At 32.7% G+C, this 144,179-nt stretch overlaps 1 protein-coding gene across 4 annotated transcripts; it reads right to left on the reverse strand.

The window, feature by feature from the left end:
• Window positions 1-21,010: 21,010 nt before the first annotated feature.
• LOC127700726 (fibrocystin-L-like) lies at window positions 21,011-92,317 on the reverse strand. Of its 4 annotated transcripts, XM_052204336.1 has the most exons (63): window positions 92,219-92,317; window positions 85,294-85,368; window positions 84,732-84,873; window positions 83,632-83,734; window positions 76,899-76,956; window positions 75,908-76,001; window positions 74,468-74,521; window positions 73,719-73,835; window positions 72,992-73,062; window positions 72,441-72,551; window positions 71,322-71,408; window positions 70,791-71,062; window positions 69,599-69,690; window positions 68,156-68,315; window positions 67,304-67,433; window positions 65,263-65,409; window positions 64,644-64,804; window positions 64,066-64,299; window positions 63,695-63,810; window positions 63,089-63,243; window positions 62,488-62,648; window positions 61,808-61,898; window positions 61,254-61,414; window positions 60,869-61,100; window positions 59,157-59,426; window positions 58,663-58,787; window positions 58,314-58,446; window positions 57,712-57,919; window positions 57,218-57,453; window positions 56,628-56,807; window positions 56,113-56,289; window positions 55,046-55,347; window positions 53,285-54,461; window positions 52,489-52,638; window positions 52,021-52,186; window positions 51,507-51,666; window positions 50,929-51,085; window positions 50,323-50,402; window positions 48,707-48,836; window positions 48,106-48,262; window positions 47,412-47,617; window positions 45,754-46,990; window positions 44,770-45,064; window positions 43,349-43,520; window positions 42,685-42,963; window positions 41,722-41,985; window positions 41,247-41,495; window positions 40,360-40,533; window positions 39,626-39,859; window positions 37,822-38,200; window positions 36,921-37,276; window positions 35,912-36,065; window positions 34,291-34,523; window positions 33,261-33,521; window positions 30,823-31,454; window positions 30,262-30,489; window positions 29,049-29,423; window positions 27,949-28,339; window positions 26,350-26,531; window positions 25,612-25,738; window positions 25,232-25,306; window positions 24,684-24,707; window positions 21,011-22,310 (listed from the first exon to the last, which is right to left on the reverse strand). In XM_052204336.1, the coding sequence occupies exons 1-63, from the start codon at window positions 92,289-92,291 to the stop codon at window positions 22,108-22,110; spliced, it is 13,635 nt and encodes a 4,544-aa protein (XP_052060296.1). In that variant the 5' UTR covers window positions 92,292-92,317; the 3' UTR covers window positions 21,011-22,107. The 4 variants fall into 4 exon arrangements, with proteins under 4 accessions (XP_052060296.1, XP_052060298.1, XP_052060297.1 ...); XM_052204338.1 differs by lacking the exon at window positions 25,232-25,306; XM_052204337.1 differs by lacking the exon at window positions 24,684-24,707.
• Window positions 92,318-144,179: the final 51,862 nt, after the last annotated feature.

Consider the following 144,179-nt stretch of genomic DNA (forward strand, 5'->3'; position numbering starts at 1 on the left):
TTCGCTACTCTGGGTTTTTGAATGTTTGTCAGATGTTCGGAATCCTCTGGTTTTATCCAGGTAGTGCCATTAAAAAAATTTGCCCATTAGCCCCTACTTTTCTTTCCATAATTTGATTACATATAGTTTAATATGTCATCTTGGAAAATCATATAAAATCCTTGTTATTTTTTCATCGTTTTTGAAAGAAAAAAGGTACCAATGTTAAATGTATGAAAAATCTAGAGAGAATCATTTCCCGCCAAATTTTCAATGGCTTATATCTCGAAAACAAGCATACGGACCCTTCATTTTTTTCTGCTTTTTTAGTTTCTTTATTTATATACTAATAATTTATAACAGTTTTTTAAAAAGCTTGTTATTTTGAAAAAGAGTAGCGAACATCCTTAAGAAGCAAATAAAGGTAACAAACAAAAATCGAGGAATTTATGAGATTTGAAAATCGGTAAACTAATGTTGCTTAAATTCAATAAGAAATATACACATTCCTATTTGAAACCGTGAAGTGTTTCTTTATACATCGTTGGTTATGGTTTATATATAAAATCAGACAACTGATTCATACTCATCTACATACATTATTCAATCTATGGGGCAATTTAACTTCAGGTTAAGGTTTCACAATCAAATTTGGGATTACCAAAGATTGCACTGAAATTCAATCTTAACGAACTTAAACAACAGAATACACGCAATTGTCCTCCTGGTACTGTGAGGTAAACGGATTTTTATCATTTTAATTTGTCAAATAGATGTAATCCCCGGTAGCAGAGTTGTGTATGCTACTGGTAAAGAGGGTTCGGTCTGTGTTTTCGCTCCAAAATCTTTGTTTAACCTGCGAACAATCTTCAAACACCAACACAAAATCTGGAGCAATAAATTTGATACCATATTAATGTTATTACTAACCATGTGCCTTAAGTCTAGAAATGAGGTGACGATTGCGCAAAGTAATGATTTTTCTTATATAATAAACGAATGAGATCGATCGACAGCTTCATAATTAAATAATCAAAGACAATACAGAGACATCGTGGTATCTCCACATGAAAATTAAAATCTAAACTTTGTCACTACATTGGTATTCTTAATATATTATATTTTATATAAAGGCATAAGGGACATGATGGTAAATTACGTTTAAAGGAAAAGTAAAATGAAATCCTGCGGCCTTAGTATCACAATAATCTGGTTAAAAAATCTGTTTTGGTATTTGATGGTCGTTACTGATTACTAAAACTTCATGGTTTGTACACTAGTCCTGAGACTACTGTGTTATAGTAGTATCAGACTAGCTCCTTTTAAATCAATCAATAACGTTCATGACGTCGTAACTTCCGTATTCCAAGATTAAAATCATTACACTGAGTGGTTCCCAACAGCCCAGTTTCTTCAGCTAACGAACCTTGCAATATCATGTACCATGAACCAAGGTCAGTCCAGTCGAATACATCGCATAAAAATATGTCTTTAAATCACGCAGTCCAACCAGAACAATGCTTTAAAAGTCGTAGTATTCAGTCGAATTGACTAATTCAAGACTTCAAACTTTTCGATGATATACCGGTATATCTGTGCACAATTCTCGGATGTGGTTCGAAGAATTACAAACAATAAATATAAATCAATTGTTTTAAAAACAATTGTTAAACGGTCTTTCCCCTCCGAAACATGATTAATTGGTTTTTGGTTGGTTGGTTGGTTGGTTGGTCGGTCGGTCGGTCGGTCGGTCGGTCGATTGATTGATTGATTGATTGATTGATTGATTGATTGATTGATTGATTGATTTCATGGCACTTTCTCTGTGCGACGCAGCTAACTTAAATAACGCCTATGTTCTGACCGAACGTGACTGCGTACTTAGACATCCCGCACAGCTAAACGGACGCCTGAGATGTCCTCATAAAAATTGATCCTAGCATCATTCGTTTATAAATTTTCTCTAGTTTCTATGTTACTTCGGACTTCCATTTTTCATCTATTTGTTGTGTATGCATTTTGATTGAATTTGTAGGAAAACGGAGTAAATTTTATCTTGGAAGTTTTATTTTCCTTATTTGGATATGCAATGTTTTATTCTAAATTTAGGTCCGCGCGCGAGATGATGTTGTGAGATCACGTGACCCCCGAATATATATGTCTGGAGTTAGAATATTAATTTCTTTTCATGGGAGACCGTTGAACAGAGCACATGTGTATTGATCAGAGAAACACGATAACTATTGTTTTTATTTTGTACAGGTCATTGATGTCGGATCACGCATACATATTACGTACACATGTTTACGGGAGCACAGATTTGTATTTTAATGCATGTTTAGAAATTTGATTGTACGATTTCAGTAATATTTACGAACTTAAAGGAGCGATTTCTACGACATTGATTTTAATTACGCAATCAAGCGGACCGCACGTGTCTCATCGATTAATTTCAGAAAATACATGAATTGGAGCAGATTTTTGCAGGGATGGATTTCTATTTCAGAAAGAAATTTGTACATAAGAAGGATAGGCATTTTACAGTATAATGTACGGCACTTAAAGCGATTTTCTTTTCATAGAAATGGGATAACTTAAAAAAAAATCAGTTGAAAAAAAAGGGGGGGGAGTGTAGTGGTAGACTGTGGTTGATAATTGAGATAAGAAACATTTACAACATGATAGCTGCAAAGTTTGAAGTTTTGATTTGTTGATTCGACCATAACAGGGACATTGACCCTGCAATAAAATGACGCGTACCATTTCGACAAAAATTTTCTAGTAAACACGTGCCGCGACAAACTTTTTGGTTAAATTGTTTTGTCGATATCTATAACTCTTTCTAGGAAGAAGCGATATGAACTTAATGTAAAAAATCACAACATGACCTTGACCTTTGACCTTGACCTAGTTTTCTATTCTTTAGGACCAAGGACCTCAAATCAACAGACTCTAGGTCTCTATCACTTATGGTTTACCAGTTACAAATGCATATCACTTATTTCAAATGCATTAGGGGAAATAACTCTCATATGGAGTGTTCGTATGGCTTCGGTCAAAATTGAACAAATCATGCAAAGGATATAACGAGCAATTTTATAAAATAAATTTGTCGCTTTCTTATACGGTTACGGAGGAGATGCAGTCACAAGGAAAACAGTGTTCGGGGAGATAACTCCTACAAAGAAAAGTATTCAGTTACGCAGGGTGAATTTCAAAGGCGCATAAACTGTTCGATATCATATACCAAACATCTAAGCGACATCTTGCGAAACAAAACTTATACGCAAGAAATAAAAGTGGCGGAAGAAGAAAAAAAAAATAATAATCAGAACAAAAACAATAGGTCTTTCCACAGAAAAGTGGAAAGACCTAATTATTTAGACAAATGAAGGTCAGTTTCCCAAAGATAAGCATCTTGAATTACTGTTTTTTAATATTGCTGACAAAAAAGGAAAATAACAAAAATAGCGAACTCCAAGGAAAATTCAAAACGGAAAGTCTCTTATCAATTGTCAAAATCAAAAGTTCAAACACACCAAACGAGTTCCATAATTCAACAACAATGTGTGAGCAAAACAAACAGACATAATAGGTAAAAATATCAAAAATTGGGGTTCAGTAGTCAACATTGTGTTATAATATTAATCACTATCAAATCAAACACAGAAAAACAAAATGGCATATATACACTCTATAGACAAATCATATAATCAAAAATAAAAGACAAGAATACATAAAAATGACCATGGTACAATAATACAATTGCGGGATGTATAATACCGAGCAACACCAAAAAAGATATAAGGAAAAATGGACTAAACAGTAAAGGTTAAAAATATACAAAGACAAAGAAAAAGAAAACTAAGGGTTAAACACAATGTTGACTGCTGTACCCCTATTTTTTGACATTTTTACCTATTATGCCTGTTTGTTTTGTTCACACATTGCTGTCAATATAATGGAATTTTATGCGACTGTCATATAAGTGAGAGGTTTAGCTAGCTATAAAACCAGGTTTACTCCACCATTTTCTACATAAGGAAATGTCTGTACCAAGTCAGGAATATGACAGTTGTTTTCAATCGTTTGATGTGTTCCAGCTTTTGATTTTGCCATTTGATAAGGAACTTTCCGTATTGAATTTACTTTGGAGTTCGGTATTTTTGTTATTTTACTTTTTACTATAACACGTAATTAAGATGATCAACGTCAGTACCTAGACTAGAATCTATACTTCAAGGCCATCATGTATTATTTGTGAAGTTGATCAGGAATATTTATCAAAAAGGTCTTATTAACTTCCGATGAACTTTTTAAGAAAAAGGACGTGACGTTCTTTGACATAACCCTGGTTCATCAACTCTCTGTTCAGACACTGGTGACGTTAAATAAATTCTGAGTAGCAGCTGCAAGCTCTTGAATACCGAATGAGTTGGAAAATGTATTTCCCATATGCAGGTGAAGTTGGTATATTGCTGCTAAGGTTGGGGAAATTTATAATTTCAAATTTAAAATCGTTTCGTTTATCATAGATTCTGGTACTGAGATGACCGCTTATGTCAAATTCGAGGTATAAGTCTAAAAATGATGCGGAGGAATCCGTGTCTACTGTTTCTTTAATTTCTAGTTCTGGAGAATATATTAATGGAACCCAATCAGAAAAGTTTGGATTGTTAATGGAAAGAACATCATGACTATATCTGAATGTGAAATCAAATGATCTGGCTTCTTTGATTTTCTTGTTTTTGACTCATATGAAATAGAAAAAGGTCAACAAGGGGAGGCGCACAGTTCGTTCCAATAGGAATACCGACAATTTATTGAAAAGTCTACTGCCAAATTCAACAAATATGTTGTCAATAAGAAACTCCAGCATAGTGATTACTTGTTCCTTAGTGTAGCATTTTTTACCTTTTGTTCACCATTAACAAAACATGCCGTATGGTATCCCAAAGCAATAAATGTATAGCGTATGCTACCATGTTTATATTGAACAGCATTGTGGATTATTTCTTTTAGACGATTTTTCAATTTGACATAGGGAATCGTGGTATACAGGGTTGAAAAATCAAAGATTCTGATAGAATTAATTTCAGAGAAACATCGAGATTTAAAATTATCCAGAGTTTTTGAGAATCCACATATGATTAATACCACCACGCGAGTAAACAGTTTCACAGTATTTTTGAAGACTTGCTTTCACTGCGGACAGAATGTTTGTCAATCTAATTGACCATTCCTTTGTAGAACATGCAGATGAGCCGGGAATGTACCGTTGTGTGTACGCAATTTTGAGGAGCTTTGGTATCCAATACAAACAAGGTAAGTCCTGATAGTTGCTGTTCAACGTAATGTTCATTGAAGCCATAAAGGACTAATGATTCGACAAAATCTCATCCTTATCAAATGATATGTTTTTGTATGTGGGATTACCTAATTAATCAGTTATTCCTAATTCTTTTAAAAGACACTCGTAGTAGTACGATTTACATACAATATAATATTATTTGAAGTTTTATCTGCAGGAACAACAACATATTTATCATGAAGAGATGATATAATTTTCTACTTCTTTGTCTCGGACTTTGGTCGATCATTCACACAGTTTTTTCAATTTTTTTATTCGACGTATTATCAGAGACCTAATTGCTTTCACCCATTCTGACAAATTGTCCAGTTCAACCTCTCGTTTAGCCCATGCTCTAGCGTAGTAATTATTTTGAAGTTATGGTTCCAATTGATATGTTGGGGTTCTTGGAACTTAGGACCATGAGATATCATCTTTCGGAGATGTTCGTGTTGATTTATGTTTAGATCCTCAGTAATAACATGACCAGAGGGGCTTTGAATATCAGGTGAGTGGGAACAGTCACACGTCAGGTTTTTTTTTTAGGTATTCTTCTAATATAAGGTCCTGCAATGCTTGCCTTTTTTTTAAATACTTTAGGTGCAATGGTTTTGGTGTAACTTTAGGATACAATAGGAACAGACTGATTTTGAAAATAAAGTGGAATTTTAGATGTTACCTCCTTGTGATGAAGAACGTTTCTGATGTTGATAGCATCAATTTCTTTATAAGAAAACTTAACTGGAAGGAATTTCCTATTTTCATCATATATTGGTTCCGATCTCACTAGTTTAAAAAGACGGAAAAGAGCTACATCACAAATTATACTGACCAGTCTGTATATTGAAGAAAATGTATTTATGCATCCCTTGTCAAGTGCATAATCTCTCATCTCAATCATCTCATTTAAGTTCAGAACTAGAAGTCCAAGTCACAATTACTACTATTGCCTTTATTGGGAAAGAAGTCGAAACCAATAAATGTTATTGATGTCTGTAATCACCGTTTCAACATAAAAAAAATCGAACTTCATGAGAGACAATAGTCATTACTACATTATGAATTTGATATGGTTTTGAACGATCAAATGATACTTTTCATTAATATATTTTCACTCTAGGACAAACCTGTTTTACAATTTCTTATTTTAAGTCATGAAAAATTTTACCTTGTGAAGAACCGTAATGATAAAAAAACAAATACACCGACGAGGATATCACAAAAATGATTTTTTTTATTATCGATAGCATATTTGTTTAGTTTTCATTGATATTATAAGACATTCTGTAATTCTAACGACCACTAATTGTGTATATTTACTGGTCGACTTGTATTTGTAGTTACATAAAACAGAATACATACAGAATATTCCCAAAGTAAAAAAGAAAAATGTTTGCAAAGTTCTGTAATTTCACTGTCAGATTGATTAATGAAGTCCTGTCACTCAATGACCCACATTTCAGTGAGTGTTTACATCTCGTATATCTCAGTGAACTTGAGATTAAGTATACCCCTGAAACAAGAAGGTCTTCTTAATATCATATTTATCTCGATATTGACACAGATTAAGGACTTCAAACAAGAATGTGAGACGAACGTGATATTTCAACTTTCCAATTGTGAACTTCCCGTTTCTCAGCAGTAACATACCCTTTGCATCATCGTATAATCGGTCTTCATTAATACCTTAGGCTTGGGCATGTTCACACAAAGGGTTTCAACAATAGGGGTGAGTTAATGCCACAAAAACTATTCTTGTCAACATTTTATTAGATTGAGGAAAACTTTCGAAATGCATTTGAACTTTCATTTTAAATTTCTATCTCATTTTCGATGGTTGACTTGATTTTTTTCTTTGTTTTGAATTTATTTTTTCGTTTTAGAGTCAAACATGTATATACTTAATTAACGTTTTCATTGGAAAAAATGAACGAAATGTACACACGTGGCTCTGCTAGTGACTTTGTTCAAATGTAGTTCAGAATTGAGATGAGATAAAGTTTGTTAGCGATATTATGAAAAAGGTTAATCCGAAATGTTTATCTCAGGGTAGCTGACCGTCTTTGTCTGAATAAATAATTTCATTATTCTTGCAGTCATACATAAGATTTGTACGCAGATATACCGGTTTATTTGACAGAAAGACTGATTGTAACACTAGCCAAACTTATTTGTTCCTATTCCAAAAAATTGTCACTGGATTGGTAGTCGTTTCATTTCCTTCACTTTTTAAAGGTATATCTCCGTCAATTGAGAATGCTTAAACATTTATCTCTGGACCTTACGCAATCAACAGCCCATCCATTAATCAACCATTTTCACGGTGTTCGGAAAGGCAAAATACCTTCACAATAAGTTTAAAAAACGTTTCCTACTTTAACCTCTTCTAAAATACATCTGGTATACATCTAACAAGGTTTTGCATCTATCCCTTCAAGAACTATCGCCGGGGTTGGTGACGGGGGGGGTCACATAAATTGCTCCCTGCTCTCTAAACCTTGATGAATGTATCACGGCAAAAACTCATTCACATGTTCATCTATCAATAAATCAAATCCTACCAAAAAATACGATCGATGAGTTCATTTTTCTGAAATTAAGAGACGTTTTGTCACAGAAAGCGCCTCTTTTTGATTGGCATACTAGTATTTAATTCATGAAAAGTACAGTTAAGTTTGACCTTTGACATGTTTCATCGCCCATTAATGTTACAAATCATATATAGCCGCACCTTACTCATTAACATATTTATTCCACTCAAAGTTACGCTTTTCGTGAATTAAATACGTTAATTCGTAAAAGGCGTGCTATATATTTAACATGTATTTTCGCTGTAAGCGTAGTATCCCATCATGTCCCTAATATAAAAAATTCAAAAATGAGAATAGCAATGTAGTGACAAAGTTTAGATTATAATTTTCATATTGAGATACGACGATGTCTCTGTATTGTCTTTGTTTATTTAATTATGAAGCTGTCAATCGATCTCATTTATTTGTTAGCAAAATCATTTCTTGGCGCAATTGTCACCTCATGTCTTTGATTAGGGCACATTGGTAATAATGACATTAATGGTATCAAATTTACTGCTCCAGATGTGCATTTCGACAATCAATGTCTCTTCAGTGAGTAAGTAATCATCAGTTTATTTTGTGTTGGTGCCTGAAGATTGAACATGCTTTTAACAAAAGACCTTGGAACAAAAACACAGATCGAACCCTCTCTTCCAGTAGTATATACGACTTTGCTACGGGGTAAAAATATATCATACGTCACTTTACAATACCAAAAGAGAAATAAAAAATCATCGTTCAAAAAAGACCAAAAGAGAAAATGGATGAACACTCAGACAAATAAACTCATCATGGATACCAGGATGAAAATAGTGTACACCAGACGCGCCTTTTGTCTACATAAGACTCATCAGTGACGCCATAATAAAAAAAGATAAAATGGCCGAATAAAAAAAAGTTATAAATCATTGAGGACCAATATTTCCGAAAGGTTTTTCCAAATACAGCCGTGGTAGTCAACAGTAGTTAACCATTGTTCAAATCTCATAAATCAATTAAGAATATACAACAAATCAAGATCACAAACATAAACTGAGGAAATTGAATAACCTAAAAAAAGGAGGAAGACCGGGAGCGTCGACAGGGTAAGCGCCTCCTGCTATGTGCACTTCATCGGCCATGCGAAAAAAAAGTATAACAAAAATACTGAACTCCAAGCCAATTTCAAAAAAGTCCATAAAAACTGACAAAATCAAACGCTATTTATCAACGGAACAAGTGAAAAACAACTGCCATATTCCGGACTTGGTACAGGCATGTAATCGTACAATCTTGCTTACACTTAAAAAGTCAATTTGTCCACACTAAGTCATAGAATACAATAGGTAAAAATACAGATCAGACGACTTTTCTGGTATCTAAGGATCTGAGACCCCTTAAGAAGTGTTCTTCATTGTTTATTTTGTCTTTTTATGATATCCATATTTTATCTTATTTGTCTTTTAAATAAAAATGACACTAAGCGAATTATGTGACTGCATAAATTGTGTGCGTCGTGATGTCAAGGATGTATAGATACGTTAATTCGCTAGGAGCTATGAGGATTGGGGAGTTATTTTAATACTGTTGCATGAATAAATGGACCTTGACTGCGTGTATTCTGGTGTTAGAGTTCATTTAGGTCGAATTTCAATACAATCTTTGGTAAACCCAGATTTCATTGTGAAACCTTTACCTGATTATTAAATAGCGTGGATCTCATACCGGTTAAATTGCCAAATAGATTGAACAATATATGAGCTGCGTCTGATAGAAATCGACGTTATGCAAATGAATATCAATAAATCTCTTAATCTATTTTGGGTTGAAAAAATGTCGACGGAAAGTCTGTAACAGTTTGAAAATTGAGTTTAAATTATCCTTGCTTACAATTACAAATTCAAACGAAGTTAGTACGATTACATATTTAGAATATACTGTTTCAATTTTTAATTGGTGACAAAAGATATCCTAAAAATGTGGTATAAATGTCATTTGGACTTCCAGACATTGCAGTGGTGGAGTTAGTAGACATATATAAATATACAGTGTCGTCGACTGAAAGTTGGAGGGTAGCCGAATTGCTGCCGCCTGCCCATCCATTAGTATGATGACCATACAGTGAGTCAATGTATTCATCTTTATGATAAAGGTCTATTAGTACCTCCGTGTTTTTATCAGATAGAGCATGGTAATGAAAAACGTATACGCCATGCATTTTAGCTGTAAATACTCCTGTTGCCATATTAAAAACGCCGTCCTGGTTTGTCCAAACTCTGTCAAATATCACGTTACGTGCCGTCAATCCAGTGTTATCCACATCTCGGGTTAATCCAACGGAGAAAGCCGGAACTTTTCTATTGTTCCCCACTATAATATTAAAACAAAACGGAATTTTAATTACATTTTCCAGATGAAAATATTGTTCTTCCAAAACACATTAAGACACTTAAATGTACATTTAAAAACTTTGAATGATTAAATTAAAAAAACATATATGTGGGAAATAAGATGGAAAGAGGAACAGCCGTACACTTCTGAAAGCAGTTCTTATATATCAATTATTTCCAGGAAATATATTTCTTTTGTGTCCAAGAATGTCAAAAATGGCGAAAAGCATAAATATTGTAGTGGAGGACATTGAACCAAAACTTGAAATTTATAATTCCGCAATTGCATATTTTCATGTTAAAATCGATGTATTAAATGTATTTTTGAGAAAACCTTTGTTATTTACCTGTTGCAGGTGTCCCATGCAGAGCATAAAGAAGAAAAACTAAAAAGGTTGCATACATTTGTTCATCCGATGCATCTCCAAATACAATTACTGTACTACTGGGTCTTCCACTCACTGAAACTATCTCCAGCGTGTAGTTCTAAAATTGCACTGTTACCATGATCTGCCCACGTACCAGGTGCCTCTCCAAAAGCAGAATTTATGTACCTGTAATTATGGTACAAGTCCAACCATATTGTCTGTCAAAATGTTATAAAATCGCCTTAAATTCCATGACATTAACATATTCATTTTACTTAAGCTACGGATTTTGTATCTGTTATATTGCTCTTAAATGTGCCTGTACTTGTGTTTGTTTGTGTTTTATCGTTTTTAATTATTATTATTTTTCAATTCCTTGTTTGTTTACTTGTTTAATATACGTTTGATTTGAAATGTCATTATTGTCTTTCAGTATAGAATAGAACATCAACTGATCTAAACAAAATCAAAAACGTTCACACGGTTGTATATTAGCAAACAGTGTCAATATTGGTCAAATAAATACTAGTACATACAACATATAAAAATCATTTCATTCCAAGATTTTCTCAAATAAGTTGGTATAACGAGAGTATTTTATTTTTAACATTACGAATTTATTCACTGTACTTATTCAAAACACTTAGGGTTTCCTACCCCAAGCAAAGATGGTCTAAACATGGAATGTTTGGCTTTCACTGCTTTTCCACTTCGTGTTTGATTTGGCTTTTCAACTGTTTTGATTCGAGCGCCATTAATAATTCTTATAAAGACACAACTCCCGTCTTGTATATAAAATTAAAAGACATATATTTTTATGATTTTTTACTGCAACAATTTACTGAGTCTACATCTTTACATTATTTTCCCGAAAGCGAACTCCGTAAACGACATGTTCTTTGTTCGATGTGACTCTGGACACATTGTAGCTTTATATATACACATCCACGTTTATTTTCTATTTAGAAATTGTTTTATCTATATATAACATCATACATATTTATTATAAGGTTAAATCCTAAATATCCTATTGCCTGTCGTTACTTTTATTTTGGCAGTGCACAAGTCATGTCTTCTTTGGCTGTCCGTGGCGTTTAAACACTAAATCCCTGCCTGGGATGTGTTTTAATTGATTTTAGTCTCTGATGCATGATTTTTTATTATTAATTGTTTTTGGCTTTTAACTAGCTTTCAGTAACTGCGAGTACTCTCATATCGTTCTTTCATGTTAATCTGACCTGTTGACACAATTTGTAATGCATTTCTGTTATTCAATGTTTACTTATTTTGTGTTATATCTCGTCTTACTATTTTTTGATATGTACCACCTTTGATAAGTATTTAGTATGACGATAAATTTTCACTTCTGTACTCGTACTATGAACTACAAATTTATTTTGTAAAAAATGTTTCTGTACTCCTAACAACAAAATTATTATATTTAAATTTACCTGTGTACGTTACTTTATTTAACACCATTTTGTCCTAGGTTAAAGTTGTCTTCTAGACTTTGATACATCTTTTTTATTTATATTGTGTCATAAATCAAACTTATTCGTTCAGTGTATATTTACTTTTTTTTGTGTATGTCTTTTTGATCGAGTTAAGCCATTTCAATTGGTATTTTATTGTATGTCTTTTTATGTTGTAATGTTACACCACTGTTTCATGTTAGGGTGAAGGTTGGCGCCTGTTAAAACGTTTAAACCCGCTGCATTTTAATGCACCTGTCCTAAGTCAGGAGCCTGTTGTTCAGTGGTTGTCGTTTGTTGGTGTGGTTCATAAGTGTTTCTCGTTTCTCGTTTTTTTTATAGATTAGACCGTTTGTTTTCCTGTTTGAATGGTTTTACACTAGTCATTTTGGGGTCCTTTATAGCTTGCTGTTCGGTGTGAGCCAAGGCTCCGTGTTGAAGGCCGTACTTTGACCTATAATTGTTTACTTTTTACACATTGTGACTTGAATGGATAGTTTTCTCATTGGCACTCATACCATATCTTCTTATTTATATTAGATGTTGAATTTTTAATCCTCAAACTGGAAATCATGTGTTCATTTATAAATTCAAAAGCGGATGCTTTAGTGAGTGTTTGATAAAATTGAGCGAGTATCAGACATTTTCAACAAGAGATGCCGAGTTTTTTTTCGGCAAACCAATATTTCATTTATGAGATAATGGTATACAATTTTATGTACACAATTTTTGAATCCTGCATTTTAGAGAACAATACAATATAATATTCGTATTTCCTATCATATAGATAACCAACCTCTCCAAGTTGCGCAAGCGCATAGTAATGAATCATATAAAGTCCTGGTACTGATACTGAAAACACGCCCGTATTTGCATCATAGCCATTTCAGACATTGGTAAATATTTTATCATAGATAACACGGTCACCGTTTAACGTCATATTCTGGGTTAAAGAAACGCAAAATGCAACTTTGTCTGAAGTAGCAACTGCAAAACAAGGAAATATATCTATAGAGATACATTCAATTTATTATATACTAAAACCAATCACTGACAGCTTTTGTATTAATATTTCTGTATCAATTGTTACTCAAAAGTAAAATCACAAAAATACTGAACTCCGAGGAAAATTCAAAAAGGAAAGTCCCCAATCAAATGGGAAAATCAAAAAAACAAACACATCAAACGAATGGATAAAAACTGTCATATTCCTGACTAGGTACAGGAATTTTCTCATGTAGAAAATGGTGGATTGAACCTGGTTTTATAGCTAGCTAAACCTCTCACTTGTATGACAGTCGCATCAAATTCCATTATATTGACAACGATGCGTGAACAAAACAAACAGACACAATAGGTAAAAATGTCAAAAATAGGGGTACAGCAGTCAACATTGTGTTATCATCTTAATCACTATAAAAACAAACAAATGTAACGAAGAAGCACAAAAAGGCATACATCAAATTTAACATCCTCATTTTGCTTATATTATACGATTTTATTTATCTATGTAAAATCCACCCATAAAGGATGGAAGGTTTTAAGTACTGGCGTAAAATCGCGCGTTTGAAATTCGCACAGGTAGACATAAAATAAATTTGTCGTTCAAAGTATGACGGGATACATAAAAACAGAAATGCACATTGCACACCTTGATATCTAACTACATACTGTTTGAAATGTGAAGATAACAAAATAATATGTTGACACACAGTATTCAATGATTTTCATCATTTCTGGTGAAGAGCAATACAAAAGCCCGTTAAACTCGTGGTAACAATAATAAGGCTACTGTAGTTTTTTGTAAATCGATTAAGAAGAGACAAGTCAAAACCTACAAACACTAAGGGAATCCGACCGATGAACTCCTAAAGGAGCGAAACCGGTAAATAAAGGCAATAGTAGTATACTGTTCAAAAGTCATAAATCCATTAAGAGAAAACAAATCCGGGTTACAAACTAAAACCGAGGGAAACACATCAACTATAAGAGGAAAACAACGGAACAAAAGAAACACTGAACTGCAACAAAAACAAACGCCAACATACCTAGAAACGGACTATTTGATAACAAATGGCATATTCCTGACTTGGTACAGGACATTTTAAGAAAAAAAAATGGTGGGTTGAACCTGGTTTTATGGCTAGCCAAACCTCCCGCGACGTATATGACAATGTTAAAAATACCGCTAAAATGACAACACTATACGTGACAGGAATTAATACAGTACAAACAAACGCAAGAACACTCAGCACAGAGGAATACATAAATAAATAATATAGTAGTACATTACAACGAAAAATAACAACGGACACCTTCCATGAATTTACGACAGCACAGGACACCACAACGAAGTATAAACTGCGTCACATTAATTTTGTGACGTCACAGGTAAATTTCTAAAAATGAAATAGATAAGTTTTATTCATAACGTTCACGTACAAGAATATTAAATTGGGATAGTGTTTGTAATGGTGTTACTTTATGTATTTTCTAACCATGACAAGAATATTAAAATGGAATTGTGTTTGTAATGGTGTTATTATTTGTATTTTCTAACCTATAAATCAAAACTGTGTATAAACAAAAAATCCTGTGCATATAGTTGTTTTAAACTTAAAATCATATAAATGAAATAGCTGATTTTTTTATCATATATATAGAAAATAAAAATAAATAACTTTAATATAATGCAAGATCATGTAAGACCTAACAGTAAACACATTTACAGAAAACAAACAACATAAAACAAAAACACTGAAGACGAACCACGACTAACTCGGCTATACTGACAAAATTTAATAAGACATATGTAAAATGTACCGAAAATACAGAATTCAAACCAAAAACGATCAGACATAACACAATATCTAACGATACTTACAAAAGAAACATCATAACTAAATACATGAATGTTGGATGTATAAATACCGAGACACGTCGTATAGCAATGTGAACTCACACTCGGCAAAACAGTCATATTCGGGAATAGGTCACGTTCGGTACTTAGCAGACCAGACGACGTAGATGGTAAACCACAATCTAAGACGTGGTAAAAATGTCGTTAGTTAGTTTAGACACAGACACATCGTATAGATCAACCAATTCGTGAGGGTGTCCATAAAATTTACGGAGTGTCATATTAATCTTTCCTCTTCCTAACTCTGTTGGAGCAGTTTCTGCGTAAGGAGCACACTCCTGTATATGAAGTCCGCATAGTGTGAACATGCACGAGCATAACGTATCAATTGAGGTATGTAAACACCATACTACGGAGCAGAGGGTATGTTACTGCTGAGAAATAGGAAGTTCGTTCATTCTGTTAATATAACTTTAAATGTACAGACTCACAAGGAGAACCAAATTACCGGGCAGCATCAAATACACCCCATGACACCAAACCAAATTGCTTTCTGTAAATAACGGTGGTTCACAAAGCAAACCTATTTTGAGTGGACACTAAATGTTCATAAGATATACCGATTTGTTCCCTTACCTGTTCCAAATAAAAATGATTTAAATATTACTTAGATGTCACAAAGACATAAGTTGGAAATTTTACTAAAAAGAGAAAGTGGGCTAGCGTTTAAAATACTTTTCTGGAAGACAAAACAAAATGCAAAGAGAACAAAATTGCATTTAAGCTAAAACTGTCAAGAAATAAATGCATTTTAATGGGTAAATGCTTGTCCGCCCTCTATTTTAACCCATGTACATGAGACCTTTTCTTTCCACAATATGATTTTTCATATAACTGCATTGTACGAGTGATACAGTTTAGTTTCTTAATCGAACTCCTATGGAAAATTGACTAGTGTCTATTTTACACCGGTGCAACGTTGAGTGAAGCGAGTGAAACAATCGATCACTTCACTGGCTACCTAAATTATACTAATGTCAATACACACATCTTATATTACTGCGTATGGAAGTTTAGTGGGACAATAAACTTCCATGCACTAGCAATAATGTATCAGCAATCAAAACAAGGCTTCGCTTAAGTTGTGAAACTATCTATTCAAGGTATGACATAATCTTAGTCAAAAGCTTTGTTAAAGTATGTATAGTCGAAGTGCTTTTCCTTCTGTCATAGTGCATAAACATTTAATTGATCCGTCCTTTACGCAAATATTCCTAATTTTAACTTTGTTTTACAAAAAATGACAAAAAGTAGATACACAAATCTTGTTCTAAAAAAGGACAAATCAGACTTTGTATCAAAACTAGACTGAAGAAATGCTACTTCAAAGTAAGCTTTTCAAACAGCGGTTCTTTATTTAAAGTTGAATGATAAGTTCGAATAATTTACGATCGGCATGAAGACTTGGTCGACCGTTACAGAATAAATCTATCAAAGATGACAACCGATATCTTTGTTGGTCATGAATGATCTTCAATTGATAACTTGATTTGTCCTTTTTTTTGTTAACAACTATTTAGATTCAAGCGTCATTGATGAGTCTGGTGTAGACAAAAAGCGTGTCTAATGTACAAAATTATAAGCCTGGTATCTTTGAAATGATTTTGTAGCCTCTCTCATCGCTAATGACATCATCGAATACAAGTTATAATCGGATTTTTGCATATTACGAGCTGTATTACAAGAGTCACCAGTGGTGCTAGTGGGACTGTTGACCTTTACGTAGCCATGAGCTTATCCCCGGTTTCAGGAGGGTTTTTGTCGCTTGGTGTTCAGTTTTCTCTGTGATATAATTTGTGCTCTTGTTTGTCTTTTTGTCTTTTCATTTTGGTGACGATTTTGTCTCATCTTCTATGACTCGTGCTTTCTTATTGTTTCTCTGTCTTTTCTTTTTATTCTTATCAAAAACTTAAATTATAAACACTTCTTTTATAAAATCATTTTTAAAGTAAATTTTTTACCTGTCGTTTCAGGAAACACAAGTTCGCCACTGAATGTTGTATAAATTTCATCATCAGCACCATAAATCCAGTTATCGTAGTTATCAACGACTTTTTGTAGTTCTAAGACAACTGTGTTGCCTGCATCCGACCAATCTTTCAAGGTATAAGCATATATTGATACGATATATTCTTTGTTTTTATAGAGGTCCAGCAATAGTTCCTCGTCATTCCTGATGAGGGCATGGAAATGGAAAGAATAAATACCCGGAATTTGTATTTGAAACTTTCCGTCACTTGTGAAATCGGCGTTGATATTTGTAATAATTTTGTCGAACGTTATGATTTCGCCTTTTGTCAAGTGTGCATGTGAAGCAAGACCTTTTGTGAATGCAACAGCATCATTAGCAGAATCAACTGTAAAAGAATCAACGGTATCAAAGTAAATGCTGGTATTTTTTTTCTATCAAGTGTTCTTTTATACTAATTCAACATTTTAAGATGGAATCTAATTTAGTTTCATTGTTTATAACAGAAAAGAAATACCAATTTTCTCAGTATTTATTTGGCATTGGGTCTTTTTGAAAACGCGCGTCTAAAATTTACACAAAATCATAATTTTACAGATTACTGTATACAAATAAAAGCTCAGGCATTGACTGGATAACGGTAAAACCAGTAATACTTTAAATCATTAAGAGCATCAAAGCCTTAAATGGTCTTAACGAAATATAAAACAAATCGTCTTCTTTGCACTTTGTGTGAAGAATTTGCAAGTTTAACTGTCAATGGTATACACAGTAAGTTTTGTTTTATTTTCTTGACAAAATGTCTCAGTATATTAAGAAAATCTAAGGACTATGATATCTTACCGACTGCAATACAAACAGCTATACAAATAACCAACAACATAATTTATTGGTTTTAACACAAATGCTTGTAAAATAAAGATTTCAATACCTCTAAAACAATAAGAAATATGACCTTATGTCTCTCTAAATATATAGTATCTTATCTGTGCTAATTTCCTTAAGGTCAAACTACAACCAGTACCAAGGCCCAAAAGATATAATAAGGATGTGAAACTAATCTGAAAGTTTTATAATGCCGTTCTGTATCAAAACACGTTTAAGCATATAATATACAAAGGCTAGACAAGGAAGAAGAATAGGCGGATTTATAAATAAACCAATAAGAGATGAAACGGATGCATATGTATTCGTCTAACTTAATAGTGTTACATAAAAAATTTAAATAACAAATATACTGAACTCCAAGGAAAATTCAAAACGAAATTTCCTTATCAAATGGCAAAATTAAAAGCTCAAACACATCAAACGAATGGAAAAGAGCAAATCCAACAATTTAACAAAAATATATTTTTTTTTATTTTTTAAAGTTTACTCACAGTCAGATATAACAAATCTTTAATTCTATATTCTGTATAGTTTGTTGATTTCCGGCAAGTCTGAATGAGTTTTCAGGTTTATAATAAAGGTATGTCCAATGAATAATGTTTATTTCAAAGTTTACAGTTTGATAAATCTAATAGTTATTAGTTCCAACCATAGTGTTTTCCATCAATTATAATTATTAAATCTAAGATGATATTTTTCAAAGTTAGTAAATATGCAAAGAATAATATATCTGTTGATGAATATTTATATATTCAATCCAAAAAAGTTATATGCATAGAATAATACACAAAACTGGAATGGGTTCTTTTTTCTCTGAGTCTCTACTGACCAATAAGAAAGTTTTGGAATTCTAATTTTCCAATATGCTGTAAATATCATTCTTCTAGAAGCTTCTGCAGCTTTTCGTTGTTCTATAAAAAATATTGTGTTAACAAGATTTGGTACAGTGTAACAATAAGAGACAATAGTCACATAGGCAAAATTGGTGGAGCGTGACCAATTAATTGTTAATCAATACGTTTTTGTTACAGAATAAATAAAATTATTCTTCTTTTAATCTGATGTCAATTTATTTCCTTTTTAGAATGCCAAAGATGACTGAAGGCAGTAACTTTACAAAAGGAGTATAGTATTCAAGGAAAAAGAAACCTTCTTCTGTTTGTAAATTATGAATGAGTTATATGTTGCCGTTTCATACTTCGCTTCTGATTCAAAACATGAACCATGTTCAGATGAAGATAAATGTTTTCTAGAATTTAACCGTAATGAGCACATTTCTTTGGTGTCCGTAGAACAAGAAGATAAACTGATGCTAGTTACACTTGCAGACTATACATATATATGTGAGAGTAAAAGATTTTATTTATACCTAAAACAATCTTACTTTAAAAAATGCCCACTTTTAGCTTATCATGCTTACATTAAGGTCTTATTGGCAGAAACTACAAAGCTCATGGAAATGTTATCTGTGATCCGCAAAGATTTAATTTTTTTTTTGTACCGATTTAAACAATAGCCATTAACGAAAGCCAAGTATACCAAGTAGGTGCCAACGTTTTGTTTAATTCTATTGGGAAGTTGCTGTCATATGGGGTTTGTCTCTTGGAATTTGTTCAACATTTTTGGAAACGTGGAAACCAATAAACGTTTCTGAACTCAGTTACCACCATTTGCACTTTCGATGTAGACGTACAAAAAATGAAACTTCATTACTACACATTATGCTATTTGCTATGATTTTAAACTGTTCAAATTATTCTTTTCATTAGAATATTTTCACTCTAAGACAACGTGTTTTACAAATTGTTTGTTCTAGGTCATGAAAAAATCTTCTTTGCGAAGACTCATATTAATTGTAACAACAAATGCACCGAAGATGATATCATAAAAATGAAGTACTTTTTTATTGACAACACATTTGTTCAGTTTTTATTGATATTTCAACATACAATCTGCATTAATTGTGCACACGTACTGGCTGTTTGCAAAGTTCTTTAATTTTACTTTCAGATTTATTGTCATTATAAAAAAAAATCCAAGTTCTTAATTTTCAAACTTGCATGTGATTTCAAAAGGTTTATATAGCTCATGCCAATGAGACGGCATTCTTGTCAAAATGTTAATCTCTGGCAACCATCCTAGTTTACTCTCTCAACCCAGTCAACACTGAATTATCATCAAAGTGCTACAAAATGACCATGTTCCCAAGTTCTCAAAAATACGGGGAAATTGCTCCAAAAGTCCATAATAGCAGGTGCACTATTCCTTCATATGTACGATCTATCTGTAAGTTTCAGGGATAATGGCAAGTTATAATATAGTTAATTCCAAACTAATACACATTAAAATTTAATCCCTATTCATATCTGGTCTACAAAGGCGGACTATACAGTTCGGGTTTTGTTTATTGTTGAAGGCCATACGGTAACCTTTAGTTGCATTTTGTAGACAGTTGTCTCATTGGCAATCATACCACTAGCTCCTTATAATTATACTGAACACAAAGAAGAAAACTGAGTTCTTTACTTGAACATTTTATCCTTTATACAAAGAATACTACCCAAGATTTTCAGATTGTCTTGTCTATTACCAGTTTCTGTTAGAACTTTGAATCATATCAATTTAACTAGAGGTACTGCAAGCAAAGTTCAAAAAAAGCCCACCACCCACCACAATTTGACTCTTGTAAAGTTCGTGAATTGCTAAGGAAAACCCAAAAAAATACTTAGGATCAAATAGGAGATGCACAATGGAATTATATGGTGAAGATTTTGAGAAAGTTTAATTAACTTCTGATTTGAGTTTAGGGAGTAGCTAATAATGTGTTCTGTAGTGTTTAAAATTGGTATCAATTTTATGCCAAGGAAACCCTCATAAATCATTCAGATGAAGTAATGAAATATGAGGTGCAAAACAACCTCATTGTAGTAAGAATCACAAAAGGATGGAAGGAGGAACAGACAGATGACAGGTGAACACACAGACAGATGAACCAAAAAACAGATGGATGACTTGATGGACCCCATTGTCACTATATATCACCCTCTAAAAAAACAGGGGTATAATATCACATTGGCTAGGACTGGTGTACAATTAGTTCCAATTGATACAAAAAATGAAAATTCAGCAAGATTTTTTTTATTCAAATTTCAGTAAAAATGTATAAAGATAACAGAAAAGTGCAAAATCACAATTTAAAATAAGACCATTGAATGGACCAATACCTCTATCATTACAATGCCCTATTCTGGTATAAATCTTCCTGGTCTATTATCACAGATCATCATATAAAGAACTTCTAACCTACAGTTTAACACCATTCCATTAAACAATTCATAAATTCAGCATTAGGAATGAAGAGCTAAATTCTATTTTATCTGTCTTATCATAGAAATGAAATAAAAAAATGTTCTGCTTTTAGAGATTTATGAACCTAATTTATTTCTTCTAAATCTAAGATGTAATGCATTAATATAAAGCAAATATTGTGAATCTTCACAAAAGGTGAACTGGCAAAGTGACCTTACAAATTCTGTCATCATGTGCCCCATAATTTAACAAAACAAAACAAATTTATAGGACTCTTATCAAGATACTTGTAAGATAACTAAGCATAAAAAAGATTTAATGGAATGGTATTGGTTTAAAAAACAACAATAATACAAATATTAGTCCTAATCAAAATATCTGCATTTTCATCTAACTATATTTATTATCTATCACAAAGGTTATTTCTTCATAAAAATTATTATTTATAAGACAACTGGGTCTAAATAATACTTAAGTAAAATACTTCAGAAGGACATTTACTTTGGATAATACTCATCTAACTGGAAAATATACAATCAGTATAATAAAATCTGCTTCAATCTCATGATTTGTAAAGTTTAGAGATTTATTCTATGTTCTTGGATTTCAAATTATGTGGAAAACATGTGATTCACTCATTAATTCTTTATATTATTTTTTTTTTCACAGAAGCAAACCATGTTTTCACTTTTTTATCAGAAATAAAGAAAACCTTTTTTTTTTTTATATATTTTTCATTCATAAATTTTCTTTCAAACTTATCTTTATTTTCAAAAATGAGTGCTATTTTGTTATTTACATTGATATATATGTAAATATATTATTAAACAACAAGAAAAACAATGATAAGAAACAAAAACAATAAAAAAATAAAAACTTCTTTGTCCGATTCTTTGTCTGAGTGATAGTTTTATGCATGTCCTGTAAAAGCATTCTTCTTCTTTTCATCAAAGACAGTTGTTTTGGTTGGATATTCATTAAATACAGTAGATTTAGGTGGTTGGAACTCTGGTGGTAGCCATGACTTCTCTCTTAGGCTGGTAAATGTGTTTTCACGCCACAAAATGTCTTCGGGGTTTCCACCTTGTCCGAGATATTTGGGATCCTTTAGTCCTATAAAAATTAATTGATAAAAGTTATAAAACTAAAAACATCCAAGTTTGCAAATCAAAAACTTAATTGATTAATTAAACAAAGCCTTAGCAAATACACTGATCAATGAAGTACTTTTGGAATAAGAGCATCTATTAATAATAATAAAAACACAATTAGGCCTCTAGAACAAGATATTGTTACCTTGCAATGAAATATTTTGATTTACACGCATTTGAAAAGACCGATTAGCAAAATAAAATTACCAAAATCAATACCATTAGTTGGGCAATAGCACTAAATATTTCTGTTAAAGTTTTGCTTAATAAATTCACATAAAAATCTTTTATTTACTCTGTCAAAATGTATTATAAATATTCAATTACGTGTGCAAAAACACAAAAAAAAAGCATGAATTTGTATTTTCATTTCCCATTTCACAGATAAAACAAACTTTGTAGGAAGGAAATGTATAAAAACTTTACTTTCTTTTAACTTTCCTATAGGTCTAGGTAAGTCAGCTTTCAACTTTGTTTTGGTTTAAAATATGTTAGTAAGTAAGCAGTGATCCAAGGTAAATAGTGAATAACCACCAATATATATTAATCACACAAGATGAACTGTGACCTTACTAATGATACAACTGCCTTAAGTATTTGGTTAACAGGAATTTGATGAGCAATGAATGTGAAGAAGCATCACACAGTATAGCATGCTCACATGAAACCTGAAACTAAATTCAGGATGCTCTGATAGATAGTTCCTGGGAAGAACGTGACAAAAACTTTATACAGGGTTAATAAACATATGAATTAGGTAAACAGGAAGTTGATGAGTGATGCATCTGAAAATGCATCATTCACATAAAACTTGATACCATTTTTCAGAAAGTTGAGGTTTGTAGTTTCTGATAAAAATATGATGGAAATTTAATGGGACAGATTGATGGACAAACAGACAGTGATAACACAGTAAACTTTCATAGTATAGGTATAATTGTTTTGGATTTTGATGTATTGGGGAACTTATCCATGATGTGGAGCATACCTGATGAGAATAGAAAGTTTAATTAAGATGGGATGCAGGATTCAAAATATAGTCTCTGGAAACAAAAATTGTTCCAATAAGTCTTTTATCAATAGAAGTTATTCATTATCCTAATTATTTGGTCAAATTGAAAAAAGTTGTTGTATTAACGCTGTTTCACTGATATCTTTTCTTACAAAAAACAGTCAAAATACTATGCACAGTTCTGACTTTCAAAGAAACAGGCCAAGTGATTACATATTGACATACATTTGTATTTGAAAGTGAATTAAATATCGAATTACAAATTTCTCATTTGGGATAGGGGAGTGCTCTGGTTCTCAGCTTAATACCTGACTAGTCTGTCAGAGCAAAACTTATAGGTTAATTTATAATAAAGAAGTTAATTTCAAGCAGCAACTCATTATCTTAAAACAGATTATTAGTCATGAGCAGTGAAAGCTTTTCAGTTCTTATTAGAGCCATATTTTCTAAAAGGTTAAAATTTTACTCAGTTGCAGATTAAATTATAAAATATATATAGTTCAGGTTACAATATCCATTTAATTCCCACTCTTGGGAAAGGTTTATTTAGCATATGTAGTAATATGTTTTCAGAAGAAATAAAAGATGTATTTTAAGAAGCTTCTTTGAAAGAGCACACATGTCTTTTAATCTCATGTTTTGTTATATCTTTATATATTTAAAATCTATTTTAATTCATTCAATTTGTGAAACACACAATTATTTCATCAAGTTAGCTCAATTGTAATAAAATCAAGTAAATTGACTTAAGTTTGTTATTCCGGAATCCATAAAAAAAAAATTTGTCTACACAAAATTCAATGTTCAAGGGAGATAACTACCATTGTAGGTTTTCTTATATTTCATATTAAAACCTTTTACTGTTTCAAGCATGCAAAAACTTTTGTTGTAAAATATTCTTTTTAATTGTTCTACAAAGGTTACATTTTGTGGAAGCTGAATATTTTTTTAATAATCTTTCTATGAAGTTTTTAAACAGTCCTCATTTCATTTTTTTGAAAATGTCCATCCAAATTTATAGCTTTTTTAAATGACTTATGAGCAAGAGTTTGTGCAACTTTTTATTGGATATCTCAATAGTTTTAAATAACTTACAAGATAAACATCTGATTTAAAGACAGTTAATACAAAAATATGGAGATGTGGTGTGATTGCCAATGAGAGAACACTCCACCAAAGACCAAATGACACAGATTTTATTTTGTATGGAATTCAGTGGATAAAGTCAGATCCTGTTTGATTAGAATAATATGAAATACATATCATTAATAAACATCACACCACAGGGATTGTTAATAAATAGGAATTCACAAAATAACAAACCTGATACAGCAAAAGACTGTCGTCCTACGAAAACGAATAATTTAATGACAAACGTTGTAATCAATCATGTATGGAAATCATACCATATGTTATTTACCTCTTATGTATCAGAGAATACATGTATCAAAAGAGTATATTTACTCACAAGTAAAAAAAACATATTTCTTATGGAAAAGATGGTAATACTCAAAACTAACCAGGACCAATTAAAAAATGAGAATTACTCGTAAACACAGTTCTCATAGCAACAAGGTGTATAGAATACTGTATGACCAAGAATACCACTAGATGATACACATGCTGCGATTGCACTTTTTTTATATGTAATGTAACGACCACATGCATATATACCTCATACACAATAAAAAACATAAACATCACATGTGCATACCATTGACCTGTGTTGTATGTGCATATCATTGACCTGTGTTGTACAATTATAAACAAAGCTAAAAACAAGAAGACAGACAATTAAATGTCATGTGACCCAAAGATCTGTGTTCTGAACCACCATGGTATATGAATGACCACAAAACAAGGCTTAATACCTCGACAATAGGGTTTAACATGGTATTGTCTCACGCCTCCTTTAGTAACATACTCTATGTTGGAGTTGTGGTGTTCTGTAATATAACACACAATGTCAAGGTCAGTGTGCTAACAGGTATTTATTGACTGATTGATTGTTACCTTCTTAACACCACATAAAAACATATGACTGTTTTTAAGAAAAGGAGTTAAAGTAATATTTTAAACAAATCAAGGAAAAAAAACCCAAAAATGTTCATGTCCGCTTTATTTCATATTCATTCTTATTATGTCAGGTGAATTTATATTTATTAATCCTTTTTGGGATATCAAATTTGAGGAAAATTTATGGAAAAGGGTAGAATCATTTTTTCGCTATTAATAATATTTTGAGACTTACTGTGTGTTTTGGTCTTTGGATAAACCACTACTCTCCAGTATATAAATCCTGCCAGCAGAGCCATAATAATAACAACACACACAACAATTCCTATAAGTAGTCCAAGTTTGGCATCATCATCGTCATCCTATAAAACAAAATATTACAAAATTTCTATCATTTTCTCATTTACTCCAAGCACAAAATACTGTCAATTTATGTTTGGTTTTAAAATCAAAATAAAATTTCAAGTCATTCGTGTCATACCAGTAACACTTAAAAAGCAAAACCTCATTTGGTGTATCTTGTTTTGAGAACTATTGTTTATGTACACATGAAACATATCTATCAATGTTGAACTGTGCACTGCTACTTTGAAAATCTATTAGTTAATTATGATAATAGATCTAGTATTACCTTATCAAATGCTAGCATACAGTTTACCATTTTGCCCTTCCATTGCCCAACCTTTTATATTTGGACTAAAAAAGCATAATGACCACTTAAATTCACAACAGAAACCAATTCTCTTGCAAGTGATAAATTCCAGTCTTATTATATCTAGAGCATCTAAAAAAATTTTCAGGTGTTGAAATTTAGTCACTCAAGTGAATCTCGGTTAATATAATCATAGTCACTCAGATAAAGCTGATTTAACCAGGTAATGTTGATAACAACATCAATGTTTGTTTAGTAGATCATGTTCATTATAATTGATTGGACCAGTTGCAAACAACTTCAGCTTCTACTGTTACTTACAGTTTCTCCACAGTTGACACCATAGTATTGTACATTATCTATGGTCAAGTATGTAGATAGGGTGAAAGTCTGACCATTGTATGTGAACGTATTTCCAGCAGAGATTGAAGTGCATGCATCATCAATAATAGACTGTACAGTTGTAGTATTACCAGTCACAGTAACAGTTATAACAACACTTCCTAAAAAACAAAGTGTTACATTTATATATCTCTGTGTTAACTTACATAAAAATTACATCATATCAATATGAAATAACAGTCACCTTAAATTACAAACTGTAATCGGGGGAAAAACATGCAGTGGTTATCATTATCTTACATAGAATTGTATAATATCAACCTGTACCTGGTAATTATAAACATTCACAATTAGTTGCATACTGTAAACATGGAAATTCCTGTGCAGGGATTTTTTCTCTTATTCCATGATCACATAAAATGCGCAAAAATATCCCATTGAGAAAAGGTTTGTAGAAAGTATCAATATTGATATGAAGTGCAAACTACCGTTGATGCGCAAACTTAAAAAACACCAGAACGAAAGATTTATGCATTGAAATCACGAAAATAACTATGAACTTTTACGGTATAGGTCATGTTGGAACCTCAAAAAAGTTTAGTTCATCCTTTTTTTTGTTCAGACTTATTTAAAGATAGGAAACTAAGTTTTGAGTAATTTTTAATCTACCATAGATAAGTTACAAAATTTGTTCACAAATTTTCAACTTAATATTTTATGAAAGGTAAATCTTTGGAGAGACAGGGATGTATCAATAAGACTACCTTGATTTTCTTTGCTTAATATAATAAAATCTAGAAAATTTGTGATTGTAACCTTAGTCTACATTAGCTCTTCAGGTGAGAATGACAGGTGAACCTATACAAGGTCAGTCACCTGCCTTATCTATTTCTTCTATAGTATTTGATATCTTTTTGACTTGACATACTCTGCATTCATTATCATTCCTTGGATACTTTTTTTTAGTAGATTTTGTGGGTGTAGGTTAACCAAGAATTTAAATGTTCATCAAAGCATGAATTTTATTTAGGCTTGTACGCACATTTTGGTTAAACCACCAAATCAAGCATCCACGAAAATAAATTTGTCCTTAATCAACGAAAATTAATACCATTGAAAAGCAAATGAATCCACAGTATTACTATATATATTTTTATTCAGGCTATTCCTGACAAAATTGTACAGTAGTAGGAATGAAAAATAAAATTTGATAAATAGAGGCTGTTCAAAATTGAATTCAAGATCAGCCGCAACATATATGTATCAAAAAGTTATAAAATGTGCCTTCTAACAGTTAAACCTGTACACAAAGATATTCAATGCAAGATAAATGTATGCTATTTTTATCAGATTTTCCTTATTCAGAGTTTAACCTTTCAAACATACTCTTGTTATATAATACTTGTTTAAATAAATAGATGGTCAGTATATTTTTGATTGACTTGTTAATTTGTTCAACTGACTTTTGTTATTACTATTAGCAGAATGAAATATTTCTAAAAGATTAACATAAAATCTGGTACCTCATTCTCAAATCAGCAGTCGACTCCACATCTTAGATTTAAATTGACTACTAACCTTCTGACAGAACCATATCTTTAGCCCTAATGTAGGAACTCTTTGATGTCAAGAATTCATTAACAACAGATGCTCCAAATGATTGCGTTCCGAATGTTGAAAAGTCCTGATTGACTTTCAGTTTCATTTCTTTAGTGGTATCCTCGACAACGTCATTATACTCTGATGGTATCACCTCTATAAACTCTTCTACTTCAAATGAATATCCTGGTGGTTTAGATTCTACCGTAAACTTAATGACGGCCATTCCAGGTTGATCAAATCGGAGGTCACTGAGTGATACTTGCCCAGTAGCAGCATCAAATGATCCAATGGTTGTTCCCGCCAGTGCACCTCCATAGCCAAAAGATGTTGGTGAAGACATTGAAGCTGTTACCTGCCACCGGTGACCCTAAAATACAAAGAGTTGTAGTTGTTTCTGTACTATTTCCAAGGGGATGGGGTGTATTAAAAGTTTTTTCAAAATTATGACAATACATTTATTTCATAGCAAAATCATAACCTATCGACATATTTCTCAGCTATGAAACACACAATCTGTGACTTCTTAATTAAAAGCAAATGGATTATCTAACTCAGTCGGTGAAGATAAAGATGTTTACCACAAAGAATAATTCATATTAATTAAACAAATAGAGCATCGGCACAGTATTTACAGAAATTATATCAGGAAATGAAAACTTATGAACCATGAATATATTCCCTTCTTGAAATTCTGCCCCATTCATATAGTTGACATAATAAAGGAGTGACCTAGCAACACATCTATGTATACCTCCTTATAAGTAAAGCAAACTTTTTTATAATTCATTTTCATGATTTTGTAACTTTTTGTTGTATATAAGGGAATATTTAAGTTTGACATATTCACAAAGTCTCTTATTTATTTGATTTTTATCTACTCCAAAATAAAGTAGTATAACTACACATCATTTATGAAAATTGGTTGGTTTACAGTATATATATTGACGATTCTTTAGTTAATACTTTAGTATAGAATGATTAAATAATTACCAATTAAAATCAAGGCCATTATATACAAGAAAAGAAAGTCCAAAAGAAGATGTAAGAACAACATGTAGAAGAAGAGAAATATTTACCTTCCAATCAATATCCGTTACAACAGTATTAGTTGTGCTATCTTTAATGTCCAGCGTAACAGTGGTAAGGTCATTAGCGAAGATATTCCCTGTCTTGAAAACTACTCCAGCTTTCAGTCCTCTCTGTGTTACAGTCAGTGGGGAAGATTCTACAGTGAATACAACATCGGTTGGATAAGAGAGAGTAAATTCCAAAATGTAGCCACTTCCTTCATGGGATAGCATCAAATCAGTGAAATTAGCCCAACCGCTCACGAAGGAAATATTGGTTGTTCCTGACAGTACTGCACTGGGATTGCTGCCACTTCCTGCTTTTAATGATACACTGACTTGCCATGGGGCTATTGAGGCTCCCAAAAGGGTAATCTGATCTCCCTGTAAACATAAATAATATGATTTGTTACAATAATGTACACCATTGAAGTAAATTGACCAAAGATTTCATTGACCAATTGGAAAATGTCCGTGAAGTATAAGAAAATAATTTAAGTACTGTAAAAAATGTTTGAATTATTGAAAGAATAGTCTATAGTATATATATTCCTGAATATGAAATACAAATTGATTAAGAGATTGACAGCTGGGTTCCTTTGATGCTATCTATTAAGCCAAGGTTTTATTTCTTTATGTTAATAGCATCTTAGTTTAAATTACCAAATATTATATTCATAATAAAATATTCTGGCAAAAACCATTTTCAATTCTCGATACAGTTTTTGGTATAAATTTTTTAAAAGTTACATTCAGAATTTTGAGTTACATCACACAAAGTTCTTGATTTATACATATAATGTATATACCATTAGTTATGTATTGACTTACAGCTGTGGAGTATGCAAGGCATTACAACAATAGTAAAATGTTGTGAGTGTGGGACCTGATCTGATGGTATATGGCCTTTATACTGTCAGTAAGTAGCGTAATATGGCCCCATAAAGTAATGGTGTTGACCATTTAATTTGCATTAAATGTTTATAAAGAATGAGGAAAAATATTCCCTCTATAGATGTTTAATTAATTCAATATAAGAAAAGGCAGTCCCTAACACACTTTTTACTATTTCCCATTATCAATAGTATTCATTTTTTACTACATTTTTTTTGTACTTTCTTTCTTATAAGTTTGAACATTGGAATGTGTCTATAATGGTGCCTTCTGCACAATTCCTAAACAAACTTTAACAGTATATCTATCACATCAAAATATGACTTACAATAACATCCAGCATATGAAGTTTAGGTTGTACACTGAATGGATTTCCTTCTGATGCCGGTTGGGCATGCTCCTTCATATGTAAAGTGTGTGGTATCTTGAGCACAGAGACATAATCGTCTCCGGCCTCGACCACATCAGCCCATGTAGGATCTGTGACAGGTGGCATGGCCTCCGCTACTGATACTCCATTTATTGTAATGTTAAGGATGTCGGACAAGTTACCAGACTAAAACATAATGTAAATAATTATGTGTTACAACAATATCATAAGCTGCATGCATGAGAAGATGTTTCAATAAAGTTGAAACGGTCTCAATAAAAAGAACCTATTCAATTGTTTCAAACTATATTCTCTTTGGTATTTTCTACATTTTATTTTTCCCACTTTAATTGATAATTTAATTAACTAGAAAATGTATTCAGTTCTTTAAGAGATGATAAACTGGTATTTTGTTAGGTCTAAACCTATCAAAATATATGTTGATATAAACATTGTGTATCCTAAGAAAGGACAATACTTTTGAAAGGTAGCCACACACATATATCTATGTATATATACCTGATAGCTATTAATAATTGTGACTGCCAGTTGTTGTAAGTCACTGAATGTCAGTGTACTAACAGTTGTAGATGTACAGTTTATATCGGAGCATGGCTGATTGCCGATTTCTACAGTATACACTGTATTTGGTCCTGTTGATCTCCTCCTACGACGTCGCTTATCTGCCCCTGTAACAACATTCATCACACGGATTTTACTTGCTGGAACCTTCAAAAATAGAGCCAAGTTGTTTACAAGATCATCCCCGAAAAACTGATCGACAGTCAAAGATGGCACATTGAATCCTAGAACAATGACAGGATTAATCTTTATATCTACAACACCAGCTCCCCTCAAAATAATGTGTTGGTGTTTCCAATCATAGTCCAGATAGTTTGTTCCGCAGGCATCAGTTGCAGGGTCTGGTATAAACTCATCCCAAGTTGTTGGAGCATTGAGTAACACTCTGTCTTCACTATCTTTGTAACCATTTGATGGTAAGACATATGTACCATCACAATAAATATCCAAACGGTTTGGAACATTGTAATATGTTGCTATGCCTACAGCCTTGGAATTGTCTGAATTTAACATCCTGTATCTCAGATGTTGTGGTGATGTACTTGTGAAATATACACTATAGTTACGACCTGTGAAATATAGGCATTAATAAGGACAGGTGAAATTTACACTAGAATTACAATGTGTTCACTTCAATATTGTACTGAAGAACAGATAATTATGATATGTTAATAGAAATTGTAATCACCCTGACAACTGACAGATATAGGATTATTTAGTATTACGGTAATTTATCATCACATTTTGACCAAAACAAATCTTGCAAACAGTATTTTGTAAGTCTTGAAAAACTCTGTAGAACTTATGATAGGATTATCTATGTAAAATTGTAAATGCAAGATATGTGATCTTCAAAAACCATGACTTATTGAATAAAATGAACTTGTTTAATCTTGGCAATGAAAGAGATTTATTTGTATATCAAGTGACTTTAAAACAGGTAAAATGCCATTTGTGTCCACAATGCAATTCTATTTTGAAAACAAACCCATTACTAATATAATATAATATAAGTAAAATATATACTTCACATGGCATTACCCTCAATTAACATTTTGAAACAATGTCAATAATGAAAATAATTTGGAACATTTTATGAATACTGCTATATTATCCATCTTCATAAAACATAGATTTTGCATTTTGATAGTCACAGACTGAGCATACTCATTGGTATTCATTTGTTTACAAATATGATATGTAATTTACTATAAACAATTTGGTTTTTCAAAGGAATCATTCTGTGCAATTATTTTATAGGTACAATGAGAAAACAAATGTTAAACCAGGGCTTCCAAAACGGTCATATTTTCCGGACAAGTCTGATAAATTATATAAATGACTTGTTGTGCCAAGGCTGAAACGGACATTTTAATATAGTTCAGAAAAAAAATTGAAGTTTATGCGATCTTTTTGACCTGACCTTTTGCCTTAAACAGCCACACATTTCCAGTCATATAAGTGACGTGATTAATAATAACTATCAAAACAAACCCTACTATAATACCCTCTCATTACAATCAAGGTTAATTAGTTCTCTGACAGCTGATTTTACCTGTTCAGGCGACAGGTAAACTATTTTGTACCGGACATTGATCGGTCTAGTATTAAAAGTTATTTTCTTAAATTTCAGATTACCAGAAAACGTATATAAATTTGATTTGATGAAAATTTAAAAAGGTAGTAATAAAGGTTCTAAGTGAAAAATCATCAGAACCACATTGTTTGAACTAGTACACTCGTTCGCATGTGCGCAGGTGTGAGATAAATTATGCATCCGAATTTTCAAAAATGCTAAAAATATCATTGATACCTATATCTAACGTTCATTTCGAGTCTTATCCTGTAGAAATAACGCGGAAAAAGCTACTTAAACTCAATCTTGCTTTGTAAACGTACACGGTTTTTACGTATCCGTATCTGGTCCGTGTTTTACCATTGTCAAGTCAACATCCGGTAATAGGAAAAGTACTTTTTAAAAACGAAAGTGAAGTTATTGACAGCGTAATTTTGCACTAATAAAGAGTCTTAGACAGATATTAATACGCTGATGTTGCACACTTCGAATGGTGCACTGTCAATTTAACAGTTAGCCCAAGAACATCAAATTTATATTAAAAATCAAGTCAAATACCGTTTTTGTGTCAATCATAATTCATATGATGCCCAACTGATTACTATGGGTACCTTTTGTTACTAAGTCTTAAGGGTTTAATCGGGATAAGACCAAAAAAATTGTCCGGCTGGCTCTAATATTTTTTGGAAGCCCTGTGTTAAACCAGAAACATTATAATTTTTTTAATATGAAGAGTATTTCTCTACTTATAACATCATTTGAGTATAAAATCAACAATGGTCAATGTATAAAACAATACCTGTTGCCATGACAGAAGTGAAGGTAGACAGACGTTTCTGACAGGTATAACCTGAACACCATCCGTGATCCTGAGGTCCATTAATCAGATCCATAAAGCCATCCCCATTATCATTCCAGCCAAGGACACCTACAGGTGACAATCGTCTGTCTTCTGTGTCTGCATCCATATTCTCTATTACAATTTGTTCATAGTTGTATCCAGTGCATACGTATGCCTGTGATTCTGCTTTATATTGACATGTATCATCACGAATTATACCTAGAACAACAATAAACAATAACATGTACATGTATCGTCACCAATTATACCTAGAACAACAATAAACAATAACATGTACATGTATCGTCACCAATTATACCTATAACAACAATAAACAATAACATGTACACGTATCGTCACCAATTATACCTATAACAACAATAAACAATAACATGTACACGTATACCTATAACAACAATAAACAATAACATGTACACGTATCGTCACCAATTATACCTAGAACAACAATAAACAATAACATGTACACGTATCGTCACCAATTATACCTAGAACAACAAAAAACAATAACATGTACACGTATCGTCACCAATTATACCTAGAACAACAATAAACAATAACATGTACACGTATCGTCACCAATTATACCTAGAACAACAATAAACAATAACATGTACATGTATCGTCACCAATTATACCTAGAACAACAACAAATAATAACATGTACATGTATCGTCACCAATTATACCTAGATCAACAATAGAAAAAAAAACAAATTAAGACTGAATAAAAGTTACAAAATTTCATTATATAAAATGTTATTTATAAATTCTTGCCTCTTCAACAGATAACTCCCCTCAATAAACTAATATTAAGCAAAAACTCACATCCATATACAGTAGAATTTTTGTATTACATATTCTAAAATACAACAAACTTGATGTTTATTTAATTTTTTAATTGTCTGATTGTTAAATAATGAAATAAACGACTTGAAAACATTCAACAAAGAGATTGATAAAAAATATACCCTTATATTTGGCAATAACATCATAATCTCCTCTGGTCCCATCAGGATAAGTGAGCATAGGTTTAGGAATACGATAGTCTCCAAGTCCATATCGTGCATCTCCATCCCACTGATATTCTGCCTGTGAAAGGGCATCTCCTGCGGCACCAAGGAATGAACCATCAGAATCCTTAATCAGGGCTTTCCTATGTCCATCACAAGTCATATCTACACAATCAGAAGGGTTAGCTTTGCTGTAAACAAAGAATTATTCCAATAATTCATATGTATCACTAAAAGGAATAACATAAATTTTACAGCTTACTAGGTCCTTACTTTCAGTATAAGTTGCAAAGCGTTTTAATTCTTATTTTAAACATTTACATGAACAAAATAATGAATAATGAATCGCTATTAGCAGTCAGTTTGGTTCAATTTTTTCCAAATAAGTTCAAAAACTTCCTCGATACTTCATTGTCAAGCAAGACATTAATTTGACCTTAGTTGGATTCATATGCATGTGACCTCAGCTGGAAATTGAATGTGTATGTGTTTAGCATGTTAGGTTACTGAAAAGAATTTCATTTAAAAAAGTGAAAGTGGAAAAGCCTGCAGGAAGACCCATTTTGCTGACTGATTTGGCCTGCAAAAAAAGATCATGCTTAAACAGGTAAAATGATGATTCACATTATCATTTTTATCTAGGATATAAAATCAAACAGAAGTAGGAAATTCTCCATCATACCATTGCACATCTCTTAATACATGTATGTCTATTTATATTAAAATTCATATCAGAGCCACGTGCCCATCGGCAATCTTCAGAGGTCATGTCAATGGGTTTTTAGTCCCAGATTATGACTGACCTTCCTCTTCATTTGCTAAACACCACATCCTTAACATTTAACTTTAGATACAATTTTGAATCTATACTACTAAAGGATGAGACTGATTTCATTGAGCCGCAACTCCTCTGAAACCATACAAAGTCGGAAGTATTTGTGATATGACGTATAAATGTAGTATTTTGTACTTCCTAAATTTGTCTTTGAAACAATCTTTTTTCCACAGAAAACGCCAATTTTTAAGAAAATATCCAAATTTGGAGACCGTTATCGATCTTTGTCTTATATGCTTTCTTGCATGCTCAGTTGACGTACTGCCCACGAAATCCAAGTGAAAGTAAGAAGAAAGAATAGAAGATAGGACAGTTGGCAGATAAGGATCCTGTATTGTATTGTAAGTGCATCATTTTGCTAAATTAAACGACATTATACACAGGCACCCGACGTTCAGACCCCTCCCCCCTTTTTATGTGTAAACACAGGCAACCGACGTCCGGGCCCCTCCCCCCTTTTTATGTGTAAACACAGGCACCCTTGACACTCTTTGTTTCAACACTTGCCCAATTGTACTGCGATTTCGCGGGCATCTTCTAGTATATTTATAAATGAATGCAATTTTGTAAGTTTTAAACAAAAGGGTCAAAAGTATTGATTTAAAATGACTGATTTACCTAGCACCAGCTTCGAAATGATTAACGATTTTAATATGTTAAAAAAAAAAGACATTTCTTACATGAATAACATTAAAAAATAATGTATTACTTTGTAACCATTAAAAATATCAGTCTATCAATTACCCGACATTTGGCCTGTCCATGTACAATTTGTTGTCAACATTGTACATTGAAGATCTAGACATGAGCATCGGGAGAATAGCATCATGCATCATAGGGTTAGTAGCTACAGCTGTATCTTGTCCACAGGTACTCTTAAAATTAGCGAAGGTAGTATCTACAAAATATCAACACTTTACTAGTCATTCTTAAAACTGAATGCAACAGAACAAAATATGTAAAAGTCTGATAGAACTTAGAAGTATTAATCTATTACATATAAATCTACCCTTGTATGTTTATAATATTTCATAATTATCATTTGTAAAAAAAACCTGTTGTGTTATTATTGTTCATTGGTAGTTTCTTTTCAAAACATTATTTGTGAAGTTTTGCCATTAATGATCATACTGATTCAAAAGTAAAAGGAATAATTAATAGTTCAAAGGTGGCAGTGACAGCTGTCAACATAAAAAACAATATTCATATCTGAAAAATGCCAATCCTCAATTTTTCAATTTAAAATTTTGTATGCATCTTGAAAAATTTATCATTTATAACCATATCGTGGTATAATCTTCATAAAGAAAATAATAACATTATTTTCTTCAGCCATTACTATGACAACAGGAGAAAATTTTTTTTAAAAAAATGTCACAAATTTGTTTTTTAGACAAATGAAAGTTTGTTTTCAACAATTCAAATAAATCCTGCCATTTGAATTTGTTCACTAACTAAAATCTTCATAAAGAAAACTATTTTATTTTCTCCAACCATTAACACTTCAATAGGTTAAATCAATTTAAATAAAAATTTGTTATCAAATAAAGTTTAAGGCAAATGAAAATTCTTGTTTAAAAAATTTCAATAAATCCTTTTTCAGTGTCAATCAAAGGATAAAAATCTGTTACAAAATAAATTTTTTAAATAAATGAAAATTCGGTTGTAAACAATTTCAATAAATCCTGTCATTTGATTTTTTTCCAGTGTCAAATGTAGAACAAATATACTTTTGCCAAAAAGTTTTACTGACCTATAACCTCCATTCTGCCTCCAAGGGACTGATATGCCATTTGATTATAAAATGGTTTAATAGTTGCAGCATTGCCTGACTGACTGAAGTTAGGAGTACTGAGCCCAACTTTCCCTTTTCCATTCACTCTCCATGCTCGGCCAAATTTGCCCGAAATTTTGAAATTAGCATCATTTGTATCAATAACATCTGTTGTGCAGTCAAAAGCAGCAGTCTGTCCCACCACTAAATTGTTTTCAATCTTCATGTAATGGTCCACAAAAATATGATCCACAGCGCTTGGTCCATAAACAAATGGGAAGATACCCACTCCATTTTCTAATACAGTATTCTTCTTCACTACTATATCAAATAAACTGTAATTGAAAAAGTTCCCATATAAAAATAAGGAGATGTGATATGATTGCCAATAAGACAAACTATTCATCAGAGTTCAAAAGAAGTGGATGTTAGCAATTATAAGCGACCGTGACATGTCGGTTTTAAAATAACAAGCTTCCAAAATATTGAGGTACAAAACAAAATTGCTAAAGAAGTAATATTAAGCCAGAAAAAAATATTTGTTAAAATTTGCATTTGATTTTGAGCTAAAAACATTTAAATATTTTGCAGAAAACAAAAAATTGCTTGATTCCTCAAACATTTGGTAGAGAGATGTTTTCATTAAAGAATTCTTAGTGATACAACAAAAATTTAACAAGATTTTGTAGGGAGACTGAGATGTATTTAATCATTTATGAAAATAAAATAAAGGGTTACTCTACAAAATTCTTTAATGCTATCAAATCCAAAAAGCCAGTAGAGTTCAAAGAATGCAATTAAGATGGCAAACATGACTAGCCAAAGTTCTTTAAAATTGATTAGCAAAAAGTTTTTTGTTTTGTTTTACAAAAACATTTACCTGTTATAGTATAGACCAAAATCCCAACATTTCCACACAGTAAAGTTGGCCAACTGCAGACAGCGATCGGTTGTGACAAACGCAGGATCTGAAGTATCTGAAGGGAAAACAGCTGTACCAATCAACCCTGTATGAATAGTGTTGTCTGTCCATGGCTCGGTTGTAGATGAACAGTCTTCTGCCTGACTATGCAATCCTACACGTTCAAATGATGAGATAGCATTGCCTTGTATAACAAGTTCAGAAGCACCAATAGCTTCTATCATGCCTTTGTAATCAAGGTTGAAGCTCTCATATCTTCCATTGTATGATCCTCTAAATAGACTAAGCGCCATCAAATTACGTCTTATTCTTGTGTCCGTTGACCTAGTTTCAATACCTTAATGAAACAAGTATAAAAAAAAAATATCATTTATTAACATCTTTTTTTAGTTCGTTATTTTGATTATTTTTTTTATATTCTTTAAGTTGGTGAAATATATTTGAAATGGCTTTGATATTTAGATGAAAATGAAAGGATTTGTTTTGACCGTACTTTTACATGTTTTTTTTCACTGGAAAACCTGGGCTATTTATCCATTTTATGAAGTATACACACATATGTAAAATGCATCATAAGTTGAATAGTCTTGAATATGCTGTTTTCTGCTCTTTGTTGTCTCTTTGACACATTCCCATTCTCAATTTTATGACATATTAGCAACAGAATATTAAGAAAACAAAAACCAAGCTTTAATAGAAAAAGATTCTTGTGCTGTCACAAAATGGATAGAATTTTGAAAACTCCAATACTCCAATATTTTATGGTATCCCTAGTTAATACACAATGATCAGTTTTTCTTTAATTTTGGGTTGCTGTCTCCTTGACATATACCATGCATCACCTTTATATTCAAGTTTCAAAAAATTAATATATTGTACAAATTAATTACCTTACAAACAATAGATTTAATTATACAATATTTAGAAAAAGACTACATCAATCCTTTATATATCTTATGGGGTTTTCCCTAATGTTGTTTGCTGTCTTTTCAACATATAAATTTACCATACATCTCCTTTTTTCATATTCAAAAAGAATTTACACCTTGGACGACATTTTACAATGAATTAATATGTGTCATGTGTTTCCTTGTGTAAGAGGATTTCAAGTCCGTATTATTTTGTTATACTTTATAGTGTTAAGAAATGTACAAATTTGCAGAAAACCATATGCTTTATAACATAGCAGCGTCCGTCAAGAGCATGAATGACCAGTGCAACCGTTTTGAAATAATTTAACGTATTCAGATTCGCTGTCAACGAATATTTGTTCTGCTTAATAGAAGTTCCTCTGGAAACTCTGCTATGAACAAACCCATAATATCTGTTCCTGTTGGAACACATTTTCTATACCCTTTATTCCGTAATGAACAAAGACTGCTATCTTTGTTCCAATGGGAATAATCTTAAAGAATATTTTTCCACTTGGAACTTATAGCATGAAGGAACTTCTATTTCATGACATCAGTAGTATATTGATTTTCTTTTTTATTGATTTTCTTACTGTTATGAGGAATTAGTCCTTAAATAACTTCAACAGATGCCTGAATTGCTGATTTCATTTAAATTCAAAAAAAACGTCTTGAATATATAAAATAATGAAGAAAAAAAATGATTAAAAATTAAATAAAAAAAAATAATAAAAAAACGTCTATAGTTGTGTATAATACGCATCTCCTTTACCAACTAAAATTTTTGGGGTAAAAAAGTGTGTACTTTACACAGCAAATTACGTTATATACAATCTAATAATTTTTCTCACCTGGACCTACTGTCCTATAGATGACATTATCCTGTAACTCAAGACCATGTACACCATACACTCCAATAGCTGAACCATATACATAATTAAAGCTAGACTTCTTCACATAGCATGGTTTAATGTCTGTCAAAGTGCCTATGTCCATGAAAGAAATGGCATGTCGGGGATCATGAGGTGCTGTAAACCCTTCTTGAGCACCACGATAAAATTCTACATTTGCTATTCTGGCATATCCTGGAGAAAAAATAAGGAAATGTTCTTGTTAAAAAGCAGGCTCAGCAGTCTAAAGTTTCTGAATAGTTTTATCTGTAATTCCACAGGTAAAATAAAAATCCTATAGTTACATATCTGAATTGTCAAAAAACAATTGATTATAAAAAATTCAAAAGTGAATATTTAGTATTATTTATCTGTATACAGTTGTAGAAACATAGTAATATTCAGTATAAAGTTCTTGTAGAATTAAATTCTAGATTAAATATTTGATAGGATTTACCTGTGTAAGTTCTTGTAGAATTAAGAGTAAATATTTGATATGATTTACCTGTGTAAGTTCTTGTAGAATTAAGAGTAAATATTTGATATGATTAACCTGTGTAAGTTCTTGTAGGATTAAGAGTAAATATTTGATATGATTAACCTGTGTAAGTTCTTGTAGAATTAGAGTAATTATTCTATATAATTTACCTGTGTAAGTTCTTGTAGAACTAGAGTAATTATTCTATATAATTTACCTGTGTAAGTTCTTGTAGCATCAGCAGTAACACCAACAATGACACGTGCACCAAACGATTCTTTTTCTATATCAGCATACTCTTCCCCAATTATTCTAATGTTACGACCTGTTAACAAACCAACCTCCGCAGATATGCTGTAACTTTGTCCATTGGCAAAGCTTTCAGATGCAACTGAAACATATAATTACATGCTGCAATTAATTTTTATACGATAATTTTTTCCCTGATTCTTAAAGTGTGACTGTTTCCAAAATATTTTTCTTATATCCCAGCAACTTAAACAAATATACTTGTCATTATTACCCAGAATTAGCAGCTAATGTTCTGTTTTTCCTAATCCTAATCAGTATCTTACGTTCAAACCAGTTAGAATGTGCTTTGGAAAGTAAGAAAAAAACTTCTATTTCAAATTCAAAGTTTTATATGAAATGTCCTTAAATTGTCGCATTAGTTTGAGATTTATAGCATACAACCCATCAGACCAGCATTTTCCCCAGAAAATATCTAAAAATGTCAACATGGCCATTTATTTTCCAAAAAGAAAAAAGCAAATAAAACTGCTCATAATGTCATCATGTAGTTGTTCCTCCTAACAAAATCTCACTGGAATCTACTTTATAAACAATACTATAATATCAGTTTTGAACTAATGTTGTAAATAAAGTTCTACTCCAAGACAATTATTTTCAGAGCTTACTCATATCTACACCAGCATTTACAAATTAACTTCTACATGCAGAACAAATTTTTTTTATTTTTCATCATTTAAAACTATGAAGTGAACACTGTCCACTTTAAAGACTAATTAAATTTATAGTACTTTTGGACTTACCTATATGTTTATATATGAAGACTACTTACATTTGAAGTACCATTGGACTTACCTATATGTTTATATGCCAAATTGGAGGTAAGTGTGATAGTCTTCTGATCACCAGCCACTGACTGGATAGTATGCTTCTCAGCTTCATTGACTTCATAGCCTGTTGCTGTAATAATAATATCATCCCCAGCAGACCAAGTTACCGTCTCAGAAAGGACTATTTGGTTGGATCCAGCTGATGCAGTTTGCTGAAGTTTGGTCCAAGATTTACCCACATCTTTACCATGTAGATCCAAGCCTCCAAATACAGCTGAAATTAACCAACAATATTCTAATATTACACTGAAATATTTTGTAAATTTAGCAGACCAACTTCATTTTTCCATACTATACATTTTTAAACTATTTTCTTTTATAACCGTAAGTTGAATCCTTGCATTGAATAATGACAACTATATCTACATTATGGTAACTGTAAAACAGATTTTTCTTCTTCACAAAATGGCAAAAAAGGTCTGAAAAGATCAACAACTCACCAATGGCTTTAGAACCAATATTTGGTCCTTCTGTCTTTGGCCAAACTGGTGTGGAATGATCTCCTCTTAATATAATTGTGGCTAGGCCCTCAAAAGGACTGCTCTCCTGACATCCAATGATCAGTCGACCTCCTTGTATATACAGGTACATCACATCAATGGTAAACTGCCTATCTTTAGATGGTCCATGGCTCAATTCCAACACACCTTCTAACACTAATGAATCCAACTGAGGAATAGATGTATCACCAACAACCCATGTATCTGTTAAATAGAAACTTTGGTTATAAAATGAATGCAATTAAAATATCGAAGATTTAACATTTTTAACTGGATTTTCAGTCCAAATAATATTAAGCCTTAATTTCAAAAAAAAAATTTCCTACCAGCTGTATAGATCTCCTGATTTATATTTGACATTTTGACAATTTTCTGGACCAAAATATTTACACAATTCATAGGACTAAAACATTTCTTACTGAACATTTAGATGATTTATTGACCTGGATTAAACCTTACTGGATAATAAGAGAATTGCTTGTATGAAACAAATTTTACAACATCCAAATGAAATTAATTGATAGAAATAAAATTTAAAAGGAATTTTCATAATTTAGTAGATTGAAAAATAACTTACTGGACGTTTGTAATCAATGACTGGACTTTGCGGTCATAAATATTTGGAGTACAACTATCATCCACCGACTCATAATTCAACCAATCAAAAGACTGGATTTGGACTAGAATTTCAAAAAAGCCTCATGTAACAGATCTGCTAATGACCAGGTGTGATCAATGTAACAGATATATCTCATCTGATTAGAAATGAATTCCAGATATCATATATCTTACATAAATCTAATCTTAACACCATTTTAATATAAACATCTCCATAGGAATTTGAATATGAAAATATAAACAAAAGCCAGAAAAATCTCAGTCAGTTACATTAGTATGGTTCACCTTTTTTAATTTTCAATTTCATATCTCCTGCCTTTGGTAGTCCATGAGTACCACTACCAACATTACTGACATATCCATCAGCATCCACATCCCATATTGAGGTGTCTGACCATACTTGGATATCTGACGGTCGTGTACATGTCGGTGGAATGGTATCAGGATCTGGTGGAGGAATACAGTCTTTAAAGTAACATTTGAATGAGTCCACCTTCATTGGTCTATCTACTGAGTTGACAACTAGTCCTGGTGATGATCTTTTTCTTTGTAATTTTCCAGCAACTAAAATTATAAAATGTAAGAATATGGCCAATGAAATGACTATGAAAATATTCAACTATTTCATACAGCAGCATCAATGGATTTTACCATCCAAACAATGGGCTTGGAGAACATCTTCCTTAATAAAAAATGTTGGAAGCATGAAATCTTAAATCAAAATAAGTAACAGCTCTGTTGATATACAATAGATATATACATCATTACATGGTGAGTTTGAACAAAACAAAAGTCAATCTTGAATATCAGCCATAGTCTCTGGTTGATAAGACAGAGAACCGAGTAGTGACTTTATTCATCTTCATATATACTACTATCAAACATTCATCAACATATTATAATTAAAAGTACAATCATGCATCATACAGAAATTAAAATGAATACCCACCCATAAAGCACATGTCGTTGGTCACATTGTCAAAGAACCAATCACCATGCTTATTTCTACTTAAATCTAGTGCTGATGTTGACATATTTTGTCCAGCAGCAGATCCTTGCCAATAAAATTTATCTGGTTTTTGGTCAAGTAAGTGGCAAACTTCTACATAATCAGTGGCATCCTGAAACAACCCATTTAAACAATGAATAATAAGTGGCAAACTTCTACATAATCAGTGGCATCCTGAAACAAAACCGCCCATTTAAACAATGAATAATAAGTGACAAACTTCTACATAATCAGTGGCATCCTGAAATAAAAACACACCCATTTAAACACTGAATAATAAGTGACAAACTTCTACATAATCAGTGGCATCCTGAAACAAAAGCACCCATTTAAACAATGAATAATAAGTGGCAAACTTCTACATAATCAGTGGCATCCTGAAACAAAACCACCCATTTAAACAATGAATAATAAGTGACAAACTTCTACATAATCAGTGGCATCCTGAAATAAAAACACACCCATTTAAACACTGAATAATAAGTGACAAACTTCTACATAATCAGTGGCATCCTGAAACAAAAGCACCCATTTAAACAATGAATAATAAGTGGCAAACTTCTACATAATCAGTGGCATCCTGAAACAAAACCACCCATTTAAACAATGAATAATAAGTGACAAACTTCTACATAATCAGTGGCATCCTGAAATAAAAACACACCCATTTAAACACTGAATAATAAGTGACAAACTTCTACATAATCAGTGGCATCCTGAAACAAAAGCACCCATTTAAACAATGAATAATAAGTGGCAAACTTCTACATAATCAGTGGCATCCTGAAACAAAACCACCCATTTAAACAATGAATAATAAGTGACAAACTTCTACATAATCAGTGGCATCCTGAAATAAAAACACACCCATTTAAACACTGAATAATAAGTGACAAACTTCTACATAATCAGTGGCATCCTGAAACAAAAGCACCCATTTAAACACTGAATAATAAGTGGCAAACTTCTACATAATCAGTGGCATCCTGAAACAAAAGCACCCATTTAAACACTGAATAATTCTTCCTAAATTCTGTATAAATCAATCCTTGTATTTATATGTTTTTCATTTTTCCTGTCAATAATGTCACAAAATTACTTTTGCATACAACTTTATACGGCTTGCCTTCACTAAATCAAGTATAATTGTTATTCAAAAATCCCAATACATGATTTATCTCCTGTAACTATATATCCAGTAGATGCTGTAAAAACTTGAGTCTGACCCAGGAATTTACATATGGTGTTTTAAGTACCCAAAAAGAAGGCCCTATTACTGCTGTGTTGAAATTATTCAAGTCATGAATTTAAAGCCCAACAACTAATATAAAAGTTAGAAAACAATATAAGAATTTACTTACATTAAATTCATAGAAAACTCCTGTATAACTTATGTTGGTAACATGGGCAGCATTCTCAAATCGCACTTTATGATTTTCACCTCCAATGAGAAGGAAGACCCATCCATCTTTGTGAGTTATACGCTTGTCTTTAAAGTATCCTCTCTCTGTACCATACTGGTTTGTTATCATCACATCTTTACCCTTTAATGATGCTGGTGAAATACCATTGAAAGACATTCTATGGAAACTAATTCCTGGAGGACAACTACTGGCTGGTAAAGCCATCGTAAATCCATTGGAAATTGATGAACAACTGAAATGGAAATTACACGTATCTTCAGTTCTTCCAACATGCATTCTTGCAAAGACAAAATTCTTAACTTTACTATTTCAGTCAAGTTTTATAATTTCTGCAATAATGTCATGGCCCTTCCCTAATCAGTTTTCCCTATATCAATTTTCTATCAATTAAATGATTTGAAATTCTCAATTTGCTTGTTGATTGCTTTTGTTGTGTAGTTACTGTCTCTCCATTACTGTTTTCAAGTAAAGATATCAACTAATCATTTTTTTTCATTGTTAAAGGGCAATAACTGCTATAAATAATAGCATTGTTAAAGGGCAATAACTGCTATAAGTAATAGACTGACACTTTTGGAGGATAAAGATTTTCAGCAGAACTTGACTCTAGTGTTTTTCTATAACAGGCAAAGAAACCTAACAAATAAAAGAATGTTACAGGTTTTTCCCCAAATGTAAAGGAAGGGCCAATTCTTCACCATATATATATCAAAAGGACAAAATAATTGAAAGACTACATGTTATAAATGGAATGACCTTCATTTGTGGGCATATACATTTTTTTTTAAATTTGTCATAGAAATTACGAATTATCCTAATTAAAATATGTCTGAGTGTACAAAGAAACCAACAACTACTGTTATACTACAAGATATTTTTTCTACCAGCTATTTCCTGGCATTTAATCATCACACTGCTTACCTTGATGGCAAATGTGTCATGGTTGGTACAATAGAACTGCCTGCTGCCTGTCCAGAGAGTGTTCCGTCCAAATCCACCATTACTCCTTCATGTAGCCAATCAAATCGTACTCTGTGACTACTTGAAGCAGTGTCGAAGGCTATATTTTTGAAATGATATGTAAAACCTCCACAAAATTCAGAACATGTACCATCAATTTTAGTATAGGTAAAGGCTTGGCATGAACTTTCATCAAAATTATAAAATGACACACCGGAAACGATCAATCCATTTCCATAGGGAAGAACGATTCCACCAACTGTACAACCCTGGCCTGACGAGCGCCAATCAGGCTGTTTATCAAGGTGCTGACTTCTAGCAACAATGACTGAATCTTTAACAGCATGACCATTAGTCTCATCAAACTGGGGGGTTTCAATTACCAACTTGCCTTCATAACCAGCTTTCTCATTATGTACTGCTACAAGACCAACCAACTGAGCAGCACCAATATTAACAAATTCTGCACCTTTTTCACAGTTCCAAACAGTAAGAGTATTAAACACTGCCACTGTCATTGCCGAAGAGGATGAGCATGCTCCATCAGCCTTGGGTAGGTAATCATGGAAAATCCAGATTCCAAACCATCCTTGGGAATGAACTGTGTTATTTTGGAAAACACCGAGCGGGACATGTTTGGGACAGACGTTAGGATCAAAAGAGGGTCCATCAGGGTGGTCATGCATTCTATACCAGAAACCAAAATGTGTTCCTCCAGCGGCAGTATTGTGTTGAATTGTATTGTTTGGATTGGTTACCCAGTAGGCAGCGGGAGTAATGTCATCGTTCAGAAGACTTGTACTAGCAATAACCTTCACTGCAAGATTATACTGGAACGAGTTACCTGTCTCAACACCATCTTCTAAGAAAAAGGCTCCACCCATGATGTTATAAATGACAGTGCGCTCTACGACGAGGCCGTGTGTGCCGTGCACATTTACAGCACGATTAAATGTGTTATGTATACCACAGCCACTGACATATGACTTTGTTGTGATGCCAAGAATATGGAAGTGAATGGGATAACGTCCAAGTCTGAACGCTTGTCCAGCATGGGAGACTTCTATGTGAGATATCCTAGCTACAGCTAAATCTTTATCTTTTTCAGCTGGATGGATGAGAATGTGTCCACCAAACTGATCAGATCCTATCTCATCCCCAAATCTTCCCTGGAAACATGTCTGTGTTGTAAATTCACCTAAAGACCAAAAAAGAATAAAAATATGCAGAGTAGATATATGTGACAGACCTTCAACTTTTAAGTACATACAAAATTTACTAGTAATTGTAAGGGTTAAAAATACTAGAACTTGGTTTTTGAAACACACAGAGGAATATTATTGAAGCAGCATGTTATAGTATATTTATTGTTTTAAATACCCCATATACAAATCAGTTAAAAATAAACCACCCAAAAAATAGTCATCCACAAATAAGAAACATGCTAATTATATATAAATCATTCAGATCAGGGGTCAGATAAAGGGGGTTCCAAAGAAGCAAGGACTTCCCCTAATGGCAGAATTTTTTTTATTTTAGTATATTTTTCTGATTTTTGACTGTCCTTACATCCCCTCTGACAATCCTGGATCAACCATTGTAAGGTATCTTTGACCTACCTGTATTAAATCCTTCTGGACAGGCTTTAATTTCATCATTAAACTGTACATCACTTGACCCTTGAAATTTAACATTATGTGACAGTAGACCAACTTCACCACGTAATTCTACAGTAGTACTACCAAAGGTTTCACTTTCGGCCACATGTTTATTGGCTAGGGCTGAATCTAAGGTCAAGGTTTTTCCAGAAATGGCAGTAATGGTTCTATAATAGAAATAAAAACATTTGTCTTCAGTCCAATCATTATGGAAGATGAAAAAAACGGCTTAAAAATAAAATGTTGAATGACTGCCAATGAGACAACTTTGCACAAGAGACCATATGACGAAGAATTTAGTAGCTACTGTAGGTCAAGGTACAGCTGTTTACTTTTGTTTTTGTTTTAATATTTATATCAAGATACTATGTAATGAAGTCAAATGTAAAAAAAAACATTTTTTAAATCTCAAATTTATTTTAAAAATGTGAAATAGGTAATATAAAGCTTTGCATTGCTTCATAATTATCAGGTTTGGAATGAATGAATGAATCGATATGAAAGGTTACTAGTATATCTGTTCAAATAATTAGAAAATTACAATTTTTTATAGAGAGAGAATACTGTTACCATGGTAACAAATTAAATGTCTTTAAATAAAAACACTGATTATAATGACAACAGTTGATCTTTTTAAACAGGGTATTTATCTTACTTTGTTTCAGATTGGCTCTGTGAGTGTCTGTGTCCAGTTGTTGGTAAGACAATTTGACTTCCTACAGGCCAATTAACAGTTGCCATTAAGGTTATTGTTGTGTCTCCAGCATTTGCTGTTTGTGCAAGATGTGTCCAGGTAACAGGTGTTGGTATACCTGGAAAAAAACAAGAATTCAGTTCATTGTTTCAGAACCTAAAATAATGCTTTTAAGAACTTAAAAAAACTGTAGTGTTTGGTTGATAATTTAGCAAAGGATGTTTAGCCGAGGGGTCAAGCTATTTCTATTTTGGTTTACAAACAATAAAATAACTAATGGTTCTGTAGATTCTAAAACAATGAATTTTGCTAATAAGAATTTTACCCAAGCAAACCAACCCAACCACACAAACAACCTTAATACATCTAGAGGTACCTTAAACAATAGACAGGTCCATACATTGCCTAGTTTTGTCTCTTGTTAAGAAACAGAATCCTATACTTTTAAATTCCTAAATATCTTGCATCCAATCATTACTGTATAAATAATGTATTTTGAAAAAGACATATTTGCAACACAGAAAATACAGATGGTTTAAGACAACCTAGATTTTGAACTCACCATGAAGATCCAGGGTTCCCTCTCTAACTGCCAGAACTTTGCTTCCATATATAGGAAGTTCCTCACTCCTAAAAGCTCCATGAAGTCTTATTATAGCATTACTCTGGAAGGGTTTGTCTTCAGTTCCAACCTATAAATTTTAATAATATTTCTTAAATTAAAAATAGCAGAACACCACCAGGAAAGAAAGAAATGAATATCTTCAAGACCAAAAGTCCATTTTGTGAAAAAGTAGTTTTTTCATAAAGTATTTGACAAATGCATCAATCTATGAGTTCATCCAAGATCTTTTAAATATCTGCAACCTCATATCTTTTAAATTGACAGACAGGACAAACTGACAGAAATGGGGTTCCTTCATTTGTTTATTCTCTATTCTTTATTTATTTTTCCCATTTTTCTCTAATTTTCATAATGAAGCACCCAATTATTCTCTATTCATTATTTTTTATTTAGCCTATTTTTCTCTATTCTTAATTTTTTTTTGCCCTTTATTTTGCACTTTTTGCCCATTATTCTCTGTTCTGTAAACCCCATCCAGACCCTCAGACATGTTTTGTACCACTCTCTGTTGTGCATAAGGGAGTGGCAAAAAAGTACAGAAACTAGAAAACAAAGCACTTAAAAAACATTCTACGATAATATAACAATTTTCTTTTGCTTTGTTAATATTTTTGGTAATATGCCTTTGGCGTGGCTCGGTACTTATACATCCCATCATTGTGTTATTGTGCTATGGTCAATTTTTGTATTCTTGTCTTTCATATTTGCTTTTTTGCTTTGTCTATATGCCATTTTGTTTTTCTTTGTTGACATAATTGTTTATTTTTTTAGTGATTAAGATTATAACACAATGTTGACTGCTGTACCCCTATTTTTGACATTTTTGCCTATTATGTCTGTTTGTTTTGTTCACACATTGTTGTCAATGTAATGGAATTTTATGCGACTGTCATACAAGTGAGAGGTTTAGCTAGCTATAAAACCAGGTTTAATCCACCATTTTCTACATAAGGAAATGCCTGTACCAAGTCAGGAATATGACAGTTGTTTTCAATTCGTTTGATGTGTATGAGCTTTTGATTTTGCCATTTGATAAGGGACTTTCCATTTTGAATTTTCCTTGGAGTTTGGTAATTTTGTTATTTTACTTTTGTATGCAATGCCAAATTCTAATTTTTAACAAAACATGGGGTACACATGCTTCACAACACAATTGAGTTTAATTACCATGTCAGTTGTATATTGAATGTCCCTGGAGATCAAAATGATAATTTTTATCTTGCTTTTTGATATTCAGTATAAAGATATTGACTATTAAGATAATGCCAACCAATGTTAAATGAGCATTGAAGAAGTATTGTTAGAATCATTTGTTTAATGAGAAGTCACTGTATATATATATCAATGGTAAAACACTGTAAATACTTTCAACTTAAATCAGTAAAGACAAAAAAAGTTCTATCACAATCTATAAAGAAGTTTCATATATTTTCAACTATAATAAAATCACTTCTTAGATACCTTGCTCAGGGAAAGTAAATTTCTAAAAATGTTTGATGTTCAACCAAAGAATATTGTTTAAAGTATTTCCCTGTGTATAAATGTTTACTAACCTGCAGTGCTCCACCATTGGTGATCAATATATATTCTGAATTCAATTCAATGTCTTGTTCATCAAATATTAATTTTCCTCCTGTAATTTAAATAATACATGTGATTATAAAAATATAATAATCATGTATATACAGTATGTGTACATTAGCTGAAAATATCAACTTTGTTACAAACCCAATGATTTTGTAGACAGATTTGATTGGCTAACATTTTGCATAGATTTCTTATCAACATAAAGTTCTCACTAAAAGAAGCTGTTTGTATTATATGAAACAAATAATGATAAAAAAACATGCCTACCTCAAAAATTACCTTTTCATCTACATTAATAGCATACAGAAAGCCAACAAATATCCAGTCTTAACGATACAAATAAGAACCTCAAAATTAAAAATTCTATATTCTTTTCTCGTGCCATTTATTCTATGATCTTTAGAAACAGGATTGTGAACTTTTGGAATATGACCAGTTTTGTTATATGTAAATTACTTTTCTTTTTTTCATTTTTAATATGAGAACAAACGTATAACATATCTTGCCTGTTAGAGTACATTTTAATTGGTCAATAATTTACTTTGTAACAGATCCTAGTTCAAAATACTTACCTTGTAACAATAGTGTCTTTAATTTAGGTGTGCTTTGATCCAGTAAAATTGTCATTCCAGCTGGTATAACAACAATTTCTCCTTCCACAGGAGGATTTTTTCCACCCCAGGAGTTTGTAGATGACCATGCCCAAACATAGCTAAAGTCAGCTCCAACCTATAAAATAATTCTACCTGTTACTTAAAAGTCATTTTATTCATGGATATTTACTTTCAAGGAAAATGGAAAAATCACTGATGTTTTGAGTTTATAATTTGTCAACTTAAACTTTTGTATTTGTCAATTCCATAGACCATATTGCTTTTTTTTTTTGATAATATGACTAATGACATAAGATTTTGCATCAATTGACTTCATATAACGATATTACAATAATATATGCACTTGAATACCTCACAGTAAATCACTTAAGAGTCATATTTAAAAAGTTTCAGACATATTTCTTTTGTTGCACTTGTCCTATTTCAAACCTTATTTTCAATGCAGCATCTGAACAAACACAAACATATTTACCTTTCATGCAACTTCTCGTCCCTAACATATAGTTTACCTTGAGCACATTAATAAAAAAACATACCTGTCTTGCATTTCCTCCACCATTGACCTGTAGTTCAACTTGGGCATCAGTAGATCCAGAATTTCTGGCTCCTGTTATGCAGACAACCTTTGTATTTGCAACAGTTTGTACTACACAAGCAATTCCACCAATAGTCACTGATACATCTGACGTAGAACTTCTGAAATTCAATTTCAACTCATACTTAAGTTTTGAATCAGATTCCAGTTTTCTCATCTATAACCCTATCCAAACTACTAAAATTACTAAATTTCATTCTGACCTACAGAAAAAAGTTTTCTTTGGCTTGTGATATATTGTAAGAAGTTTTGCATTATAATACTGACATTATCTACCAAAAGCTTGTGTTCTGGTAAGAGTTGTTTCCCCTGATGTTTTGTCAACAATAGGAGACATAGATCAATTAAACTATCAAAAGCAACTTAATGTAATGGTAATAGTTATAGTTGTTCCCACCACGCTTTATCAATAATTAATATGATATGTCTCATTTTAAAATATCTATTTTACCTACCCAAAACCAGTTCCTTCAATTGTAAGAGTTGTTCCCCCTGAGGTTCCACCAATAGATGGAGAGACAGAAGTAATGGATGGTGAGGCTGCTGAATCATACTGATAGGTTGATGCGGCTGTTTGTCCGTTATCAATGACTTCTACATCACAGCTTACAGTTACGGATCCTGAAATACAATCAATGTAATTGTCGTAGCTGCACAGTTGTGGTTTTTTATTTATCCTAAATAAATCATGTAGTGATCATAACAATTCTTTTACTTGATATTCCTTGGAACATAGATATACCTGTATATAATTAAAACAATTAGTTTTTAGTATTTTTTAAATTAAACAACTTTCTTGGGTGCATCTTTTGTATAAACAGCAAAGACTGTTTGGTGAAAGAATTTTCTGTAGTATTCTACATAAAACATTAAAAAACTCGCCAGACTTGTAAGCACCTTAATTCACATAATATGGTATTTACCTGTAGAAGCTGGGGTTGAACAAACAAGATTGGTAGTTGTACTAGCTGCTTTATCAACAGTGCATTCCTGACCACAGATGATAACTTTAGAAGTTTGAGGATCAAACCCTAAACCAGCAATGGTAATTACTTGGCCTCCACCAAGACTTCCTGAAATTGCACAAATTAGTAATTAGAATGCCACTGCTTTTTTCTACCTACGTTTACATAATTTCAATCTCAAAACAATGGGAAGCTAGTTATGTTTTCACATATTTAGGATTTGTTATCACACTTTAGTTTACACAATGAAATGTATATAGTGACTATTGTTATTTAAAGCAGGTTACATGGATATTTGTTTTATGAGAAGACAGAAAACAAGCAATAATTTTAAGCAATAGTTAATTTCCAGCTTTTTGGGTACATTTGTGATAACCAACATCATCTCAAAGAACAACAGAATTGACCCAATAAGGTTTTATCGCTTTTTTTGTATATATTATAGTTTCTCTCTCAATGACGTTTACCACTCTTTTTTACAATCATATGTTGAACTCAAGATGTCTTTTTGGCCATTTTGTGTTGGGTTGCTGTCTCATTGATAACTACCTTATGAATTTGTTATTCCTAAAAACACGTGCTCTCACTGAAGCTACACACATAAAATCTTTAAAAATTGTAAGCTTCTTAATATCATATTGATTTGGTTATAGCTTGAACAGCTCAATATGTTTCAAGTTCAGTAGATTTGATTATCTCGCAAAAACAAAATACATTAAACTATAGTAGATTGTGATCGTAAAATATATCCAACCTGATGTAGGGTTGACTGATGAAACTGTCATAGCATATGTAAATTGAACAGATGAACCAGCTCTTCCCATGGGGTTAACATTGACCATAACATCATATTGTCCTGGTGATTGAACTCCCAAGGTACACATAACAGATGTGGTGGTTGCAGAAGATACAGAACAAGTGGCTCCACCTACTTTTACAACATTATTTCCGGTAACAGTGTCGAATTTAGTTCCTGTGATAGTTACAGTATCTCCAATTTGTCCTGATGTTGGTGAGATGCTTGTGACAGATGGGGTCATGGCTGTACCATATGTAAAGGTCAAGGTTGATGTATAAGTCACACCATTGGATAATACAGTGACAGTTTTGGCGCCATCTGTGCCAGCAGGTGTAGAACATTCTATTGAAGTTAACAATACAGTTACTATTTCACATTGATTGCCGTCAATGATGACCTCGGTTTTATTTACAACAAAACCATTTCCTACAATAACAACGACTGTTTTGCCTTCTGTACTGCCTGAAGAGGGGGTAATGGATGTCAGGGTAGGAGAACTTGTTACAACAACTGTTGTTGATGCTTTTCCTAATGAAGCCACATTAACATTGACTGTCTGATCCCCTACAGGGGCTGATGGTACTGTACATGTTATACTGGTACCAGTGACAGCTGATACACTGCAAACCTCTCCTCCAATGGTAACGCTGACAGCAGAGGTATCTGTTCCAAAGTTTGTACCACTGATTGTCAATGTTGTTGATCCTGATATAGTATCTGGGGTGACACCAGTGACCGTTGGTGTTTCGTCAGATTTGTACTGGTAGGAACATAATGTTGAGCTAGTGGAAGAGCAAACAGCATCTCCTTTTTGTCCATCACTAGCAGTGACTGTCACCTTGACATTCTTGAATCCTTCTCTGCCTGCTCTTGGTAATGTACAGGTTAAAGTAGAATAATCAACAGAGATGACAGGACAGTCAGACATTCCAATAATGACTGTTGTTTCTCCAGGGATGAATCCTCCACCAGATATTGTAACCACTTGCCCACCTTCTACTGATCCTGACTCTGGTGACATTGAAGATACATGAGGCAGCAATAGGAAAGATCTCTTAGCATCTGTTGGTAACTCTAGTAAAAATTGTCCACGATTGAATGACGAGACGTCAAAATGTTCAACATTTCCAATCTAAAATCATTACATGATATGGTTAAAACACTAAGTAAGTTTTTCTTATATATTTCACATAAATGAATAGAGTTTATTTTCAATTTAAAACATATACTGTGGATTCATTATTATTCGTTGGATACCAGTTTTCGTGGGTTTCGTCAGTACAGGTGAACCACGAATTCCAATGTTCAACGAATTTCAAATTTTCTTATGGCTTTGTTTGCAGAAATTGTCATTACCACGAAATCAGAAATATCCATGAAAATGCAAGTTTTCCTCGATCCACGAAAATTGATACCCACGAAAATAAATGAATCCACAGTAATCCTAACGTGCACTTGACAAAACCAATAACAAAAGAACCATGTGAAATGAGTTTAAAGGTAAAATCACATTCATGTCGCATATGAAAATTTATGATTAAACTTTTATGAAAACTTTCTACAGTAAATAGATAAATAAAAAAGTTAAAAATAAATTTAAAATGAAAAATGAAAAATATTAGTTTTAATTTCATTCAAGGTAAAATACCGCCAGAAATATTGCATGCCAATGTTTTGAAAATTTATTCTAAACTTGTAATTTTGTGTTTATGTTACCTGCATTTTCCCTTGTGGATCTATTGTACAGGTAACCTTTGTTGCTGATGCTGATGAAACAACACAGAAATAGTCTCCCAATTTGATCTTGTTTTGACAGGACTGTGCACTGAAGCCTGTGCCGGCTATATCAATGGTGTGTGCTGCTGATCTCTGGTTGTTAGATATAGATGACACTGTACCGGTCATACAGGACTGGTACATAAAGTTGAACTTGTCAGCATCTCCTGTCAAAGCACTGCATGAAGATATAGCTGTAGTATCCCAAGGACAGGCACCACTGTTTGATGGTGTTGTAGAACCTTTAAAAAGAGAATGCATTAAATATACTACTGATTAGAGAGGAAGGCAATTTATACGCTGATTTTCATTTTCTTTTTGTTTTTTGGGTGGGGACAAACTTTTCAAACTTGCAATTAACATGAATATGTAATAAGCTGCGTCGGACAGAAATAGACCTTATGCAAGTTCATTTATACATGTACATGTATTAGACTTTGATTGATTTTAAAACATTTAAATACAAAATAAATGATGAAATTTTGTCTGTTTTGTAGGGTTCCTATAACAACTCAATTTTTAAACAGTTACAGGCTTTCCATAGAGATTTTATAAACCCCAAAGAGGTTAACAGATGTATTGATACTCATTTGCATAAGCTTAGGTAGATTTCTAACTGAAGCAGCACAAATCATATAATTGATTGTTTAACCATTTTCTTTGTTGTAATTTAAAAAATTACTTTTAAATTACACCTCCTTTTTAAAGATTATTTAGTAATTTCTGGCCCTCCCAAGTCAATCAGTATGAATGAAGACCATAAAATAAAAGATTATCCAAAGAAATAGCATTAAATATATGGTACTCAGAATCTAAAGTATTCTTATTAATATTTTCAAATGCATGTACATCCAACAACTGTAATTTTTTATGTTGACATGCAAGCCTTAAAATTGTCCATATTCCTTTAAATGTAAGAAGGCTTATTAGAATCATGAGTAAGCTTTTACAAAGACAATGAAGATACTTCATCCAGGAAAGCTTTTTTCCGACTTAATCTAATATACCTTTATTTGTTGTATCATATGTAGCTTCGTATCCATTTCCTGTCAGTACTAGGTTATGTACAGAATCAACCCTGCCAGTCACTTCAACCTGCCCATGTAGACTTATAGATATTCCATCAGCTAAACCACTCCAGTAGGTAAAAGAGGTTGGTCTGTATGTATGGTATTTATAAGATCCTGTAATTAGATGTCCACATTTTTTTATAAAATTTATAGACTGAACAACTCTAGAATAAATCCAAAAGTAGGAGGTAAAAAATATTTATCTTAGAAATAAATTAATAATGGTCAGACATTGTATCATGGAAAGAAACCATTTTTCCAACCATGTGTACATCATAATCATACAGTCCCAATTATAAGTTTTATAGCTAATACTTCTATTCAAAATTCTGAGACAAATTTCTGACAAAACTTCCATGAGATTTGGGTACTTATAGTTTTCATATTTATTGAAAGTTCAAAAAATTATCTACACTTAAGATTTACATTATAACAAATAACTTTTATCTTACCTGAAGCTGAGGCATCTCCAGAAGAGAATCCTCCTGATTTGTCTGCTGTTGCAGTTATATTATCTGATTGGTATACACCTAATGTGTAACCATTAGTACTCAGTGACCACTGCCAATTAATAGTATCTCCTTCCTCCACTGTCAAAGTCAGCTGATCCCAGGCAAAACCGGCACCATAGGCTGGAAGTAATAGTAACAGTCAGCAAAGTGTTGTGACTTGGGAGCCATAATTTTATCAGAATAATGTAAGTTACAAGAAGATCATTTTGAATCCAATATTTTCTCCATGTATTTTTATATATTCTTTATTTATTTTTGAATCCAATATTTTCTTTATGTATTCTTATCTATTCTTTATTTATTATCAATTTAGACAGTCATAATTATAATCACAATTAACACTTTTTTAGTTAATTTTTTTATTAAAAAATTGTTTATCCAAATTTCTAGATTTTTTTAAAGCAAAAAATAACTTTTCTGTAACACGAATCTTAGATACTAATGATGTGAAGCAACTTAACATCTTAGTCATTTCTATGACTTCAAAACTTAGAAAAACAAGGCATTACCAGTATATGAACATTACTCACTTGAATGAGATCCTTGGTTGGTAACCACATGAGTTTTAGCTGTAGTTGATGTTAGACAAGTAAGTTCAGTATCGGCTATATCTTGTATTTGACATTTATAAGCTCCAAAAGAAATATCAACCAATGAGGCGTTGGTACCAAATCCTCTTCCAAACACAGTTACAAGACTTCCACCATACAGGGAACCTTGTGTGGGGTAGATATCTGTCACAGTCAACTGATACGTTACTGTTCCACTAATAAATAAATAAACATTATACTTATATTGTTAGAAGGTATATAACATACTTCCATTTGTATCCACTCATTGATTTGCAATTTGTTAAAATTTTTCTATTTTGCAATTAACTACATCTTTTTCATATTTGGAGTTTGAGTCATTAATAATTTTGGTCCTTAAATTTCAACTTTTTTGTACCCTGGTCCTTTATAATTATACTTTATAAATATTTTTTATATGTTAAACCAGTTTGATATCAAACTCAAATACTAACACAACATTTGCTGCAACTGATGCATATCCATCAGATCCAATACTAAAACCAATACTGTATGTTCCTGGGGCGTTGGCTGGTAGAGTGGCAATCACACTGGTATCGCTGTAGGAAGTTATTGTAGCAGCCTTTCCATTGATTTTAATTGCATCTGCACTAGAAGCTGATCCTCCAAAGCCACTTCCACTAATTGTAATTGATTTTCCACCTTCATTTTAAACAAATTATAAATGAAAGTTTAAACATTTGAGCTAAAACCATATTCATTGTCATCAAATCATCTGAGTGTATAATCTAACACATAATAACATTACACAATTGTTCAGACTAAAATCATACTTAATTTATAATGCTTTATGTTTTATTGTTCCTTGAATGTGTGTTCTCTTTAATGAATGTTTTATTAATATATTGATTCAGATTGAAAAGGGGGAGGGATTTTTCTGTTAAATTTCTTCACACTATTTATAGATGATTTAGATCTTGACATAATGTGTAGATAAAATGTTTATTGTTGAAGATTGTATGTTGCCCTCTATATATCTCTTGGTTATTTTTTTGGGGGGGTTGCTGTCGCTTTATCAAACAAACAAAAATCTTACCAAACACTGATGCCTCATTTGAGCTAATGGATGACATAGTTGCAGTCTTGGAAGCGTCGTATGTGAATTGTGTTGGTGAAGTCAGTGTGTTCCCATATTGTACACCAGTTACAGCAACACTAGCTGCTGAGGACTACAACAGAAATAACATTAATAAATAAATAACCAACTGAGAGATAGACCATAAAATACTGTAAAAATGCAGGCTGATTAATTGTATTTAAAACTGTTCTTACTCCTTAATCGTGTTATGCCATTTCTTATCAGGTTCTCTTCAAAATTTACATTTGCAACAAAAGTATCTTAGCAAACAAATATAGAACACCTATTTGAGTTTTTAAGAACTTACCCCCTTTGGTGTGAGACAAACAACTTGTCCAGGTTCACTGGTCTGTACTACAGCAGACACCCCATCAAACTGTATGTCCACGTCAGGTGCGAAACCTGACCCAGTGATAGTTACAACAGTTCCTCCTGAAAAACATTTAACGTAACTGTCAGACCTATTCAGTTATATCTAATCTTACATTTGGAAATTTCAGCATTTTTTTCATTTGTAAAAGGCATAACTCTCAAACAGTATAAGTGGTTGATCTGTGTTTTGTGGAAATAAGCATTATGTATAAGTTTCATAACACTTGGTTGATGCAAACTTAAGTGAGAGGACAGAAACTAATTTTGGGACGTACAGACACTGTACGGATGCACGAACAGACAGACCAGGATAACACTTTATGGGCATAAAATAGGGTTGACTAGTATATTGCCTTAGAAATAATCCAATTTCTTTAAATCATATTTGTTTGTACAAAAATCATGGGAAAATAATTCAAAATATAATACCTGCAAGACTTCCTGAAGTTTGTCCACTTATTCCAGTAATTTCTGCTGTGTATGTAAACTGTATTGACCCTGAAGCTTGACCCTTTCCTGCAACTTTTACGAGAATAGGAAACTGTCCCATTGGTCCATTACCAACATTACATTTCAAGTAGGTTGATGCTGCTGCTGTAACTGTACATTCTACACCACCAATGGTCACTGTGTTGTCAGTCTGAGTTAAACTAAAGCCACTACCATCAATAGTCAATTCTGTTCCCAAAGCTTGTGTACCTAAATAACAATCAATAAAACTTCCCTAAACAATACTCAACACAGGATACAAAATTCCTAAACAATACTCAACACAGGATACAAAATTCCTAAACAATACTCAACACGGGATACAAAATTCAACTACATTCCAAAATATTATATGAAATAAATGTCAAGAATTAAATACCTTTATTGTTGTAATTTTAAGATAATGGGACTGAAAATGAAAACAAATGTCTTCACAGCTAACAAAGCCAAATTATTATATCCACAATGACAGCCAATTAAACGAGTGCATTCACACATGTTCCAAATAAACATTACTTTTTTTCCTATTCTTTTTCAAACAACAACAAATTGTTTATTGTACTATTTAACTTACTAATTTATTACAGTCGAACCTGTATATAAATGTCACCTTCAGGACCAGAGGAAACTGACTTTATAAGAGAGGTGACCTTCAATTTGAAGGTCAAAATGCATAGGTATTACTACAGAAAGTGACCTGCAAAGACTGGTTTTTGCTTAAAAGAGGTGACTGTTATAGCAGGTTGGACTGTATGAACAGGAGATGCCAATAGCTTTATCTAACATTACTATTTAAGTATGTACCTTGAACAGGAGATGCCCATAGCTTTATCTAACATTACTAATTAAGTATGTACCTTGAACAGGAGATGCCCATAGCTTTATCTAACATTACTAACTAAGTATGTACCTTGAACAGGAGATGCCAATAGCTTTATCTAACATTACTAACTAAGTATGTACCTTGAACAGGAGATGCCCTTAGCTTTATCTAACATTACTAACTAAGTATGTACCTTGAACAGGAGATGCCCTTAGCTTTATCTTACATTACTAATTAAGTATGTACCTTGAACAGGAGATGCCAATAGCTTTATCTAACATTACTAATTAAGTATGTACCTTGAACAGGAAATGCCCTTAGCTTTATCTAACATTACTAATTAAGTATGTACCTTGAACAGGAAATGACCTTAGCTTTATCTAACATTACTAACTAAGTATGTACCTTGAACAGGAAATGACCTTAGCTTTATCTAACATTACTAACTAAGTATGTACCTTGAACAGGAGATGCCCTTAGCTTTATCTAACATTACTAACTAAGTATGTACCTTGAACAGGAGATGCCCTTAGCTTTATCTAACATTACTAATTAAGTATGTACCTTGAACAGGAGATGCCAATAGCTTTATCTAACATTACTAATTAAGTATGTACCTTGAACAGGAGATGCCCTTAGCTTTATCTAACATTACTAACTAAGTATGTACCTTGAACAGGAGATGCCCTTAGCTTTATCTAACATTACTAATTAAGTATGTACCTTGAACAGGAGATGCCAATAGCTTTATCTAACATTACTAACTAAGTATGTACCTTGAACAGGAGATGCCCTTAGCTTTATCTAACATTACTAACTAAGTATGTACCTTGAACAGGAGATGCCCATGAAAATGTAGGGGTACTGTCAGACTTCCACTCAAATGCACAAGTTCCGGCACATTTTGAGGGAACATTGTTTATGCCAACCACCACCTGAGGTTTAGCGTGGGGTGTCCTTAGGTAATCTCCTCCCATAGTGTCTAACATATGACCTCCATTTCTTACTGTCTCTGTTTTAGCACTTGGACTAGCTCCATTCAAGTTGCTCTGATCACTAATCTGTAAAACAGATAAAACCATATAAACTGTCCAAAAGTGTAATCGATTTCAAAATCATAGAAAATATTCATATCACAATCAAAGAAAAAATAAAAGCAAGAATATACATAATCAAGGATGTTTCCCAGACTGATTTGAAATGGTTGTACGTACTGTTATCTCAGATTGGTCTCCCCTGTTGGTTAAAAAGGTTATAGTCCAAGCAAAGTTAGAACAGTCTCCTTGATGCACAACTTCCACCTGTCCCATAGTATCTTTGAACCGAGATTCCAATAGAACTTTCAATTGTTCTTCTGTAGAGTCAACTGGGATTCCTGTAAAATCATAAAGTGCCACTATATACTTTACTTGATTCTATTATTGTTTCCAATATAATAATCAATCTATGCATTTACCCTTATGTTCTTTTGTTATCCATAGTGGCCATGTTGGTTTGGCAGGATAAAAAACACTTACTTCATACTAGATATCCTAAGGATCATTCAGTTCAAGTTTGGTTGAAATTGGTCTTGTGATTTCAGAAGAGAAAATTTTTCAAAAAGACGACAGATGCCAATGATAGATGTTAAGTAATGGCAATATCTCACATTACTCATAGGTTTATCAAAAAACATATTAAATGTCTTTGTTAACTTTCGAACAATAAGCAGCCTAGAACATACAATCCACAATAACATACAAATATTTGGGAATAAAAAAAAACCTACTGAGGGTAGATCCTTCGAACGCTACAGTAACAGAACCAGTAATTGGTGGATTGGCTGTAGATGTTTGTGTAACAGCAACAGATAACTTTCCCTGAAATGTATAAAATATATTTCAATTATAAACTTCAAGCCTTTATTCATACTGATCAGCTTTCAATTCAAATAGACATGGCAAATCAAGGCGAAGGTACATTTTGTGGTCAAAATGTCTCTTCTTTAAATCATCTTTACATGATCTTCAATTTTGTAATCTTAACTGTAGATGAAATTAATCTTTATTTTCTATCATGATATGCATTAAACGTTTATTTCTAATTAACGCATACAAATTTTGTATCAGAGAACTTGTCACCGTCTCATGGTCATTGTCTTAGAAAAAATAAAATGCTCAAAAGATATTAAATAATGTCATCAAATAATCAATTAAAAAACTTTAAAGAATTTTACATTGACCATTTTTGGTCACTGGTGTAAAATTAACAATCTGAGTATTATATAATACTTTTTCACAACACATTTGTATATTAAATTAAGTGTATATTTGTTGTATTCTTGTTTGTATGTATTTTACTTTATTGCTTGACCCCTATGGGTGAAATTTTGTAATAAAAATTAGTATAAACTTTTAGAATTTTTGAATGTTTATATTGATACAAATTATGAGTAGCATGAAGACTTACAGTTTGAGATTCAGCAATTTTAAAGAGATCAAAGTTGTTGCCACATTCGAATGGTTCCATGGTAACCTGATATTGATTAACTGCACTACTTGTTACACTGACAGACTTCATTGGAAAGCCTCCTGGTTTAGCAGCTCTGTATCTCTGGTAATTCATTCCACCTGATATAAGAAAATATAACCTTGAAAACTTTCTTTACACTAATACAATTAATTTCTGGGGAAATAATGAGATAAGTACAGAACAACCATATATTGTCTTGGAATAAAAAAAGTTGTGTGGCGAGGCTTATACGACAGAGCTCAGTGCTAAAATATTTTCAGTGAAAATAGTAAATTTCGTTCATGTAGCAGATGATGTAAAAATTCTACAAACTTGTAATCTTTTATGATGTCCTAATTAATGTCTACGAAAATATGCATATTGTTCTTAACAAACCATGATTTATAGTGTTTTCTTCTGAATAAATCTGTTGAAAATTACAATTATTTTTATAGTGTTTTGATTTTTTTGTTTTTTGCCCTTTTGAGGTTTGAATGACCCCTTTGGTTATCATCCGCCTTTTTTACTATTGTATTTTGTCCTTTATGAATCTGCTTACTTCCAACATCAGAACTGCTTTCTAATACAATAGCAACAGTGTCAATGTAAACATCCTCCTCTGATATAACTTGTATTTTATCTACACGGTGAAGAGATTCATCTTTGTTCAGGTTTATCAATGGAGTTCCAATGTCCATACAAGTATAATTCCATCTAAAACAGAAGGAAAAGGTGAAAGCAATTTCAGTTCCGTTTTTACAAAAAGCAAATAGGATGATAAAATTATTTTTTATGCATGAACTTTATTTAATTATTTTCCTAGAAGTTCAGACAAATTGGAATCAAGTTTTATTTGTTTTCATTTCTGTACATAAAAATAACTAAGTAAGCCTTTCCTCAATGAGACTAGAAGACTATTAACCTCAACAACGAGATCATCTCCCTCCCCCTAACCTTCCCATCAGAACCCATTTAGAATACCCTGAATCCACCATGACTAGCATCATTTACGATTCTCCTCTGGACTGAACCTATTATACGACATACAAGACTAGTGAACAAACGGATTGTTTCAACAAATACTCTAGCTCGTCTTTTTTATGATGATGTTGGTGGATTTGCATTTGTAAATATAAATATATTAAGAATCTTAGACAAGACTTACACATCATTTGAAGCCTTTCCTTGGAAATCAAGGTAAGTACTGCGGCTTCTCTCAGCACCTTTATAAGTATGAATAAATCTCAACTGCTGTATACTGCCTTGATATCCAAAACATAACTGAAATCAAAATAAAATCATTTTTAATTTTCTATTTTAATTTTGGTCATAGTGGTTATATTATTTTTTTTTCACTGCATACTTGATTACAATATTCAACATTGTCTAAATTGGCCTGGTTTTATCAGAAGAACATATGTTTATGCCTTTTCTCAAAAAATGGTAAGAAGACTCTTTTCCAAAGTGATATCAATATATCAGTACAAATATTAGTTACACTATTCAAACAGCATTTTATAAAATGTAAATACTAACCTCTCTGAAAGTTCCAATTTTAGGTCCTAGTTTGTTATTAGCTGTTTGGTAGATATATTTAGGATTTTTGATAGAAAATCGACCACAGAGAGGTTCAACTTCACTAACTACTTCACCCATGGATGATGATACACTCCCTTCAAAGTCTTCAAAATAAGCAGCCACTCCAGTCTCAAATCCAGCAATAGATGATGGACATCTTACTCCAAACATAGTTTTTAGAGCTGTTTCAACCTAAGGTCAAGAAAAAATGTCAGAAACAAAATAAATAAATTCTAACTTGTGATGCTGGGTTCGTCAAGTATGTAGTAAGCAGAGACATGATTGTTGGCTTTGTTGTTGACATATGTATCATGCGGGTAACAGTATGACATTCAAACATGCACATTGAGACAGATAGTATTCAATTCTTGAAGGCAAAGTTGAAGATGTATAATATACAACAGTTCCTCATACAGAGACCAATATTTCAATGCCAAAAAAAATGTTTATTCAAACTCATTTGGCATAGAAAGGCACATAGACTTATAATCAGTAAAGTTTAAAGTTTAAAGTTCAAATCTAATAGTTTATTTTACCTCACTTGCAGTGGCATCATTGGCTATAGCAGGGGAGAAAACTCCATCAATTTCTAGATGAGCCTTGCCCTTTCCTGACACTCCTTGTGTGGTTGTTGATATTTTAATGTTTAAAGAACTGCCTGAAGGTTCTACCATGGAGGTCAACTGAGGTAGGTTTCCTATAGAAAACAAAATTTTTAAAAAGTGTGGACACAGTGGATATCATGTACAAGAAAGAATGACTGATGAGTAAGAGATGTCAATACAAAACAGAAACTGATATAGATTTGATAAAACCTGAGACCAGGTATGTATAAAAGATCATTTGGTATTTTTATTGCTTGAAAATTACAGGTTTGATAAGCCATTGGTTCAGTTACAACGACTTTCAATTTAAAGTTTAATTGAAAACTCATTGAAAGAATATGATTATTATCTGCATGGATTTTGATCTTGAAGGTTAAGAATTAGGACTTGATAATCAAGAGTTTTTTTCGTTAAAAAGTAAAACAAAATTTTATTGTCTTATGAAATATTTCATAAAAATTGAGCCCTATTAATTCATTATCAGGTTATTATCATTTATTTATGTACTTTAAAATCTTCAAATGCTGTTTTTTCAAACTTAATGACCTACCTCTTGTTGAATCAAATGTAATTGTGAATTCTTCTGAAGTATCTGACGGAGAAGTCTGAGCCACAGTCACAGTATCTGGTGCTAGAGAAGCTAAGTCATTCAATGCTTTTGTCACAGTCGTAGCATCTGCTGTAGCTGACAAAGGAGCTGCAGAGATAAAGTATATGATACAACACCTTTAATAATAAACGTAGTTAGCTGTAAATTTAATTTTCATACCTCTTCTGAAAAAAAAATTTACACACCCTATTACAAGCTTTCAGTAGCGCAGATGCAATAGGTAACAGAGAATAAAATCTGCTGTACATGATCACAAAATCAATGGTATTGCAATGGCAATCGTAACAGCGGACAAACATCTGCTTTGCACAATAGCGAAAACAATTTTGAATAGCAAACTGGAACACAGTTGTGATAGCATGTACTAGGGTGTGTTCTAACTACTGTAAACCAACTTATTTTCGTGGAGACTTAATTTCGCGTTTAGCCGTTTCTAACCCATTTTGCAGCGATTTAATTTCGCACTTCTCAAATTATCTTGAGGTAGATATATAAGGAAAAATCCAAGTTTTACATATTCGCAACGATTTATATTTACGTTATTTTTCTAATCGTGAAAGTCACGAAAATAAATCGTTCACGAAAATTAGTTGGTTTACAGTATATCAATGGATGAAACTACAGTCGATTCCGGTTATTTGCATAGCCTATTTGTCAGACAAAATTATGCAATTAAGCGGAGTATGCTTATATCCGAAATGCCAAATTACGGAGTCAAATAACATCGATAGTACAGATCAGTAAAGGAAATCCCTGAAGAAAGATGAACGTCCATAATCCACTTACAACATATTGAATGCTTATTTATTCTAATAAAAGTTATGTGTCTAGTGTTGTACATGTTATTTTATTTTGTATTCTTTCAATAAAGTTTATAAACACATTTTGTTTTAGTTTATTTGCGTACCGACTTTTCCTTTACCTGAGATACGAAAATAAAACTAATTGTTCTAAAAATAGATTTGTTTCTATGACCCGGATGTACAATGTACATTGTTACGCTTTGATTAAATTAACTGTTTAACAATACTACACAGTTTATAATCATTTTAAACAATAAATGTGTACTAAACTGCCTTTGATATGCAGTATTTACCGCTTGCACAGTGATGTAACACTGTTTCTTTAACCTCGTTAGTTTCGTATATGCAAAGCAGTTAACAGGTAATGGGGCCCTGTACGGGTTATTTGCAGGACACGAGTGTTGAAAGAGAGAAAATATAATAATTAGAAGTTGATTTTCTTTTCAAAAAATATTAAAAATAAAAGATTGATGAATAAAATTCTTCAACCATATATAAATGCCCTGTAATATTTAACATAAGTGTAGATCACCCCAAGCCACAATTACGAGAGTACACATTGGATAATGATCGATAATTAACAGGGGTTATTGTTTTTAAAATTCACCCCAAATGTAATCTATGAACAATGTTTGAAATCCAATCAATAATTAACACCTTTTGAGATAGATTGGACGTGTTTTTACAACAATCACCTGTTTGACATTTTTATGACCTCGAGGCTTAAAATAGAACATGGGAAACTTTACCTGTGTACACATCGAGGCTTATTTTATAATCATATAAACACGAAAGAAACTGTTTTAAAACTTTATTTAGATAACACAAAAGTAAATATGAAATAATAACGAAAATTATGATGCATTCATGAAAAATATACTTATCAAATTGCCGTTTCCGGTCAAAAATCTCGTCAGTTTTAACTAAGCATATCTAGCTGGCGAATATTTTCTATGCAATTAACCGAAAGGCCACTTGTAAGGCTATGCATATAACCGGACAATTTAACATTAGATGAATGGGAAATGGTTTTGTGCAGGAGAAAAGTATGCAATTAACCGAATTATGCTATTAAGCGATATGCAATTAAGTGGAATCGACTGTAGTATGAAGAACAGTAATATCTTATAAAAACAAAATCCTCCACAAATCCTTTCTTCCCTTACTATTGATATTACCTGTAAAGACTCCATCCAATCCTAAGCGATATTTAGCATCCAAGTTTTGCTGAGCAATATCTGTAATAGATACGGTCTGTACTTCGGATTTAGAAGTTGATGATGCATCAAAGCCACTAATTGTTATCTCCTACAAAATGTAACAATTTATACTGATCATTACTTAATCATAAAACAACCTTCATTTAAAAAACAAAACACATGAAATAAGAAACCTCCTAATATACAATTTAGCATGAAAGGCAGTTGGTGGAATTTACAAGTATTGGCTCAAGGAAATTAGATTTCTGACTGATCTGAAAAGTACTCACACATTAAAACTCATCACCATTACATTTTCAATGTGTGGACCTAAAATGAAGTCATACTATGCAGTATCTTCTAACAAAAGAGGGACTGTACTTCATCTGTTTTAGTGAAGTTAAGAATGATATTTTACGTGTACTTCATCAGTTTTAGTGGAGTTGCCTCCTTTTGATGGGGATATGAATACCTTTAATCTCATTACCTGTACTTCATCAGTTTTAGTAGAGTTAAGAATGATATTTTACCTGTACTTCATCAGTTTTAGTGGAGTTGAGAATGATATTTTACCTGTACTTCATCAGTTTTAGTAGAGTTAAGAATGATATTTTACCTGTACTTCATCAGTTTTAGTAGAGTTGAGAATGATATTTTACCTGTACTTCATCAGTTTTAGTAGAGTTGAGAATGATATTTTACCTGTACTTCATCAGTTTTAGTAGAGTTGAGAATGATATTTTACCTGTACATCATCAGTTTTAGTAGAGTTGAGAATGATATTTTACCTGTACTTCATCAGTTTTAGTAGAGTTGAGAATGATATTTTACCTGTACTTCATCAGTTTTAGTAGAGTTGAGAATGATATTTTGTATTTCCTGGAAGGCTGATCCACTCATACTAGCAGTTACTGGTGATATTGGAGATCTGGCTGCAACTTTAACACTATCAAGAGCATTGGTATTTCCAGCCAGGACTGTCATGTAGTATCTATAATAGGAAGTAGATGAAGAACCATCAATCAATCAAACTTTATAGAACATTTTTCAGAAAACTCAATAATGCAGTATTTTACATCAGCTGTCCAACTGACAACTAATATTTTACTTGAATGTGTTAAAGGCAGAATCTTTTAGAAATTAATCATTTGATCTAGATGGAACTTTGAAATGTATATGTTCACATGTTATGAGCCAGTCCTATCAAACTGTAGGAGATTTTAATATTGACACATGTATACTAAGAAACTTCATAAATAAATCTGATTAAAAAATAAAATAGGTGCACAACTATATTTGATAGGAAATAATTCTGTCAAGTTTCTTTCTTTCCCCAAGAAAACTATAGATTTTGTAATGTCAAACTTTCGTGACACACAAACAGGACAAACTAGATATCATTGAGATGGGAGCCATCTCTGTGGGCCCCACTGTGAATAATGTGTGGTAAAAAATTTGTATCTTTATCATTGGATATGGGGTTGTCAAATGAAACCAAAGTTTTTGACCTTGACCTTTGACCTAGGAAGTTGTACATAAATTATGACACACCCTCTGGTGTTGGTTTATATGCATATTAAGTATAAACTTTGAACTCATAATGGTTCTCAAGATATAGAGCGGACACGATCTTTACCATAGGACATGGGGTTGTCAACTAAAACCAAAGTTTTTGACCTTGACCTTTGACCTAGGAAGTTGTACATACATTATGACACACCCTCTGGTGTTGGGTAATATACATATCAAGTATAAACTTTGAAATCATAACGGTTCTCAAGATATAGAGCGGACACGATCTTTACCATAGGACATGGGGTTGTCAACTATTGACCTTGACCTTTCACCAAGGAAGTTGAACATACATTATGACACACCCTCTGGTGTTGGTTAATATACATGTCAAGTATAAACTTTGAAATCATAACAGTTCTCTAGATATAGAGCGGACACGTTTTGTTACGGACGGATGGACGGACGGACGGACGGACAGACAGCCTGATCACTATAGGGCGGCCGCCATTTGGCGGGGCCCTAATTAGTATGTCTCCCACATATCAGTTGATGGGACATAAAAACTATGTTAAAGATTTAAAAAATCTTACAAGAGGTATATAATGGCTTAAAAGGTTACAACCAAAAATAAGAATCAGTATGCTTCAATTTTTCTTTTTTCTTTTTACTTTTCTTCCAATAAAAAGAACTAAAGGTTAAATTATACAATTAGGCCTAAGAAGAGATTTTTTTTAATTTTGCCTGATAAAACAAACATACTTGTTTCCTGCAACTAAATCATATTCAGGAGAGGTTTGTCCATTATGTGTCCAGTAATCTTCAGCAGCACTTTCACATCTGGCTACTTCAGTCTAAAATAATAAATAAATTTTAGCAATCCATGCTGTCGTACAAAAAAAGCTGTTTTCTACAATATTACAGTGGACAAAACTAAGGCACATATGATAGTCATTGTGTGTAATAAATTCTGGTTAATGATGTCAGTGATTAAGGAATACTTACAGATATAGTCTAAAATAACAACTTTTGAACAAATAACAACTTTTGAACAAATAACAACTTTTGAGTAAATAACAACTTTTGAGCAAATAACAACTTTTGAGCAAATAAAAACTTTTGAGTAAATAACAACTTTTGAGCAAATAACAACTTTTGAGCAAAGCAAAAAACAACTTTTGAGCATTTAACAACTTTTGAACAAATAACATTTTTTGAGCAGAAAATATGGGACAATTTAAAAAGTGCAGACAATACAACCTTATTTCTTGAACTTTAAATGCAGAATAAAACTGTCCAATTGTTTTGACATTACATTACAGACAACAAAAACATGTAATAAGATATGTATACCAATTTATAGAAAGCTTGCAGCTACTAAGAGCGAGCTCATAGTTCTTAATCTAATGATACAGAAATCATGCTTCTTATACTGTGATATATCTAACCAAGATATCAAAAGATAGCACTTTATAAGTCTGAAGACGGCACCTGTAAGTATTTGTTTCATTAGTGTTTTCAATATCATATGTTCTTTAGTGGAAAGTATTTTATGGTTTTGCTTTTCTTACATTTCTACATATACCTATAGGTAAAGATTAATAAAACAAGATGTACTGTGAGATGTTTTTCACTAGTTATACCATAACAGAAGGTATGAGTTGTAGCTGCTGAGAATAATTTGAAGAAAATTTCATACATGTGCATGACACTTTTCACATCCAAGTTTTCTGCAAACAAATCGTAGTAAATCAAAGGCACAGGCAGATGCACAACAGTAAACCTGTTTACCCACTTCTTTGAAGTAAGGGTGTAATAATTAATATCTTTTACAAAACATTTTAGAAATAAAAGAATTGGGACGGACGGAAGGACGAACTGTCAAGGCTAACACTTAATGCCCTCGTCGCCTATGGCTGGGGCATAACAAATGTTAGTATAAAACATATATTACCTGGTCAGCCGGTGGTCCAGCTGCACTGAAATTTAGGGAAGCATAACCATCGGCTTTGATTAGAAATCTGTATGGTGCTGTAATACTAGGGACAAAATAACCTGTCAGTCTCAATACATTAGCACCAGATTTGTTAGCTGTAACAAATGAACTGCTGTCAATGTCGGAGGAGACGTAATCTGCCGCTGAACTAGTCAAACCAAAAATATTTGCTCTGTCTGCAAAATCAATAGAGGTTTGTGTCCACTGCTCTGCAAATAATCCACGGCCACCTAAAATAATTCAAAGACATTATAATAATATTTCTCACAGCATTTTTCACTTTCTCAAAAGTAGTCATAAAAAAACTGTGACAGATGTATTATTAAATCACAATACAAGTATATTGCTCATTGTTGAAGGCCATACTATGATCTATAGTTGCATAAATGTGCATTAGGACTGAGTTTGACAGTTGTATCATTATCAACCATACCACTTCTCCTTATTTCATATTGAAAGTTGATACTGTAGAACAACATAGAAACATACCTGCATATGAATCCTGAGCAGCTGGTTGATTCGGTGTTGTACATTGTATCTCTGTGTCTGTCATGGTTGTAACTGTGCATGTTTCACCTAAAACAAAATATACTAGACTGAGTAGAAATTATCCTTAGCCATTACATGGACTCATTTTGTAGAAATACTAGCACACAGTTCACTGACTAACACTATTGTGAGGAGACATGTATAAAAAAAATAAAGTCCATCATTGTTTTTATGGTACCTCATTACATTGATTTCTTCAGCATTATATACCTATAACATCATATTTAGTCAGCAATTGTCTTAGAATGTGTTTCTTCAACATTTGTTTTACCAGTAATATGTTTTCTTCAGTATTTCTTAAGATGCTTTTGTTGAGCATATCTCATAATGTGTGTTTTTAGCTAAAATAATAAAGAAATGTTATGAAAAGATTTGATTTCTTGCCTGGCTTTGGCTATACTTTTTTCCTTTTTTTGGTTTTATCAGCACTTACAATTTTTTAATAAGTTTTGGATTTTCAAATATTTTGGACTGAAGCATCACTGAAGAGATATTTATTGTCAAAATGTGCATTTGGTGCAGTAAAATTGGTATCAGTTAGTATGCATCTTTCAGGGTCAACACACTATTCATTTAAAAAGAATTTTGAGTTTCCCATCAAACATATACCTGAAAGGAATAAATACATTTTAATCATTCTTTAAAACAATATTTTTTTATAGATAATTCAGTGTCAATAAGTGAATCTGTGAGGAACTGCTCACTAATGATTCCCCCTGCCCCACTAAAGGTATAAGGTAAACAGGAAGTTGTTGAGTGATGAATCTGAAAACACATCACACAGTATAGCTGACTCATATAAAACCTGAAACCAAATTTCAGAAATCCTTATGTAGTTCCTGAGAAAGATGCGACAAAAAATATTCATTGGACGGACGGACGGACTGACGGATGGACTGACGGACAGACAGAGGTAAAACAGTATACCCCCACTTTTTTAAAGTGGGGGTATAAATATTATCCATCTAATATTTGAAAAGAATAAGAAATCTTATTTTTCCTTATGAATTCAAGATAACATTGTTTATGATTTGTTTTTAAGTCTTGTTTTCTTCAAACCTCCAACTTTAACATCAACAGGGGCATCAGTATCATCAAAATTGTTTCCTGTTATTGTTAAAACTGTTCCTCCATTGGTACTTCCCTCAGCTGGAGATACGGAATTCACCTCTGAAATGAACGGGTAAACTTGGATAGAACATGAACCTACCATTTTTCCCAATCTGACATGTATAAAAATGTAGTTTTGAACATTTTCAATGATTACATTTATTTTTCCATCAGATGTCACACAAATATTGAAATACAACACAATATAAATCTATTAAGCTACATTCAAAACTGACTTCACATAATATTTCACACTCCTAATCCAGACTTTCATTGAGGTTATTATTGAGCATTATTTGTCAAAGATGTGTAATATACAAAGAATTTCTGTTCAGCTGTAATATGAAATGGGGTCAAATTCACAGACTAATGTGTAATTCTGATGAAAGTGCTCTTCAGCAAAAATTTGGAAATCATCAAGATATGCATTTACAGAACTAGAACTGATTTTATTTTAAAACCCTAACATAACAAAATTTCTCTATTTTAATCATACATACCTGCATAGGTTTGTAACATTGCAAGTTTTCCATCACTGCGTAGTAATACTGTAGGTAACATAGCATAAGACCTGTATTAAAGTAAAGTGAAGATTGAGATTTTATTCATTAACATTCACTGTCAAATAATTTCTACTTTTGTTTGTATATTTACCTTTCTCATTTATTTCCATTATCATTTTAATTTTTCATTTTATTATAACAAAAGACATACGTGGATTAATTTATTTTTCCTGGGTTGCAATTTTTTGTGGATTGAGGAAAAAATAAAATTTTCATGAATATTAGATTTCCTGGCTTTGCCAAAGTCTGCAATCTTATAGAAAATAGGTACTTCCTAGAACATTTTTAAACTTCATGGTCCACCTTTATACCTTACCCATCAAATCCAAGAAAATTTTTTCCTGCTAATAATAAGGAATCCACAGTAACTAACATTTTTCATTTTCTTGTAAATTAGAATGAAATTATCTCCCTTGTCACAAAAGACATACTGTGAATTCATTTGTTTTCGTAGGTACCAATTTTTGTGGATTAAGAAAAAAATATATTTTGGTGGATATTTGATTGTGTGGCTTTGCCAAAGACTGCATACAATCCATAGAAAATTTGTACTTGTTAAACGTTGAAATTGTGGTTGAACACCTTTATCCACGAAAATTTGCAATAATAATAAATCCTCTGTAACTAACTAACTTATCTACACATTACAGGTCTATCTACATACCTTCCATATTCAAAGTCTATAATGATACTGATGTTCTGGTTACCCACATAAGAACCACCCATTTTACATGTTATGTAACCATTAACACCATCGGAAGGCTCCAATGCAAGGCCATAGCTGTAAAAATAAACACATAATTTTATGATACAGAAATGAGCTTTACTTAAATAATACCATAGGTCATGTAAGTGCAAAGCCAACTCATCTGATAATCTATTTGTGTAAATTGTCAATTCTGCTGTTGGGTTGTCATGTAATTAGGTCTTTTTATTCTTAATTCAAAGCTAAATTCACATCTATAGAACAACAGAATTCAAATTAAATTTGAACACTCATGAGTTAAATTTTTATATCCAAAATTCGAGGCTTGCTGAGCTTACAAAATATTTAAAATTCAACTGTCAAGAGTCGAGAAATATCGTATCACATGCGTCTTTTACTCTAATGATTTATTTGTGATATGTAGTCATTCTTTCAATGATCTGCAAAAAGCTGTGTTCTTTATATGTGACATAATCAAGCATTGTCCCCTTTTTTTGTGAAGTCATAAGTGTCTTGAGTGGAGAAATATCATATCACACTCAATGCAATGGTAGAATATATATATAAAAGAATTACATGACTAAGAATAAGTGTCTTTATAAGACAGATTTGCACTTTTTTCTATTTTATCGATAGAGTTTTAAATAAAAAGTGTTGTTCATAAAATTTCTAACATAAGATTAAATAGTTCTATGTTTTCCTCTTACAATGTATCTGTAACTGTGTCTTTGGGATCACAAGTCTGACCATTGATGTAAACTCTGAAAAGATACAAAATAAGATTACTATTATAACTACTATCATCCACAAAAAGTGCTTATTCATAATAATAACTAAACTTTCTCTCTATCCACAGTCATTGGAAGTAACTCATGCTATCTAAAACTACATGAATGCAGCTGGTTAATTTTTCAGTGTAATATGCTGGATTAAGTTTTAAAACTTTTTTTGTGAACATTTAGAAATTTAAAAATATATAATTCAAATAAAATACCACAATCAGAAATTGTTTATGAAAAATTATGCATATTATGAGATATTCTGAAAAACTTGTATATTTTCTAAAAGCTTTTAAAATACAAAATATATGTTAAATTTTCCTGATTTCCTGAACAATATTGGAAAATTAAGTATACATATATTGCATCAGGTCAACTGTACAGGTTATGGTCTACAGAAAAACATTAAAATATCTTAACCATTTATCAAAGATATCCCTTATAAAGCTACCAAGAAATTTATGCTAAACATTTTATTTAATAGAGTTTAGGGACAGCAATATTTTACAATTTTTTAATCCCTCAGACAGCATTAAGTATTGTTAGTACCTCATGTAATAATTTAAACTAGAACTAAGTGAACTCACAAAAGGATGATCCCCCTCCCCCCCTTTTTGCAATACTATTAGTATATTTCAATTAAGTAAATTGGATTATCTCCCCTTTAACATGTTGGACCATGATAAGTTTTCTGGGTAGTGTTCTACAATCGCTAAAAGTGTTATAAAAAAATCTGACTAGCCGTTCAAGGGGAGTGTTATCAAATATTTGACTAGCCGTTTAGGGGGTGTGTGTTCAGGAGGAGATTATCAAATATCTGACTAGCCGTTCAGGAAGAGTTTTATCAAATATCTGACTAGCCGTTCAGGAGGAGTTTTATCAAATATCTGACTAGCCGTTCAGGGGGAGTTTTATTAAATATCTGACTAGCCCTTTAGGAGGAGTTTTATCAAATATCTGACAAGCCGTTAAGGAGGAGTTGCAACAGACAGACCAATGGGCGGGATGATAACATAAAAACTATGTTTGTAGAGGGGTTACTAATAAATAAGTATAAAATAGTTCTTTAATCAGTCATTTATTTGGGATTATTAGGATAGAAAATGGCTGAACAGTAAAGGAATCAATATATGGTAGGTCACCCTATGTCTGATTAGCAACTGTCAACTTTCATACATAGAGAGTGTGGATAAAGGAAGTCATTAATTGTCCAAAAAATGTCACTTCAAAACACACCTGTGGAGTGTGTTCAGATATTTTATGCCAGTACACATTGAATCTATGATGGAATCATGGATATATGGCTAGATCAAAATCTATGCATTGACTTCTGCTTGATAGGGTATTTTCTTGATTCAAAATTTTTACCTAAGTATTTTGTTTTCTTTGCCATTTGTACTGGTAAGAGTATTACTTCCATATCTTGTGGTCATTATATTTCCAGTAATTTTTACCAATGTTCCTGAAATATTCAAAAAAATTATCAATACTAAATCATATCCCTAGGAAGAAACAGGTGTATATTTTAATTGTATTTCAATTGTCCTATATATATATATATATATATTTGGCAATTGCCATGGCAGTCAGCAGGGTTTAAGAACATCTGTTGTTCGACCTGCTAGTCAAATGCGTTTTGTTAAAATATACTTTTTCACTTTTTTGGTCTTTTGGAAAATGTTGTTTGTGCTGTATTTTGACCCCTCTACCAAGAAATTTGTTTTGCATGCACACGTAGTATAAAAATTGCGATTTTTATACAATGCAATCATAGGTTTGAACGTTGTTTTCAATTTAGACTTATATACATTTGTGCATGTAACATTGCCACTAGATATTAAACATTAATTAAATTACATCATATGAAAAGGGGTATACATGTGTATGCTGTATAATGACAGATTTAATGAAAATAGTTGGAATATAACAGAATAACAGAAAATTACATTTATTTTAATAGCAGTGAAACACAATTAAACACAATTTAACACAAGTAAACATGTATGAATGCAAAATATTACTAATTTACTCCATGAAAATAAAGTCAACATCCTTTGTACACAAGGAGGTTTTCAACCAGATTTTCTTGAAACAGAACCTTACATAACTGTAATCAAAGCAAAACTGTGTCAATGATGTCATGACGTACTATTAACTTAAGTTTAAATCTCTGCTCTCAAGTTTTCATTAGAAGGGCTTATTTGTATCAATATTTACTCAATATGCAAGCTATGTTTCAAAAGAAAATTTCTTTCTTAAAAATTGTTATTTTAACTTTAATTGTCCAAACAAATATTTTGAAAAAGTATTTCAGATGAAACATTTTATCACTTTTATTTAAAAATAACATTTCACTTACCTGGTACCCCTGAGGTAGGTTCTATTTTTTGGATGTAGGGTGTGTTTCCCCATCTTACCTGAAAAAAGAAAATGTATATTTTTAGTGTACTGTGTAACAACTTGTTATAACATGTTACAATTTGGTTTCAAACCAGGACAGGTAATTATAAATGTTCTACTGAGACCTCACATACATCAAAATTATTAACAAAGGTTTATGCTGCCAAAACATCCCATGGATATATGTAAATAATCAATTATTGGTAATTGACAAAACATCATTCTTAACCAATCCTATCATCTATAGGCTATGTCCTTTTAATCTAAAATATCCTCAAATGACTGCATCGCCAAATTAACCTGTCTTGGTCTGATAGCCAATTTTTTAAAATCCATTGTCACCACAGACATTTTTCAGAATTATCATTTAATTTCTTTATCTAACTATTCCAGGAAAAATCTATATCAAATTCCTGTAAAATTGGATGACCAGACTTTAAATTGATTTGTCACAGAAAAGCTTCAAGAAAGTAACAATATTTTAATCAGACACAACAGACAATTCTTTGTCTAAAAATAAGTTCATTGTAAATTGATTACAAAAGTTTTCAAAAATATTTAGAATGCATGGGTGATAATTTCATAAACTGTGGTACTGTTTAACTGGATGAAAACATGTAGCATTGTAGAATGGTAATAAAATGTAGTAATCATTACTGATCACTTTTTATAATTACACAGGGTCTGGAGGATAGAGGTTCATTTATGGTATGACGTTCGGTATAAATTTGACAGTTTGAAATTAAAAAATTATAGCTTTGACTTTCTGGTCCTAAAAAATGACCAAAAAATCGTGTGAAAGAAAATTCCTGGCCCATGTCATAAAAAAGCACACAGATCAATGAACATGGAATTAGCATGTAATATCTGGGAATATAAAATTATTTGAACAAGGATATAAACTGGTAAAATGGGAGGCCAGATCATGAGATGAAATTTATTTGTGTCAAATAATTTTGTGAGACAGCATGGACAGATAACAGATATTGTTTATATACTACACAATAAATTGTTGACAAAGAAATACGTCATTACTATTTGTTTGTCCTTGTTAAATAAATATGTTGATTTCAGTTAGCTGTTATGGGAGATGCAAGAACAGTAATAAGTGTAACTAGCACTAGCCAGGGGCTTGTGTTTTGTGCGGTTCAGTAGAACTAGCGGAGCGTCTTTTTACCACAGAACACCACAGAATACCACAGAACACCCAAAATTTACCACAGAACTACACAAAATACAATAAAACTACTAAAATATACCACAGAACATTGAATTACTTTACAAAATGCAAAACTAATAATTCAGAATTATTTATATTATTTTTATAATTCGGGCTACACAAATGACAGGACGATTGACCGGATGAGATATAAATTTCTTTAATGATCAAAACTTTTTTGGTTATTAGGTTATTAGGTAGATTTTTTTTATATTTCGAGACCTTTGAAATACTAAACTATATTTCATAAAAAATTTTTAAAAACAATTTATTGTAAAAAAAAAGTTTTTCTATAAAAAAAATGATTTTCTATAAATAAATGTTTTTCTATAAAAAAAAAGTTATGATGAATTTTCCTGGCGCCAATTACACTTTTACGATTAAGATTGTTCTCCCAATTCTGTTAATAAATTTTAAAATAATCAACTATTTACAAAATTGTCAATTGATTGAATTCTAGTTGCCATCTTATTATGCAAGGTTTAATTCAATTAAATGGTTTATTCCTCCTAAAATCTTGTATGTCATTTGTAAGAAATCCATATAGGAATAGAAGGAATAGTTGAATAAACAAGGGATTCATCAGATTAGATTGTCAAAACATAATGCTAATTAACTTCAGGTAAATATCTATAAAACCTAACGAGTTAGTTTTCATCAATGTACAGTTTGAAAATATTAAAAAAGTTCTAACAAAAGGCTTTGGCACAGCTACTTATCATATAGACATCTGTAAATAAAAACACTAATTTCTGTTTATCATCAAAAGACATAAAATCACTATTAAAATGTGTTGCTTCATCAAATTATTTTTTTCTAAAATCGTCATATAAAGGACACGATAAAATAACATGAGCTTCATCTTCTAAAATATCCTTACAACTATCACAGACTCGCTCCTCTAAAAGTAATTTTTCAAATCTCCCTGTTTCGGTTCTTAGTGGTGCTACACAACATCGAATTTTGACAAAAGAACTCCTTTGTGAAAATGACATTGGAATTGCACAATAAGTTTCCGTTTCAAAACTGTTCTTAAATAAATTATATTTTCGAAGTTTGTTACCACCTTTACCAGATAAAGCTTTCTCTGGCTGTAAATTGCATTGCCACTGTTCAACATATTTACTAAATATTTTATATATAATAGTATTGACAACTGAAGTACTATGAACGTATACTGCATTACACTCAGAAAATGTTTTCGTTACATAAAAATTCCAATTTTTTATACACTTGTGTTTTTTACTCATAATGTCTGTCCATATGAAAACTTTTCTGTTTAACCGATTATTAAACTCATATTGTTCAAACCGCACCATAGTCGAATTAAGCATTGCCATTAATTTTGAAAGATTGGAATAGAAGGAATATTTATTTTCAAAATGAAGGAATAGCAGGAAGACACCCAATTAAATGTATTTGATGTCTCATGAGGTGTGAAAACTAAATGACATGTTAATTGGCTTGATGAATTGGTGATTACGACGAGTGTCAAAATTAGATAATCTAATTAAATTTTGGTTCTTTTAATGTGCCAGTGAACTCGCTCAGATCATCATTTTGGACTCAAAATATAGAATCTATATAGTAATGCTTCATATGCTAGTTTTTAATTATTTAGATGCAGTTAAACTATTTCTAAATGCATACAAAATTATTTAAAAATCTGAAATATTGTCCTATGACTTTTATTTCATCTCAAGTAAAGTATGTGTATACAATGTTTCATCTGAATTGCCGACAGTATTTGGTTTTGAACTGCATCAAGTGTATCAAGAATCTATTCAGTGTTTCAAAAGCCAAACTAATGTACTAGTTTGTGATGTCCATCTGAGTTGCCACTAGTGTTGTCAGAGAACGTTTTCCATGGACTATTATTCAATATTTAATAATATACTTGTATTTATTCATATTGTAACAACTCTTTACATAAAATTAAACAAAAATGACAACTACAACGATAAATACCCCAGAATTACAATTGTTTTAATACCGGTAGGTGTTTTTGGTATAGACCCAGTAATAGGCCAATTCAGTTTGGGGCGTAGCGATAGTGAGTGGACCCTAAATAGAAAAATTAAATTTATTTGAATAATAAATGTCAAATTATAAAAAGAATTAACAATAACAATAATATAATTTCTGAAGTATTTATAATTTTGGTGTTTGGTGGTATATTTTTGGTTCTGTGGTATTCTGTGGTAAAAAGACGCTCCCGTAGAACTAGAACACAATTCGCACATGTAATTGCGCGATGGGCCTAAAGCTTTTAGCTCAATGTCCATGTCCTTTATAACAATACATACTAATGTGATAATGCGTGTGCTCACCAAAGACGAACTTTGAAGATGAAAAATTATTGCTTTTTGTATTTTTCTTTCCGACAACTTATCAGGAAGCGGAAAATTGAGTATAAATTAAGAGTCAAATACGAAAAAAATAATTCCGTATTTAGTTTTATCAGCGGATAACCCGAATAATTCAGTCCCTCCCCGTATCTACTTGCGATACTCGTTAATGAAGTAATAGTTGATCAGCGGAATATAACGACTAAATTATTCGGGTTAATCAGCGGGAAAATTTCTCGGGGGAGGAGGGGCACTTACTATATACAATTAAGGGCTGCAATAGGTCACAGTTTTCCAGCTTTAAAATATGTGAATACTTCAACTTCATTACTCGTCAAAATCCATACTCCTTCTTCCAAATACTGCCCACATTCAACATGATGAATATTCTGGCAAGTTGCGCATGATTAAAAACAGGTTAAAAACAGGATAAAAACAAATTGTTCTGTTGATTTAGTTTGTGGTTTTGGTGACTTGAGACTTGAATATCTCAAGAGACTTTGCTGTGGCGGTATCTGGTGGCAGTTTGTTCTAATCCTTGACGGTGTTTATGAAGAAGGACCATTATCTACAGTCTTTGGTGGCTGGCTGTAATAGGTAAGTATGTTGTCCTTTCCGGTTTGAGCTTCTTGTTGGTTTTTGTAGATATTTATTCTTGTCTATGGCTACAAGGTCGTTTGTTATTTTGTAACACATGATGAGTCGTGCTTCTTTTCGTCTTGTTTGTAAGCTTTTCCATCCTAATTCATTTATCATGTTGCTGACACTTGATCTATTTCTTTGTCTGCTGGTTACATATCGTGCAGCTCTTCTTTGTACCTTTTCAATTTTATCTATGTGGTTTTGCTGGTACGGGTCCCATACTGTCGTGGCGTATTCCATTTGCGGTCTTACTAATATTTTATAGGCATGCTCTTTGATGGATTTTGAGCTAATGTGGAGGTTTCGATGTAGGAAACCAAGGCTTCGGCTGGCTTTTCCTGTGATGTTGTTTATATGTTCTCCCCAATCTAGATCATTTGCGATGGTGCAGCCTAGGTATTTAGTTGATGTTTCATGCACCAGAGTATGGCCGTGGAGTTTATAGTCCCACTTGGTTGGCTTTTTCTTTTTTGTAACTGTGAGGACACTACATTTTTCAGGATGGAACTCCATTTTCCAGAGTTCTTCCATTTTTGCCAGTTTGTCCAGGTCTTCTTGGAGTTTATGGCAGTCGCTGTCTGATGAAATTGTCAAATAGACCACTGGACATCTAATAACGAAGACTGGTTTGCATGTGAATAGTGTGATGTGCGCAATTAATACAACAAAGAATATAGCTCCGGTGGTTAAAAGGTAGGGAAAACTATCAAAAATATATGATAAGGTCAACTTGATAAAGTTCCCATTACTTGTTATATGAAATGCCCTGTGATTCTTTAACAGACGAAAGTCTCGCCGTAGGTAAACATTACATAAGGAACCTGAACCTCAGATCTGAGCTCCGAGCAAAGGTGATATTTTCTCGATTTCACGAAACCCAACCAATATGGGAAAAGGTAACATTTTTACCTACGCAATATATGAAAAGGTCATGATACATTTTTAAAATCTAAATTATATGAAAAGGGTTGGGTAACAGAACCCCAGCGGCACCCCTATCATTTAATTATTGAACCCCCTCCACGAGGAAATCTTCTTCGAAATTTTGGAAACTAGCTAAATAGACGGTAATTATCAGATATACAAAACAAAAAGAACAAAGCAATCTTAAAGTTATGTTCACTTTCGATACAGTAAAATATTAGTTTTGCTAGCATCGTATCTCGCCGAGTGGTCTTAGTAGTCGCATTACTGTATCACTGGCCTGTCAACACTGAGGTTGTGGGTTCCGCGAATCCTGCACGTGGCAGGTGCGCTCGACTTCAATCTTAATTGACAAGGAGTGTTAATTTTCCTACCGAAGGTCGGTGGTCACAGTCTCTCCGTGCACTCCGGCTTCTTCCGCCAATAAACACTTACCGCCACGAAATTGCACAAAAGTGCTGAAAGTGGCGTTAAACATCAATCGATCATTCAATGTATCAGTATCTGCATTTTACACATTGCAGGATCCGATACCGGATATATGTGCACTGAATGGAGAGCGGCTCGTTGGTTAGTCCAACTATTGGAGGGTAGCCGTGAAACTCTCAACTGTCTTTTTGGCATGCGATGTTCTCTTCCAGATGGTTCCAATGCACTATTGTTTTCGGAAAAAAATGAGTTCTTTTTGTCTGTTTCGCAATCTATCAATTTGAATGACCTGCATTTTCGGTTTTTTTTTGTTTTGTTTTGTTTTTTTGTCTTTCATATGTTTCTGGTCTTGCTTATTCCAGTTTGTCACCATTATCATAAGAGTTGAAATTAGGCTTCTAGAGATTGATACAATATACTCTTTCTGCTTATTTTACTGCATAGAAAAATATTGCTACCAGTCCATTTGATAATACGATGAGCCCGGTTGGGCGCTAAAACATGTTTCACTGAAACCCGGCAATTCTGTATGTGCCTTTCCCATGTCAGGAGCTTGTAATTCAGTGGCTGCCGATGTTCATTTCAGTCATATTTGTTTTCCGTAAATTGTATTGTATAAATTTGGTCGTTAGTTTTCTCGTTTGAATTATTTCACATCTTTATTGTCGGGGCCAGTCTTAGTTTTCAAAGCTCTCATTGTTGAAGGGCATACGGTGACCTATGATTACTTTTATCTTCGTCATTTGAACTCTGATGGATAATTGTATCATTGGCAATCATACCACATCCTCTCTGATGGATAGTTGTTTCATTGGCAATCATATCACATCCTCTTATTTTATTTTAAAAATTTATCCATTGGCTCCAAAAACGCGCAAACTTTGGACTTAACATTATGAAGCTAAAGATGAATAAATTCTTGAGAAGCTGTATGACAAAAAGGACAGTAGTCAAATCATCTAAGGCAAACTCTTCTTGATGAATTTGGAACCCGCTTTAATAGTTTCATGGCTTACTGATCATAATTTCTTTCAGAATCCGAACAGAAAAAAAATGATATGCATATTATAGTAATAAATCAGATATGTCAGTAGCGGAGCACTGAATACTGTGTGAATAATTAAACTTACCACGAAAGTACATTTTGTGTCATCTGCACTACAGTGGTTAGCATCCGGGACATCTACACCATCTACACTGACCCTGATGGTATATTCACCATCTGGCATAGGTCTAAAAGCAGACATATTTATGCTTTATTTCAATGCAAGGTAAAAATATATAACTTGAACTTTTGAGTTTTTGATTTTGATCTTGACGACAAATGATTATATGAATATTTAATATCATTAAAATTGAAATTTATTGAGCAACCACCTTTACGTTTTAAAGAAACATCTATTGTTGGCATTTACTATGATACCGAAAATATAACATTTCTATTGTGTAACGTGATCTATGCTTGCGGATTATAGGATTTATTAGAGGTAGGATTAGCCAGAGACAAGTTTCAAGATACAAAATATTTTACTGAGCCAATTATAGCGCTCACTGCTGATCATATCAATGACTTAAAATAAATACATTAAACACAATTAAAATCTGTTATTAACAAGGATTAGTTAGAATGAAATGACAAAATAATTAATCCTGTGTTATATGTGTCTGGATTAACCAAAGATTTTTATAATTAAAATCCTTGGATTAGCAATAATCGAATAGACTTGCGACAAGGGAAGTTAAGGACTAGAACTTTTAAGGAAAGTGAAAATATGCAATATATGCAAAAAGGCTAAGTGTATCTGACAGAGTACCATTATACTTCAAATGGGGAACCAGAATATAGTGGGTCTCATTGGGGTGTAAGCGTGATGCGGGATTTGCCGATATTTTGTAAGCGTGACACGTGAAAGTCAAATTATTTTGCGTGAAAACGGGAAACGAAGTCGGGCGGGACACGTGAAATTACAAGCGCTATTATTACAATGATAAGCGGGATACGGGATTCTGACAAAACAATAGGCGGGATCCGGGATCAATGAGACCCCTAATATAACGTTCTTGTGTATTTTTATGCAGTCTTAAAAGCAATGGCTCTCCTCCGTATACGGAATTCGTTGATGTGAGAGGAAAAAATACCAATTTGACTTCTATATTAAAAGTACTGTTTTTGGCTAGCCTTTTAGACGAACTGTTTACCTCACACATTTCTAATAAAATTTGTAAATACCTTGTGTAGCACGTGGCCTGAGATGGCGTGCAACCATCCACATGTATATCGCATTCAAATTCATGTGTCCCTTGGATCAGCTTAACTTTATTACCAAGATTTTCATTTCCTGCTCCAAAGTTAAACTGGGTATTTGCAAACCCTGAAGTAAAATCAAAATAAAAAATATAATTAAAATATTCTCATTAGAACAGTATGGACAATTGCGTTTGATTCATTTGTGTAGACTTTAAAATTAAACCTGTATAATTTTGTTTAATTTAATTTCTTTTCAAGCGATCTATTCAACTGTAATCAAACATTATTTAATTCATTTTTTATCGAGTTTGTATTTAAAAAAACAATAGTGATTGATATAATGTAAACAATTGGATCAAGAGACGTGGGGTATTCGTCAATGAGACACAAACCAAAAAAACCACCTAAATGTCACCACACCGTATAAAACAATAGACACATTTCTGTGCAATATGTAAATGCACCTAGTTAGATAAGTGCTGAATAAAGTTAATAAAGACGACCAAAGATTTATCACCCGATTTCTTAAAGGAGAAAAACCTACCGGCTCCTGATATAGTTATCCTAGTGCCTCCATTTTTACTTCCGTATTTTGGCGAAACTCCAGTTATAGTTGTAGCTGAAAAAAAGCAATGTGAAATGATGTATAAATAACTGCTGTATTATGAGGCAATTTAAATGTGGGGGTTTTCAGTTGAAAGCTATCACTCCCAATTAAAATAATTTTGCATAATAACAGAAGACATAGGATTCCGGTCATAGTCAGAATATTAGAGTTTTGTTGTTATACTATAATAACGTATACAGTTAAACTCTTAATCAGACCTTATTTGTAATATTTTTGTTTTGGACATTTTTTTTAATATTCATTAGCGGAATGATGCATAAAATGTAATGCGCTCTTATCAAACTGAAGTATGAAATATTATAGGGGAATGCACCCTCTATACAATATTATGAGATAACTTCTAGACCGATAAAGGTGTCGACAGGGTTGAGTCTAGAAGCATGGGTATTAAATGCATTTATAGGTTTCTGTTTGTGCTCTGAAGTGCTGCATGTATTTGATAATACAATGAACAAATTTAACGTTTAAAAATAACGAAGAAATTGGAACAATGGATTTAAACAGACAAACAAAATACAAAACATCTTTTATTTAAGATTTTTTTTTAAAGAAAAACAATAAACAAAAACATACGCACACACAATACAGAATAAGAAAAGATTAAGAATCAACCGAATTTATACGTCACGAGTGGGATCAAAGAAGTACGAATGCCCAGCAAAACACATTGAATAGACATTAAAGTTGGAAAAACATATTCAAGGACAAAGTAGATATATATTGATAATTTATCTAATAAAAACATACAAATTATACTTTATATTAGTTAATATTTAAATTATCTAACTAATAATCAAAATAAAAATAGCTGATATATAAACACGTAAAACTGACGCGAGTTCGTGACCGTTGTTTCTTTTATATTCAGACTATTTTACATAAATATCTGTATCAATTTAATAGTTTTGTAATAGTTCCAGAGAATGATTTCCTTCACGTATCATTTAACTCGGGCTACAATATAATAGGCCGAGTAAAAGGAGGGATTGATCAGGATGAAAATGCAGGTTTATTTGAACCCATGTTTACATAACATTTGCACTCTTCAAGTTTAATGACTTTATACGTTTAATTTCACACCAGATAATTGAAAATTATTATTTTAAAAATTCAATTTATTGTGAAGGGAATTTGAAAAGGGGCTTTTGGAACTTCAATTTGTTTATAGTACGGAGAAAGCGTTACTAATTTCAACCACAGTTTATAGCATGAATGATAAGATTTATTTTTAAAGTGTAAGACTCTGGATAAGTACAAGAACACTCATGAGCATCTTTAATTAGATTAGCAAGTACGTATATTCCCTGAGCTTATTTTTACATACAATTGATTTGCTCATTGTTATATTAAAAATTGCACTCGATGATAGCTACCTGGTATCAATGCGGAAAAAATTGTCTTAAATATAAAGTTATATTTGGAAAAAATAATTGAAATCAGTTACTTAATACGTAAGACCGTAATTTTGATAATATGACCATCAAAGAGAAATATTAATACTTTAAAGAAATAATCATTATAAAATATTTGGACCAGGGTATGAGAGACCAACAGTTAAGTGAAAGTTAGTTCCCTGATAACACCAATTTGTTTTCTAACGTACTGCCAATAGACATATTGCAACCGAATGCTACGCTATACCTGGGAACAGTATATCTAATATATATGTTCCTGGCTATACATATAAATCATATAACTTGTGTTATTCAACAGTTATTAAAAGTAACATTATTAAATATGATATACTAACGATTGTATCATAACTATATTATTAAATCCCCATGTTAAACAAAATAGATTTATTGATAATATATATGTCTTTTTTGTGTCTATTAACTATTATTTATTCTTGTAATATGCCATTGAATTATCAGACGTAACATGACCAAAATAAAAATCAAATTGACCGGTGAAAACTCATTTATTTTATAAAATTAGCAATTTACGTCATAAAATTAAACTTAGTGGAATTACATAATTATAACTAGAAAATTCTTAAAAGGAAGAGAAATTGTTGTTTACTGAACGTCCAGTGGCAAGTATTACATGTATATTCAAAACGAGAAAGAGAATCGACAAGTAAAACTGAGACAGAAATGGTAAAAGACAGAATTATAAGGCTCACAGTTATACGTAAAATAAATATATAACAAGTATCCTTTTTGAAATATTTTGAATTTGTATGCAATAGGAACATGGAGTTTTAGATAAGTCCGACTTCACAAAAATGTTGAATTTTAAAATATGTTTAAAATGGTTTACTATTGGCATGCACAGATACAAGTTTCTGATTCAGTAATGATAACTAGGGTTAATTATATAGGACATCATGTATTTCTATACAAACCATTGATGTTTAGGGGAACATTTATTGACCTTACCATTTTGATAGGACACGGTCGGTATTCTGTTTCCGAGGGTAAACACAGTTATATTACAAACTTAACTTATACCAATGTCTTATTGTGTTTTACCATGTTTAACAATTATAATCTGTTAAATCGATAAGGCTAGATAAACAATTTTGTATTGCACGGTATATAGAGACATTGATCCCCTACATTTTAAATTTTTATAGTATACAACACATCTTTGTTCTTTACAGAGTTGAACTTCTATAAACTTTTAACATTGTTTACTGTGTAAAATGCAAACTAATGAAAACTATTACGACTATAAAGGCTATATTAAAGATTCTTGCAGTTTTTAATAACTTGATTTTTAAGGATTTTTACAGTTTGTCATTAAATTGAAGTTTGATGTGATCAATTGACTTTGGTCTTACCTAATTACCTTATTTCAGAAGAAGCAAGACATGTAACCAATTTAAGTTCGAAACTTATAAATTCTTTAAATCTCGACTGAAACCATATCGCATTTATATGTCTATCTTCAACACTGCGTGAAAAGTTAAAAGTTGAGTATCTATGAGATGTGGACTATTGGGAACAGATTGCTTGAGAATGGTGAAATAGACAAGAAAATAGTTTACTATTAATGCCATTGCTTATATATCAGATGGAATAGTTAACATAAACATTTAGCAACAAAACGACACGTTAAATATCAAGGACATTTTAAAGCTCTCTGACTTATACAGACACTTTTGTGCTCTGAAGTGCTGCTTGTATTTGATAATACATTGAACGACAAAGCATTTAAAAATAACGAAGAACAAAACAAAGTGAACATTTGTGTATTTTTATAGTGAGGTTGCAGTCTCATTGACGTTTACTTCACATTGTTTATCCAAAGTCTAATCACACCGAACTTTTATCGGAGAATACACTTTCAATGCTATTTTAAAACGCCGTGTAGGCATGTTTGTGGTTTAAAATTAATTTTCGTGTTCAACCTTATTTTTTGTCATGTTTTTTTATAAAAGTGTTGATGATGCCATGAACTGGTTTTATTTTGTTATGGTTATAAAATCTTGATGCAAGCAAATGATATATTTTATAGGATGATATCATGAATTAATATATTTATTGATTACTTCTGTACTTATACGGTACTCTTATATATTCGAATCTTAGAAGGCATAGTCAGGGAAAATCGATAGATACACAAGAGAACAGCTCACCAGCCGATGCTGACCCTGCGAGACCCTCATGGGTAGTTGAGGACGTTAATCACCCAGGTTGCAGAAGCCGATGCTAAGGGCCGTCTGTATCTTGTTGGAGAGTGTGACCTCCTTTTTGTTGGAGACGTCCTGGCAATAGTCATGATGAAGAACGACAATTTAAAACCGTTGTTTTTTTATGTATTGGCCATGTTCTGGTATTGGATGTTTCCTCATATTAAGGGTCCTATTATTTTCTTTTCCGTTTTAAAATTATACAAATGTAGTATACTTGGTGATTGTGAACGAAACAAGTCACCATATGCACTTAACCGATTGGTTTGTTTTCCTTGCACGATATTGGTGTTCTAACATAAGTAACAGGATGAAGAATCGCTTAATTAAAGAAAATCAAAATAACTACGTTTATAAAAGTTTTATAGGGAAAAAGGCATAAAAAAAATACAGAACTCCAAGGCAAATTCAAATATTTCTAAGTTGTTAAAGGGGTAATTTTCAAGAGTTTGTGATACAGCAGACGGATAGACGCTATACTACAGAAGAGACGAGCGTAAACGTGCATTTGACCATTTGTGGATGTTATTTTGTTTACCATAAGCCACGTAATGGTATCATTTTAAAATCTTATGTCATAAATTATTTTCATGCTTTAAGATCAAACAAGTATAAAGGTATTCGTGCATATTATACAATCGTTACTTATATGTTAATATATAAAGACTCGTATCAGGCCTGTTAATAGGATCATTAGATATTTAGTTCAATAGACACTTAATAATTAATTAACAAAATATAATGAAAGTTTTAGAATATCACACTTATTCTTAAACAATTGCATGTATATTAATACACGTTCTGGGTCATATACATATCAGCTTCGTTGATCCTGATCTGTCTTTAGAATATCGTGATCGCAAGACAAAATATTATAGGTTATGTTGACAGGATAGACCTACTCTAAGTCATCTTTGTATCAAGATATGCATAATATTTTTCTAAAGATTTAATTTTAAACAATAGTTATAAATTTTAGTTGTCACAGACTATAGAATCACAACTTAATTATCGCAAGGTCATTTAATGGCTAACTCCGTCAGCATAAGGTTTAAAAACGGTTACGGAGAGCTCGAGCTTGAGCGTTCACTTACCTTCTACGGAGACTTATCGTAATTTTTACAAATATTCAAATCGGATTAAATTTTTTAATTTTTCAAGTGAATAATACGAAACTTCGATTGAAAATGTTTCTTCGAGATTTAATGCGTTAGTTTAAGATAAACAGTCAGCGTGTATTCTTATATATGCAGCTCAATGTCTTTAACAGAAATTTTATTCTTTTACGAATAGACTAATTGGATAGTCTTTAACTCGATCAGAATGAGAGAAAAAACATACATAGGTACATGAAATGTATGGCTTATGCTTTAAATTAACCAAGCTTATTTTAATGCATATCCTGAGTGTTCAGTGCTTCGATGCTGACATGATTTATAAAATACCTTTCTTAAATTCGCAGTTATTGAAGCTAGAGACTATTGAGAAACTAATGTTCGAATTACCAACGGAAAAGTTGACCTTAGATGGAATTGACATTCTTTTTTAGGTTCCGTTTGGTCATTAGCTACGCACGTATTAAATTGTTCATACATGCTTGGGTTTTAAAATGTTCATACATGCTTGGGTTTTAAAATTGTGGGTTTGAGTCTTACTGCAGAAGGTCACCCAGAGAAGAGCTTTGGACGTATTGATACAACATTAATTATGATTTCAGTGTTATTTTCATTTTTAATTTCATTAGCATAAAAGTAGGGTTGAGATCTCACAAAACATATTTAACCCCGCCTGTCCCAAGTCAGGGACCTCTAGCATTTGTAAATCTTGTGTGTTTCTTTTTTATTTTGGTTCTTTTGTAGTTCGGAATTTAGTGTGGCGTCCATTTCGCTGATCTAGTATACATTATTGTTTAGGGGCCCGCTGCGTTGAAGACCCATTGGTGGCATTGGGTTGTTTTCTGCTCTTTGTTCAGGTTGTTGTCTCTTTAACACATTCTCCGTTTCCATTCTCTATTCTACTCTCACGAAAAACTTAGATGTATGAATGCATCTGCATCGTATACAAACTATTGAAGACCGACATATAACAGCAAACCCCCACGAACATTGTTTTCTCTTTTCGTAAGTTGTTTAACTATACCGGGTAGACATTCTTATAGTAGCGGTTTTTACCAATGTAACGCTATCTTAAGAAATAAAGCAATTATCGGGCAACCTCGAACAACTTCGACTACCATGACAGTGCCTATAGAAGTTTCACTAAAAAGAGATCTGTCTATGATGAATTAGCAAACACATATATTCAAATTTATATTTATAAATCAAAAGACTTCAAAATATCTAAATCCTAAATGGACGTTGTGCATATAAAAGACGAATTCTGAATAAAGTCAATCATAAAAAAAGAAGAAGTATAAAAAAAAATAGAGATCCACTTATTATTTCAAGAAATATTGCGTTTTTTTAAATATGACCAAGTTCGATTTTTAATGCGATATTTTAATGTCTATTACCGGTGACGAACAGAAAACACCGACAGGTTTCAAAGGCAATGTTGTTTTTTTCTCAGTAGCTTTAGCAATATTTTCCTGTTCATCAAGCATAATTTAATGGTTTAAACTGAGAAGTCCAATTACTTATTAACAAATGGATATCAAAATATGAGCTACAGAATAATTTAAAAGGCATGGATGAAATTTCTTTTTTCCAGCTTGAAACATTAACAAATGGATATCAAAATATGAGCTACAGAATAATTTAAAAGGCATGGATGAAATTTCTTTTTTTCCAGCTTGAAACATTTTCCTGAAATTTCTTTTTTTCCAGCTTAAAACATTTTCCTAAGCTATGAATTATGTGTTTATTGTTTGATAATTCTGACCACATACCTTATCTTTATATACTATTTGGAATTGATTACAGACGGAGTTAACACTAAATTATTTTTATTTTTGTTTTAGTTTTAAAAATTCGTAAAAACGATTAGTTGGTATAACTGAAAACAGAAAAACACGTTTCCTGAATTAAGATGCATAAAATCTTTTTTTCCTCTCTACATTTTTAAAAATATGTAACAAAAAATAAGTTGAAATTAACGCGTAATGAGTTGTAGGTTAAACCATGTCTATTTGCAACATTATCTTTTATGCATCTATTTTATGCTTTCTAAAGTTTTAATATACAATCCAATAAATTATAGCCTTACCTCCATGCGAAAACTCCACCAAGTTAGATGCCCATAAAACAATACCGATTAATTTTAACAGACTTTTCTTCATAACGATATTTTGTAAAATGTGACGAATTTTAATTTAAATCACCCTTATATAGTCTATAACCACTGACGTAAGTACTATACAAAAGGTTTACATTGATTTTAAGGCCATTGCTTGACCGAAGGGCTCATGCACTGTATACTTATTTTTAATAAGATATTATTTTTGTATACATTTTTGTAATTGGTTTTAAATGACCACTTTCATTAAAGGTATTATAACAACCGTAAGTGCTGATGTATCGACTAAGTACTGACTAAACTACTTAGCTATATTAATAATTCCCATTGGAGCGAAAATACTCATTAGGTTATCTTTGTAAAATGTTATTGCAGAATTCTTTGAATTGCAATGATAAAATTTATCAGAAAAAATCATAGATTCTGTTTCCCATTTTGTCTATTTATTAAAATTATCATTTATCTTCATAATAAAATATTCAAACTCATTAGAGCTAAATGTCACCATTTAGAACGTGAGACATCCATTTTTTTTTAGATACAATAAAGACAATCCTGATTGAAGATTTCAATAAAATATTGGATTCTCAGAAATTCTAACTTATTGTCAAAATTCCAGAATAACTTGTATTATGAATAGAACGACATCATTCATTATAACAGCATTTATTTGTTATCCTATTGCTTTTGAAACATATTGCATTAAAGTTGAAAAAAATATAAATAATAAGAACAAGCCATCTTATGTACTGGCGGTAACAACTATACCATACTACCCCCAATCTTAGCAATTAGGAGGAGCGGACACAGAAAAAGGACACCGCCTGCATTTTCGTTAAACTTACTTATTTGACTCGAAGAAACAAACAAGAACATTTGTAAGAAAATTTACTTTTATTTTTTCAATCATGCAAAGTTGGCTGTATATTATGATGACTGTTCTGTTGTTTTTGGTGTATACGATACAAAGGAGATCTCGCGTAGATTTTTAGGGCATACGATACAGAGGAAATCTCAAGTCGATTTTAAGGGCATACGATACAGAGGAGATCTCACGTAGATTTAAAGGACATATGATACAGAAGAGATGTCACGTAGATTTAAAGGACATATGATACAGAGTATATCTCAATTAGATTTTTAGGGCATACGATACAGATGAGATCTCACGTCGATTTTTTAGGGCATACGATACAGATTTGATCTCACGTAGTTTTTTAGGGCATACGATACAGATAAGATCTCACGTAGATTTTAGGGCATACGATACAGAAGAGATCTCACGTAGATTTTTAGGGCATACGATACAGAAGAGATCTCATGTAGATTTTAGGGCATGCGATACAGAGAAAATCTCACGTAGATTTTCAGGGCATACGATACAGAAGATGTCTCAAGTAGATTTTTAGGGCATACGATACAGAAGAGATCTCATATAGCTTTTTTTTCTCAAAAATTGTGACACAAAGTCAATTTTGATATGCATTATCGAAATATGCAAAGGAAAACATCCATTTATAACTTATTTTTGAATAATGACTTGTATGAGGTAAACATTAATTATTATATATCAATATTTTGGAGAAAAGAGCAAAACTTTCAAGAGGAAAGAAATACTGTCACCCGTTTTTTAAGTGTTCTTAAGTTTATAAGCTTTAGAGGTAGTTACCGAGATGAAGGTAAAATAAGATAAAATTGTTGTGTAAACATGCAATTATCGATGACAGAAAGCCGCAGATAGCTTTTTAGCCAATACAAATACATGCAAAAAATATATACCGATGATCTTTTATCTTGCAATTATGACAAAAGACATTATCGAAACAGTACACAATCGATTCTTAGAGAAAAATGATCCGTGTTCTATTTTTTTTTGGGGGGGGGGGCGGTGAAATTAGAAAATCTCATTTTTGTGAATGTTTTGAATGACAAAATGTGTCACACCACCAATTCAACCAATCAGCATTGCGAATAAATGTAAAATTAGTCATACTCTGACAAATCATAATGCTATTGATGTTGTTATTTACTACAACGTGTTAATCAAGTTACATAAATGAACCTTTTTTTCCGATTAAGAAATATATTTGTATCATTTTGAGTCCAAATTTACTTGCCCATGAATTTGTATTTCAATATAAGGGTAGATTAAAATTGAGAATGGAAATGGGGAATGTATCAAAGAGACAACAACCCGACCATAGAGCAGACAACAGCCGAAGGCCACCAATGGGTCTTCAATGCAGCGAGAAACTCCCGCACCCGGAGGCGCCCTTCAGCTTGCCCCTAAACAAAAATGTATACTAGTTCAGTGATAATGGACGTCATACTAAACTCTAAATTATACACAAGAAACTAAAATTAAAAATGATACAAGACTAACAAAGGCCAGAGGCCTATATTTGCTATATAGTATGCTTACTGAAGATTTTTAGAAAACCAGAATGCCTTTTAAGTAGTAGGTAACCTCCGGAACGTCATGTTCTACTACAAGACTTTAAATATGCCTTTGTGTATTTTTTTCTCGTTTAAAATTTGTTTAAGATTTTAAGGACCTTCGGCACTACGTATGACAAACTTCATGTAAGTCGGATTTATTAAAAATGCTTTTAGCCATTCGTAAAGTTAAAATGTAGAATAGCACGGAATAAACTGGGCGAATTACCAATAGGTTAGTTTATATAATTTTCTTAAAAAGTGTGATACAATATCGTTTTTCAGTTCGCTCTGTGAGTATACGTGTATTATTACAACTTTTTGTCACCACGGGCTGTTCCCTCTGGTCGATAAATCTGAATATCATATCGTTCCATTTGCTCAAAATAAAATATATCAACAGAGGGATTGAATTTATTAACTTATCAAGTATACTGTATATATACTTTTTTTTCGCTGCCTATTTATTTTCAAGAATTTCGCGGTAGGTATATTTTTGCGAAAATGTATGCACGGAAATACAAATGCAGGTTAAATGCAAATAAAACCATTGAACAAATAACAACGGAATTTACAACTGTACATACATGTTTACTTTGTTTACGATCTATAACCTCAATTGAACTGTTAAACTGTTTTAACAACACCAGTGTCTACCAAGAAACCAATTAAGAATAAAAGCTAAATATGACAGCTTTATTGTGTAACTTATAACTTAATCGGATGATAACATGATAACAGACGGCTGTATTTTTAGTATTTGCATATTTTCTTTCATATTTTTAAACGAATAAAGATTTAATGAATGCACATTTAAATATCTTAAGTTCGTTATTGCTGTTGTGATGATTTTTCGGAGATTACGCGAAATTGAATACACATGTATACCAAAATTAGCGAAAAAAGAAATCAACTTGAGACTGTGAAACATCGTAGTTTGGATATAATCTCTATGACCATGTTATAATAGGAGACCGCAATATCGTTCAAAACCGAGAGGTTACAAACTTTCTTAAAAATGACCAAACTATCGTCTTTCATCACAAATGAGTTGGAAAGAGCGTTATCAGGTCATCATATGCTCTTTCATTGTATTGTAAAAAGATATGTACACGGGTGAAATCTGATAACAAATTACTAAATAATGTGGGTATTCGCATATCACATTTCCAAAATAATGTTGATATAAATAAAAGGTTAATGATACGCCCATTTCTAGGAATAAAAAAATTTCCAGTAACTCTGAGGTTGTGAGTTCGAACGTGGCAGATACGTTCGACTTCGATCTAAATTGACTAAACGTTGCCAGTTTTTCTGCTGAAAGTCGGTGGTTCTCTCCGTGAACTCCGGCTTCCCCCAAAAACAAAAACCGGCCGCAACGGTATAGCCAAGAGTGCTGAAAATGGCGCAAAACACCAACAACCAAGTAGTACTCACAAGTGTTATTTGTGTTAATACCGGCGGGAAAGCAGCCAACAATGGGGTGGTGGTGGTATGACGTACGTTCTTATCAAGAAAGAATTTATACATTCTCCTGCATTCAAAGCCTTGCGCTCCAATAAGGTCAAATAGTAAACAATCATATCATTACCGTAACTCAGCTTAATATCTCTTCTGAACATTCGAGGATCCCTACTATGAATTGGAAACCTAAACAAAATAAAAACTAGTCAAAAACCGTTTCATGGTGGCTGCCTTCTAATCAGTGTTTTACAACTAATCCTCTTGTCCTTTTCACAAGTTTCAAGAATTTATTTTAATTTTTGCAAAAAGCATAAAAAATAATAGAAGTAATCATTTTGGATTGTAAAAAACTCTGTCAATGATTTAGATAAATAATGTGCTTTTGATGGTCCTTTTGATTCGGTTGACAGTAATGACTTTTCGACTCTTTACACTTTACCTTCACACAATCTTATTAAACATAAGTCTTTTTATTCAACCAAAGAATCTTTTGAAAAATATGATCTCAAAATTATTTGCTATAACTCATATAAATATAAAAATGTGGTATGATGATTGCCAATGTGACAACTCTCCACCAAATGACGTAGAAGTAAACAATTATAGGTCACCGTACGGCCTACAACAATGAGAAAAACCCATACCGTATAGTCAGCTATAAAAAAAAATTGAAAAAATTGAAACAATTTAAACGAGAATACTAACGGCCTAATTTATTACAATTCAATTTACGAAAAACAATACATGTATGACATACATGAGCCAACGACAACCACAAAATTATAGGCTCCTGACTTTGGATAGGGACATATAGAATGTGGCGGTACTATCTTGATGATTTTCTTTTCTTTAAAAAAAAAGAATTTAAAAAAACTGAATTCATATTGCAGAAATTTCTGACAAAGCAGACGATTTTTCGTTCCCTTTTTTAATATCGTTTTATAGACGGTGATGATCCTTTGGTCCCTTTATAACGGTGTGTTTATTTACTAACTAGTTCGCTATATCATGTAAAATAAGGAGACGTGGCATGATTGCTAATGAGACAACTATACACCAAAGACCAAAATGACGTAGATGTTAGCAAATATGGATCGCTATACGTCCTTCAAAAATGAGCAAAATCCATACCGTAAAGCAAGCTATAAAAAACGACATAACAAAATATAACAATTCAAATGCCTGATTAATGTACAAAAAAAAAATCGAAACAAATATGTCTACAGTAAACCGTGAACATATTTTGTCTACAGTAAACCGTGAACATATTTTGTCTACAGTAAACCGTGAACATATTTTGTAGAAACAGTATAACAAACGGGATATCACATTGTCGCAGTGAAAAATAGAAAAAAAAAAATTTTTTTTAGTCGTTTCGGACAATTTTTAAAAGAATTTCGTAAAATCATTGTTTTATCTTGTATTTGCAATATTTCATTGAGGGATTTTTATTGTGAAAGGTTTAAGTCAAGTTTGAAAGATTAAGCTAATCTAATTTCATGGTTCAATTTGTTTTTCAATTGGCGACATTTATTTCAATCTTACATAGTATTCTTGTATCTACATGATTGAACTTAATTCGATAAAAAAGTCTGTATGTTCCATTGTTCATTATTAGCTATGTGCTAATTTTTTTATATCCCGTTATTTGTATTTGTCACCCTTTCTTAGAGAAATAGTTTTGAAGTCCATTCAAGTAATTTTTGGTTTGTTATATAAACTTTATTATCATTTCGATATTTTTGTATTTTTGTATTACTCTGAGCAGTACCAACTAGGTAAATTGTATTCCATGCTGAACTTATTAAATTATACATTTCATATACCGGTGTAGACTCATCTTATTGTTTATTATTCCTGTGCATGTCTGGTAACAGACCAGCACACAACCCAGTAACCAGAAACTCAGTTTTTAGCGGTGACAACGTCCTATTACGGTGGTGGCGTTTATAGAACCCGTATTTCAGATACGATCCGTGTAAACTTCTTGATCTTTTGAATAAATATCTCATTCTGAAAGATTATCGATTTATCACTATAGTAAGATTTTTGAATATTGTTTTCATCGGTACTACCAATGATTTTTTTTCAAATAAATTTAAACATACTAGTAATTAAATATGAATGGCTGTACAGCTATGAACTCTTTTGGTCCTACATCATTGTCAGTAATTATATTATGGCATTACACAAGACCATGCTTTCCTCAGACTGATTATGACGTATTTACTATTAATCCATTAAATGTGTACTGATTGATATTTTAGTCATGGAAAACATGGTTGATTTATTATTTAGACTAGGCTTCGAACTAGCTATCAGTTATTGCGAGTACTCCTTAATCGCCTTTTGTTAGGATTTTTTATGTGCTAAGTGCCGATTTGATTAGTCAAGTTTTTACCAGGTGATTTTTATATTTTGTTTTTATGTTGTGCTGTTTAACCCCTATCTCATGTTTGGGGTGGTGTGTTGAGCGCTCACGCGCATGCTTGACCCCACAACATTCTTCTTGTGCCTGTCCAAAGTAAGTAGCCTGTTATTATGTGAAAGCCGTTGGTTGCTGTCTGTCATATTTGTTTTTAGCTTAATAAGTTTTCTTTTTAATTTGAAGGATACGTTATATCTGCGCCCTTTATTAGAAAGTAACGGGTTATATTTCTGTTTGAAAAATACAAAAGTTAAGTTAAGTAAGAGGTGATCGCTGGTATTAGAAAACATTTACAAAATATAAGCCATTAACAAAACATAATTTAGCTTCCAACAATACAAAAACAAAGCGAAAAAAAAACACGCTAAAACTCCATACTTTGGTAAAAGAGGGACGAAAGATACCAGAGGGACAGTCAAACTCATAGATCGAAAACAAACTGACAACCCCATGGTCAAAAATAAAAAGACAAACAGACAAATAATAGTACAGATGACACAACATAGAAAACTAAAGACTAAATGTTGATATCAAAATATAACCCTAGTCGACACTTTATGCAACGATGAATGTGATCTCCGAAAAATTTCTTTCTGTAGTGGACATAAGTTCCCGACATCAAACAAACGAGTGGTCTCCCGTGAGTGTAAATATGTCAATTGTTCATTCTTAGGGAGCTACCAGTTGATTTTTATGGGAGGGGGGGGGGGGGGGGGGGCTAGGATGAAAAATTTTGTCCTGCCTTTTTTTTTAGTTGTAATCTCTGTCCTGCCTTTTTATTTTTCACTCTATTCGGTCCTGCCTTTTTTTTAAAAAGTTTATCCTGACTTTTTTTTACCTAAATTGTCATCCTGACTTTTTTTTTTGCATGTGTCTCATCCTGCCTTTTTTTTTACCCAAAACTCCTGTCCTGCCTATTTTTTCAAATTTCATCCTAGCCCCCCCTCCCCCATAAAAATCAAATGGTAGCTCCCTTATAACCCTGTTGGGGTAGCTCTTTATAGGTTTAGAAAACCTCCACTTTTGATCACCGCAGGTAGAACATGACTTTTTTATGTGTTTGACAAATCATAACTATTGAGATAAGTAAACGCTACAGGATAGGGCAGATGGTATTATTCGAGAATTAGAAAGTGAGAATAGGAAATTGAAAAAAAATGCATTTGTCAAAGATCCTGGTTTATTTTTCGTATACCATGGAGTGTCAATATCTAGAGAGAAAAAACTTCATTCAAATCAGACCTTCTTGTGTCTTTATATCCTTAGTTCGTGTCGATGTAGATGTGATTACTAAAAAAAAATATTATTATATAGTTAAGGAACATCATCAATACAGATAATTCGTGATTTAAAAATAAGAAGATGTGGTATAATTTATTTTTTTTCTCGTGCTTTTTTTTTAAATGTTTCGGTACAAGATCAAACCGGCTAAATAATATCGTCATTTCAAAAGTATTCTACAAAAACTTGATTTTGAAGGTCAATTAATCTGATATGTATTCTGCTTGGTGCGTTTGTTGTGTGGTTCCAAGAACAAACGTAAGTAACTATTTTAACATATCAAAAAGTGGAACAAATTAGATAATATTCTTGCAGAGTCATCGAAGAAAACACGCAATGCTCATATGCCTTATATGTGTCAATGTTATACAATGTTGCTCAGCGTAAAAAAAACAAACTATACTGTCATAATGCATGTTAAGAAATTCCTTTGTGAATCTATCATTATCAGTAAAACTATGAGTAGATACTAGTGGATTATGATTTTTCATAAAGTTTAAATGATTTTCGTCGTCAATACAAAAATGCGTATAGTCGGTCTAGTACGTCTTTGTATATTGTCATGAAAATTAAACAAATAAGACATACGGATTTATCAAAAATATCGATAAAACGTTAAGAAGGACAAGACCTGGTTAAGCAAAAAATCATCAAATGTTTCAGCTTACTTTCGTTGATTAGGATATATCTATGTTGGGAGAATGTTGGTCGTTTACTTTGGTACATTTGAACTGTGTAAAGTTTTGTATGTTTGGTATAAACAAAATGCAAACGATACATATTTACATTTGAACCAGTTAGATGAAAGAGGGGATACCATTTTATTGCTGGGTAGAATATATGTAAATGAATTGTCAAGTATTTTCAATCAAACATTTAAATAGCAAAAGTATATTTTAAAGAGATAAATGCAAATACAAATTTGATTATATTTGCACAATGAAAATACATCTTAAAGTTGAATTTAAAAAAGATAATAAATGTATCAAGGACTGTCAACCTTGTCAGTGCTTGTTTTTAGTTAAATCTGAATGTCTTTGTCATTCATTTAAGGAGTTTGGTATTAATGCCCGATCTTTGGTAGTCTCTGTTAAATTTATCTACCACTTTTCTAGACTTGGAGCTATTTAAATCTTGAAATACCGTTTAGATACTTGTCTATTGTTGAAGAACACATACTGACCTTCACATATCTTTGCTTTCGGTGAAGTTAGGTTTCTGTATAATTGACGTGCACTCAACTTTTTCTTTTATTCATATAAGTAGAAACAATAAACAATAACATCACAACGTATGCTTATGGTTACTGGAGGTAAGCTAAAATACCTAATCTGATATGATTTGATAAGATATGAAATCATACCGTTACCAGGTAAACAATTTACTTTATTATACTTTATGTCAAAATGCCAGATTTTGATTGGGTAATACGAGGGAGACAATTTACTCTATCCCATGGCAAATACTCTATTACCCTTCACGGAGACGCTTGCTCAAGTGTGCGCTTTAATAAACACGGATGATTGTTATGTACAAGACGACATAGTTTATTACTTTGAATTTGAAATCTAATAGCAGAACATTCAGTATAATAAATTAAATAACACATATCTGAGCAGATTGTTACCCCTCGAAAAGACATTGTCAACCTTGGCTTCGCCTCAGTTGACAATATTTTCTCGGGGTAACAATCTTCTGCTCTATCACCCTCTCAGCTATGTGTTATTTATATATTGTGATATATTGCATACAACAGTGCCGTAAACAGTACACCAGGACACAATCTTATGCGATGCCTATGGTAATTTTGTACATAACTTTAATGTAGATTGAACAAAAGAATCAGTATATAGTCTTGTTTCAAACTATATCTTAGCGAATGCTCAGAGCAAATATGTACAAAATTTCATTGCAGAAAAAAAGACATTTATAGAAATAAGAAGTGGTACGATTGCCAACGAGACAACTTTCCACCAGAGACCAAATGACATAGAAGTTAATAACTATAGGTCACCATACCATACCATACCTTCAAAAATGAGCAAAACACATACCACATAATAAGCTATGAAATGCCTCGAAATCACAAATGTAAAACAGTCCAGACGAGAAAACTAAAGGCCATATTTATGTACAGAACAATGAACGAAAAACAAATATGATATACAGCAACAAACGACAACCACTGATTTACAGCCTCCTGACTTGAGACAGGCACATACAGAATGTGGCGGAGTTAAACATGTTTGAAGGCGGGAACCCTTCCCTAACATGGGACAGTGGTGTAACGACACAACACAAGAACAAACTATGCGAAACAATGAGCGAAAAACAAATATGAGAAACAGCAAAAAACGACAATCACTCAATTATAGGCTCCTGACTTGGGATAGCCACATACAGAATGTGGCGGGTGAAAAATGTTTGCGGGCGCCCAACTCTCCCCTAACGTGGGACAGTGGTGTAACGACACAACACAAGAACAAACTATGCGAAACAATGAGCGAAAAACAAATATGAGAAACAGCAAAAAACGACAATCACTCAATTACAGGCTCCTGACTTGGGATAGCCACATACAGAATGTGGCGGGTGAAAAATGTTTGCGGGCGCCCAACCCTCCTCTAACGTGGGACAGTGGTGTAACAGTACAACATAAGAACAAACTATAAAAAAATCAGTTGAAAAGGGCTCAACTCATCAGATCGATACAAAGAAGAAGAAAAATAACAAAACACAGACCGGACGTGGCATGGTATTTATACATCCCTCACAAAAAGACACAAAGTACAGATCAAAGAGTACTTGCAGTTACTGACAGCTAGTACAAAGCCAATAACAACTAATAAAAAATCATGTATCTAATAAAAATCAAATATCAATCAATACACATACATCCATTTAGTCTTGTTTCAAACTATTATCTGAAAACTGATAAAATATCAGTTGCAAGGATTGGACACCAACAGTATAATCATAAGCTTTATCAATAAGCATAAAAGGAAGGATTTTAACTGGGATAATTCATAAACTTGTTTGCTATATAAATGATATTATCGTAAACAACTTTGTGTTAAATACCACTTTCTATTAAATCCATACTCCATCAACAAGTCTCTATATTTTTACAACATTTAGTTAACGATTTGACCTATCATGATATTTATATTTTTTATAATACTACGTTCATTGAAATGAGACGTCACTGCGAACATGCATATCAAACAATTGAAAAAATTATGAGAGTATAAGTACCCATAGGGATACCAGTCATTAGACGGTATATCTCATCCCCCAAAACGAACATTATTATCATTACACTAACAAATATAATCACAATAGATATTTGTAAGTCCTATTAACACATATTGATCAAAAGACAATATTTGTTTCATATGATTATGTTGTAGGTCTTGTAAATAACCAGTTGAGCATCATTAGGTCATGTGTTATTGCAAGGCTTTACATTTTTCGGATGAATCGAAATTAAATATATCAATCATGCCTATGAAATCCCTTATGCAAATCCAGTAATAATTTTTCTAGAAAGTTATACTGCAATCTTCTTGTACACCATGATCATAGTACTTTTATTGGCAAAAGTTGTTAACAAAATAGACACATATTTTGTGGCTTCGTTACTATATCTTGGTTTTGTGCACTGTGCCGTATATCATGGTATCAGCCCTCCAGTATTGTCATATCTTGGTTTTGTGCACTGTACCGTATATCATGGTATCAGCCCTCCAGTATTGTCATATCTTGGTTTTGTGCACTGTACCGTATATCATGGTATCAGCCCTCCAGTATTGTCATAACTTGGTATTGTGCACTATACCGTATATCATGGTATCAGCCCTCCAGTATTGTCATATCTTGGTTTTGTGCACTGTACCGTATATCATGGTATCAGCCCTCCAGTATTGTCATATCTTGGTTTTGTGCACTATACCGTATATCATGGTATCAGCCCTCCAGTATTGTCATATCTTGGTTTTGTGCACTGTACCGTATATCATGGTATCAGCCCTCTAGTATTGTCATATCTTGGTTTTGTGCACTGTACCGTATATCATGGTATCAGCCCTCCAGTATTGTCATATCTTGGTTTTGTGCACTATACCGTATATCATGGTATCAGCCCTCCAGTATTGTCCCTCAGATATGCTGTTTACCGTCCTGTTTTATCCCGTTCAGAGTTTATGCGATTCCAAACGTTTTTTAAAGTTTCTATTATTGTCTATATACGTGCAATTGGCTTGTGCTATTTGCATTTGTGTTATACTAACTTCATATTCAAGTGAGTCCATATGTTTTAAACAAAGATAAAAATGGGCTTCAACTAGATTATGTTTTATCGGGCCTGGAAGATAAAGCAACGAACATATTTTATTTGAAGAATTAAACGATGCAAACAAAACCATACATGTATATATTTTTATAAGGTTATATATGTTATGTTTATTAAACTTGCTTTTGATTATTTATGAATACGATCACCTGTCAATCTAACTTGTACTAACGATAACATTTGAGCGAAGCCTTACACTCAACAGGTGGTTCAATTTGCTTCTACAGAATCATATGTTTTTGTATTGAAAATCTTCGTTACGATTTTTACGAAAGCCCCGAGATCCGAAGTTCGAAATTATACATATTCGTATACGAAAGGTATGCTTATAATGATTAACATATTATGGTTAAATCTACAATTGACGCCTTATGATAAATTGTAGTGCATTATCCACAAAACACTGCATTAACCTGTGAAACTAAAAATTGCGAAAAACCCACCTCCAGAATGATATTAAGAATTGAATAGATTAAAATAATATCCGATATAATTTTCTAATATCGAGGTTTTCCAAATCTTTGTCAGGGCATAATTCTCAAATTTTCCATTAAATTTCATAAAATGATTGATTTATTCCATTACATATTGCACAACTGCTGTTAACAATTTACTCACAGCATTCCAGTGGAGGTACCCGTTTGTTAATATCAAAATCCCAGGGTTGCCTTCTGGTAAGTATATTGTATTCTAGTTATTTACAATTGCAGTTCAATTATTATCATACATCAACAATTAAATTGTCTTCATTGATTCTATATATTATTAAGCATGTAACAACAAAAGGGAATTTACAGGCGTCTGTTCGATATTGGTACCTAACACTACGGAACACTGATTATTTAGAGAATTATGAAAAAAAGTTTCTCTTTATTAGATCGACTGATTGTTTTGAGAATTATGAAAAAAAGTTTCTCTTTATTAGATCAACTAGTTGAATCGGGAATTATGAAAAGTTCCTATTTACTAGAACACTCAATCTTTAACAGTTCAGAAACTAGGCCAATGATGCATAATATCTCTTTTAAAAAAATGAAGTGCAATCAGAAAATGTGACAACGAAGGACATAATTAAGACATTATACGATAACATGCAGTGTTTATGTTCGTAAAACACTTTTAAGTAACCACATGAAGGTTACCTAATTTGAAAGATGTCATCGTATTTCAATCAACTTTTGAAATTTACTTATTTACCATTTTTAAAGCAATCGAAATATATATTTGAAATCACAATACTCATACCATAGTCCTCTCTTTGTGATAAGCATGACAATACCATTTCTATTGTATTTTATTATTTCTGAACCTGAAAGACCTAAACACTTGTTTTAAGTCCATCAATAGCTTCAATATTTGTTTAGTATTTAATTAAAGGAGAAGTCTTCTTATGAAATATACATTTGTTTGTCATGTCAACAAAAAGAGATTACACAATCGTTAAATAGAACACTTTATTTTTGTAGCATTGCAAACTTCTCAATAAACTGTTACGTTTCAGAAGAGATAGGAACAATAGAAGAAAGATAATATGTTTGTGGTGACTTCAATATATACATTTATCTGCTAAGTTTCAATAAAAACATAATAGATTCTAAAAGTGTACCATCATTTTCGCTTTATCTCATGTAAGTGCTCATCATAGCCACTAGCTTTAACATCCACATTGTCCAAAGTAGACACATTTTTTTTAGAATGAACAGACAATTTTAATTCGATATTAAAGATCTAATTACAGAAATTGTGGATTATTACCTCTCTCTCTCTCTATTATTATAAGTCAATTTATTTGAAGTCATGATAGACTCGCTGTCTTTTTTGTATAATACAGTGTAGTTTAATTTTCTGTATTATAAATTCTGTATATTAGCCAGATTTTCTATGCTCGTTCTTTTCCCGAAAGCGTTTTGGTTTTCATTTCAAAATTTAGCATTCGGTTATCTATTACAATATTGTAATTTATTTATACCGACGATTTATAAATTTGGTAGTGTCTGGGTTAGTCAAGAGACTTCTTGCCTTCTTTCTCTAGTGCAAGATGCCTTCGTTATCTCAAATTATAAGCCACTAATTTTGACAGTTTAGGAATTGAACCTTTATTTTTTGTCTTGTTTACTTTACTGATAAAGTTTACAATGATAGTGTTGTTCTTCAATTATTGCGGCTGGTATTTTGGGGATGAGCATCAGTTCGCTAATATATAGTTTGACTCAAGACTGCAATTTCAACATTGAAAATCTGTACAGGTTATTCTGGGCATTGCACAAGATTGTGTTTTCCTGACATTTTTAACACATTGTCACGGTGTGATATGAACTCTATTGTGAAGTACAGCCACTGTTTCCTGACATTTTTAACACATTGTCACGGTGTGATATGAACTCTATTGTGAAGTACAGCCACTGTTTCCTGACATTTTTAGCACATTGTCACAGTGTGATATGAACTCTATTGTGAAGTACAGCCACTGTTTCCTGACATGTTTAACACATTGTCACGGTGTGATATGAACTCTATTGTGAAGTACAGACACTATTTCCTGACATGTTTAACACATTGTCACGGTGTGATATGAACTCTATCGTGAAGTACAGCCTATGTTTCCTGACATGTTTAACACATTGTCACGGTGTGATATGAACTCTATCGTGAAGTACAGCCACTGTTTCCTGACATTTTTAACACATTGTCACAGTGTGATATGAACTCTATTGTGAAGTACAACCACTGTTTCCTGACATTTTTAACACATTGTCACGGTGTGATATGAACTCTATTGTGAAGTACAGCCACTGCTTCCTGACATTTTTAGCACATTTTCACGGTGTGATATGAACTCTATTGTGAAGTACAGCCACTGTTTCCTGACATTTTTAACACATTGTCACGGTGTGATATGAACTCTATTGTGAAGTACAGCCACTGTTTCCTGACATTTTTAGCACATTGTCACGGTGTGATATGAACTCTATTGTGAAGTACAGCCACTGTTTCCTGACATTTTTAACACATTGTCACGGTGTGATATGAACTCTATTGTGAAGTACAGCCACTGTTTCCTGACATTTTTAACACATTGTCATGGTGTGATATGAACTCTATTATGAAGTACAGCCACTGAATTATTAGAACGCAGTTCTGCGTGGTTTCATATCAGCAGATTATTATACCATTTTATAAAGTTATAAACCGTTTCTCCTGTTCTGATTTTCCCTGTATGTTCTTGTATTTTGTCAGCTCAAGAATTTGGTGTTGATGAGGGATTTTAGATGGTTTATGTTCAAATATTCATAATTTTCAGACTCGCCAATTTAACGCTTTATTTAAAGAATAGACATCTGGATACTATTTCAATGGGCTGCTGTCTCATTGACGTATTCTCCACAACTCTTTTCATTCAACAGAAACTAGGTTGGTCATAAAAGTTTACAGTGGACCTGAATCGTTTATGTTTTGTTTAATTTAAAAAGTCTTAAAATATAATAAAATGATTTATGATTTGAATGTCATTTGTGTTAAGTTTGGTGTTTTGTCTATTTTTTTTAATTCTTTCTTTCATTCAAAAGTTAAAAATCGAACAAAAAATTAATTCTTTAAAAGATTACAATTACTTTTATAGCTTTCAAAAAAGTAAGTGTTGTAAAAATAAGAAGATGTGGTATGATTGCCAATGAGACAACTCTCCACAAGTGACCAAATGACACAGAAATTAACAACTATAGTTCACCGTACGGCCTTCAGCAATGAGCAAAGCCCATACCGCATAGTCAGCTATAAAAGGCCCCGAAATGACACATGTAAATGACTAATTATGTCTATTTGAAATAAGTTTATAGTTAAATAGAAAATAAATGAGAAATTTGTTGATTTCGATGTTGTCATGCAGGTATTTCATCGGTATCTATTTAATTTGAAACATGTTTGTTTTCTTTTATGGACGAAAATTAATAATGCAATATTGTCAAGCATTTCAAATAAGTCTGCTAAAGGTGGGGTTTTTTTTCAGCAACAAAATGTAATCTTGAATTGAAATTGACCTCAACGACAATGTATAACCATTGATTACATCTTGAATATATTCACCTTTTTTAACAGACTTTTGAATTCAAATTCTGCCAAATTTCATAAATTATCTTATCCCGCCCTTATAAGTTTTTTTTTTTTTAAACAAGAGACATTTTATACCTTTATAACACCGGTATCAAATAGAAAATTTGTGTTTATTTCTTTGCTTTTGTGCTGATTTTTAATAAGTCTTTATTACACTCATAAAAATCTTAACTGACAATCTAAATATAAAATCAAAGAAAGATGTGTCCGAGGACACGAATGCTTCACGCTCAAGCTTGCTTAAAATGCGTGAAAATACTTTCTGAGAGCATTTGATGTCACTGTTAGATTTTAAAGAGTTTTATTGTTTCAGTCTTAGGTCTTAGCATTGCATATGAGTTTCATAAAATTTGCATGACTCAAACTTAAGTTAGTGTGCGGAAACGAAAAAAAATGCAATTTTACAAGTTATAAAGGTCATAACTCTATAACAATAAGTGACTCACTGCCCAAATTCAAACTCTTAGTCTGCGAGTTTTGGTACTAGCATTGTGTATGAGTTTCATAAAATTTGCATGAGGCTAACTCAAGCTAGAGTGTGGAAATGAAAAAAAATATAATTTTACAAGTTGTAAAGGGGTATAACTCTAGCACGATAAGTGACTCACTGCCCAAATTCAAACTCTTTAGACTGCGAGTTTTGGTACTAGCATTGTGTATGAGTTTCATAAAATTTGCATGAGACAAACTTAAGTTAGAGTGCGCAAACAGAAAAAAAATGGAATTTTTCAAGTTACAAAGGGACATAAGTCTAGAACGGTAAAAAAGTCGCTGCCCAAATTCGAACTCTGTCTGCGAGTTTTGGTTTTTAGCATTGTGTATGAGTTTCATAAAATTTGCATGAGGCTAACTCAAGTTAGAGTGCGGAAACGGAAAAAAATGCAATTTTACAAGTTTTAAAGGGGCATAACTCTAGAACGATAAGTGACTCACTACCCAAATTCAAACTCTTAGACTACGAGTTTTGGTACTAGCATTGTGTATGAGTTTCATAAAATTTGCATGAGACAAACTTAAGTTAGAGTGCGGAAACAGAAAAAAAATTTCCAAGATATAAAGGGGCATTAGTCTAGAACAGTAAGTGATTCTCTGCCCAAATTCGAACTCTGTCTGCGAGTTTTGGTTTTTAGCATTGTATATAAGTTTCATAAAATTTGGAAGAGTAGCACTTAATGCCTCCTTTGCCTAGCGGCGGGGGCATACAAATTATCACAGCGAACAGGATAACATGTTATTATATATGTTATTATATATGTTATTATATATGTTATTATATATGTTATTATATATGTTATTATATATGTTATTATATATGTTATTATATAGGTTTTGAAATTTTATGAAAATGATTCAAATGCAATTTAAAACATTAAAATCTCAAAAACTCAATGACAGAAAAATAGATATTTTGTTTGGTACTGAACAGTTCCCATGATCCCGTTTTTCTACAATTATCTACATGACTATGCCGTCTTGGGAAACTAAAATAAAAGAAGAAAACAGGATAAGAAAATGAAAAAGAATTATACGATGTTTATTTTTATCTTTTTGCTGTTTCTTGATGAAGAAGCCAAAAAATGTTTAACAAGATGAATTGGAATGAGATTTGAGTACTTTTATTTCTTCTCTTTGAGAAAATATCTGTATGTAAACGTTAAAACTACGACTGGTCTTAAAGCTGTTACTAAATATCAAATGGCTCTTAACATAAAAATAAGTTAAAGGTATAATCACAAAGGAGAAACTATCCACAACTATAAGTCACTGTACGGCCTTCAATAATGTGCAAAACCCCATACTTCATAGTAAGCTATAAAAGGCACTGACATGACAACATTTATAACAATTCAAATAAGAAAACCAACGGCCAGATTTATGTACAAAACAATTAACAAATATGACAGACATTGAAACCAAAGACAAGCACTGAATTACACGAGCCTGACTTGGGACAAGCACTGAATTACACGAGCCTGACTTGGGACTAGCACTGAATTACACGAGCCTGACTTGGGACAAGCACTGAATTGACTTGGGACAAGCACATTTGCATTGGCTTCTTTGACTTTAAAAATTTTGATTAATACACATCCAGTGAATGTTCAACAGCAAGTTTTTATTGATGATCAGCGTCGAAGAACTGGATACTTCTCAAATGATCGTACCAGGAGACACACGTCCAGTTATGTTAATCAGCTGTTAGTCATGGAGACACACTACTTATTATTGACCCTTTGTTCTTTATGTTAAATTCTTAAATTTCCAGCATTCATAGCTCTTTTATCTTAAATGCAAATAAGTGACAGCCATTTGATGTCAACGCACTACAAGAAAGTACCAACACAGGTCATTTAGCCATGAGAAACAGACAAACTATGCTGTCCTTTTTAAATGTATTTATTTATTTTTGTAATTATCATATAAATTTATCAGGTAAAGTGTTCTACAATGATCACACGTCAATCACCTTTTATTTGATACCAAAACTACTAAATTTTTTACACATTTTGCAAGTTACACCTATGTATAGGAACAATTACGTTATAAATATGTTATACTTTCTGTTATGTTCTATCTGACCTAGTCCGAATCAGTGGTGTTACACGAAACGTAAAGACAAACTTAATTCAGATGTGCGCTAAAATGAAGTGAGATTGGATTTGATGTTGAACTAGTCAAATATCTATCGTGCTCGCATCAATATAGAATAGTATATACATTATGTACATGTAATTTTAGAAAACGCCAGGGATTAATACATCTTATTCAATGCCATTTATCTAATTGATATCGTCGGGTCGAAGTGTCCATTCAAGATAAAAGAAATATGATTCATTACCCCCCAAAAAGTCCATGATATTATTTTTTTTCGTTTTTAGCGTATAATTATTTCAAAATGATACAATCAAGATGAATCTATATTCAATGTAGTAATTAATGTCAGTTATCATTCGATGCCCCCTCATCAAAATAATTTGATTTCGTGTAAATTAACAATTGAAATAAATATTAGGGCTATAATCAGACCTTAAATGAATATGTGTTATTTGTCTTTTATTTGTTGGACATCGAACGATAATTGAGATAAAATATGTCAAGCCTAAATTACCCTAGAAAATAGATATAATTGGTCATTGAATGGTCTACAGAATTATTATACTTCAGCAATTCTTTTAACAAAAAATACTTAAATTGATCGTAAATAAAAGTAAATTGTTCATGTCTAAAACTTTTTGTTGGTGTGAAAATGGCTACTATACCACTTAATCTTGATTAAAAATTTTCAAACATATGGTTGAAATTTCAAGTACTTTTTATTTTTTTTTTATTAGATTTAGAAACTACATAAAGTCCATATATTCGGGGGAAAAGTCACACTAGAACTTTAATTTTTCCATTTCCATTTTTATTTTTATTCTATATGGTTAGTCTGTTTGTTTGTTTGTATGTTTTATTTATTATCTATCTAATTTTGTTTGCTTCTTTTTCATTTCATCTTCGGGTCCTCGGTGACCGAGTGGTCTAAGTCGTTGAGCCACTGTATCACTAGCCTGTTGGGGTTTTGAGTTCGAGCCCTGCACGTGCCAGGTGCGTTTGTATCCAATCTTGATTAAGGATTGTCAGTTTTCCTACCGAAGGTCGGTGGTTCTCTCCGGGCAACCCAGCTTCCTCCACCAATAAAAACTGACAGCCACGAAATAGCCAACAGTGCTGAAAGTGCCGTTTAACACCTATCAATCAATCGATCATTACATTTCATTTTCTTTTATGTTATTTTATTTTCAAGACCTAAAGGCAATGTTTGCGTTAGAAAAGAGCCTGTTTAACATCTTGATGCATACCAAATTCAATCTCGCCTTTCGGTTCTAACTAATACTTTTTAGTGAAGTCTGGTCAAAAGACTAATAACTACATGATCTTAATAACAAAATTCGACTAGCCTAAAAAGAATTATCCTGACTTTTTCAATTTACATACCAGAATGTGAAATCAAACTGATTGAAATCACCAGGAAGTAAGAAGCAAAATAGCAAAATTACCGAACTCCAAGGAAAATTCAAAACGGAAAGTCCTTTATCAAATGGGAAAACAACTGTTATATTCCTGACTTGGTACAGGCAAAACATAACATTGAATTTACCAGTTGAATGTATTTGTCCTCTAGATGTATTTTCGTTGTTAGTTTTGATGAGTTGCTGTATCATTGGCGTATACACTACATCTACTTTTTATCATAATTTAAAATATCCTTAAAATTAGTAACGAAGACTTAAGGAATTGTTTATTATTCATATATGTTATCTAGAAATAATTGAGTATTGAAATAAATTTCTAATTCTGATACTTATTTGTTAGAAGTAGAAGAATTTAAATTCAAGTAAGAATGGGTAAAAATAATTTGAATATTATTAGTACATTTTTTTTCCTTTTTCAGAACATGAAAGGTGACGTTATATCATGATTGACTGCTAAATTCATAAACAATAAAACAAATATCTTTTTGAGATGTTCTACTAATAAAATGTTTCAAAACACCTTTCACTTTGATGTATAACAAGAGATACTAAATCAATTAATATAAATGTTTTAGCTTAATAGTTTTTTTTATCATTCTATAAATATTTAATTGTTTACGGAACATTACCTTAAAAAGTCATTTACGTTAATGCTTATGCAACTTTCGCATATCAATGGTTCCTGTAATGACTTAGCTGTTTTCAAATAACAAATTTAAATTGTTTTTTTTTCTTTTATTCGTTGGCAATCAGATAAGCACAATTAATAAAGATCTCATTTTTTCTACTTTATATATAGTTATTTCGTATATTTGAGAACTAAAAAAACAGATTCATGTAACGTACTAATTGTTTTTAGAAGTATTTGTATAACATTGCTGCTAATTTTACTAGCAAAACTATTCAAGTAGATAGATATATAGATAGTTAATTCTCATAAAACCATGCAAGAACAAAGGTTACAGAGAATACACATGTACTTGAGAACAAAGTACAAAACTGTGGGAAAAATCAATTTATCGTGAAAGAAAGATTAAATTTCATAATAAAATATTAATGTTTATGTGTTGCCGTTCATGCCTCTAAATGAATCAATTAAAATGCAAAGACAATTTTGTTATTATCTCATTATTATTTTTTCTCATTTTTTGGAAGTAATTTAAAAGAAAATGTATGCTATAACACAGAATGATGAAGTCAGAACAAATTTCTTTTTTTTCTATATTATGTTTTCTTTGGATCCTGGCTCACGCACTGCTGGATAGTAAAGACAAGCGATACACACTAACGACATATTTATTATACGGTTCAGGTCAAATGTTAGTCCGATGGTGCTACTACTGGTGAAATGTCAGTCCGATGGTGCAACTACAGGTGAAATGTCTGTCCGATGAAGCCTCCACATGTGAAATGTCAGTCCGATTGTGCCACTGCAGGTGAAATGTCAGTCTGATGGTGCCACTGCAATTGAAACGTCAGTCTGATGGTGCCACTACAGATGAAATGTCAGTCCGATGATGCCACAACATGTGAAAAGTTAGTCCGATGGTGCCATTACAGGTGAAATGTCAGTCTGAAGAAGCCACCAAATTTGAAACGACAGTCCGATTGTGCCATCACATGTGAAATGTCAGTTTGATGATGCCACAACATGTGAAATGTCAGTTTGATGATGCGACAACATGTGAAATGTCAGTCCGATGGTGCCACATGTGAAATGTCAGTCCAATGATGCTATTACAGATGAAATGTCTGATGGTGCCACCACATGTGAAATGCCACTACATTTGAAATGTCAGTCCGGTGATGCCAACAAATTTGAAATGTCAGTCCGATTGTGCCACTACAGATCAAATTTTAGTCCGATGGTGCCACTACATGAAAAGTCAGTCCGATGATGCTACTCTAGTGAAATGTCAGTCCGATATGTTACTACTAGTGAAATGTCAGTCCGATGAGTCCACTACACGTGAAATGTCCGTCCGATTAGGTTACTGGTGAAATATCAGTCCGATTAGTCTACTACAGGTGAAATGTCAATCTGATGAAGCCACCACATGTGAAATTTCAGTCCGATTGTGTCTCTACAGGTGAAATTTTAGTCCGATTGTGCCACTATAGGTGTAATGTCAGTCTGATGATGCCACAACATTTGAAACGTCAGTCCGATTGTGCTACTACAGGTGAAATGCCAGTTTGATGATGCCACAACATGTAAAAAACTGGTCCGATGATGCCATTACAGGTAGAAATGTCAGTCCGAAGAACTTACCAAAATTGAAATGTCAGTCCGATTGTGCCACCACATGTTAAATCATGTGAAATGTCATTCCGATGAGTCTACTACATGTGAAATGTCAAGTCCAATGATGCCACAACATGTGAAATGTCAGTCCGATGGTGCCATTACTGGTGATATGTCATTCTGATGAAGCCATTACAGGTGAAATATCAGTCTGATGGTGTCACCACATGTGAAATGTCAGTCCGATGGTGCCACTACATGATATGTCAGTCCGATGATGCCACTCTAGTGAAATGTCAGTCCTATATGCTACTACTAGTGAAATGTCAGTCCGATTAGTCTACGACAGTGAAATGTCAATCTGATGAAGCCATCACATGTGAAATTTCAGCTCGATTGTGCCACTACGGGTGAAATGTCAGTCCGATGAGTCCACTACACGTGAAATGTCCGTCCGATTATGTTACTGGTGAAATATCAGTCCGATTAGTCTACTACAGGTGAAATGTCAATCTGATGAAGCCACCACATGTGAAATTTCAGTCCGATTATGCCACTATAGGTGAAATGTCAGTCTGATGATGCCACAACATTTGAAACGTCAGTTCGATTGTGCTACTACAGGTGAAATGCCAGTTTGATGATGCCACAACATGTAAAAAACTGGTCCGATGATGCCATTACAGGTAGAAATGTCAGTCCAAAGAACTTACCAAAATTGAAATGTCAGTCCGATTGTGCCACCACATGTTAAATCATGTGAAATGTCATTCCGATGAGTCTACTACATGTGAAATGTCAAGTCCAATGATGCCACAACATGTGAAATGTCAGTCTGATGGTGCCATTACTGGTGAAATGTCAGTCTGATGATGCCATTACAGGTGAAATGTCAGTCTGATGGTGCCACCACATGTGAAATGCCACTACATGATATGTCAGTCCGATGATGCTACTCTAGTGAAAGATCAGTCCGATATGCTACTATTAGTGAAATGTCAGTCCGATGAGTCCACTACACGTGAAATGTCAGTCCGATTAGTCTACGACAGTGAAATGTCAATCTGATGAAGCCATCACATGTGAAAGTTCAGTCCTATTGTGCCACTACAGGTGAAATTTCAGTCCGATGGTGCCATTATAGGTGAAATATAAGTCCGAAGAAACCACCAAATTTGAAACGACAGTCCGAATGTGCCATCACATGTGAAATGTCAGTCCGATGAGTCTACTACAGGTGAAATGTTAAGTCCGATGGTGCCATTACTGGTGATATGTCATTCTGATGAAGCCAGTACAGGTGAAATATCAGTCTGATGGTGTCACCACATGTGAAATGTCAGTCCGATGGTGCCACTACATGATATGTCAGTCAGATGATGCCACTCTAGTGAAATGTCAGTCCTATATGCTACAACTAGTGAAATGACAGTCCGATGTCAATCTGATGAAGCCATCACATGTGAAATTTCAGCTTGATTGTGCCACTACAGGTGAAATTTTAGTCCGATGGTGCCACTATAGGTGAAATGTCAGTCCGAAATAGCCACCAAATTTGAAACAACAGTCCGATTGTGCAATCACATGTGAAACGTCAGTCCGATGAGTCTTCTACATGTGAAATGTCAGTTTGATGATGCCACAACATGTGAAATGTCAGTCCGATGGTGCCACAACATGTGAAATGTTAGTCCAATGATGCCATTACAGATGAAATGTCAGTCTGATGGTGCCACCACATGTGAAATGTCACTACAGGTGAAATGTCAGTCCGATGAAGCCACCAAATTTGAAATGTCAGTCTGATTGTGCCACTACAGATGACATTTTAGTCCGATGGTGCCACAACATGAAATGTCAGTCCGATGAGTCCACCACACGTGAAATGTCCGTCCGATTAGGTAACTACTGGTAAAATGTCAGTCCGATTAGTCTACTACAGGTGAAATGTCAATCTGATGAAGCCATCACATGTGAAATTTCAGTCCGATTGTGTCCCTACAGGTGGAATTTCAGTCCGATTGTGCCACTATAGGTGAAATGTCAGTTTGATGATGCCACAACATGTGAAATGTTAGTCCGATAGTGCCATTAAAGGTAGTTATGTCTGTCCGAAGAAGTTACCAAAATTGAAATGTCAGTCCGATTGTGCCACCACATGTGAAATGTCAGTCCAATGAGTCTACTACATGTCAAATGTCAAGTCCAATGATGCCACAACATGTGAAATATCAGTCCGATGGTGCCATTACTGGTAAAATGTCAGTCTGATGATGCCATTACAGGTGAAATGTCAGTCTGGTGGTGCCATCAGATGTGAAATGTCAGTCCGATGAAGCCACCAAATTTGAAATGTCAGTCTGATGAGTCTACTACAGGTGAAATGTCAAGTCCAAGAATGCCCCAACATGTGAAATGTAAGTCCGACGGTGCCATTCCTGGTGAAATGTTAGTCTGATGATGCCATTACAGGTGAAATGTCAGTCTGATGGTGCCACCACATGTGAAATGTCAGTCCAATGAAGGCACTAAATTTGAAATGTCAGTCCGATTTTGCCAGTACAGATGAAATTTTAGTCCGATGGTGCCACTACATAATATATCAGTCCGATGATGCTCCTCTAGTAAAATGTGAGTCCGATATGCTACTACTAGTGAAATGTCAGTCGGACGAGGCCACTACACGTGAAATGTCAGTCCGATTAGTCTACGACAGTGAAATGTCAATCTGATGAAGCCATCACTTGTGAAATTTCAGTCCTATTGTGCCACTACAGGTGAAATGTCAGTCCGATGGTGCCACTATAGGTGAAATGTCAGTCCGATGGTGCAACTACAAGTGAAATGTCAGCCCGATGGTGCCAATATAGATGAAATGTCAGTCCGATGATGTTACTTCTGGTAAAATGTCAGTCCGATGATGCCACTACTGGTGAAATGTCAGTCCGATGATGTTACTACTGGTGAAATGTCAGTCCGATGATGATACTACAAGTGAAATGTCAGTTCGATAATACCACCCGCCAAGTAGTCGGTGCTTCGGTAATGATGTTATTTAAATGGTATATTCTTCTAGCAAATTTTCAGCTTATTCAAGTTGCACCAAATATAAAGTTACAACTCGTTCGAGCAAAGTTTTCCTTATACGAATTTAGTTGATATAATTTGGTACTTTTGTATTTGACACCCAAAATTGTTTTATATATTTAACTTTCCTAATTATGGTCTCGAGCGTGCAAAATTACCTGGATCAGCGCCGCCAGCCGTTGGTGCACTGTCATTCTGGGAGCTTACTGTCTGACCAAGAGTTACCGTGATTATGTATGGGCATGATTTAAAAGATACATTTTAAAGTAAAATTTGAGTTGGCGAAATATGGGTACCTGATGAATGAACCTTGATGAAGACATGTTCTTCTTCTAAGAAGTTTGTTTTGGAATATTTGCAAGCCTGACAAGCGACTTTTGCATATTCATGGTCATTTTATCGAACTTTTGTGTTTAAATGTACCATTAATTGATTGTTGATTGCCTGTATAAGGTCTCTATTTTAGTGTTTAAAAACAATGAACAGCTGACGGTAATTATATAAACTATTGGATCGATAAAGGTAAAAGTGATGGGCTATTCTTTGATACAAAAAACTTTTAAAAAAAACAACAAAAAAACTATGAAACGATTACAATGAGGATAACACATGTATCTATAATTATTTTCATTAGGTACTCCCGAGATAAAAAAAAAAAAAAACTCGGACAGTCAAACATATTGAATCTTTAACAATATAAAATACAAGAAGACCGTACTGTGACCTATAATGGTTTACTTTTATAAATTTTGACTTGGATGGAGAGTTGTCTCATTGGCACTCATACCACATCTTCTTATATCTATTTAATAGAAAAACTGTGTACTTCCAACTTTGTCTGCTAGAGTTACAACGTTTAAAAGATGTTTTCGTGATCCACATGACGCTTACGTCCAGAAATATATTAAAAGGTTTTTGTAATAAAGTTTTCACCAATATGCCATTTATGTATATTACTCTAGCTCCGGATGAATATCAGCTTGCTACTCTGTTTACCTGCAAGTCATTCGTGTGCTCTTAATATTGGAATATAAAAATAAGTGATGAATTCATACGTTCCAACATTCATACCGTGAATTATAATGTTTGTGTGTTATATTGTGAAATCTTAAAGTTGGTGTTTTATCTATATTGGAACCTTTATATAGGAAAACTTTTTTTTATAATAGTTCCTTTAAAAAAGTTAAGAATGCAATGATTGCAATGCCATCACATTAAGTAGTAACATTGATTTTAATCACTCACTTAAAATCTAAAAATAATATTTTCTAGGATTTCAATGCTAATAAAGACAGGCATATACATACGTTACGCTAATAATCATATTTTTCGTATTCTGTGTAGCCTAAGGGTGTATTTGCTTGTATCTTCAGTGGAATAAAACACCGGATAGGGACGGCGGTTTTGTCCAAATACAACCAAAAGATCTATGCATGTACGTTCCTTAGTTTAGATATGCTGTGTAAGCCATAGTTATCCGTTTGAAATAAGTAAATGTGTCTTTTTTCTTATTAAATATGTATTTTAAAAGAATTTAAAGTGGTTAACCAAAATGCAATTAAAGTTGGTAGATTAATTAAAGCCTTATAACAAAATCATTTTGGCACATATATTTTGCTAAGTCATTTGATATGGTTAATGCTTGGAGCAATAAAAGTTGTCCATTTGTATTAGGTTTAATAAACGACGGTGTCTGCGCAGCTGAGACACTAAGTTTATTTTTCAAATCACTGTACCTACGACATTTTGATCTTATTTTTATATAATGACAGAGTGGACACACGGGTTTTCACAGAATATTGATATCAGAAAATGATAAAGACGTCGTTGGAGAGTGAAAGATCTTAAATGATGTTAAAAGATAAAATCTACATGGAAATTGTGTCAATAGTCTGATCACACACACAAAAGAAAAACGACAAGAAAATTGATGTTTTCTCATTAGGGAAAGAAATATCAATTCTTTAATGATCAATAATGCTGAATATTCCAAATCGTTGAGGTTTTTTCCTAAAGATATGTCATACTCGCCGCGCTGTAGTAAGTTTGTTAATTAATATACCACGTCAAATTTATATTGTGACAAATTTGACACTTGGCACAATGTTGTGTGTCCACAGTTTGTTGTGTGTCATATTTAAAATCAGTTTAAAAAGATTGCTTACCCAATATGTCAATTTTTATTTTGTTTTGTACATGAATTTGTGGCAACATGTCGAAGTCATTGGTAGGGTTGCCTCATTATACGATACAAGTCTACTTCGTTCCGCAGGGTCAAAATGATATCTTCCACTACAAAGAAGAATGAGCAATAAAACCCCTTCAGATCATTTTGAAAGTCAATGAAAATAACGTTTAACTGACCAGAAGACTAGATATGTACTCTGGTCACCACAGAGATGGCTTGCAATCTCCTTATAATTCACCCGAATATATCCTTAATTTATGGGTTCTGATTTTTTTGTTAAAGCTGCCATATGCACTGGTATTTTCAAAACATACAAAGCATTTCATACAGGATATGTTTCCCAATCTGCTGTAAACAATAAAGGAAGGTCACATCCATCATTTCAACTTATCGATCTTTAATTTCAATTAAATAATTTTGCATGGTGTGGCTTATAAAAAAAATATATAATGATATGATAAATGAAAAAAAAACAACAACACATTTATTCTTATCTAATTGAAATAGCGTTCAGCAAGACACCGGTTTAATACAATTTTAATTTTCAACATATTGTATCTGCTTAGATATGCAAAAGGAATGAGACACAAGTGAATCAAACATATAACGTCCGTAAACAACATGAATATTTATAAAGCATGCATGAATACAATTTAATATAATATAAATATCGAATTGTAAAAAATAATGATGTCAGATGTAAATGGTTGCACATAGTATGCACATTTTTATGGTATTTTATACAAGTATGAATCTCTTTGATTCTTAAATAAATTCATATACAGTTTAAGAAATGATTTAAAATTGATCATTAGTAAGAAATATGTATGTACTAAAATGCACTTTATACTACTAATCTACTGTGTACATATTTACTAGTATTTTTGTATAAATCTGTCCGGTTACTGAACTAATATACGACACAATAGAATTTGAATTCATAGTACAACAAATGTTATTTTAAGAACAAAGGAAATAAGTCCCGGCCAGTTTATCCAAATATCTTATTATAATTCCCTTAACTGTAATTCTTTTCACGATATTGAAGGTTCTAATTTGGCATGTATATATGTAATGCTAAGTGTTTAAATCATTTACGAAGAGATTATCTTAGTAGTAATATCATTATTAGATTTTGTGAACATTGACCACTGAAATAAACTAGAGCTGTCCGCATAGCGTAATAGTACATATAAAAATAAAAAAGATGTGGTATGATTGCCAACGAGACAACTCTTCACAAGAGATCAAATGGCACAGAAATTAACAACTATAGGTCACCGTACGGCCTTTAACAATGAGCAATATGCATTTTAGTTGCTGCTGTGAAATCAGTATTGAGATTTCAGGATTTCAGCCATTCATTTTATATAATCATTACATCTGTGTTAGATTGACACATGGTTACTGATAGGTTAATCTGAAAGAACTAAACTGATACTTACCCAGGAACAAAGTCTGAGGTAAGTTTAGTGCAAATTCAAAAATTAAAGGTCAAAGTCCAAGACCAGTATGATGCTTCTGCATACACAGTTTTGTCAATATAAGTGCTACAGTACAAAATTTATGCCCCAATCACAAATACGACAAGGTTTTTCTATCATAGGGGTCAAAGGTTAAATTCAAGGTCAGGGTGACCTGACTTCGGTGTATGACACACCTAAGCCCATGATGCAACTGCATACCAAGTTTAAAAACCTAAGTTTTACGGTTCAAATTATATGCGATGTGGACAAGGTTTTACTATTATAGGGGTCAAAGGTTAAAGTCAAGGTAAGAGTGGTCTGACTTTGATATATAACACATCCCTGCCCTTAAAAATATGCAACTGCATACAAAGTTTGGTTAATCTAAGTTTTAAGATTCAAAAGTTATGCACCAGACACGAAGTGGGACGGACGGGCGGACAGACCGAAAGATAGACAGACGGACATAGTGATTCCCATATACCCTTGAACTTTTTTTGCGCAGGGGGAATCAAAATCTGAAAAAAACTGACAAGTCATTGAATGCTAAGAAATAGCCAATATATGTGTACCATGGTGTATGTGTGTGTAAAGTTTCTGTATTTGTTACTCACTATAACTACATTGCTTGTGATGTTTATAACCTGTTGCCTCTTCATACGTATTATTGTCGTATAGATTTGTGTTCTACTAGAAAACTCCGTTCTGCAACGGTATTTTAGAAGATTTAAAACATTTAGTTATGCGAAATCAATTTACTGTCATATCTCAATACTATACTTAGATAGTATATTCGACTTGAAAATACTTCCACGAAAAAAGAAATTCATTAATAAATAGTAACAACTTTATTTGTGCTGTAAAAAAATGAAACATTGATTTTTTTAAACGCGTGAATTGTCTTAATATTACCAAATTTAATTTGAATTTTTTCCCTTTTTTTAAATCGAAATTTCGCAATCACGATGCCCTAACAACCTATAGCAAAGTCCACTTAGCTTCTTTGTCAATATCAAGGTTAGTACGAGGTCGAAAATATTCATATAGATATTATTTTTTTAAATATTTTTCCTTTTCATTTGACAGTGCAAAATGATAATTTATAAAATACAAGCTTAAGTATTCTATATTTTACCTTATTTTATCATATACTGAGCATTACTATGATAGTTTGTGTATATGTGTACAAGTTCACAACCAGGCTGATAACCCAAATCGGCCCTATGTGATGTCACGTGGGCGGGCTGATAAGGGGTTATTAGTCTGGGTGCGTTCGTACATCGGTATTATGTTAAAGAAAGAGAAAATACATGTCCTTTACCATATCGGCCCGGGTATCATCCCTAGACCCATAACAGCACTGGACTAACGTCTCGGGCTGATATGGGGTCTCAGGATGATACCCGGGCCGATATGGAAAAGGCCATGTATTAATCTGTATATATATATTGAAGCCATGACAAAAAGGAAAGAACTCCACAAGCTTAAACATTTTATATGTCGAATAGTATCTAATGAATCTGAGTGGCTTCTCAATAGAAACGCTTACAGGTTGCAATTTACAGAGAATAGTTAAAGTCAAATGTGAAAGGTTGTTGGTATGACAGACAATTTTTTAACAATAAACAAAGTGACGTTTTGGTATACATTATTTAGCCACTGGAAGATGTTCTGATGGTTCTACCTAAACAAAAAGGAGAAAAAATAAACAACATCAACAGAGTACATTATTTTCATAATATTTTTAATCCTTCTCCTCCACCCCCTCCTCATCATCATCCTCTTCCTTTCCATTCTCATCTTCACCATCGTCGTCTTCGTCCGCTACCCCCTCCTTCTCCTCTTCGTCGTCGTCGTCGTCCTCCTCCTTCTCATCATCATCATTATCATCATCATCATCGTCGTCAAAATTTAGTAAACATTGCTACGTTCATAAAGTTAAAACCGTTGTCTGGATATGCGAGCAAAGATTTTTAAATTCATATGCTGCGCCAATTTATTGTGAAAAAAAAAATATTAAGCGATGGTTTTGTACATACATCTTTTGCACTAGTGTGTGTTTCCCTCTCTCAAAAATATTCAGTTATGATCATAATAAATGATAACATTTTATAAATTTTGAGCGTCCCAAGGGCTTCTTTGGAAATACCAAATATAAAACTGAAAAGTACATCAATTTTATCGGAAATCAATATTTTGACAATAAGTTAATATCCAAGTTACCTTGAACTAGTAACACGGACTTTGTTAAGAGAAGTACGCATTCCTTGGTACATCGTATAATCAAAACTACTAAACAGTACATTTGTTTGTGTATGGAATGATTTGATCGAACAATTCCATTGTCTAAATTAAAACATTTTAAGTTTTAATATCTTTTGAATTGAATCAGTAGTCAATTTAAGTTGTCATATAAATCTGTAATTTATTAAATAGTTGAATAAACGTCAATCCCGGTCTCACAATTGTTAAACTGCGAATCAATTTACATAAATTAAAAAAAAACATAAATTAAGCAGTTGAGGGACTGGTGGATGGAATAATGTGTGACTGTTAAAAAAATAAAATTATAAAAAATTGTAAAACCAAACACTTTGTATTAACTCATCTAATATATATTACACTAAGGGTTTGAATATCGAATTATGATAGAGTTATTTGATAAAGTGAAGATGATTTTAATATACGAGACGCAGAAGATACAGAAAGGTTATTTAAACTCACAAGTAGAAGTTAAAACTGACAGCAACATGGCAACAAAAACGAAAAACGACGAAAGACAAACAACAGTCTACAAAACACAACATAAAATGCTAAAGACTGAGCAACACGTCCCAACAAAAACAGGGATTGATCTCAGGTACTCCGGAAGTGTTAGCAGATCCTGCTCCACGTTGTGCACCCTTTTATAATAAAGTATGTTTTACCACCTTAGTAGCAATATACCATCTTCACCTGCGTATGGGTTATACATTTCCCAACTCATTCGGTATTCAAGAGCTTGCAGCTGCTACTCAGACTTTATAAAACGTCACCAGTGTCTGAGCAGAAAGTTGATGAACCAGGTTTATGGAAAAGAACGTTTCGTCCACTTTCTAAAAAAGTTCACCGGAAGATACCAATACCTTGTTGATAAATATTCCGTATCAACTTCACAAATAATACATGATGGTCTTGAAGTATAGATTCTAGGTAATGACGTTGTTTATCATCTTAATTACGTGTTATAGTGTTCTTTTATTTGTCTATGTAAATTATAACCTTTACTGTTTAGTCCATTTTTGGTAATATCACTTTGGCGTGGCTCGGTACTTATACATCCCGTCATTATGTTATTGTGCTATGGTCAATTTTTTTTATTTTTGTCTTTCATTTTTGCTTCTGTGCTTTGTCTATATGCCATTTTGTTTTTCTTTGTTGACATATTTGTTTGTTTTTATAGTGATTAAGATTATAACACAATGTTGACTGTTGTACCCCTATTTTTGACATTTTTACCTATTATGTCTGTTTGTTTTGTTCACACATTTGATAAGGGACTTTCCGTTTTGAATTTTCATTGGAGTTCGGTATTTTTGTTATTATACCTTTTTCATAAAATAATTGTCTTGGTTTCTGTGCATAGTAAACAGTCTAACCAGTAACGGCACCAATTACCCTTTCGGAGCACCTATTTCAAGTTGTTTCATATTCAATATTTTGATTGACATAGTCGAGTATTTGATTTTGTTTGGTTGTATGGACTTCTTCCTTTTTAATTTACCTTGGAGTTCGATATGTTTGTTAATACTTTTTCATACGTTGCTTTGTTTGGAAAGTGTTCCTTTTGCTTTTTCTTCAGTTTTCTGTACATAAATTAACGGAGTTAAAATATAAGCAATGTAAAAAAACAAATTAAAACTAAATATCTAAAAAATCAGAAGACAGAATACTGAATTTTTTTATCTACATTAGATGTAAAAAAAATATAAAAAAAAAACACAAGATGAAGACGGCTGAATAATGTCCTTTAAAAGTCTGTTATTTTTTGTTGATACCAAATTGCAGGATATAAATATAAAAATAAGGAGATGAGGTATGATTGCCAATGAGACAACTATCCACCAAAGTTAAAATAAAGTGGATGTAAGCAATTATAGGCAACCGTACGGCCTTCAACAATGAAAAAAACCCACACCGTATAGTCGGCTACAAAAGACTCCGACATAAAAATATGAAACAATTCAATTGAGAAAACTAACGGCCTAATTTATAACAAAAAAATTAACGAAAAACAAATATGACAGACATGAACCAACGACAACCACTGAACTACAGGCTCCTGACTTGTTTTTGAGCGCTCAACCCTCCCCTAACCTGGGACAGTGGTGTAATAGCACAACATATGAACACACTATAAAAATCAGTTAAAAAAGGCTTAATTCATCAGATTGATACAAAGCGAAAAAAAACATCAAACATAAACACAGACTGCGGACGTGGCAGGGTATTTATCCATCCCTCATCCCTAACAACAAAAAGGACACTAAGTACAGATCTGAGAGTACTCGCAGTTACTGACAGCTAGTTCAAAGCCAATAACAACTAATAAAAAAAAATCATGTAACTAAGACTAAATAGACTAATGGTCACTTTATTATAGCCTAACATAAATTATTCAAGTTATATTCTTATTTTTTTCATGTGAAGAACTAGTAAAAACAAAAGTGACTGAAGAATGAAATATTAATGACAGCTGATTTATTACAACAAATACACAGAAGATGTAATCATCATAATGCTAGACTTTTCGATTGATATCATACTTGCTGAGTTTGGTCGATGGATGTTTCAGCAGACAGTCGGTATTCCAATGAGTACTAATAATGCACCACTACTGGCTGACTTTTTTCTACTCAAGTCAAGCAGAATGTATACAGAACCTTCCCAAAGACAAAAAGAAAATGGATCTTGCAAAGCTCTCTAATTTCACTTTCAGATATACTGATAATGTTCTGTCACTCAATAACCCACATTTCAATTAGTTCTTACATCTTATATATCCCACTGAACTTCAGATTAAGGATACTACCGAAATAAGAAGGTCTGCTTCCTGTCTTTTCTTCGATAATGACACATATGGACGACTTCAAACTAGAATATATGACAAACGTAATGATTTCAACTTTCCAATTGTCAATTTCCGATTTATCAGCAGTAACATACCCTCTGCGCCATCGTATTGTGTTTACATATCTCAGTTAATACGTTACGCTCGTGCATGTTTACACTATATTAACAGGGTTTGTTCCTTGCACGAAAACTGCCCTAACAGAGTTATGATGTCGAACGAATGAAATCGACATTACATGAGTATTACGGTCACCTTTACGAGTTTGTTGACCGATACGGTATGTCGGTGTCTCAACCAGCTAGTGACATGTTTTCGCTGTCTTAGATCTTTAGATACCATCTGATCTGTAATTTAACCGATTGTGTCGTATTCCCGATTATGACATTTTGACTGGGTGTGGATTCTCATGGCGAGTGATGTATGCATAGCGGGAGACGCTTATGCTATTGACGCAACTGGTCTCGCTCCTGTTGGAGTTAATGCAATTCCCTCGGTTTTTGTTTGTTACCTTTTTTCTCTCTTTCTGATCGATTTATGAGAATTGATTTGAACATCGGTAAAATAGTGTCGACTTGATTTAAGCCCACCAACAGTTACATCAATCCCATGTTTATATTGGGTATTTGAAACATTCCAGTGCACCAACTTTTTTATGTTTTCGAAATCTTAGGGGATTTCTGTAGAAGTGGACAAAAATAAATAAGAGCAAACACCGAATACAGTTCATGTGAATTACCTTGATTGTTTTTCTCTTGGTTTGTTTACTGAAAAAAACATTAACGGTACTAATTTTACTCCAACAAATGCGCATTTCGACAATAAATCTCACTTCAGAGTTGATCGATATTTGAAAATCTAAAACTTATTAAAGTTAGTATAGTTGATAGTATTCAAAATGTAATTAAAGGTTTTGAACATCGGTAAACTATAGTTACATCTTATTTGTCACGAATTATAACAAAAAAAATAGATTACTGAAAAATTATATATTATACTTGAGAGAAATAATAATAAACTATGCCTTGTCTTTGGGAAGTACGTAAAACTTTTTATGGATATGGAAAATACTATAGTTAAGCCTCGGTCACACCGAACCGGATAGCTCGAACGGACACCGAACGGATAAAAAAAAAGGTTTTCCGTCGACAAAATTTTTATCCGTTGGTAGTCCGTTGTTGTACTGACTGAATTAAACGGACACACACAGGACATTAAACGTACGTGAAACGGATACGTACCGGACAGAACGGATGTCGAACGTACATCAAACGGACGAGTACCGCATAAAACGGAACCTAACGGAAGCGTACCGGATAAAACGGATGAACAAAATAAGCTGAAAATTAAAGGCAATAATTAAACCACATACACGTGGCCTTAAAATGATTAAAAAGTTTCCGTGTAACTGGTTTTAGTTTATTCTTTAAAATGCCGCCAAAGGGTAAGGGTGGAAGAGGAAGAGGATAAAAATACCAGAGACAAATTCCAATAACGCCGCCTGACAATGATTCGGAAGTTGATTCAAATATAGAATATGATGCCAATGAAAACCCACGAGAAGGCATCTCTCCACAGGGACGTCCCTGTCCTCCATTAAACCGAGAATAGAAATTATAGAAACACGTCAGGAGCCACCCAGGGTAGAAACACCCCTCGACAACGAGGAGAATAGCAGAACTCCAATAGAAGAGGCTCCGTTTGATAGTGAGGGCAATACTAAAGAACGCAAATCAAAGAAACCAAAGAAAAGTTGCAGATTACGAGATGACCAGGAGGAGGCAGAAGTGCTTGAATGGGTTGAAGAGCATCCAGTCTTGTGGAACAAAAAGCACAAAGAATATAAGAATAAGTCGATGAAAGATCGCATTTGGCAAGATAAGGCAGATGAACTCGAGATTGATGGTATGTTTTATCTGTAGTAAATGAACATTGAGCAAACGTGTTAAATGTGTGATACACCCACGTTTTCATTATGTAGAATGTTTCTATGGTCATTAAGACAGCAAACCAGATATAAAAAAAAACTAATGGAAAAACGATTATCAACATCAGGACTGGGATACGAAATGTACCCAGCACAAAATTTGAAAATCATTTTGTTGCATTTCTTAATTGACCGCTTTTTCGTGAATTAAATTAGATTTGTGTTATTCGGTAAAATAAGACAAGAGCATAGATAAAAACACATTCAAATTTTATTAATGATTTTCCTTTATTTTAGTCGAGAGTTTGAAGAGATGGTACACCGATTTAAGAGACTGGAACACCAAGCTTCACTCAAGCCGTTCAGGGGACGGGAGCAAAGATCTGACCGACAGAGAAAGATGGGTGATGGATAGGTTCAAATTCCTTAAGACCAACATTCGTCATCGCAGGGCCCCAGTTAAAAGTGTAAGTATGCCTAAAATGTAACTTTAAATAAAATGACAGACGAAAAAGAACAGAACAAAATATTTTCATTTGATCTGCTGTCAGTTCATCTTTGACACTGTTAAATAGATTAAACGAACGCACATATTGTATTGATAAATTATAGGGTCCACCAAAGTCCAGTGTGTCTATACAAATCGTGTATAAACCCGGTCCGTCTGTCTGTCCGCCTTCATTTGTCCGTGTGCCGTTTTGAATCTATTTTCACAGCAACACTTTTTACTCTTATGAGCTGAACTATACTTTATATTTGATTCTAGTGTTGAAATGTTTACGAATTGATTATTGCAGGTACAGGAGGCACTTGCAGTAGCACGTGGTGATCTTGACGAGGCTGAGCGTATAGCTGCCGAGGACAGACTAGCTATTATCTTAGCAGATGAAAGTATAGAAGAAGGGCAAAACACAGATGCAAATATTCCTATACCCAAGACGAAGAAGCAAAAAAAAGCTTTTGAGGATCCCATTCTTGGAGAAGTCAGAAACAGTTTGCTGAGGAACTAAAGGACTTGCTTTCTGTAGCAGAGCCTGTAACTGAGAGAACAACATTCCTTGATTGGGTTCGCGAAGTATGAAAGAACGTCTCAGAAGATCAATTTAGCGAGTTTCAGACAAGTTTCATACAACTATAAAACAGATGGAAACAACAGAGGAACTCGTAGCAGTTGTGTTCAGCCAATGCCAAGTCTGTGGAGAATGCCGCCACCGCACCTCCAAGAAGTGTCGCCATGGCAGACCCAGTCGTCTGAGTATATGCAATCATATATGCAACAACCTTGCTTAAACCCTACCACAAGTACATCAGATACACCGGATATTATTTCATTAGCATTGTGCAGTCTTAATGACTCAGAAATGCCTTAACTGAAAAACTTCTGATTAACTTTGCAAACGTCTCATCTTTATTATTAGTCTTTGTAAAAATGTTGGTAACATGTTTTTTTTTATCATATTGAACTGGTTATGAGAAATAAGCCAAAATGTTTTAATCTGTATTAGAATTATTTTATAAAACGTGTATGAGGTAAGATGATCTGTTGCTACTTGTCTGTGATCATATAAAATGTAAAATCATATTAAAATTGGACTATCATACTTAGTAGTGTGTAGAAATATAAAGGTTCAGAACTGGATGTATGCAACCTACGGTCAATAAACATTATGTGAATATATTGCTCCTATGCTTGTTTTTTTTCCCAATCGCTTGTTTGGTAGTTGCCTCTTTTTGAAACAGACTCCAGAACTCTTAATCTGAATTTCTATTACAACAAACATTCATAAACATGATAAAGATGCACTTTAATTAATTAATTTTTGATACACACTGTAAACATAAACATAAAATTGAGAATGGAAATGGGGAATGTGTCAAAGAGACAACAACCCGACCATAGAACAGACAACAGCAGAAGGTCACCAACAGGTCTTCAATGCAGCGAGAAATTCCCGCACCCGGAGGCGTCCTTCAGCTGGCCCCTAAACAAATATATATACTAGTTCAGTGATAATGAACGCCATACTAAACTCCAAATTGTACACAAGAAACTAAAATTAAAAATAATACAAGACTAACAAAGGCTAGAGGCTCCTGACTTGGGACAGGCGCAAAAATGCGGCGGGATTAAACATGTTTATGAGATCTCAACCCTCCCCCTATACCTCTAGCCAATGTAGAAAAGTAAACGCATAACAATACGCACATTAAAATTCAGTTCAAGAGAAGTCCGAGTCTGATGTCAGAAGATGTAACCAAAGAAAATAAACAAAATGACAATAATACATAAATAACAACAGACTACTAGCAGTTAACTGACATGCCAGCTCCAGACTTCAATTAAACTGATTGAAATATTATGTCTTCATCATATGAATATCAGGCACAATCCTTCCCGTTAGGGGTTTAGTATCATACCATCATAACATATATGAGAAGAACATAACCCGTGTCATGCCAACAACTGGTTTTTAAATAATTGTGTTTAGTGCCGATGCAAAGACCCTATAAGTGAATCAATATTAACGCCAAAATATGCAATCTTTAATGACCTGACAACAGTATCGTAACTATATCCCTTCTTAATAAGTCTATTTAAAGGTTTTGTTAGCTTCAGAGGTGAATACTGACATTTTTGTGCTTTATAAAGAATATTTCCATAAAAAATTGGATGTGAAATACCTGAACGTATAAGAAGTCTGCATGTTGAGCTATATTTACGAATGATGTCCTTATACCGATGGTAAAATTTAGTAAATGTTTTGACTAGTTTGTGATATCGAAAACCCTGGTGTAATAATTTTTCAGTAATACATAAATTTCTCTCGTTAAAATCTAAAACATTGTTACATACACGAGCGAATCGTACAAGTTGAGATATATAAACACCGTAAGATGGTGACAAGGGAACGTCACCATCTAAAAATGGATAATTAACGATAGGAAATGAAAAATCATCTCTTTTATCATATATTTTAGTATTAAGCTTTCCATTAATGATATAGATATCAAGATCGAGGAAAGGGCAGTGGTCATTGTTAGTATTAGCTTTATTTAAAGTAAGTTCAACAGGATAAATTTCTTTAGTATACATACTGAAGTCGTCATTATTGAGAGCCAAAATATAAACATGTTTATTTGTCGTTTCTAGTGTCACATTGTACTTCTAAATTAAATGCTCAGACCATGTCGTGCTGCCAAGGAACCGAACCAGCTTCAGAATTAATCCAGTGTTTCAAGGTATTGCGTACCTTTTTCCTTTCTCTATTGTCTCTGTTCGGTCCCTGTACAACCCGACAATCGCGCATCTAGCGTCCATTCCGCCCATTCTCCTGGTTTCTGTCCTCGTGGTCAACTAGACGGTTCTGTAATCTTGGGTATCTAGTCCTCATCAGATTATGAAGGACCAGACAGGTCTCCGTCCTCGATTGCAGATTTCAGATCTGACGCATTCCATAGCTGTGCATCAGATGCATCAGATGCAGCACCACGGCCTCCTATGTCTGCCTAGATGAATTTGTAGTCCGAGTCTACCAGGGCAAGAAGTACTATGGAATAGAAATTTTTGTAGTTGAAGTAGGTGGACCCAGAGCCAGGCGGACATTTACATGCCACATGTTTACCATCTAAGGCCCTCAATGCATGAGGGAAGTTCCACTTCTTTATAAATCCTTCCGCGATCCGCTTCCATTCACACACTGTGCTTGGGAAGGGCATGACTTCATCCACATACTCGTCGATGATTGCTTGGCACACCTGAAATAATATACATGCAAACAACTGATGGAACCCGACTTGTAAAAAAGTTTTGCGCACTGTTGTTCCTAGCGACGACATGAGCGCGTCAGATGGACATGGTATCTAGTATATATATTATAATATTTGCTTCTGCGAAAGAGGGGTCAGTAGGACAAGTTTCAAGGTCACACGTACCAAACAAATAGAACAATTTATCCATTTTTTTTTAAAACGAGGGAAACCTTAGTGAACTGGTTTAGTTGATTTTATTTTTGTATTACGTTTTGTTTTGCATGATATGTGTGCAAATATAGCACTACTCTGATTCGAAAAAAAATCAAGGTAGAAGCAATGCAGTAATTCATTCTTTTAGAGTTTAAGTTGATATTCTGAATTTGTTTATATTATGTACCTCTGGTATGAAAACGGATATGGTGTTATGAGGAACTCTCTATCCGTATTGCATGCTACGATATTTTGCTCCAGAAGCAAGGTGTATAAGTGTAATTGCTAACTTGAGTCCTGGTTCTAGCGGATTTCTGTAAAAAGTGTTCTGCTTTGCTATGCAAGGGCCGACCCGCTGTAATATCTCGTCAAACATCTCTGGGGGCATTCGAAGAATGTGTACAAAGGACTGCCGATCCTCCCGCCTAAGTTCGGTCATGAATGGGTCATATAGACCAAAACTGCGTCGTCTTTCAGGACTAAGCCATGATCTTGTCCACCATCTGCTTTGTCTTCTTCTTTTTCTCCTTTCGATAGCTAGTAGGTTTATATTTGCTACATTTAAGTTGAGGCTTGCCTGAATAAGAGCTGCTTGATAGCGAAGACGTGCTCTTACTCCAAGATCCATCATGAATAATAAACATTCATGAAACTCAAGAAAATCTGACATACCAATAATTGGCATTTCTGACGCGAAATTTTCAATTGGCATTTATCCGTTTTACATTCGATACGCATCCGTTTTATCCGTTATCCTTCCTTTCATGTCCGTTTCACTTCCGTTTTATCCGTTAAACGTCCGGTAGATGTCCGTTGGTGAATTGGTCTACCGGACCTCCAACGGATGCATAACGAACAAGTAACGGATACAAAACGGAAACAGAACGGACGATTACCGTAAAAAATGGACGCCTAACGGATGTTCAACGGACATTGCATCCGTTGGACGTCCGTTCAAAGTTTTGAACATGCTCAAAATTTCCCACCGAACATAACGAACGTCGACGAATACAACGGACGTTGAACGAACATGAAACGGATAAGAACGGACGTCCAACGAACATAAACGGATTGAAAAAAAGTTATCCGTTCGGCGTCCGTTCGCGATATCCGGTAAGGTGTGACCGAGTCTTTAGGCTAAATGAGGGATTTTTTTTGTCCTTTATATAAACCATGTTTCTACATATTCTGAATTGCATATAATGGTTTTAACTACTGAAAGGACGGAAGGACGGTCAAGTTTGGCTTCAAATGAGCACCTTAAATTATCTTGTTACATGTGTATTGAATTGGAGATGACAAAACTTCGACAATCTGAAAAGCACTATACAAAAAAAAAGTATCTTCTTTGTTCTTATGATATATATTTCTATTGTTATGACATATGTTGTGTTCATTTGGTTCATATGCCAGAAAAAAATCAACAGCAAAGGTGATATAATTTGAAAAGTCTATCTAAAATCAGTTTATTTTAAGGCGTTACTTCATACGTTAAGTTACGAAGTGCAGTGGTTATTATTACAAATCATTGAAACATGTATCGAGAAAATAATAGAAATTTGATTGCAAGCATTCATATTTGACATGAATATTTCATATAATAGTATCGGTGGTCTTTTATACTTTGAATGTGTATCTTAGTCTTTAGTTTTATATACTGTTTTGTGGATTTGTTTATCTTTTCGTCGTCTTTGTTGTTTGTTGTCAGTTTCTCTTCGACTGATCAGCTTTGAATGTCCTTCGTTTTAGTTCCTATTCCTATTTCTTGATATTTCACTTCGGTATAAGTTGCAATATTTTCAAATCAAAAACAACTACACAAATGAGATGAAAATTATGTTCATTGTAAATAAAACAAAAAGAACATCCACTCTGAACATGATAATTAAGGACAAAAAACGTTACAATACATGAATAGCAAAAATTAAATCAACCTGTTTATTAAAAGAATTTTCTGTGATCCCAAATAATACTTGCTATTTTATTTCATCACTCCTATTAGTTTATGTCACTAAACATCATAAAATAGTAGATTATGATCCAACTTCGATAGGCAGTTGTGATTAAAGTAACTGTCATTTCTAGTTATTTATTTATTAAAATAAATACGTTAACCCTTGATTATGCAATAACTTCTGTTGAATGTGGGATTTAAGATCTTAAGTGAAATTTTGAGACAAAGGTTAGTTATATATCAATTTATTTCGCACCATTTGAACTGGCATAATTGGCAATACACTTAAATTTATCAAACTTTTTGTTAAGTAAAACAAATATCCCTTTTTCAAATTGTACAGTTAAACACGGTTACGTATTAAATGTCAGCCCGATGGGGTATACACCATAATATTACAGTTTTAAACTCAAAATGATAATGCTCTATAATAGTGTCTTACATTTGGCTTTATTCTAGAATAAACATTACAAATGCAGGATATACAATTACATTTATGCGATATTGGTGGTCATTCGAATACTAGTAATATCAATCTAATTGAAATATAGATCTCTAATTTCGCTATCCTCATATCGGGATAATACTAATTGATTTAGAATCGGTAGTCCTCCGCATTTTGTAAAGGTTAAATTTTCTAAGATGAATATGATCGATAAAGTTATACACAGACAAGACACATTGAAGGGACATGCTGGTTTCAACAAAAGATAAATATTTAATCATAAGCTCTTAATCGTCCAATGTCTAGACAATACCAGAATTCTACATAGTCTATGAAATATCTGCTTCAAACACAAAATTGAAAAGGAATTAAACAATACGATATAGAGCAAAGACATCTACTTCAGACGTTTATGTCTGTTAACAGGAATACCAACATGTGACGGGGTTAAACTAGGTTAATCCATATACGTAATGCTTCAATCCGCTGACCAAGCAGATATTTGGGAGGTTTAAGGCAATTTAATTGCGAATGAACTCTTCATAAATATATGTATCTTTAATAATTTAGCACAAAACATTGTTTAAATAAAATAAAACCTCTGAGTTATTAAAAGGAGCCGGAAGATACCAAGGGATCAAGTCGAAGAGAAAATGACAACTGCATGTGTACACTTTAAATATATAGTGTAATAGAATTTCGATAAAATCTCTTTTGGTACTGTGTGAAAATAGTTTTTGAATAAATGAAAACAATAGAAAAAAGATTGTTCCGCGTATTCAATTATTGACTATAGGTTAAGCCTAATTATGTCAAATGATTCATATGCGGACATATTATGATAGCTTAAAGAAACATCTGAGATTTTTTTTATATATATCATTTTCATTTTAATATGAAGTCCTGTTTCTTCTCGGTGGGATATGATTTATTTCGAAATTCAAACACAGATAAATCATGACCGATGAAAAATGACGCAAAATCACAACAATTAAATATGAAATGAATATGAAATTGATATAAATGTATAATGGACCAATGTTTATAGTTAAATGAATAATAATAATTGGTACATTTAAAACAAAATTTAATAATCTTTAAATTTAAATGGTTAAAACATTGTCATAAAATCGTATAAATTATGGTACAATTCAATCAAGCAAATATAATATAAAAATATAAAAACGACATTAAAAGATATCGAAGCTAGCTGGATGGACATGCCATTTCAAGAATATATTTTAGTCTTGTTTCAAAACTCAAAATTTTCCTTACAAAAAGCAATAAACCAAAATTACATAAAAAGAACACTATAAAAAACTAGCCAATGAGCATTGTGTATCGGGTTAATAATCGTATGATTACCTTGTTAATGCACATGGTCACATTTTCAAAGAGTCTTCATTTTTTTTCTCTGTTGATATTTTGACCTGAAATTTAGACTTGCATCATTATACTAACTTCATATAGTCAGCACTTCTGTGTTGACATGCATTATCATTGATATGGTCATAATTATAAATTAACTGTTAACAAAACTTTGAATTTTTCGAAATACTAAGGATTTCCTACCCCCCGGAATAAGTAACCTTGGCTGTATTTGGCAAAACCTTTCAGAATTTTGGGTCCTCAATGCTCTTCAACTTCGTACTTTATTTGGTCTTTTTATTTTTTTTATTCGAGCGTCACTGATGAGTCTTTTGTAGTCTTTTGAAAAGCGAGTCTGGTGTACAAAATTTTAATCCTGGGTTGCGTCCAATATCGTAGCAGCTAGTACAGCCGCTATGTCTTAGATATCTATCTAGGTTGAACGATATACTACGTAGCTAGGCTATCCAATTGACGTCATTAACCTATCTGACGCCATTTTGGATTCTCTAGATTCTCTCTCATGATTTTTTTAGGCTATCTAGATCTTTTTAGCGGCTAGACTAGCTATACGTTCATTAGTCCAAATCCATCTAATCTACGTAGCCCTAGGCTACGTATAGCAGCTATGATAATGAACGATATCTATGATGAGTTTAGGATGCATATGAATTTACGATATTACTTCAGGTTGAGTACACCATGTGGTGTCTGTAACTTGTAATATATTTATAAATTAGATAACCAAAATTATCTGTAAGACAAACAACAGACTACAAAATACAATTTGGAAAAAAACTAAGGACTGAGCAATATGGACCCCACCAAAAGTCTTATGATCATTTATTACCAAGACTGTTCTTGATGTTGATACGTTGTACCAAATATTCTACGTCTTAGAAATTTTATCTTGATTGATTATTCCTAATAGCACAGACTTAAGTGGAAAGTCAAAGAAATAACCAAATCGACAATACGATGAGTCTAGAATATTAAAAAAGTTTATTGATAACATGCAATTAGAAAAATAAAAGATAATTTCTTTTTGTAGAATTTATCACATCATGATTTCTATATTTATCTGTCTTATGAAGGGTTATGTAAAGTACAATTATGTTCAATAAAGAGTATTATATAATCCTGATGATAAAGGTATGTGATTGTACGCCTTAGACAATGGATTATCTTACTTTTAACAAATTATTGAATAGATAGTAGCATGGTAATAACAAAATATAAACATATCGACTAATAGTGACATTGTGTTTAGTCGCACATGAGAATGCTGTAATGTATGTCATTGCTTTTTATATGAAAAGTTTTAACATCGAATTTCAATCATTTAAACTAACTTTATCCAAAGATTTAGATGGTAAATATATAAATCCTTGGTTTATCCATTTACATGTCTATTTGTTTTCAAAATATAGAGGAAAAAATAGGGCGAATATAAGTTTTACAAGTAACAATATACAAAGCATTACCATGGGAGTATAATCTTGTGGATGATATCGGGTACTTATATAGTCCACTAGCAGGACATCGCCTCAGAGGTAATAATACAAAAAGATACGTATAAGATGGCGTTCAACGCAACGCTGTTACAACCCTATAAAATCACCAACAATAAAAAAAGAAACATTCAATTGTTCTAAAAAATATTTTATGCTGTACTATTTAATTACTGGTAAAAACAAACTTTTAGTTTGTTCTTCTTTTCATTGTTATAACTTTGTCATGGGGAGCATGATCAGCAATATATTGAGTATGTATATAAATAGGTATCATCAGGATTATAGGTTGTCTCATTGGCACTCATACCACATCTTCTTATATCTATGTAAGAAGATGTGGTATGAGTGTCAATGAGACAACTATCCATCCAAGTCACAATTTATAAAAGTAAACAATTAAAGGTCAAAGTACGGTCTTCAACACGGAGCCTTGGCTCACACCGCACAGCAAGCTATAAAGGGCCCAAAAAAATACTAGTGTAAAACCATTCAAACGGGAAAAGCATGTAAAGATTTTAAATCATAATGGGGAATTTCTTTCGTTTTACTTGTGACTTATCATAATTTCAAATATGAAGTTTTCGTTTGGTTTCTATTGTCTGCGTTTCCTTTTTTCTGTTTTTTTTTTTTTAATTGACTTGTTAATGTTGTATTTCTTGTAATTTTTAGTTCCTATTTTCCTAATTGGTCATATAATAGCAATTGTTTAAAATGACACTCTGGACGTTACAATCTGTTTGACACTCTGAACGTTACAATCTGTTTTGAAATCAGTTCTATCTTTACATTTCTGTGGATTCTTTTTTTTTTTAAATTTTACTCAGGCCGTGGAATGAATTTTTCTTCTGGTCAGTTGTCTCATTGGACTCATACCACATCTTCGTCTTTTGATATACCGGTCTTGTATAACAATAAATTGGTATTTTTTATAAAATAAATATATGAATGACAACACTTTAGGGGTAAATTCAGTAAATAAATATACGTCACCAAGGACCGACCATTTGGGGCAGATCTTTCTGTATAAAGCTTAAGTCCTGTGATCCACTGATTTGTAGATAATGATTGTAATAAATATGTTTTGATAGATAGATCAAAACTAGAGTTATTTTTTTTTAAATGGATGCTCTTAATTGATTTACTACAGGGTTGAATAGTAATGGGGGTCAGTGTAGAAACTTAGTGCGAATCTACAGTATTTGTAAACAATGTGCATAACCCAAGAAATGCCACATGACCCTATGTTTTTATTGTTGCAAAAGATGGGGCTACATTTGTACTTTAATATATGATATTTGAAAGTTTCTGATTTCTAAAGGTAAATCAGATATAAATTTAATTCCAGAAATAGGCTTGCATTGAAGTCAATGGGACAATTTTTACTGCATATACCCCTATACCATGAAAACATAAACTTTATTTCATGGCAACTTTATCTTCAAATACTTCATGGCATGGCAGTAATATAATGTCTGGTGCTATTTTTAGTCTTGGTATTTTCAGTTTCTATTATAAATATATTTCAAACTCATTTGGCAACACCTTAATTTTTATTAGAATCACGCAAATTGTTATCTGTAACGAAATCAAAATGAATTTGCGATACTTTTATACGTTATGTGAATGACGAAATTAAATTAACATCGGAAGATATATTTCATATCAATGACTAGAAAATGTCTCCAAAGTGGTGAAGTTCATTGACAACTTGTTTACGTCTGAGATTTTTAGATACGCTATGTCAGTCTAACAATTTATTAATTGCTAAATAAGATCAATTTAGTCTAATATTTTACGTCAATTTGTGGTTAAAAACTACTGATATTTTGAGAAAGTAATTGTACCGAAAAGGAGAGGTAATTAATGTAAATTTTTAATTTGAATGAAACATGTATGACATGTAAAATAAACAATTGTACTTGATATTCATATGATGAAGACATAATCTTTCAGTCAGTTTAATTGAGGTCTGTAGCTGGCATGTCATTAACTGCTAGTAGTCCTTTGTTAGTTTATGTATCATTGTCATTTTGCTTAGTTTCTTTTGTTACCTATTCTGACATCGGACTGGGACTTCTTTTAAACTGAATTTTACTGTGCGTATCGCTGTGTCTTTCTTTATTCTACATTGGCTAGAGGTATAGGGGAAGGGTTGAGATCTCACAAAACATGTTTAACCCCGCCGCATTTTTGCGCCTGTCCCAAGTCAGGAGCCTCTGGCCTTTGTTAGTCTTGTATGTTTTTTAATATTAGTTAATTTATATGTTTTGGAGTTTAGTATGACGTCCATTTTCACTGAACTAGTACACATTTTTATTTAGGGGCCAGCTGAGGACCACCTCCGGGTGCGGGATTTTCTCGCTGCGTTTGAAGACCCATTGGTGGCCTTCGGATGTTATCTGCTCTTTGGCCGAGTTGTTGTCTCTTTGACATATTCCCCATTTCCATTCTCAATTTTAAGATATGAATCATAGAAATTTATAACTTGATAATATAGAATCATTGAATTCAGTTGCAAATGGTAAAAAGAGCAAAATGAGAAATGATATAAAAGGTGAAACCTTAAAAACAGGATATAACCCAAAGAAAAGGTTCGGTTGGTATAAATATAAACTTCATATGGAAATTATCAATAGTTAGCATTCTGGAACACCTGAAATCACCCCCAATTTTTTTGGTGGGGTTCGTGTTGCGCAGTCTTTAGTTTTCTATATGTCGACTCGTTTTGTGTTTGTGTACTGTTGTTTGTCTTTTCATCGTTTTTCGCCATGACGTTGTCAGTTTTCGCCATGACGTTGTCAGTTTTCGCCATGACGTTGTCAGTTTGTTTTTGACTTATGAGTAAGCATATCCCTTTGGTACTCTTTCGACTCTCTTTTACTGGAACTGTCACATTATGTCATACCTTGGCTTTTTATAGTTCGCTATACGGTATGGGTTTTGTTCATTGTTGAAGGTCGTACGGTAACCTAGAGTTGCTTTGGTCTAACATGAATAGTTGTTTCATTGTCAATCATATTATATCTCCTTATCCTTTGTAATTTCCTCGGCTGTCATGAATTAAATTTGTAAATTCGGAATTTCGGTTGTAAGTCCGTGTTCTTTTAACTTCTGAGAAACTTTCCTGTCTTTTATATTGTTTAATGTAAACATAATGTTCAAGACCAGTGCGGCATTAATGCAGTTACAATGGGAAAAAGAAGAGACCCGAGTTGAACTTATGGCGAAAAGACTAGGAAAGCCTGAACAGGTACAAATTAGCATCGTAAGCAATGTAGAACATTCCATTGCGTAAACTCAATAAAAAGCATTGACTACCGCTGAAGCAATAATTTGTTTCATATCATTATAAAAGAACCAGATATTTTATAATGATATGAAACAAATTATTGCGACGGGTGCCACATGTGGAGCAGGATCTGCTTACCCTTTACGGAGCACCTGAGATCACCCCCAGTTTTTGGTGGGGTTCGTGTTGCTTAGTCTTTGGTTTTCTATGTTGTGTCATCTTTAGTATTATTTGTCTGTTTGTCTATTTATTTTGGCCATGGCGTTGTCAGTTTGTTTTCGATCTATGAGTTTGACTGTCCCTCTGGTATCTTTCGTCCCTCTTTTAAAGGAATGCTCTGTTTTCACTATCTAATTACAAAATATTGAAGTCTCAGGATTTAAGACAAATACTTTGGTATAATCCAGTGCGTCATTTCAATATAGTTTACAAAATTAAATTTTGATAATTATTTTAATCCAGAATCACAACAAGGTGAATCAGTCAAAAGTTAAAAAATATTTGTACGAAGATTAAAATCTAATATCGGTACAATTAATATTGTAATTATAGAAAAGGAAATCAGTTTTAGGCAAATAAAAATATTTGTAAAGCTTTTAAGTGCGTAACATTGAACCAGATATATGATAGTAGGGTACTGTGTCCTAATGGTCAGTCATTATATAAGTATCGAGTGCCAAACAAAGTAATGGTCAGTTATTATAAGTATTCATGCACCTATTAAATATTATATACTAAAGGTCGCTTAGATTAAACAAACATTGTTAGGCAGTTTATAGAAATTTAATTTGCGAAACACTGATGGACATTCCAGGTTAGGGAAAGGGTTTAACGCCAACAAACTAGTTTAACCCCGCCACATTCTGTATGTGCCTATCCCAAGTTAGGAGCCTGTAATTCAGTGGTTGCCGTTTGTATATATATATATCTTTATTCTCGTAAACCAAAGTACAATGGTATAGAGACATATACAAATAAAACAATACAAGCATCATATTGTCACACAAATAAATTAACATACATAGTATAAATTTTAAATACAAATGTTAAGTAGAGACAAAAAGTGGTTACCCAGGAGATTCTAGGCATTTAATAATCATTCTTATAAACTTGCACAGCTTGTTTAGTTCAGACGGGTTGTTGCTATTCATTAAACCTTGAAATTTTAAAATATTTGGTCTGTTTACAAGATGATGCTTTAGTAGCATTTGTCTACTTTCGTCTATTGCCGAACATTCTAAAATATAATGGAACTCGTCGCCAATATCACCGGAATTACACAAAGTACAAATACGATTTTCTCTCTGAATATTTTGCCATCTGCCAATTTCGATAGGACTTTTAGTGTTCAAAGTTCTTAATCTACAAAAAGAAGCAATATTTTTGTCATCTAAAATACCAAAGTAGGTTTCAAAATTTATACTATTTTTGAATAATTTATAATTTAGAGCTTTAGGAGAATTCTGTAGAGTAGCATACCATGTCTGTCTGAACTGGTCAGTTAATCTTAATTTAACAGTATCATACAACCAGTTTTTACTTATAAAATATTTAGTGTTCCATATATTTGATAGTCCACAATTATCAAGCACAGATTTTACATTCTTACACCAAGCTATATTTCCATTATAACTACCAGTAACAAGATTGTATAGAATAACAGGAAGTTTCTTTTCTTCTCCAGTTACAAGCTTTGCCCAATAATGAATAGTACGTAATTTAATAAAAATATCCAATGGGAATCGGCCTTGTTCCCCATATATCATGCAATCAGGAGTGGATCTTTTAAGATTAAGCAGTAGTTTACAAAATTTTAGATGAACACATTCTATAACAGAGGTGTTACTCATTCCCCAGACTTCACACCCGTACAATAATATTGGCTTAACTACTTTGTCAAATAATGTTTAAATTATGTAATCTCCCCTTTTTTAGAATATCGTGCATAGCCCTTGTTGCTTTCTCAGCTAGTGCCTTTTTTGTTTTTGTGAAACTTTCTTTTCTAGAAAATAATACACCAAGATATGTAAATTCTTCAACAATATCTAACTCAATATCAGCATATTTAAAATTAACATTTTGTAGTGGTCTACCTTTAGAAAAATTAATATTTTGCTTTTTGGGACATTGACTTTCAATTTCCATTTATCACAATATTCCTTTGAAGCGTCTAATTGTTTTTTGTAGATCTGCTTGTGTTTCTGACATAAGCACAGTGTCGTCTGCGTACAATACAACAAACAGTTTTAAATACATTTAGCTCGCTCTCTATTTGATCTGATAAAGATTTCAAACCATTTATATTTTTGTTCTCAAAAAAGCTTTCCAAATCATTTAAATGAATAGAGAAAAGTATAGGAGATAAATTTTCTCCCTGTCTTACACCTACATTACATGGAAAGTAATCTGAATATTCACCATGACCGAAAATTCGTGAATTGACATTTTGATACATATTAAATATAGTATTATTCATCTTCCCATTCACTGTATGTAAAATGAGTTTTGACCAAAGACCAGATCTCCAAACTGTATCGAATGCTTTAGCAAAATCAATAAAAGCACAAAAAAGGTTTTCCTTTTTTTGTCTCAGTAGTTCAAATAAAATATGCAGAGTAAATATGCTGTCTATAGTGGAATATGCCTTTCTGAAACCAAACTGGTTTTCATTTAACAACAAATATTCTTCCAAAAAATTACCAAGTCTTCAATTCAAAATTGACGTGAAAAGTTTACCCATACAGCTTAATATAGTTATTGGTCTGTAGTTTTGAGGATCTGATTGGTCACCTTTGTTTTTATAAAAAGGTATAACATTACCAACAAGCCAAAGTTCAGGCACTTTTCCAGTATCAAATACAATATTGAACAGTTTTACATAGATTGACATGAAAATCTGAGTGGTGCTCTTAATATATTCATTAATAATGAAGTCATCACCACAAGCTTTGCCATTCTTAAGATTTTTAATGCGTTTAAAAATTTCATTTTCCGTAATAGAACTGTTTAATAGTGAATTAAGTTCGTTATTCTCATCTGGAATAGTTTCTTCACCAGCGTCAGAATCTGACGAATTTAAATTTTTGAAAAATTCAAAAAGTATATCAACAGGAATATTATTCCTTTCTTTTTCTTTATACGAGTTCAGTATCTTCCAAAATTCTTTAGAATTACTATTTTTTAAAACATTCATCTTTTTTCTTATGGCTTTTTTATGTTTATTAATAGAAATGTTCATTTGCCTCGTATATTCACGTTCTGTATTCTTCATCTCCTCTCTTTTTAAACA

Source organism: Mytilus californianus, unplaced genomic scaffold, assembly GCF_021869535.1.
Source record: "Mytilus californianus isolate M0D057914Y unplaced genomic scaffold, xbMytCali1.0.p SCAF_5, whole genome shotgun sequence".
NCBI lineage: Eukaryota > Metazoa > Mollusca > Bivalvia > Mytilida > Mytilidae > Mytilus > Mytilus californianus.

Coding starts and splice junctions, on each gene's coding strand:
- LOC127700726 (XM_052204336.1), bottom strand. CDS start 92,291: ATGAAGAAAAGTCTGTTAAAATTAATCGGTATTGTTTTATGGGCATCT. Junction 74,522..75,907: donor AAAGAAAACAAAATACTTAG/GTAAAAATTTTG, acceptor GTATCTTTTCAG/AGTTTACATCAATGGTCAGA. Junction 72,552..72,991: donor AATGTTACAAACCTATGCAG/GTATGTATGATT, acceptor CGTTCATTTCAG/AGGTGAATTCCGTATCTCCA.